At 44.4% G+C, this 134,511-nt stretch overlaps 6 protein-coding genes across 7 annotated transcripts; 4 read left to right on the forward strand and 2 right to left on the reverse strand.

The window, feature by feature from the left end:
- The first annotated feature begins 2,484 nt into the window (after window positions 1–2,484).
- On the forward strand, window positions 2,485–19,858 carry CDKL1 (cyclin dependent kinase like 1). Its single transcript, XM_057408459.1, has 9 exons — window positions 2,485–2,696; window positions 8,276–8,397; window positions 10,704–10,776; window positions 12,941–13,031; window positions 13,791–13,991; window positions 17,186–17,268; window positions 17,810–17,866; window positions 18,494–18,649; window positions 19,528–19,858. Exons 1-9 carry the CDS (start codon window positions 2,529–2,531, stop codon window positions 19,633–19,635), a joined length of 1,059 nt encoding a protein of 352 aa, XP_057264442.1. The 5' UTR covers window positions 2,485–2,528; the 3' UTR covers window positions 19,636–19,858.
- Window positions 19,859–21,971: 2,113 nt separating this feature from the next.
- On the reverse strand, window positions 21,972–26,160 carry DMAC2L (distal membrane arm assembly component 2 like). Of its 2 annotated transcripts, none has more exons than XM_057408462.1 (5): window positions 26,040–26,160; window positions 25,248–25,357; window positions 23,939–24,147; window positions 22,940–23,111; window positions 21,972–22,106 (listed from the first exon to the last, which is right to left on the reverse strand). In XM_057408462.1, the coding sequence occupies exons 2-5, from the start codon at window positions 25,352–25,354 to the stop codon at window positions 21,992–21,994; spliced, it is 603 nt and encodes a 200-aa protein (XP_057264445.1). In that variant the 5' UTR covers window positions 25,355–25,357; window positions 26,040–26,160; the 3' UTR covers window positions 21,972–21,991. The 2 variants fall into 2 exon arrangements, with proteins under 2 accessions (XP_057264445.1, XP_057264446.1); XM_057408463.1 differs by lacking the exon at window positions 26,040–26,160 and adding an exon at window positions 25,604–25,625.
- On the forward strand, window positions 25,607–40,563 carry L2HGDH (L-2-hydroxyglutarate dehydrogenase). The gene is made up of 10 exons (XM_057408461.1): window positions 25,607–25,756; window positions 26,037–26,152; window positions 27,551–27,702; window positions 30,168–30,299; window positions 33,548–33,710; window positions 34,233–34,267; window positions 35,030–35,197; window positions 37,110–37,267; window positions 38,522–38,653; window positions 39,624–40,563. Exons 1-10 carry the CDS (start codon window positions 25,674–25,676, stop codon window positions 39,817–39,819), a joined length of 1,335 nt encoding a protein of 444 aa, XP_057264444.1. The 5' UTR covers window positions 25,607–25,673; the 3' UTR covers window positions 39,820–40,563.
- Window positions 40,564–44,201: 3,638 nt separating this feature from the next.
- SOS2 (SOS Ras/Rho guanine nucleotide exchange factor 2) lies at window positions 44,202–101,629 on the forward strand. Its single transcript, XM_057408453.1, has 23 exons — window positions 44,202–44,426; window positions 58,471–58,596; window positions 61,528–61,659; window positions 63,472–63,636; window positions 64,295–64,498; window positions 66,007–66,150; window positions 71,255–71,365; window positions 72,893–72,991; window positions 78,072–78,199; window positions 78,578–79,233; window positions 82,055–82,136; window positions 82,832–82,954; window positions 87,000–87,103; window positions 89,084–89,303; window positions 90,274–90,393; window positions 91,977–92,139; window positions 93,064–93,181; window positions 93,818–93,990; window positions 95,774–95,890; window positions 97,297–97,558; window positions 98,084–98,125; window positions 99,273–99,382; window positions 99,864–101,629. The coding sequence occupies exons 1-23, from the start codon at window positions 44,340–44,342 to the stop codon at window positions 100,371–100,373; spliced, it is 3,996 nt and encodes a 1,331-aa protein (XP_057264436.1). The 5' UTR covers window positions 44,202–44,339; the 3' UTR covers window positions 100,374–101,629.
- Window positions 101,630–104,171: 2,542 nt separating this feature from the next.
- On the forward strand, window positions 104,172–108,655 carry VCPKMT (valosin containing protein lysine methyltransferase). The gene is made up of 6 exons (XM_057408464.1): window positions 104,172–104,422; window positions 104,683–104,793; window positions 105,005–105,077; window positions 105,993–106,112; window positions 107,553–107,657; window positions 108,224–108,655. The coding sequence occupies exons 1-6, from the start codon at window positions 104,211–104,213 to the stop codon at window positions 108,236–108,238; spliced, it is 636 nt and encodes a 211-aa protein (XP_057264447.1). The 5' UTR covers window positions 104,172–104,210; the 3' UTR covers window positions 108,239–108,655.
- Window positions 108,656–132,877: 24,222 nt separating this feature from the next.
- ARF6 (ADP ribosylation factor 6) lies at window positions 132,878–134,511 on the reverse strand. Its single transcript, XM_057408465.1, has 2 exons — window positions 134,431–134,511; window positions 132,878–134,355 (listed from the first exon to the last, which is right to left on the reverse strand). Exon 2 carries the CDS (start codon window positions 133,971–133,973, stop codon window positions 133,446–133,448), a length of 528 nt encoding a protein of 175 aa, XP_057264448.1. The 5' UTR covers window positions 133,974–134,355; window positions 134,431–134,511; the 3' UTR covers window positions 132,878–133,445.

The following is a 134,511-nucleotide window of genomic DNA, read 5'->3' on the forward strand; positions in this document are numbered from 1 at the left end:
CTAGGAAAGTTCTTGTTTAAGCAAACCTCCTTTTTTAGCTGTTGAAGTGTTTGTAATGGCATATTCTGAAATGCTTTGACTGATTTTTATAGACAGTGGCATTTTTGGCATGATCTGCAAGATACTGTTTCCCAGTGTAAAACCTCAGTTCTTACTCTTAGAGGGGTATAGCACAACAGATTTGCATGTTCCATAGCTGAACCAGCCAGTCTCAGTGACTCTGACTAGTGTAATTTGTATTTGTTAGACTGTTTTATGTTAGTCGGGTATTGTTTATATCTTTGTTTTTCTAACATTTCAACCAAGGTTGAAAAAGCCTAGTGTGTGGGTTTGGAGTTTATAAAGCAAAAGCTAGCTCAGCCCCTCATCACTGTTTCGACAGCTGTTAAAGTATTAATTATTTGATGCACAAGGTTCATGTATTCAACTTGAAAGCCTTAAAACAATATCCCAGTGCTCTTTGAAGTGCAGACAGTATTTGAAGAGCAGCCTGTAGATTAGTCTTTTCTCATTTCCTAACCAAATTCATTGTGACTGAAAAATACAACTGTAATTGTGATGACACCTCTTCAAAAGATGAAAGGTACAACGCATCAGTGAGCCACTATATCTCGGAATGAAAAGGACAAGACTGGGAGACTTCTGAAATGTACTTTTTACCTTGTTTAGCCATTAGATTGTAACTGAAACTCTAACTGCACTCATTCCAGTTTGTATAACTAGGCTTTGTTCTACATAAATTCCTGTTGCAGTTCATTTCAGTCTATGCCAAATAAACTCTGCTTTATTTGATACCTAAATGCGGTGTGGTAGACTTGCTGGGAACAATACCTTATCAGACATATCTCAAAAGAATTCAACTGGGCTCTAGGTTTTATGGCAGTGGGAAGGGCGTGATCTGGGCCTGAACACTCTTCTCAGTCCTGCTGGGTGCTTGGGAGCCACACGGCATCACCCACATACAGCAGGTTGACCGAAGGAAAGGGAGATCTATGGATAGTGCAGAAATGAGAAATCAGGTTAGCAGTGGCAAACCCTTTCCAGCTTTGTGCTGCCCGCCGCTCTGCTCCAGCACAGCCCTGCTGCCAGTTGCCTGGAGTCACCACGGAACCCCTTATGAGTTGCTCAGCTTGAAAAGCAGAGGCTGGCTTGTGCCAGCACAAGCAGAACCTTGTGCCCGGTTCATCGGGCAGATGGCAAGGTGGCTGGTGGGCAATAAAGGAGAGTTGCTTAGAAAAAGAAAACATGAATGTGAGCATTTGATATTCTGCCCCTGGACACAGCTTGGCCTCAGCAGGATATACAGCAGTTTGTACAAGCCTTGCTCTTGTGTAGTGGCCACCTGTGCACTTAAGACCTTAAGAACATGTAGTTCCACCCTGCTGCCATAGGCAGGGACCTTCCCTAGACCAGATTGCTCCAAGCTCTGTCCAACCTGGCCTTGAACATGGCGAGGGATGAGGCAGCCACAGCTTCTCTGGCCAAACCTGTTCCAGTGCCTCACCACCCTCACAGGGAAGAACTTCTTCCTTATGTCTAACTTAAATCTTCCCTTTTTAGCTGTACTAACTTAAATCTTCCCCTTTTTAGCTGTACTCCCTGACAAAGAGCCCCTTTCCAGCCTCCTTGTAGGCTTCCTTCAGATACTGTAAGGAAGTCTCCTCGCAACCTTCTTCAGGCTGAACAGCCCAAATTTTCTCTGCCTTTGTATGGGACGTCTGTGTCTGTAAAATCTACTGCTGGAAGCAATAGCCACCAAAAAAGTTCCATCAGGGTATGAGGGAATGGCTAAAGAGCTAGGGCCCATGAGGATAGGTAATGCCAAGGTAAGAGATGGAAATACTCACTGAAAGGATCTAGCTCCTGGTGGGAAGCTCATGAGATGGCAGACACCTGAGGTGCTTGAACTGTACAGGGCAGAGATGTTACAGGGAAATGCATCGTCTTCCGGGTCCCACACCAACCGTGGAGCTGGAACGTCGCTGTGGCAGCGCTCCACAGGATGCCTGTGCTTCCCAAACAGGCAACCCCTTACCCTGTGCGGCAGCCAGGCCTCGCTGTGGAGCGGGTGCTGGCCCTCGGAGGCAGCTACAGGAGAGTGCGGGTGCTGCCCGCTCTGGGGAGGTGTTCCCTCTTCCCCCCAACCTCCAGGGCGATCAGTAAAAAACAGCGGCCGCTGTGAAACTGCGGAGCGCTGAGGGGGGGGGCGAAGGCAGAATGGAGCTGTGGGACGCGAGGCCTGAGGGAGGCGGGGGACTCCTGTGTCCCCGAGAGCGGCCATGGCCCGCTCCTTCCTGGGTTTGTGGTCCCCAGGGCGGTTCCTCCCCCGCTCCCCTCAGCGTCCCGGGGACACACGCCGACACTCGCCCGCGGGCCCCCCCGCTCCCTCAGGGCCCGCCCCAGCCACAGCGCTGGCGGAGGGCGGGCGGGGCCGTTGTCCGCGCCGCTGGGGTAACGGTGGCCGCTGTTGGGTCCACAGCTGGGCCCGCAGAGGCGAGGAAGCTGCGGCGCCGCGCCGGCACTGCACCATGGAGCGGTACGAGAAGCTGGGCAAGGTCGGGGAGGGCTCCTACGGCGTCGTCTTCAAATGCCGCAACAAGGACACCGGTCAGATCGTGGCCATCAAGAAGTTCCTGGAGTCCGAGGAGGACCCAGTGATCAGGAAGATCGCCCTGCGGGAGATCCGCATGCTGAAGGTGGGCGGCAGACGGGCCCCCGGCCCCGCTGGCTCTCCGAGCCCCTCGCGTCATCCGCCCCGGGGACGGCTGGGGAGGGTGGGCTCCGCAGCGAACGGCACTGCTCCCGGCGTGGCGGCGGTGGACTGTTCCCCGCCATCGCGGCTGGGCGTTCCTGAGGATGCTGCCCGGGAGCGGGTGTGAGGGAGGAAGCTCATCGTGAGAAGGGCCATGAGAGCAACCATGAAGAGACGGGGCGTCGTAAGGGGTGAAGCGAGGAGGCGGGATGTGAGGGAGCGGTATGTGAAGCGCCCAAGTCTGTCCGTTTCTCTGGCAGAAAGGCAGTGCCGGTGAGAGTCTGACCGCTCTGGCCAGGGACGGACATGCCTCGGGACGGAGGTGATCCTCCGCAGCCCAGGCTGTCACAGATCAGAGAGAATGGGTGCAGGTGGGAGCTGGGACGCTGCAGAGAGCGAGTTGCCGGCCGACCTCTGCGCGGGTGCGGGAGCACCAGCAAAGTCATCACTGTGCCCTCTTGAGCTGGGCTCTGTCCCCCATGCAGGCAGCGATGTCCTGGCCGGTGCAGGCACAGCTCTGCCCTCAGTGCGCTGTCGGCACCAGAGAGGGGGACTGTTGAAGCTCTGGTAAAGTATGTGAACAAAAAGTGATCCCGGATAGCATGAGGTAGGGGACAGCCGTGGGGCACAGCTCTCCTAGCTCTTTATAAATCTGCCCCAGCTCCTCTTTCTAACACACTTCTTCAGCCCCTGGCTGTGGGGGAATCCACAGTGTCAGACCCTGACATGCAGGCAGTTATCCAGCCATGTACTGAATGTCAGGGGCTGTGTAGGCTCAGAGTTTTTCACCTTACATGGAAGCAGCTGTAGAACCTGCACCTGTGAACCATGGCAGCACCTTGTCTTGGCTAATCATTTCCTGACTTTCCTCTGAGGACTTATCCTCACATAGAAATGGGTTACTTATTCAGCCTCTGTGTTTATTTTTCTGGTAAAATAAAAGCATGAGGACATTTGCAGTAAGTTAGAGCCGAAGTCCATCAAGCATGCAGAAATGAGGAGAAACCTGGGAGAAAGAGGGAGAGGATGGGGTAAGATTTCCTTTCATAGACGTATTTTTCAGGTGAAGTTTCTAGATCCAGAGGCTGTACCCATTGCTTCATGCTTACCAGACGTTCATAAACTGGAGTTTGTTCCATCTCTTTTTGAACTGGTGTATTCATTTGGTCTCCATGGTTTCCTGAGGCAGTGAGTGCCGCAACTTTAGGAATGTCTTGTGAAAAAATATCTTTATATTTGTTATAAACTTGCTGATGGCCCATGGTACCCTCAGTTGTGTATTCCAAGAAATGGAGAGTTGTTCCCTTTTCTCCAGGGTACTCTACACCTCCATCATCTCTCCATCTCCAGCTTTCTCTTTTCCTTGCAGAAGAGCCATAGCTTTAAAACACTGATTAAAGAGCCATATTGGCAGCATGTTGGTTTATTATACATTCTAAAATAATGGCTTCCAGTAGGACTCCTTTTTACAAGAAAAGTGGCATTCAGATTAAACACAGTGCAAGCTTGTAGACAGTCAATGATTTAGGATTTTGGAGTTAACAAAACCTGACAGAAATCCACAGGGAAATATGTTCCATTTTATTTAGAATTTCTTTCCCAAAATTCTTAGTTCTCTGATTTCTGCACAACGTTCCCAGACTTCACTGCCTGTTGGTATTTGCATAGCATCAGTTGATTCTCGTTGCACTCAGTGTTCCCTTCCCTCGAGTTAGCTTCACTGGCTTCCTGGGAACCAATGCTTTCAGATTTGCAATTAAACACAAGATTTCAACAGGTTACAATATTTCTTGTATTTCTTTTCCAAAAATCTCTTTGTGCTTGACTTTTATAGAGCATTTATGTATAAACAAGTGGTATAAATGTTATTGCTAAAGGAATATGAAGGCCTGATTCTTTACTCACTGCAAAAACAGGCAAAATAAGCCTAGGGGGCACCCTAGAAGAGCCGTCATCCAGGAAAAAAAGGCATATTTATTTTTCAGTTGGATTTTGGGAAGAAGCAGTCTGTGTTTTTCTCCCATCTGAAGCAAACAGATGACAAGTAGCTTTATTAAACAAGGCTGGAGATGCATTAAGATGTAAATTATATTAAAGATCATAAAGGAAAATAATTGCAGAAGTCACTTTTAATGCAGATGATAAGTGCATCTTCCTTCAGGGTCCAAAGTTGACACTGCTGCCATGGCAGGATCAGTGTCAGGGCACTGTTGATTTTAACAAGTGCAGACCTGCTTGAGTAGCTTTTCAACTTTTCCTCTGTAAATAGTAACAGTTTGTTTGTTTGGTTGTTGAGGTATTTCCTGTCTTAGGCAACAAGTGTTTGTCAAGATGTAGAGAGACTGTGTTTCATCAGCAAAATTGTAAGGCCTTATAAATTATTATTCTACATAGTAAACACCTTATAGATAAGGGACTTTTGATGGCCCTGGGAGCCATGGGAGGTGGGGTGGGAGAGTGTGGTGGTATGCAGAGTCTTGAAGCACCCTGCGTGATCCTGATTCCATAGGAAAGGCCAGAAATATGTGAAAACAGCAAGTCTGTGTGTTCCCCCATCACTGCTGCTGTTTCTAGAAGGGTGTTGGTTCCCCAGCCTTCACATGAAGGCTGACAGTTTTTAGCTTTGACATTGCAAAGAAGATGAGAGAAAAATGCAATGCAAAGCTGCGTGCATATAGAAAATAGAAAATAATCCTTATTAGCCTAGCATGGGAGAAATTATAACTTTTTGGGGAAAGCCCATGTCAGACATCTGACGTTTTTGTGGAAGGTGACATGTGGTCTTGTCACCCAAGCCGGGGACAGGGAGGGGATGCTCATCCTAGTGCTGCCAGCAACCAGCCACTGGCAGCTTTGGTAGCCTTAGAAACTGCTCTCTGAAACACCTCTCTACCTGACAGGGACGTTGTTAGGGTAACAGTGGGTTTGTGTGCATGCTTGCCTGCAAAAGAGATGCTGGCCCAGCCCAGTGAACCCAAATGCCTGGAGAGCCTGTGTGCTTCCAAGTCCAGGCTTACTCTCTCCATAAACCGCACTCCACACACATGTCCTGATAGCCAGCACAGTCATGCTCCCAAGCACAGCATGTTCTGAAGCCTGACCCATACAACCAGCCTGTAACTGACAGAGGTTTTCCAGAGATCTCAATCTGTTACTGTTGATTTAACTTTCTTCTTGCTGTACAATCCTCACCTCTCTCTGAAAGTGGAATGTAAGCACTGCAGGGTTTATCTCCTCCGTTTCCCTCCTGCTGGCAGGCTTTGCTGTGCCCAGCAGTTTGTCCATCCTGGCAGGCAGATCTGCTGAGGGTAACAGAGGAATCAGGTGCCTGTTGCGCAGCATAGTTGATGGAGGCCCAGCTTGCTCTCGGGTATCTCTGATCAGTTATCACTGATCTGAGAACATAATATGGCAACACGCCGAATGCATGGAAAAGGAAGGCTCTGCATTATGCAGTGTATCAGGAGCTGCTGGTCTGGGCATTCAGAGCCACAGCAGCATTCTGACTTCTGTGGGGGAGTCTGAACTGGTAGACTGGGCTTTCTCTAATGTGCACGTGGTAAGTAGGTACTTTGTTCTATGTGAATATGCTTAACAGGCTAGGTAGCATGGCATGCACACAATTCCTGGGAGAATTGCTATCATTGCTGGAATTTTCAGCAGGCTTGCAGGCTGTTCTCTGTTCATCTTTTTTGAAGTGAATAAGGAAGTGGTGAGAATAGAGGTACTACTAGGTAGATAGGAAAGTTTGAGAAGTGTTACAAGCCTCCCCCCTTGTGGCTTAGCAGCCTTGCCATAGGAACTAAGGGTATGCAGAGAAGTCCATCCATTATGTGAGGTCAGGAGACATGGTCAGGACAGAGAAGGTTACACTGAAGGTCAGTCCCTGCTGACACTGTTGGGTACCTTGTGCTAGAGAGGGAAGGCACTCAGTGTAAAAATACCACAGAGGACTGAAGAAGTACTCGGAAGGTCTTGGTTGTGACCTAGATTTGATCCAGATGGGTGTGAAGGTCTTTGATCTTGGCATGTGGTTTACACAGTGTGAGCAGAATTGAAGGAACAAGCAACGTATGTAGTTAAGAGATGCTGTTTAGACAGACCAGTTCCTTGCTGCTGGTTTGCAGGACTGGAATAGCCACCTGTACACTACCAGGGATGCTGTGTGGTGTTGGCATATGGGCTTAGTGTAGTTTGGGTTCAGTATGATGTCCCCCAGAGGCAGTGAGCTCCCTGAAAGGTCTCTCTTTTCAAGAGACTTTTATAGTGACATGCTTGGAGAAAATTACATTTTGCAAAGGGTCCCACAGTGCCCACTGGAGCACTGAAATGGCCCCTGCCATGTCCCTACTGTCGTGACAGACTGGCAATGAGGTATGGTGGGGTTTTCTACTGACCTGCTCTTTTACTCAAGCTCACTGGTTAACCTCAGGATTCAAGTTGTGGATTTCAGAGCTCCTTGCGGTTAACTGGGTGCTTCTCCAAACAGCTGCATTCCTCAGTTGGTACCCCTTACAGTTTTCTCTAGTTTTGACTCTCCTCTTCCTTCCACTTTGCAGGCTTTCCCAGATGTCTCACAGGCACATTAGAAAGTGGCATTAGCGTAACTCCTAGGCAATGCCCTTTCCAGCCTTCTTGCTTAGAAACATGTTTATTCTAAGCCTTGGTCAGGCAAAGCACTGGTGGATACAGGTCCCTGCAAGCAGAGGGGATGGTTCCATGAGTCATCAGAAAAGAAATAGCATTCCTCAGCTGGGTCTGGCTTTTGTTTGTTTTCTTTTCCGAGCACAATGTTATGCCCCTTGATTCAGGCCCTCTCCCAGCACTCCCTCAAAATGTGGGTAAAAGAACAGGAAATTAGAAGCTTCAGTAATGTCCACCCTCACCTCTTCCAAGGTGTGTTTGAACAACCATGCTGTGCTCAGTCTTTGCGTGTGGGAAGAAGCTGTCTCAGCTCCCCAGGAGAGGAAGCCTTGGTATGAGCACATGAAGCAGATTAAAAGGGAAAGGAGGGAGCAGCAATAAAAATTCTCCTAATTAACCCTCCCAGATTCTGACAATAAGTAGGTGAAGCTGAGCCCATCTGCTTTACTTACACTTACTAGAGGAGCTCTTGGTTTCTCCTAAACTTATGTTAGCCTGCTACAGGCTCTTACATGTGTGATTTCAAAAGCTGTTCTCCAGGGAGAGCTGCTCTTCATTGTGGTGCAGTCGGAGGCTGGATATATACAATGAAAGGTGCTGCTGGAATAGCTGTAGGCACCATGATGAATTCTGTATCTATGAGCATCTTTTCTAAGGGGCACTCACTGAAGCCAAGCTGACTTGTTACTCACAGTCAGTTCCTAAAATAACTACACCACAGGCTGAGCTATAGCTGAGCTGCTTCTTCATGTTGTCTTGTGCTTGCATAAAAGGTTTCAGCTTAAGAAATTGAGACCCTTGGGGGCAAAAGCACTGTCCCACCTCTTTACCCCACTCCCCTGTGCAGTAACTAACCACTCCATCCACTGTGTGTTACAGCAACTGAAACACCCCAATCTGGTGAACCTGCTGGAAGTGTTCAGGAGGAAACGCAGGCTGCATCTGGTCTTCGAATACTGCGACCACACAGTTCTCCATGAGCTGGACAAGCACCCCCAGGGGTGAGTGGCCTGTTTCTCACTGGGAGCTTTGAACAAAAGATTAAGGGGTGTCTATGGTGTTGCTGCTCTGCAGAGTTTTCAGAGGAATTTCATTAAGTACAGGAGAGGTTTCCCAGCCCAGTGCCCCGGACTTGCTTTGTTCCTGTGATATAGCAATGATGTCCAAAAGAATTGTGTATGAGCCTCTGCGTGTTGCTCACCAAGGAGACTGGAGCATTGAGCCTGAGTGTTTGGGTGCTCTTTGGCTGGCTTGGCAGCAGCAAACACAAATGGCTTGGGAGCATTCTGTGTCTCACTGCAAAGAGGTTAGGGCTGCTGTGGGAGGTGGGCATTCCCCCTAGTGTGTTGCACATCCCTGTGGGCTGTGGGCATAGGGGGAGTGTCACTGAGCACCCAAATATACAAGTCTGTAGCAATGTCACTGATGATCTGTATGACAGACCAGTGACTTCTAGTGATGCTGCAGTGGTAAGGAGTAAGTTGGTGGCAGGAGTTACGAGAAGCTGTGCCTGCAACTCTCTGCACAGCCTCAGTGGACTCCCTGGTCAGATACCTTCTTCTTTAACAGGTGCTTGCACACAGTGTGAGCTACATGGGCAGAAGGAACATTCTCCAGGACAGGGTTTGTTCTTTTCACACATTATAAATGATACTCCCACTTAATAAATTGTCCCTAATTATTCATAGTGACTTGGTGCTATGGAAATGCTAAGCAGAAGTTCACAAATCATTTTACAGGCCTGGAGCTAAATGAATTGCCTGCAGGAGACTAACTGGGGGTTGAGTAAACAGAGCCTGTTATTCTCTTTCTTCCTTATGGGGAGCTCTGAAGGAGAATGGAGCACACTGATAGGTAATGTCTTTGTGAGCTGATGAGCAACTTTCATCACAGTTTGAACTGTTCACATGGAATCTGAAGAGAGGGTGGATAACCCTCTTTGGAGAAAATACTTCACATTTACTTTCTGTTCATCAGAACAACTCCAGTGTGAATGAACATGTAACACCTGGTTGCATACTTTGCTTTTGATCTTTGCTATGTCAGATGGTCAAGTGTTTTGTGGTCAGGATTAAGGTAGGTGGGCACAGGCCTCTTTGCATCATGTTCCCAGGTTATTTGACCAACTTCATCCCCTTGTCAGGCTGTCAGCACAGTACTTTCAGGGTGCTCTAGGATGTTTCTGCAAGGAAACTCCAGCATTGCACCAGCACTGTCAGAGCAAGACCTTCAGTGCTGTCAGCAGAAGGTGCCTTACAGAAAAAAACAGAATTCCTGAAAATTCTTTTGGATATTTTTTTGTTTTGTTTTTAATTTGTGATGAATCAGAAGCCTTTCAGCATTAAATACATGAAGTAAAATGGTATTTGAGTTTGGAAGTGCCAAGATTGTCACTTCTTCCTTTCCTGAGGTTGTTAAAGATGCTTACAGGCTGACAAGGAAGTTTAAGAACTGTTGCACAGTAATTGAAAGAGAGGAGAGGAGGCTGGATCTTTCACAGAGTTTTCTTTCTCTGAAGTGTTTGCCAGCTGCTAGAGGGAAGAAGAGGAGATGCAAACAGAAGTAGAGCTTTATACTCTTGTAGGAACATCCTTCCCCATCCCATTTTGGTCACCTCTCCTCTCTGGACAATCAGTGACATGACAGCATTGCAAGTCGTCCGTTTATACCCCGGATATTTCACCACTTCCAACTCTGAGCAGCTGCAGAGGCAGAAATGCTTGCTGGTGTTTTGGGATTGCCAGGAAGCATGGCTGCTAAGCACAGCCACAAGGCAGGATTTGACACCGACTTTCATGTGTTGATGTGTGGTCATCAGCTGGCAGACTTCATGCTGGCTGTGATTGAGTGGTACCAGACCTGCTGGCATGCTCTTACCTGACATAAATCCTTCTATCTTGTTGCACTGACTGGATTTGGAAGTGGTATTGACATTCCTTTTGACGCTCCTGTGATGCTTGAAGGGCAGTCTCACAGGAGAGCGTTGCTTTGTGCAGGGATGCACCTCAGCCTCAGCTCTGAAACCTGGTAAAAGGTACAAACAGGCTTCACCACCAGCCGCCCAGCATGACAGGTTAGCTGCACTGGAAGATCAACAAACTGAGGGTTATTATGTGTTTCTTATAACTTACTTATAGCAAGAAAATGTGCCTAGTGTTTTTCCTCTAAGTTTTCTGACCTGATCCTGATGGTTTTGGTCACAGAATCCTGTGCAGTGTTAGCACTCAAAAGGCCTCTACTTCCTTTTTCCTGCAACAGTGAAGTTATTTTTAATGGCCAAAATAAAAATGTGCTTTTTTAAAAACAGGGTGCCGGAACATCTAGTGAAGAGCATAATCTGGCAGACCCTCCAAGCTGTGAACTTCTGCCATAAACACAATGTAAGTCCCCTAAACAGCACTACTGATTGCTGTAAATGTGGCCTTGGAGGAATGGAGATTCTGTTGCCGTTTTCCTCATGACATGGTTTTCATGGGATGAAGTCAGATGAAATTTCCTGTTTTCAACAAGAAACATGTATCTGAAATACTGGTGTATACCCGCAACAGCTGCATTCCCTATCACGCAGGTCCCTTGGGTTTGCTGTCAAGGAATGATTTGCACTAATGACCTTGGATAAGCTTCCAGGCTGAGCAGGTATATATCCCTTTGTGTTCCCAGTGCCACTGACATTTAGAAATCTGGCTTAACATCTCATCAGCTGAGACCTGAGCAAAGTCCTGGTGATTTCACAAAAAGCCCTTCTGTTGATAGTCATAGGTATTGAATCATGACACCAGCTAAAAAAGTTACAAATATTAGATTCAATAAACCAGTTTTACAACCCCTCTTCTGCTTTCTGGAGGGAGGTGAGTGTTCTGTAAGTGACACATACTTCATAGAAAGCAATAGGGATTCTTTAAGAAGCAGGGAAAGAAAGGAGACTTTTGTAGAAGTTCTGTAGGCAAACTTAGTTGTAATTGTCTTTGGTTTTGTTTATTTTCCAATGTGTGAGGTTTAAGAGTCAAGCAGGAGATCGGTCTGGAATGGGTGTTTTGTCTTTGCTGGGAGAAGTATGTCCAGTTGAACCACAGGAACTTGGCCATAGGTCTGTCTTGCTTCCAAGATCTGTTGTTTCGCTTCTTTTTTCTATTCTTCCACTCAGTCTGAAAGATTTAATGGAGTTTTAAAGCAGAGGGAACAATGAGATGCTGCAGTCTGACCAGCTGTAGATCACAGGTAATGAAGTTTTATGCAGCTGCCCTTTTTGGAACTCCATGACACCGGTGTAACATGCAGCATTTCAGTCCTCAGGAGGAGACACAGTAATCTACCAGCTTAGCTAGGAAAAGTCTGATGTGTTTGAGCTGAGGTGATGGTAGGGGAGAGACAACGTGAGCTAGACCCTGGTGATTTCAGTAGAAAACACCTTTTGTAAATTGGCAGAAGAAATTAAGGTTGCTGCTAGTTTGATCAATAGAAACTCTTTGCCAAGCCCAAATTCAGTTGTTGTGAACCTTCAGCAGGCAAGGTCAACCTCCCAGGAATCACAGAATTGCTGATGTTGGAAGGGACCTCTGGAGATCATCTCATCCACACCCCCTTCTCAAGCTGGGCAGCCAGCGCAGGCCGCTCAGAGATTTTTCCAGTCAGGGTTCAAGTACCTCCAAGGATGGAGGCTCCACAGACTCTTTGGACAGCCTGGTTTTCTTTACTTCTTCCAATCAGGTATTTATGCACATTGATAAGGTCCCCCCTGAGCCTTCTCTTCTCCATGTTGAATGAATGATGGTCCCATCTCGCTCATCCTCTCCTTAAATACCAGATACCTCAATCCCTGAATCATTTTAGTGGCCCTTCACTGGAGTGACTCCAGTATGCCCACTTTTTCCCCTACTGAGGATCCCAAAGCTGGACACAGAACTCTGGATGTGTCTCACCTGTGCTGCGTAGAAGGAATACCAGGCATGCTCTGGCATCTGCAAGGATAGATAAAGTCCCGTATATAAAAGGTAGCCTTCATCTCATCTGTAAGTTTTGCCAGCAAAATCACTTGCTTGTCTACTAGATTATCAGTAAATACAGTTCATGGACTTGTCCAAGATCCTAAAGGACCTAAACACCTCTCATTAGGATCTCCTTACATATTTGTAAACCCAAGTCCCTTTTTTAGGAGTGTGTTTCACATAGCTGTTTCAAGTGAGTTGCATTTGCAGAGAGCCAGGTTAACAACAATCCTTGTTATGCAAACCTCGCTCCTCCTTCTAGCAGATTCCCAGCTAGTTCTGGGGAGCTGACTTGGTGTTGTCCAAGTGATACAGAGCTATGCAGTTGGAGCTGGGAGCCTGTAGTGTCTCATCCCAAAGGTGGGGTATACTCAGGGTAATTGTCCTGCTCAGCAGGACGTAGCTTTAGCTGCTATTAAGAAATCCTTCCGTCTTCTCTTTCAGCAGGAATGATTGCCCAGCACAATGTGCAAGGGCTGTGCGGCTGAATTAAGAGGTTCTTTATCTGATGGCCAGGTTAAAGACTTGCTTCTAACCTTGGGGTTTTTTCCATTTCCAGTGCATCCACCGAGATGTAAAGCCAGAAAACATCTTGATAACAAAGCACTCGGTCATCAAACTTTGTGACTTTGGATTTGCTCGCATACTGAGTGAGTGCCACATGCTACTTATACAGGTTGTTAACACTTGAAAGCTCAAAGAAAGTGTAGGATCAGGCTTCCAAACATCAGTAAAGACTAACTTGTCTTTGATGCATGTATAAATCATCCTGTATAAAGGCTGGCATGTTTTCATAGAGAAGCTCTGCTAAAGGGCAAGAAGAGATCCACAAACCAGTTTAAAGGGAGCTAGCCCAGGCACTGGGATACCAAGTGCCTCTGTAAACAAACTTGGCCTGAGCTCCCTGCTGGTGCAGCTGAACTGCTGGTGGTGCTGGCACTGGTAGGTGGAAGTTGGCCTTGGGCATCTTGGAGCTGCCCAGCCGTTGTTTATGCAATGCTGGAGACACAGCTGGAGTTCCCTGGCAGGAGGAGCCCCTCTGGCAGAAGGCACTGTCTCTGCAAACAATGGTCTCACATTTTCCATGGTAAATAAACCCCCTAATCTGGGTTTTTTTAGCTCTTGTTCAAACAAATCACGTGGGCTCTGAGAACTGACCACTGGCTGATGCAGGGCCCTGCTGTGGAGCTCTGCATATTTTCATTGGGAGAAAAATACGGTCTTGATTTTTGCCATATCTGAAGTGTTTCCAAAGTTAGGTTTTGCTAGTGGCCAGTGACTCATTCTGTTCCTGTAGCTATTGCCTGCCCAGGAGGTGCCCCAACATGTGTAACGACTTATAGTTGCTCATCTTCATTGTTCTGATCCTATATTCCTGTTTATTTCTCTCCTTCCTGACCCCAACCTAGCTGGTCCGAGTGATTATTACACAGACTATGTGGCTACCAGGTGGTACCGCTCTCCGGAGTTACTTGTGGGAGACAACCAGTATGGACCTCCTGTAGACGTGTGGGCAATAGGTTGCGTCTTTGCAGAGTTGCTGTCTGGGGTCCCCCTGTGGCCTGGCAAGTCTGACGTTGACCAGCTGTACCTCATCCGGAGAACCCTAGGTAAGTGTCCTGGTCAGAGCCTTGGCCTTCCTGATGCCTTTGGCAGGACTACAGCTTGCCTGGAGGACTGTCCTCTGTGGTGGAAATCAGGTTTAGCCAGGAGGTGAATTTATGCAGTGGATCTCTCCTTTTTTATAAGAGCTGGGTTTTACTGGCATGACTTACATGTGTACATCTTGTTAGGATGTGACAGGTGCTGCTGCAGGTCCAGGGGAAACAAAGTTGGCATCTATGTGGGTGTTGACTGTTCTTCAGAAACAGATCTGTGGCTTCAGCTTGTGTGAGCCAGCAGTGCCAGACTGTGGCTAAAATGGACAGGGTTGTGTAAGTAGGATCATTGCCTGCAAACTGCCCAAGACCATCCTTCTACTCTCTGTAGCAGTGGTGGTCTCTTGGAAGCTGGCTCTGGAGCCTGGTGGTTTAAGAAAGATGTAAGATGTGTTGGGTGACCATCAGATGCCTCTCTTGCTCTTTTGGGGTGGTACAGGGTGTGAGGAGCACAAGGCCAGCCCTGCACAGGTGGCATAGGAACAACCATCTCTGCTGCTGTCCTGCCCATCTTCAGCTGTCCCCACACAGATAGAAAAATGGGGTGCCTGTATCAGAAAGGACCAGGGATGTTTTGCATAAAGGTGAGAAAGATCCAGGTATTTTTCAGGGTTTGTTACCAAGCAAAGCAGTCCCTGCCTCTAGATAACAAATAGTTGGATTTAGTTTATCACAGCTTTGGAGGTCTCATAAACATTGCCAGTGCCTGCGGATAGCTGTGTGCTTGGGAAAGAGAGTGTGAACACTGAAATTTGTCTGTTCCCTTTGTCTTTATTCACCAAGGAATTTTAGGAGTTGCTCCATATTTGGAACAGGGGTTAAATAAAAGAGACATTATCTGTATGACACTTAAATTAATCTTGTCTCATTGATTGAGTTTGACCTTGGTGTGTAACATCTGATGGCTCAGGTGGAAAGGAACAACTCCTCACTTTTAGTTGAAATTTGTTGAAATGAACTGAAAATGGTAGGTTTTGCTGAGCAGTTTATAAAACCATAAAGGTGACTAATGGCTTTAAATGGAAAAGCTCCTTAGCTGGAAAAGCAGTTCAACGTTGATTGCTTCATCCTCCAGAATATGTTTCTGCCAGTGTTAAGTAAGTTATCATTTATTTTTAATGATAGGGTTTCGGCCAGAAGAAATTCCCTTTTGATCCAGGTGACAGACTGAGGCAGCAAAAGCTCCTTGGCCAAAGCTGTGTAATTATGGTAGTTTGGCTGGTGTACTGCTCTTTTGTTACAGGTTTGATTTTAACATTTAGCTTGCTCTGAGCTGCTCTAAGCTTTGAGAAAGAGACATGAAGCTGTGCTGGGAAAAAGCTACAGCTTGTTCCTGTTGGTGCTACATTTAATCTCTTTTCTATACAACATCCTCAGGAGTGTAGAAAAATAATTTCACCCAATATGAGTTAAATTTTAATGAAGCTAGAACACTTGTGGTTAGCCTGTCCCCTTCCAGCAGTCAGAGAAGCAACAACTGTTTATGCAGACAGGCTGCCTCTTGGGAACCCTTTGCCTTTGAAAATGCTGAAACACAGCATTGGCATGGAGAGCAGGCCAGCAGAGCTTGCCTCACCCTCCCTCCAAGAGAGCACATCAACAATGCTGCTCACGCTGCCAGACAGCCACCTCCAAAACAAACAGTGGCTCCTGCCAGTTGCTCATCAGAGCCCAGGGTTGGTCCATCATGTCTGATGTGAGCAGGGGAGGTAGCTGCTGGTCTGATCCTGCTTAATACTTTGGGAAGGATCCCTGGCTGAAGCTGGGTGACGTGCCATGGCTGGAGTTTCAGATCCTCGTAGGTGTTTGCACAGCACCCTCTAGCTATGATGCTGAAACATGTTCTCCTGTTCACTGGTACACACATCCAGAGTTCAGTCAGCACAGAGTGGAGATCCAGGAGCTGGCACAGAGCAGACATGTTTATGCAATAAGGTGCCTTGCCCACCTTATTCCCTGGTGTTTTACCAAGGGGTCTTCTTGCTAGTGCAAATCCAAATTTGCAGTTACTCAGATAATGCAGTGATAGGATCAGATCAGGTGTTTGGCATGGGGAGATACATAGAAATATGTATTTTTTAGGCCCCCAGGTATAGTGGCCGCAGTTCATAAAAGCCACTTTGCCACACAACACAGAGCCTGGAAGATCATAGAATCCTAGAATGGTTTGGGTTGAAAGGGACCTTAAAGGTCATCCAGTTACAACCCCCTGCCATGGGCAGAGACACCTTCCACTAGAACAGGCTGCTCCAAGCGCTGTCCAACCTGGCCTTTAACACTGCCAGGGATGGAGCAGCCACAGCTTCTCTGGGCAACCTGTGCCAGTGCCTCACCACCCTCACAGGGAAGAACTTCTTCCTAATAGCTAATCTAAATCTGCTCTCTGTCAGTTTAAAGCCATTCCCCCTTGTCCTGTCCGTAACAGACCCTTGTCAGAAGTACCTCTCCAGCTTCTTGTCAGCCCCTTTAGGTACTGGAAGCTGCTCTAAGGTCTCCTTGGAGAGAACCCTCTCTTCTCCAGGCTGAACAGCCCCAGCTCTCAGCCTGTCTCCAGAGCTGAGGTGCTCCAGCCTTCTGAACACCTTCATGACCTCCTCTGGACTCACTCCAGCAGGTCTACATACTTCTTACCCTGTGGACCCACAGCTGGATGCAGGACTGCAGGTGGGGTCTCACAGACATGAAGTAGAGGGGGAGAATCCCCTCCCTCAGCTTGCTGGCCATGCTGCTGGTGATGCAGCCCAGAACACAGTTGGCTTTCTGGGCTGCAAGTGCACACTGCCAGATCATGTTGAGTTTCTCACCAGTGCATGGTAGCTGGGTACTGCTGCTACAAAACATCCTCCCACCAGCTGAATTTCTTTGAGTTGTTCACAGCACAAGGTCCTGGGCAGCTGTGACCACGGGCAGCTGGAGCTATGTGGCCCTGGCTTTCCTTCAGCACAGTCACACAGCTGTGGGATCACCAGTGTTAGAGGTGGACATTAGTTTTTGCAAAAGAAGGTTTCATCAGCTCACTTGATGTTATTCCATGTCTTCAGACATTCTCTCGGATGGTGTCAGCCTTGTCAGCTTGTTCAATGCAGGGTCTGTAAAACTAGCAAATTAATCCAACTTTGCTTTTTTACTTTCATTCTTGGTCAAAGGGGATCTTATTCCCAGGCACCGGCAAGTGTTCAGCACCAACCAGTTCTTCAATGGGATAAGAATTCCAGACCCGGAAAGCATGGTAAGAGCTCTCTCCAGACACACTTCCCTTGAGCCTAAGCAATCTATGTGCAGTGCTAACCAGCAGTCTATGTGTAGTGCTAAAGAGATGAAGTGTTCAGACAGAGAAGTGTTCCTGCTTCTTTCTACCCAGAGTACACATGCTGTCTGCTTTGGAATCAGAGCTGGAAAAGCCTCGCTTGCTCAGTGTGACCAGTCATTTGCTGCACAGAATTTTTTCCCTATCCAGAAGTTTTGCCCTCTACTTTGCCAATGTCCACCAGAGTATTTGGAGGTGGCTGAACCCCTCTCATGACATTTTAACAAATATCCTATGTAAAAGCAGTCAGAAATGCTTAATCTCTGCTCCTTGCCCTGGTTCTGGTGGCACAGCAGCCAACCTACCCATCCTCAGTAATGCCAGTAGCATTCCTCTAAGTGCATGAAGTGAGAGACATGTTTTGTGAGGTACAGGTCACGTTGCTGTGGAAAGCTGATTCTCTGTACCCTGATGAATTCAAAGCTGGCTAACCTGAGTACACTCACTCTTGTTTTCTCTCCAGGAGCCGTTAGAAATGAAATTCCCTCATATTTCATACTCTGCTCTAGCTCTCATGAAGGTAAGAAAACTACCACTCATGGAGGAGCTTTGCACCAAGACTTAGCAAATGCAGCCTGGTTTTGCTTATCAGCTGGTAAATGGTTTGAGAGTCAGCTACTGAATTATCAGAAATTAATTTTAAAGCAGAGCTGCAGGGGATTTGGAGAGGACTTTTAATCCACTCCTTTTTACCATGGAGGTGGAAAACATATTATTCCCTTAGTAGGATGCAGTGAATGGAAACTGTGAGGATGGAGACATTAACAAGAAGGTGCAGTTGTGGACAGTCCTGGCTATGCTGCACACTGGCACAACAGGGCGAGTGCCATAGTGGAGTCCCCTGCTTAAGAAAGTTGTTCAGTTCAAATGAAGGTTGTGGGCTGAACTGTTTGTAGAAGTTTGCTACACCATTCAATTGCAACTGTCCCTCTAGCTGCAATTTCTGCTACTGCCTTATGGCAGTTGTTGGGTATTGGCTGCTTTGCATGACTTATGCTGACTCTGGAAAGCCACTCTTAGAATCCATTAAGAAAAATATTAACAACTGTACCCGTGTGAATAGTCGTTGGCTTGGTGAGTAGCTGGAATTGTGCAGACCTGTTTAACGGGTGTTTCATGTGAACCATTACTTCATCTTTTTTCAAAGAGTTGCCTTCGTATGGACCCTGCAGAGAGGCAGACCTGTGAGCAGCTGCTGCAGCACCCCTACTTTGACAGCATTAGGGAAGCAGTGGATATGGGCAAAGAACATGGAAAAGCAGCTCGGAAACCAACCCGGCTGACTCAAAAGCATGTGCCAGGGGTAACATTTTCATAGTAGTATTTCATGTTCTGTACCTGAGGAGGGGTTCTCTTTGTTGGGCTTGCAGGAGGTGGGCTCCTGGGGGCAGTTAACGGTGAGAGCGAGCTCCTGCCTTGGACCCATCTTAATTTCAGCCCGAGGAGAAAATTAACCTCTTGGCTAAAGAGTAACTCAGTACAAACTGAATTCAGTGTGCAGCTCCACTGGGTCGCTGGGGTAAGCAGCACATCATGTGAAAGATCAGGTTTATCCAGGAATGTGCATTCCTGACAAAGAATAGCAGGATAGCTGGACAGGCTGGTGTGGCTGGTTTCATTTGGAGTTCTCTGGTATCTTTTTGGTGCTTTTGAATTCCAAGTTATGAAGATGGCAAAAATGCCCAGTTCTGTTTGTAACTGCTGATGGGATATGATCCCTTATGTAGTTCCAGATGTTACACAATGCACTGGGTGTTTCTGCCAAACATATGTTTCCCAGTTCAGTCTTTCCAGACGCCAGCCCAAGTCTCCGGTCCAGCCTCTGGAGGAGAGGCGTTCAGTTCTGTGTTCCTGCGAGCCACATTCCCCAAGACAGCAGGGAGTTTGGAGGTGTGGGATGGAGAACTGTTACAGCGTATAAATTCCTGGATCAAACTGACTTGCCTCTTCTATATTCTGTGGCATGGGATATAACAGTAATATTTTTCCTGTCCTGGATGACTGGAAGAAAGAACTTTAATGAGCTGTTCTGGTTCCGGTCCAGTTGTAGAAGCCCAGCTCCTGTGAAAAGCACAGGATTACAGGATGAATACAGTTATAGCTTATATTCCATTTGAAAAAATAAAATGCATGCTTTAGTCTCCTTTCAAACAAATACACACTATGTAACTTTTCTTTCAGTTACAGTACCTGCCTCAGTTAACCAGTAGTAATGTACTACCAGCGTTGGACACCAAGAAGTACTGCTGCAAAACGAGAAAATCAAACTATCATTTCCCTAACATCTAATTGGATGGCAAATTAAAAACTATTCACTGATCAAAGTTCAAGTCATTTCACAATTTATAAAAGGAATAATGGTGGAAAACAAAATTACTGCTTGTTAGGACATACACAAAAGTGGTCTGTGACGTACTCTGGGTCAGTAACAGAAGTGATGCACAGAGAGAACTCCAAGCTCCTGTTAGTCAGTGCTCTGCGTACCAAGGAAAATACATTTAATTTGCTTTAATTCATGGTTGTGTACTGGTTTGTGGTTGTGTGCCAGTTCAGGATTACTGCAATCCAGTGCTTGCAGTGCGAGCTTAAAAGCTTTTGCCTGTTCATCCCCATATTTCAGACATGTTAGCAGAGCTGCAGCCTTGCCAAAGCAATCAGAGTCCAGCTGTGTCAAAGCAGTAACGCTGCTTTGGAGTCACTGATCCCATGAGGAACTGTGAATGCCTTGCTGGTGGGAGTAGAGGAGGGGATGGGTGGTGTGTGGGGGGCCAAGCCTGGTGGGAGGCTGCCTGACCAGTCAAGTAAGTTCTAAACCTGCTGAAGTAGCAGGGGTCTAAAGAGGTGTCTGTCTTTCCTACCACATTTAAAGATTACGCAGTATTAAAGGTACTGGTAATGACTCAGACCTAGTGGAAGGCTCAGCGGGCACTGTTACCAGGAAACAATACAACCTGTTGTTTATTTAGTCTTTTCAGAGCTTCTCCTGTGTGTTTCTTCCTTGCATTAGGAGCTCATTTTTATTTGCTGTTTCCATCAGCAGCAAAATCAATTGCCTGTAGTATTACAGAAATCATTTTTGTCAAAACTAATTCATGAATATCATTTATAACATTGGCCAGACGCAGGAAGGAATTCTACCTAAGCAACATGTATTAGAACGATTTGTAGGTTTTGTGTAATCTTAGGACGTACTACTGTGGTGATTTTGAATAAATATAGTTTTGCCAATTTACTGGATGTGTTTTACTGTATAAAGTTTTACTACTGGGCAAAACATCCTCTTTTTACTTAAAACATAGAGCAAAAAGTGTTTTCTTTCCTCAATACTGTTCTGTGTTCAACAACTGGTAAAGCAGTTTCATTGGGACAGGCGCCATATCCTTACAGAGAGTGCCTGTCTGCCTTTTCTTTTGTGTTGTAATTTAATGTATTTTAATCTCGTACATTTTGTGCCTCAGTAGTTTTGGTTACACTCAGAAAGCTGTGGCACTGCAGGATTTTCTGCATGGATGTTCAGCCATCTAATCCCGTGTATGTGCAAAGCACTGCAGCACCCACAGGTTGTTATTAGCAGCTGATAGCCTGGCAGTGGGCTCCTGGAACCAGCCCGGTGCAGCACAGGCTACAGGTACACCATTCTTGCCTGTTCAGTGCTGGGAGGTGCCACAAAGAATCAGCCCCACAATGCAGGTAGTACAAAATGTCCTTTCCATGGCCTGGAGTCATTTCCTTCTGCAGCCAAGCTGGCAATGAGGGACAAGAGGTGCTCAGTTATGCAGAGATTGTCATGTCTGAGGCATTGCTGGGAAATCTGCTTTCTTGGAGTTACTGTTTGCTGCCCTCCTCCCTTACGATAAAGCTAGGAACTGACTAAAACCACTTCTTCCTGAGGATGAATCACTGTCTTATTTAGCAGGAGTGAGATGGATGCAACTAAACAGGTACACAGGGCTCATTTAGTCCAGCTCCACATAGAGAAAAAATGTGTGCAAGGGCATATGCAAGAGACCCCATTTCTCCATAAGTACACATTACCTGAGAGACCCTGCTTCTCCATAAACACCTCAATGTTCTGTTTGTCAGCTCAGTGTTTACAAGGAGACTACACTGCCTATTTGTAGATCACTTCATTTAAACAAAGACGTGAATCAAAGCCTGAGGAACACTTAACAAAAGGCCCTTAAGCTATTCAAACCAGGTGAGATTCTCAGAGTAAAGAGCTCCCGTTCCACAACACCATGGAATGGAAGCGCCCAGCACTGCTGCTTCACTACACTGACCTTCTACCCACTGTTGTTTTGCACAAGAACTTCTGTGCAGTAAAATACTTGAGAACTACTGAGGTATCAACAGATGCCTATAAAACCAGGAATAAAGTAACTACACACACAAGTCTGCCTGCTCTGTTGTTGATCAGAGAATAGTTTAAGCTTATGTAGTTTATATAGCTTAAGTTTATATAGTTTAACCTTAATAAAACTTAATTGCATAATTTGTCAAAAGATTGTGTACAGCTTTTGAGGCAGCATTGGGCGATCTGGGCTTATTTCCATACCTGGAAATACAGTAGTGTCTACAGCTTGGTTTATGCAACATACAATAAACACTATGAAATCAAATACATCTCCATTATGAGCAATTGTGTTTATTCTAAATCCAGCTCCAGCTTGAGGTTTGGCAGTGCCTGCTGAAGGACGTGAGCAGTAGTTTCTTTCTGTCTTATTCCAGGAAGGTCACTCAGATACAAATATTCAAGGTTCCTATAAATATTTAAAAACAAAAGTCAGTGACTACTATTTAACTGTTGACACAGAAATTAGACAAAGGATTATTCTACCAGAGCTGGTTTGAGTATCTTAAAAGTTGTTTTATTTTCTGAAGTGGGGGGTTTTCAGCTCACCATGAGTTCCGTCCTTCTACACAGCTTAAAAAGAGATCCTGGACTCCCTGCATCATGGAGCTTGCTTTATATTGAACAATACTTGATCATTTCAATAGCAATTTAGTTTAGAAAACACAAGCCATGATAGGTTGGACCAGAAGATCCTTGAGGTCCCTTTAACCTGATATTCTAAGATTCTAGAAAAAGTTATTTTCATGTAAATAATAACTAGAGTAATATAAAAAGTCCTTATTAAAACCTTTCTGTAGGATGAAATCCATCACCCATTTGTTGATGTTTGCAGCTTGATGTGACACTAAACAGTTCTGAATCACTTTAAGGCCACATTTCAATACAGCACCCATGGATGTTGTGCACAGGTACACAGCACCCAACTGCTTCCCCAAGCCTAAGCACTCAGGTCCACCCCGACACCTTGAGGCTGCAGTGAGCATGAGATAACTCAGTGACAGAAGCCATGCAAGGTGTAGAAGGATAATAGAAGTGACACGACACCATCAAAGCCTGCCCTGAACAGCAGCTGCAGCAGTGTGATCAGCCCAGAAACCAGAGTGATCATCAAATAAAACCAGGCAAAATCAGCCCATAAACATGAAGAGTCCAGCCCTTGTAGTCAACCCAATCCCAAAGCCATGGGGTGTAACAGCCAGGGAAGCAAGGTGCTATAGAAGAGCTCAGCAGCTCACGTACATCAGCTTGTGAAGCGCAATGATGCCTTGATCTGTGACATTCCCACAGGAAATTATCTTCAGCTGGAGGAGGCTCTTCTGCAGATTCTTTGTCTCGCTGAGCCTATGCAGACACTCATCCTGTATGTAAATACACTTCTGCAGTTTGATTTCTGTAACATGTTTGAGACCATCTGGGAAGACAAAAATGAGTATTGGCTTCAGAATACCAGGAACAACCTGTACTGGCTGGTAAGTTCTGAGTTCAGCAACTGCCTCCAAACCCTCACAGCGACATGCTCCCTTATACAGGTGGCTATAAGGCAACATGAATCTCCAAAGTCCCTTTGCAGTACTTCGAATACATGGAAATGCCAGGGTTTGTATCCTTTGGGTAAGAGTCTAAGAGCTTTGGAATGGGCACATAACAAAAAAAAACCTCTACAAGTCTGGGTGGAGAATAAGGACTCTGACTTAGGAACGTACTATTGCAGGAAATTCAAGGTCCCCTGCCAATGAAAAAATAAAATGGTCTGTTCCACATTTTGGTTTTTGTTACTTAAAGGAGACCTGAAACACTTCTTCAATCTCTTATTTTATGAGAAACTGAGAGCTTTTTTTTTTTTTCATCTTTGAAGACATCATAAATGCCTGGAGAACAAGTAATGAGACTTCACAGGCACCAAGAACATCACTTGGTTTAGAAGAAAAGAAGTATTTAACATAGGGCGTATTGCTACCAGCTACTTAACTATGAAGTCAATGAAAAAGCAAAACTTTGTTGCACTGCTTCAGTGTTACTGTTGCTTCAGGTAAGGGTTGATGAAGTTCCCACTCTCTTTCTGCTTCACACCATACGTCCACCAAATCTTAGGAATGGCTCAGTATTTGTAGAGAGGGGGGCAAGGAAAATATTTCTATGTATCTTGCCAGGGAAGGAGAAAATGACACAGTTATTTGTATTTTCATGCAACTGAAAGAACTGTTCAGTATAATATTTGCACAGCTGTGTCTACATTACCTAAATAGTCAAATCCTCTGTACATGATGCAAGATTCAGTGGCATCAATTGCTTCTATTTTGTATTTCCCCAAGGGCCCTGTTGGGAGACCACTGTAGTCCTGCTGCCATTTCTGATAGCCTTGATAGCGCACCAGCGCACCACATCGCAACAGCCACTCTGAGGCTGCCCTGTCAGGGCCAACAGCTTGGATACGTTCGTAGTCCACCCTGCAAGACAGAAAGAGCATTCACATAGCTTCTGTAATGTGGCAGACTTATTGCCTCGATGTTAATAATGACTGCACAACAAATATTTGGCTAGGTGTATAAGATGTCAGAGAAGTAATAATATGATCTACTGGAATTGGTTTATGTATAATTATTTGAATTGCTCTTTATCAGCCATGCAAGAATTTATTTTTTGATTTAAATGGCAGAGGCTTGTGGTAAAAAGAGAAAGAATGCAAATGCAACCCTTACAGCTGATTGTTTCCTTCCATGTCTGTAAGGAGAGATGAAAAATCACCTTTCTATGCAAAGTAAGGCTTTGCAACAATTGCAAATATGTCTCCCAAACACTGATTACATAAAAACCTCTCATTGCCTGTCATGCTCCTGTTGTTCCAGAAGCCTTTTTCCTCAACAATTACAGTATTTCAGAAAGATACACTTCAGCAGTTAGTTAAAATCCTTAGGTCCATTCAAGACAAAGATATCTTTCTTAGTCTGGTAAGGAATGCTGAAGACAGAAGCAGAGACCTGGAAGAGATTCCTGTCCGTTTGGGTTTCACACCCTGTTACAGCAATCACCTGCATCACACAACCCTTTCCACAAAGCTAGAAAACATACGGCAAAACTATTAGCTACTGGCAAAAGTATGCACAGAAAAAGAGTTTTGCAGATAAAGAGTTTCATAGAGAAAGGCTTTATCTTCCTAAAACTAACTGTGAAACCTTGGTGTGGCTGAGTCACATTGTAAATGGTAGGTTGGTTAGATGCTTTTCTGAGTAAATAAAGGATGCATGGTCGCGTTACGGGTTTAAATGCATCTGGGGGTCAAAGGAAGGCTGGCATTTAGGGCGAAAATCCACATTGCCAGCTTGCCTACCACCACTGGGAGGGGAGCAAATCACACACCTTCCCCTGGAAGGCCGCAGCTCTGTAACTGGAACAGGTAAGAAATGCCCCCTGCCAAGCATCAGCACGCAGTGTGGGGGAAGAAAAGCACTGGTACCACAAAATGCCCTTTCCAGTCCTGGGACTTCAAAACCGCACAGGGGATAGATGGCACCTGCTAATGGCCTTGTACGCACCGAGTTACCCTTACTTGTTGAACACGGCATTCAGCCATCCCCAGAAGCCTCTGCAGGGGCCCGCTGGGGGCAGCTTGCCGAGGCTGTGCGCCGGCTGCGCAAGTTTCCCCAACAGCACCATGTTCTTGAAGAAAGGAGAGGACAAAGGGAAACGTTACCCGCAGAGCCAGCCCCAGCGGGACGGGCAGCCCGCACCCGGCTTCTCCTCAAGGCCTAAACAGGTCTGTCAGCCCCGGGGACCGTGCTTGAAGGGAGGCTCCAGCACCGCCTCAGGGCTCACCCCGCCCCGCTACCGCACTCCCGGGATCCCCTCCCGCCGGGCTGCCCTCAGGGGACAAGCAGGCAAACCGTACACAGAACCCGGCCCGACCTGCCACCCGAGGCCTCTCACCGCCGCCGCGGAGGAGGAGCCCGTCCCGCTGTGTATCACCGCCCCCAAGATGGCGGCGGCTGCGCTGCTGCGGAAGCGGGCGGGCAGCAGCGGGGCCGCGGCGCTGTGGCGAGCCCAGCGCCGCCAGCGCAGGTGAGGCCGCGGGGCGGACGTGGGAGGCGGCCCTGTCCGAGCTTCCCCTGGCTGTGGCCCCTCAGCTCTTCCCTCACGGCGGGAGGGCGGCCATCGCGGTGCTGGGGCCGGGCGGTCGCTTCCCCCTCAGAGTCGGGGCTGGAGGCGGGCTGCCCCTCGGGCGGGCGGGCAGGCGCGCGCGTCCCCGCGGGCACCCTTCGGGTGAGCTCACTGCCTGTTTGTGTCTGTCTGTATCTGTGTCTGTCTGTCTGTATCTGTGTCTGTGTCTGTGTGTGTGCAGCACCTTCGACGTGGTGGTGGTGGGCGCGGGAATCGTGGGGCTGGCCTCGGCCCGGGAGCTCGTCAGGCGGCATCCCTCGCTCGCCTTCGCCGTGCTGGAGAAGGAGCAGGAGCTGGGTATGGTGCCGTGTCCTCCTCACCCGGGTGTGCTCGGGTTCACCGGGTGTCAGTCTGTCAGAAGTACTTTTCCGAAGGGCACCCTCGCCAAAAACGCAGTACTTTGTGATCGTGCCTGTAAAGGGAACGCTAGAATCACAGAGTGGTTGGGGTTGGAAGGACCTTAAAGCTCTTCCCGTTCCAACTGCCTGCTGCGGATTGCCCCACTGCTGTTTTGGGCAGTCTATGCCTGTCTGTTAACTGTCAGTACTGTAAACCACAGTCATATGCCCTGTGATTCTGGATATCCCTGTATATGCTGTGCAAAGTGCTGTTACTTGCACGGGAGGCAATTTATCAGAGGCAAAGAACTAACAGATAATCTGGGAAGGTGGTCACTAGTTATTGGCCCAGAATTAACTACAGTGAAATGGCACAGATAGCAGTCTTGCCTGCTTACACAGGAAATCTTGAGGCACTCTTCACTGGGTCATCCATCCTGGCTTTGAAATAAGAAAGAATAAGCCCTGTTGCTTCATTGAAAGCTTTTCTGGCTCACTCAACTACAAGCACAGTTTCACCATAAGCAGTCTTTTCACAGCAAGTGCTTATGCAGCTGGGCAGCCACTCAGGGTAGGCAGGAGCAACCCCAAGGGATCATGTCAGTGGCTAATGCAAAATAATACCAGTGAGCCTGAGGTCTTGCTTTAAATAGCTCTATCAGCCAGGCTGCATACTGGTCTTGAGGTGTTATATGTGTGATATGAAGTGGCTTTTTATAATAAAATGGGATGTACATTAGGTCCATAACAGTTGTGTGAGTGCAAAGCAGGAATGAGTCAATACTTTGGGAGTCAATATGTTAAGAGGGAGAACCTGCCCAAATTACTTAAATAAAAATGTTTGTGATACTTTTCACCTCTGTTTTACTTAGTTACAAAGAGCAAATAGCGACTTAATCCAGTTCACAAATACTTGAAAAGCCTACCAAGCCTGCCAGCACATACCAAGAAATTGTGGATTGCACGGATGTTATGTTAGATGAGGCCTTTAAGGATGCATTTCATTTTAAAAATTGAATTTCTTAAAATTAATTTGAGCATGTACAAAATTTTGGTTGATTGGCCTGCAAGTGTAGCTCTTGGAGGAAAATCTTGTGATTAGCTTTTATTCTGCCTGTTGATTCAACACACTTCAAGCTGTGATGGTTTATTATTAACTAGGTCTTGCTGTGTCAGTGTTTTTCTAGCCTTTTGAGACCGTGAGAGGAATTGGGTTTGCTGTGCAGTTACCTTATATGAGCATCTATTTTAACACTGATTTAGGGAAGGACCTTACTCTTCTGACAGCTGAGGTAATTAAAGTGTGAATTAATAATGGACACATGCATTTTACTTTCTTACTTTTCTTACTATTCAGCTCATCACCAGAGTGGACATAACAGTGGCGTGATTCACAGTGGAATTTACTACACACCTGGATCTCTGAAAGCTAAGCTGTGTGTAGAGGGAGCAGCCCTCTGCTATGAGTACTGTGACCAGAAGGGAATACCATATAAGCAGTGTGGGAAGGTATAGGAACTGCTGTGCAATCTTATTGTACATTTGGAAACTGAGACTGTATAATGTAATGTTACAATATATAGCAGAGGCCTGGTTGTGGTCTTTCTCCCAAGAGATTACTTTCTGCAACACTAGTTTCAGAATGAAAGTGCCTTTTTCTTTTCTTCTTTCCAGCAATTCAAATTGGTTTCTTTTCTGGACCTAAATAGTAATTCCCCTTATCTGTCGGCTGAGCTGAAATATCCCAGGTAATGGTGGAAGCCAGGCCCCATGGAAGAGCACCTGTGTAGCTGCAAGGAGCACAAAGTCTCTCAGTATGTGCATACCTTATATCCTGGCATATCAGACTCTGGAAAGACTTGAAAACAGCTCCAGATGTGACCCAGCTACATGCATTTATGCCATGTTACATCCACCTAACACAACCTGAAATGCTGGGGACAGAAAAGTGGCTGTACCTATTCGCTTGGGGTCTACCCAAACCTGTATCCAATTTCTGGAAGTTTCTGGAGAGACTAAGGAAGGAATAAGAACAGGGCAAGCAAATTATTAATTCTTCCAGCTTTCAATTATTTTCAGCTCAGATAATTTTCTGAGCCTGATGTATTTTGTCTGTCATGACTCTCAATGGTTTTCTTTTCCAAGTGTTTTTCAATTAAAAGCTTTTGCATCAGAGCATACTTTGATGAGCAGTTCCACAGATCAGCAACCTACTGCATCATTTTGCTCCTGGCTCCTACCAGGAAAAAATCCGATAGCCCCTACCCCTTGTGTTAGAAAAGCTCGTGAAAAGTTGATCTGTGCTCACAATCTCTAAGTTGCACATAATTTCATAACCCCTTCTCCTTTCCAGATGGTGAGGTTATGCTGCTTAGTCATTCCTCTTAGAGAAGCTTATCATGACTCTCCTTATCCTGGCTTTGTTCTCTGACCCATTCATGGTTTAATGCATCTTTGACACAAGATAAGGATCACGATTGTGCGCAGCATTCAAGATGTTTTCAGATTGTGGGTTTTTGCAGAGAAATAGTATTATCTGTATTATCCTGTATCCTTACCCTCATTGTTCCTGACATTTAATTTAGGGCTTTTCAGATGTCACTAGGCATTGAGCTGATGTTTCCACAGGACTGTCTAACCTTACCCCAAAATCTTGGTCCTGAGTAATAACTTTGAATTTGAATTCAGCATTTTATACCTGAGGCTAAGACTACTTTTTCTATGATCACCATTTCACATTTATATGTGTTGAATTTCATCTGCGATTTTCAGTTGCTCATTCACCTTGAAAGGTCTTCTGCAGTTCTTTACAGTCAGCTCTTGTCAGAACCATCTTGAGTCACTTTAAACCATCACTTGACTCTCACCTCCCTGGCTGCCCCTTTTGAGGTTGCCCATAAACATCTTGGACCTCCTAAGCCTTTCTCTTTTATAAGTACAAGATAGACCTTACCTGATGAGATGAGCGTCACTTCAAGTCCCCCTAGCTCAGAACGTACGGGGAGCTGTGTGCAGATTTCACCAGCTGTGAGGTGCAGAGCAGAAATCCCTGGATGTGGCAGTGTTGATGGCCCCGCATCAGTGCGGGTGGTGGTTGTCCCGGCCGGGCTGTGCTCCCTCCACTGCAGCTCTGGTCACAAGATGGCACTGTGGATTTGTACAGCAATACACTTGACGTGTCAAGCCTGCACCCATCTCGAAGCTGAAGGCGGCAGACTTGCTCTGTGGGTGTAAATTCGAGCTTGGATAAGGTTAGCCGACCCAGCAGCTTTGTTGGTCCTTTGCTGACAATAAATTTGTTACTTCCTCATCGCCTTTCCTGGAAGTGTTTATTCCAGGAAAGATGATGGTGAGGCTTTACAGCAAGTTCTACATAAAGCAGCCCCAGGTTTGGAGAACTTAGTGGAGTCTCAACACATAAGTGTTTGTGTCGTTAGACTTGAGCTAGGCCTGGAAGTAGCAAGGTCTGTGCAAGCCTGGCACAGATAATTCATAGCCTGGATAAATCTCCTGTGGTAGTTGTGAGCTAACTACATGGTTAAATGAAGTGGTACAATTCAGTTCAGACACCATGTCAGAACACATCCTTACTCTGTTATTGAGACTGTTTGAGATTTGTACAACTTGTGTTAGTTCAGTTTTATTTCTGAAAGCATCCAGTGTCTCTTTAAAATAATACTCTTTCACATTGAGATTTGTAGTCTTGTGGTACTTTTAGCAAATATTATCCATTGATAGTAGCTTAAACTACAGTTTAACATTTGTTTTTCACTTTTCTTAATGCTTTCTCAGTAATAACTGGTATTTATAGAATCTTGTGCAACTAATGGCACAAATCACATTTCCCCCTTCTTGAATTATAATTCACTGTTCACTTACTCACTATTGTTTGCTTGTTAGCTTGGGCTTGATGCCAGACCTGAACTGGCTGTGTGTGTTTTGCTCACTGCTGTGACTTGTTATCTTTTCTGAAGCTAATTGTAGCTGTTGAACAAGATGAAATTCCAAGACTCAAAGCTCTATACAAAAGAGGGCTGCAGAACAATGTCCCAGGTCTGAAACTGATTGGAACAAAAGAAATACAAGCAAAAGAACCCTTCTGCAGGGTAAGGGATTTGCATATTTTGAATTAGCATGTAAGATCTCAGTTTCTCAGGTAACGTTTTTTAACTTAACATAAATATGTTTCTGGTCTTAAGGTAATCCGCATGGGGGACGTGTTTAAAAGAGCCTGAAAACCCAGAATAAATATAATTGTCAACAAAAACAAATGTATCCATTTATTTCTGGAACTTTTTAGCTCAGGCCAATCCTTCACATGCATTTGTCATTACATACACGTCAGACCAAGTCTAACATAACGTAAGGTGATGCTGTGGAATCATTGGTGACACTTTCACCCCAGGTTTCTCCTGCTCACCTCTTCTCATTCTGTTACTTGTCAGTTCATAATTCATTAGTTCTCCATATGATGAAAGCATAAAGAGTTGACGCTGCTTTAATTGCACATAAGGCACTGGCTGGATCCTAAGAGCCAGCATTCAGAAACTGGAGAGCAAGCAATCCATTTCACTTGCAGCCTACAAAAAGAATCAGGCTTATCCGAATCAAAGCAGGAGATTCTAGAGTCCCTTAGTCATTCTGCAGGGCTGAATTTATAGGTAAATGGACAGAGCCTACAAGTTGCTCAAACTTCATTCTGTTCTCAGCTTTACACAGAGATGTTCTCCCTGATGTATGTGCTCAGAAACAAAACCAATCAATCAACCAAAAAGCTCAACCCAAACCAAACAGTTCTCCTACCAATGATGATTTTTTAACTATTACTAGTATTTTTGTTTGTTTGTTTTAATTTTATCTGTAATTGTTCCCCTTCAGTGTTCAAGGCCAGGTTGGACGGGGCTTTGAGCAACCTGATCCAGTGGAAGGTATGGGAGGGGTGTTGGAACTGGTCCTTTCCAACCCAAATCAGTCTGTGATTCTCCTTGCAGGTGCTTGCTTGTATGTTTTTGTGGTTGATAGGCAGATTTGCCTTTGCCCAGGTTAGAGCTGCTCTATCTGAGATTATGCTGAGATGATTCTGCTCCTTCCCATTAAAATTATTTACCATACAGTAAAGCTTGATAATATAACTTCCACATATAAGTGCAGATTGGGATCAAGCTGATTTCAATCCAGTTGCTTCCTGGATTGAAATGGTGGTCCTTGTGTAGCACTTCTCAGCCTGTTTATTTTCACAGCAGGAGAAATGTGGGTAGTTTATGGAGTACAGATTTGTTGTTGTTTAGTGTATCTTTGGTTGAAAGGAAAACCTGGATATAAATTCCCTGTGCTGTTTCCTCTGGCAGCTTGCTATTGGTGTCGCTGCATGACTCTGCTTATGAATGGTTGTGGGTACAGACAGAAATTTTCTGGAGAGGAATCTTTAATTTTTTTTTCTTGTAAACATTTTATATCCGCTCCTTAAAACTTTCTTTGCTTGTTCAAGATCCAGCTGAGCATTTCTTCTGCAAATGAGTAGATTCAGATGGGTCTTTCTTAATTTACCTTGGTTTCCTGAACTGAGTCCTTTCCTTGTAAGCAAATGGCACTTGGTGTTATCATAGAATCACAGAATGATAGAATGGTTTTGGTTGGAAGGGACCTTAAAAACCACCCAGTTCAACTCCCTCTGCCATGGGAAGGGACACCTTCCATTAGACCAGGTTGCTCAAAGCCCCTGGTCTAAGGGGGCTTTGAACACTGCCAGGAGTGGGGCAGCCACAGCTTCTCTGGGCAACCTGTGCCAATGCCTCACCACCCTCACAGTGAAGAACTTCTTCCTTATATCTAATCTAAATCTCCCCTCTTTCAGTTTAAAGCCATTTCCCGTTGTTCTGTCCCTGTAGGACCTTGTAAAAATCCCTCTCCAGATTTCTTGTCAGCCCCTTTGAAGCTGCTCTAAGGTCTCCCCAGAGCCTTCTCTTCTCCAGGCTGAACAACCCCAGCTCTCAGCCTGTCTGTCAAGTGGAAAGAAAGATTTTATAGAATCACAGAATCATAGAATAGTTAGGATTGGAAAGAAGATCATCTAGTTCCACCCCCCTTCCCATGGGCAGGGACACCTCACACTAAAGCATGTCACCAAAGGCTCTGTCCAACCTGGCCTTGAACACCGCCAGGGATGGAGCATTCACGACTTCCCTGGGCAACCCTTCCCAGTGCCTCACCACTCTTCTCTAACAGTAAAGAATTTCTTCCTTATATCCAATCTAAACTTCCCCTGTTTAAGTTTGAGCCTGTCACCCCTTGTCCTGTCACTACAGTCCCTAATGAAGTGTCCCTCTCCAGCATCCCTATAGGCCTCCTTCAGATACTGGAAGGCTGCTATGAGGTCTCCACGCAGCCTTCTCTTCTCCAGGCTGAACAGCCCCAACTTTCTCAGCCTATCTTCATATAGGAGGTGCTCCAGTCCCCTGATCATCCCTGTGGCTCTCCTCTGGACTTGTTCCAACAGTTTCATGTCCTTTATATGTTGGGGACACCAGAACTGCACACGATACTCCAAGTGAGGTCTCACGAGACCAGAGTAGAGGGGCCAACCATTCTGGTTGTCTTGGGCATGTGAATGGCCCCTGCCATTGTAGTATCTGAGTGGCTGTCAATCTTTTAATGTAGTTACATTTGCAGCATCTCTCAGAGATAAAGCAGTGCTACTATCCTTATAGTCAGAACTAGGAAAATATTGTGATGACATCTACCATGATAAAAATCATGTGAGAAACTGAACCTCTTCTGAATAAAGGTAGTAAAACGTCTCTAAGAAACATTAAGAATTATAGCTACACACTGGGCTTGACCCTTGCTTTCTGCTAAGACAAGTGTAGACTGTTGTCTAAATAAGAAGGGACTTTTCTCTCTGATGTGCAGTGCAGTGTTGCACCCTGGCTAGATTGTATGTTTTAGCCTTGCAAGAGGCATTGTTAACAGCCATGCACCAGGTAGAGCTCCCAAGTGACCGTTTGAAGGTGGAATAGCATAGCGCATAGTGAAAAATAGTAAGTAGCTATTAGCTGAAGCCAAGGCTGGGTAACCTGTTTTATCATTAAGTGCTTTGTTGAGGAAACTGCATTATGCTGTAGTCACATGATCACTTAGTCCACCATACGTAGTTTTTGCCATACTAGTTGTCAGCAAACACTAACACTGGAGCTGGCATGTGGAGAGGCTAGGAACAAGCAGACAGGGATGGGGAGGCAGCAGGACTCCCTTCTCCATTGCAGTGTGCATAATTCCAGATAAAATAGTCTCTGTATTGAAGATCAAAGTCCACATACAGCCTTCACTGTTCTTATGTATCTTAATACTGTTTTAGGGTCTGATGGCCCTTGATTCTCCATATACTGGCATTGTCAATTATAAACAAGTGGCACAGTCCTATGCAGCAGACTTCCGGGAAGCAGGTGGGACGATCTTCACTGATTTTGAAGTTACAAATATGGAGATGGCTAAAGAAAGTTCTTCAGAAAGTGCAGATGGTAAGGCAGGTTCTTTTCCTCCATGTACTACAATTCTGCTGAAGATTTTGTTGAAAACACATTTGTTTTAACTGAAATGACATTTCTGCACCTTTCTGTCTTGTGGGGATGAGACAAAATTAAAACTACGTTAGTGAGTTTATTGAGGAAGTTCACTGTTTTGTTTTTTCTTCAGGCAGGTCACCCTTCAGCTGAAACATTTAAAGCTGGTGGAACAATATGATAGTAAAAGTGAGGAAGAAGGTTGTTATCTCCTATTAAAATCAGATTTAGCTGAATATTGCATTTATGTTCTTGTAATAGTGCTTTTTCTTTATCCTGGAAGGCAGGTTGGATCTGTGCTAGTACACGTATGGAAGAATAAAAAACCCGTGTTAATTCATACAGTTATGTCCAACAGTGGTTGCTCATTAGCTTGTAGATATTCCAGTGGAAGAAACCTTTATCGTGACAAGCTGCTTGTTCTGTCAATTTTCTGTTATGTGTTCGATTAATTCCTTCTCTTGTCTAATTCTGTGACAGGACTGAAATACCCAGTCATTGTTCGGAACTCAAAGGTAAGAACAAAGCTGAAGATTTAATTGCTTTATTGGAAGCTGTTTCTCCTTTTCTTAAGAATTTTTGCTGAGTCCTGGTGGATTATTCAGCTCTGGAAAAAGTTAAAAGATGCTGTTCAGTAACATGATCACTGTCATCTAGGACTGCTTCTATAAAACAACTGCAGTCAATTCTTAATTGATTTAGTTCCTGGGGGTCCAACATAAGAAGTGTGTGGACATGTTGGAGCAAGTCCAGAGGGGGACATGAAGATGCTCAGGGGAATGGAGCACCTAATCTAAATCTCCCCTCTTTCAGTTTAAAGCCATTCCCCCTTGTCCTATCTCTACATGTCCTTGTAAAAAGTCTCTCTCCAGATTTCTTGTCGGCTCCTTTAGGTACTGGAAGCTGCCCTAAGGTCTCCCTAGAGCCTTTTCTTCTCCAGGCTGAATAACCCCAGCTCTCTCAGCCTGTCTCCATAGCAGAGGTGCAACAGTCCTCAGAGCATCTTTGTGGCCTCCTCTGGACTCGCTCCAACAAGTCCACATTCTTGTTTTGGGGCCCCAGAGCTGGACGTAGTACTGCAGGTGGAATCTCACAAGAGTGGAGCACAGGGGGAGAATATTACAAATGAAACAAGTATTTCTCCCTCCTTCTGAAAATGTTTGGTTTTCTTTCTGGCCTTGACTTATTTTCTTCCAAAACTTGTAGGTGATGGGTGTTTTTTTTAGTAGGTACGTTGAATTGTTGTGTGTTTTATGTTTTGTTTTGTTTTTCCCCAGGGTGAGGAAATCTACTGTCGCCACATTGTGACCTGTGCAGGACTTTACTCAGACCGCCTGTCTGAGATCAGTGGCTGCAGCCCTGAACCTCGTATTGTACCCTTCCGTGGAGATTATTTGGTGCTAAAGCCAGAAAAGTCTTACATGGTTAAAGGAAATATCTATCCAGTATGTATTCTCTTGTTTAGCTTTCCTGGTGTACTCTAAGAAATGCTAAAACTACAGAAATAAGGGCAGTATTTCATGGTTATTTCTGTTGGACTGCAGTGATGTGGGTGTACATTCAGTTGCCTTCTGACACTACAGCTTGTTTTTGTTGATTCTTGAGGAACAGGTAGAAGTACCATGAGGGAAACTATTGACAGTCTTTTTTTGTTGTTGTTTGGTTTTTTGTTGTGTTGGGGGTTTGTTGTTGTTGTCTGGTTTGGTTTTTTAGTAGCAAAAGAATGAAACATATAGCATGATAGCCCCATGCCCACAAAAGCCTGGCGTTTTTCTGTTAAAATAGATCTGTAGACAGGATTCAGAAGTCAGTGAGGTACAACAGTAAATAACTAATTACTTAGACGTAGGGTTTAATCTTGTGTGCTAATACCCAAAGCTCAGATTTAGATATGTGCCTCTAAACATCATCTTTGAAGTAGCTTTACTTTGTATGACAAAAAATGGACACAGAAGGAAAAGGACAAGCTTTCTACCATTTAATATAGATAAATAGTGTGGTGAAGGGCATCAATCCCAGATAGAAAATGAAATTGCCACCAAGAAGAGGGAATTTCTAGGGCAGCATTTTAGTTAACTCATGCAGTACATTAAAGTAATGCCTTTCAAATATGAACTTACATTTCCCTGCTAAAGACTGGAGCAGGTCACCCTAGAAAAATTGTAGAACCCTGGGCATTGGGAGTTTGTCTGACTTCATCTTACCTGGGAGTGATTGAAGACCCTGTCTTGAGATGCGAGAGAAGAACGGGCTGGGATTTGAGGGTACCTTCCAGCCTTTTTCCGTGGCTGTGTGAGGATAGCTTGTACCACTTGATTATTTTGAGGGGGGGGGGTGTCTGGTTTTTTTTTCTTTTGTAATGGCCAAATAATGGTAACAAGATTAGAAAATTGCATGATTCTTAGTAATATGTTACTGAAAATGTAATGTAGCTCGTGGAATGGTTGCAATGGGCTGCAAAAGTATTAAAAGCATATTTTTACAGAAAAATCAGTCACTGAATACAGAAAAGGAATATATCTTAAATCACTTTTCAATCATAACAGTATTATTTTTTGAGAAATACCCAATACTTGCTTATGTTCAGACTACAACACACTCACCTCTGTAGTCACCTCTTGTAAAAAGCTAAAGTTCAGTGCAAGAGGAGGTGTGCTTATTTCATACCTGTATCTGCATAGTGACAGCTTACTTCTGTTTCAGCTTCTGTACACAAGTATACTGTATTCTGTTTGCAAACAAACGCAAAACTCCATTATTAGCATTCATCAGGCTTGCTAATGGCATGTTGTTTTGAGCCATACAGAATGATGATGATGTTTTCCTAATATTCTATAACCTATTTTATTGCAGTATAATTACTTTGAGTGAATAGCATTAGTGTGTTATTGGTTTTGTTGTGGCTTGACTTATATCCTGAGAAATCATGTGTACTTTTTTTTCCTCTTGTTTGTTTTGCAGTCTCACTTGGCCCTGCTCAGTTCTTCATTGGTTTAAATTAGTTATGTGCTATAACTGCACAATTACCGAGCAGAAAAACCTGCATAGAAGCCAGCTGTCTGATTCTATGACTCAAATTTTCTTGTAGTGATTGGAAATAAAATGGCAAATTTACTTCTTTTTTTTCACTTTTTCATTTGAGAATAGTTATTTCCATTTATTCGGATGACAAGCCCTTTACTGTGTTTTGGTTTGTTTTATTCACTCTCTCACACATTAAACTGTAAATGTCTCTACTTTCCTCGTCACAAATGTTTTCTGTGTTTCCTGGATGAGTTTGTTGACCTTAAGTGGCTGCATGGCTGTTCCTCTTACCTTGTTTTTAACAGCTGTAATAACTGTTGTATCTTGCTTTAGGTTCCCAATCCTCGGTTCCCTTTTCTGGGATTTCACTTCACACCAAGAATGGATGGCAGTGTGTGGCTTGGTCCTAATGCAGTATTAGCCTTTAAGAGAGAGGGCTACAAATTGCTTGACTTCAACACTGGAGACTTTTTAGATGCTGTATCGTACAGGTACTATCTTGTCTTTTTGTCTGCTGAACACAGTTATTTTCATGTCATTAGATGTCGGCTTGCGACTCCACGGAAGCTAATTCTTGTCAAAAAATCTGCTTTTAACAAGCTTTTTGTGTTTTTAAAGACAGATGTGCTGATGAGGGCAGACTTCTTCAAGACACTTGACTTGATGTGAGCTAATATTTTAATTTTCGTAAATTACCAAGACATGTCTCAGCTGGTCTGAGAATGTGCCTGCTCATCGTAAGGGACTGGTCCGCCATGTTGCTGCTACTAGACCTCTTCTAGGATTGGTTTTTGTCCAATGCAGTGTAATATTTTAATCAGCCTTGACAGCGTGATTCAAATACTTGCAGAAGATGCTTGGAAGAGGAACATGGAGTGGTCTGAATTGCCATGTTAAACTTTATGAGACCATCAGTATACATTTAAAAAAGGTCCAAATGCCAAAGAAATAATGTTAAGGGCCATGAATGGAGGCCAGGAAGCTGTCTTAGAAAGCATGTTAGAGAAATTGGGAATCATTGCCAAAATTGCGAACATAAATGAACAGAGTATCTCTGGAAGTTGAGACAAATTTTGCTTCTCTATGAGAGGCTGAACAGACCATGACAAAGTGTTCAGTTTTTTAGAAATTAGACTTGAAAAAGTAAATACTGGGGAGATCCAAGGAGAGGCTGAAAAACAGGTCAGAGAACTGCAAAGCGCCTTTCTGGCAACCAGCTCAACTTAATGCAGTTTATTAAAGAGTTGAAAGCATAGTGATTACTGTCTGTAGAATTTTATATTGGAAGACTTGAGGAAAGCAAAGCAAGGAAACAAGATTTGCAAAGACATAGCAAGATTCATTGACCAAAAACTGAAGAGTTTAGGAGTGTGGTGATCTTGTCAGAATGACTGTGGAAAAAAAAGGCTCAGGCAGTATGTCTGCCTTCCTTCAAGCGCATGGGATTTCAGTCTCTTGCCATTTGACTGGACCAGAAAAAAATCCTGGACATAGAAAGGACTGGAGTTCATAGTTAATTTTCAGAGAAAGAATGTAAAGGCAGTACACCTCTGTAAGCAAGGTTTGTTGAAGCAGGGAAGGACAAACGTATATTTCTCAAGTAGAAAGCATGATCAGATTACTGATGTTGGGAATGGGAGCTTTAGCCATGCAGTTGGATTTGATACCGTCTTAGTGTTAGTTTGACATGGCTGCATTCATTCTGGAAGATTTGTTCTTACTGCAGTTACTTTTTCTCTCTACAGTGGGTTGTGGAAGCTCGTGCTGAGAAACGTGTCTTACGGACTGAGTGAAATGTACAGAGCGTGTTTCCTGAGTGCACAGGTGAAGCAACTGCAGAAGTTCATCCCTGAGGTCACTGTCAATGATGTACTCAGGTAAAGAAAACTTTTCTTGTAAGATACACCAGTGTTACTACACTGTTAAATCTCTTCTTTTTTAACAGCAGCAAAGGTAGCATTAGCTTTCTCCCTCCACCAAAATATGCTACCAAAGCATTGAAGCATTTCCATACTTTCCACAGGAAGGCCTTTTGTGTTTGCTTGTGTACAGGCAAGTTTGATGAATATGTGTGTAACTTTCTGCACCCTCCATAGGCTGAAATTCATAGTTGTGACATATTCACCAAAAAGCAAGACACTGTATCCTGGTGACACATTCAGTAGCCTGAATATAATCTGAGTTCACAAAGAAAGCAAAACACTGATGAAATTCAGAGAAGCCAGACTGAGTTGCTATTGGGTGAATACTGACTTAGTTTCATCATCTCAATAAAACGATATTCAGCTTCTTACTGTGTGGAGAGAGAAACCAATCCAGGGGAGTTTATAAATGCTAAGGAACTGAAGAGACTTGTGAGGAAAGATGAGGCATTTTAAATACATAGAGGTGGATCTAACTGTCCAAACATTTGCAGGGAGAAAATCCAGAATACAAAAAGCTGGAGCATGGTAAAAGGGACTTATCCAGCTCAGGCACTATACCACTGGCGTGAAATTCGTGTTTGACAAGGCTTGCTATTTCAAAACAAAGGGAAGGGTTTCCGTTTTGAAAAGACAGGGCATGTTTGTGTTTGTGGGGAGGAGAGTAACTTCACAACCAGGAAAGATACAGAAGAACCTCTGCTTGGCTACCTGCCCTCATTTTACAGTAATGACTGCAAGACATCTCCTACTCTGTGTCACAAGTGTTAAACTTCCTTGTGCTCCCTCAGAAGCCTCACTGGGCTTTGACTCCATGGTCTGCCTTTCTTATTGTTTGCCTGGGCATGTTTACAAGGTCATGATTGATTTCCTGACTTCAGAAAACATTTTCTTTCTAATGGTGAGCTCCTCCTTTATTTTGCAGGGGTCCATCCGGAGTGAGAGCTCAAGCATTGGACAGTGATGGAAATTTGGTGGATGACTTTGTGTTTGATGGAGGCAGTGGAGATCTTGGAAGCAGAATTCTTCATGTCAGAAATGCCCCTTCTCCTGCTGCTACCTCCTCCCTTGCCATCGCAAAAATGATTGCAGATGAAGTGAAGCGAAGGTTTGAATTATGAATGATTGACAGGTGTAGTGGGGTTCTACGCCTCTTGTATGTGTAGCATCTTGTCTGCATTGAATGAACTCCACAGCCTTTAATGACAAAGATAAAACAGGCAAAGTGTCACTTGCAAGACCAGCACTGGTATAGCAAACGCAGTATTTGAAATGTTTGCCTTTGCCAGCCTGCAGCTTCTCAGCTTCATGAGTACAGGAGTTGTGGTGCCTGGTCAGGCCTGGTGTGGTACAGCCGTCTGCAGGAAAGAAACAAACAGCCCTGTTAGCAGTAAAGGTTTGTTCACCTGAGCAGGAACAGCCTGTGGAGGGGCTGGTGCCACACACAATGTGAGGGTCTCTTCAACTGTAGTGGGCCTTTAGGTGAAGCAGGAAGAGCCTCTGTGGTGGGGTTGCCCACACGGACTTCCCATTCCTCAGGTCTGAACACTGCCTTCTTGTTGCTCTCTGGAGAGCTGGTCGGTCCTCTGAAAAACCACAGGCATGGAGTGGTTCTCTGTGTGCTTTGACTCTGACTCCATTTAAATTGGAGTCAACAGTCCCCTAGCTTACATTAAATTAATGGAGATAGAAGGATAAGCCCTGCTTAAAGGTTCTGCTGATATAGAATTAAGGGCTTTGTCAGAGACTCAAAACAATATTCAGAGCCTTCTACATGAACATAGAGTATTACGCAGTAAAATAAGCCTAACAAGGGATTACCAAATACAAGTCAATTTAGATACTCATCAGATATGCTATCTGATCACTGTCTGTATTTTTCTTAAAAAGCTGAAATAAAAATGTATACATAAACAGTTATTTTTTATTTAACTTAAATCTGGGAAGTCAGCACTGATCAGAAACTTTGATCTTTGGGGTTAGGTTTTTTTTCCATTTGAATACAGGTAATGCAAAAGGAGCTTATCTTTGTGCAGCATGTTGAGCAATCCGGTGGAAATGGTCTTTGTAAAAGCAAATGTGAAGGGAGGGAAGCTACAGAAACCTGTCTTAATTGAGTCATGTTGCATACTGCTTCCTTTGGAGCCCAAATAGCAATGAGTCAGAAAGGCTCCCATTTTCCACATGCCTGGCAAGAGGGGAGTGTAGAAGGTGCTAGTTACTCTTCTGGGCTTTTACTGATACTTGCAGTTTTATGAAAGGTTCACCTGGAAGAGAGTCTTTGTGGAGACCGTGCTTTAAACTCAGGAGAGATGTTCAGCAAGTTTGGTACTAAGCTAACTGAGTTGGCATGTTCTGCATAATTGCTACAAAAAAGAATTATGTGGCCCCAGGGACAAAGTACTTGAGAATACTTTTAAAGCAGATGTTCACAGGATGTTGGGTAATACAGATAATTGTGGGTAGTTTGCTACCAGGCAATTTGCCATACTGTTTTTCTAAAGTTATGTTCTGTACTGCTCTGATAGGCACGAGGGAGTGTGTTAGCACAGGAGCTCAGGTGTGCTAGCTGATGTTTTTATTGTACAGAGCTGAGCCACTTTTGAGAGAAAAAGGGTTTAACCTATCTTTATTTAACTTTATTTTTTCCTGGTGACATCTACTTTACAAGAAAAGTGACTCCTGTATAAGGACAACCTGGAAATTCAAGTAATAAGCCCTTCAAAGAAAGCTTTGGACATTATTCTTGGCCACACCACTAGACAGATTCAAATATTCCGAATGCTAAAATGCCATACGGCTGTGTAAAAGTTGTCTTCACAATGGAACAATCATATCTTCACTCCCCACCAGAAGTGTTGCCTATCAACAGTAAATACTACAAAAGGATTGCAAAAGCAACTTCCTCCCACACGAGGTGTGGCCCTAACATGTATTAACAGAATAAAGAACATTAAAATGTAAAGCAGTCACATACTGTGGTGAATCGTAAGTCAGCACATTTAACTGGGCTTTTTTAACTCTCAGGAGATGATTATTTTGGGGCAGAGTTTAACAGAAGCTTTTAAATTATGAATCTTTATGTAGTGTTCTGTGAAATGTTTACGTATCTGGAGATAAAGTTGTAAACTTTTTTAAAAGGAATAACTTCAGAGAATTATGATAATGGCGTTTCCAACATAAATCTTGCCCACAAAGTGTGAAAATGTATGAATGTGTTTTCCAGAGGGGTCTAATTCACTTGAATGAAGCTACTGCACCTTTCTCTATTATGATTAAAATAATAGTTTGGGTTGGTGGGTTTTTTTAGTTGCTGTGAAGTCTATGTATTTCTCCTGATTTACAGAAAAGTTTCTTTGATAACTTGCTAATCCTCACCTGAATTAGGTAGGATATAGCTCTATATAATAGGAATTACTTTATTTGGGGGGAAACACATGGCTGAACTTGTCTTCCTAAAGTGCCTGTATCTTATATATGCTTATCACACCTCACAACATTTTCTGACACCAGTATGTATGTGCAGACAGAATGAGTCTTAAGCCTGACCTGGACCTGTAGTGGCATGTGGAATGGTAATTTTTGAAATTCTGAATAAATGCATCAGGACAGCTTTGGACAAACACAAGTTTATTCCAAAAAGTGTCCCCATATGGTCAGTCCTAACCTGTGAGCAGAGTATGGCATATTGGATCATTTTAAAAATGCTGCAAAGAAATGATGTAGTGGCCCATGTCACGGCTTACTGGGTGGCTGCTCTTGGGAAAAGGAGCTCCTTTATGGCCTGTGTTGTGTCCAGTCACCACTGCCACACCTCAGAGTAGTTCAGGCTGTCTGGAGAACAGAGAAATGTCACATCCTGAAGAACATGGCCATCTGGTTGCTGTGAAGGTGGGGATAGAGCTCTAGGTGAGGGGCTCACCCAACCTGCAACATCTGCTTCCAGGCTGGGCATCCTGGCTGCCAGAACTGCAGGTCTGGAGATGTCACCACTGTTAACCCTGAAGCAGCATTTGGGATTAGCTGTCTTCTTTCTGCTCAAGGTTTGGGTTTGATGAAAAAGCATCTTCCCACAGAAATACTGCATTGGAAACCTCCAAGACTGCCGTGATGTGTTGGGAAGGTTAACACTACAGAGCAACAGGAGCTGCTGCTGCTTCTGCAAGGACCTCTCTCCTCCGAGAAATGTGCCATAACAAAGAATCACAATCCTTGTGGTAGAAAGGCACTTACTTTTCCTCATTTAATTTATCCACTCCCTTTGTAGACCAGTCTTGCAAGGCAGGGGGTGGGGAATATCTATAAGGAGTGAGATTTGATTACGATGCCATCAGAGGGGAAATGAATCATAGAATCCCAGAATGGTTTGAGTTGGAAGGGACATTAAAGATCATCCAGTTCCAACTCCGTGCCACAGGCAGGGACACCTTGCATTAGACCAGGTTGTGCCAACCTGGCCTTGAACATTTGCAGGGATGGGGCAGCCACAGCTCCTCTGGGCAACCTGTGCCAGTGCCTCACCAGCCTCAGGGTGAAGAACTTTATCCCTTTCTTCCTAATAGCTAATCTAAATCTAGCATCTGTCAGTTTAAAGCCATCCTATCTTGTCCCTTCCCTACAGGCCCATGTCAAAAGTGTTAGGGTCCCAGTGGTGAACACAGGACTGCAGGTGGGGTCTCACCAGAGCGGAGCAGGGGGAAGAATCACCTCCCTTGACCTGCTGGTCATGCTGCTGTTGATGCAGCTCAGAGCTCGGTTGGCTTTCTGGGAGTCAAGCGCACACTGCTGAGTCATGTTGAGCTTCTTGTCAACCAACACCCCCATGTCCTCCTCAAGGCTGCTCTAAATCCAGTGCTTGGCATTGCTCAAAACTTGCAGGACCTTGCAATTGGCCTTGTTGAACCTCATGAGGCTGGCACTGTCCCACCTCTCCAGCCTCCACAGGTCCCTCTGGATGGCATCCCTTCCCTCCAGTGTGTCAACCACACCACACAGCTTGGTGTCAGTCAGACTTTCTGAGTGTGCACTTGATCCCATTGTCCATGCCACTGACGTGATGTTAAACAGCACTGGTCCCAAAACCAGCCCCTGAGGGAAAGTGTGGGTGGGGGTGGAAGGAACAGCAACAGCCGGTGTTCTGCAAGGTGCAGAGGAAAACTGCTTCGAGGTGGGGAGAAAATCAGCCTTGAGGTGGGGACGCTGGTGCTGGGAGCTCATTCAGCACTGCCGCTGCTGCGGTTCCTTCTCCCAGGACGGTGGTTCTGGTTGAGCATTGCACAGGGTGAGGGAAGGAGAGGGAAGGATGGACCTGGAGGTCCTGCAGAGCCGGTGGCAGGAGCAGGCTGACTGAGGGTGCGACAGCCCTTGCGGCCTCGCACGCTGGAGAGGGAAATGTTGCGGGAGGGTCGTGTCCAACAACAAGCGGCCACCCAAGACCTCAGGGTCGTGGCGCGGGGCCGCAGCTCCGCCCCACTCCCCGTCAAGGACCTGACTCGGCCGTGCCCCCGCGGCGGCTTCTCCTTCCCCTCAGCGCCCCCACCGCGTTGTCTCCCCTCTCTCTCCTTCCATGCCCCGGGCGCTGTAGCCGGCGGGGAGCGGCGAGGCGGGCGGCCCCGATGCGGAGGAGCCGCCGGTGGGCGCCATGCAGCCGCCGCCGCAGCCGTACGAGTTTTTCGGCGAGGAGAACGGCCCGAAATGGCGGGGGCTCTTCGTGCCCGCCCTGCGCAAGGTCAGTCCGCCGCTGGCGGAGGCTGGGGGTGGTAGCGGGCGGCACCTGCGGCTCACGCCGCGCTGCGGCCCCCGGCCCTAGGAGCGCCCCTTCCCGCCCCTCTGCCGGCCTCGGGCCGCTCCGCAGTGGGGGCAGTGCCCATCCCGCCGCACTGGCTGTGGTCGGACGCGCAGCTCCGGTGCAGATGCCCATGACTCCGGCAGCCCTCTCGGACAGAGCAGGGACGTCTGGACCTTTGCTTGCAGTGCCTCTGCCCTTCCCGGCTCCTCCGTTCTGCTCCTTCGCACCGTGTGCTCGCCCGTCCCGGCAGCCCGGCCTCGGCGAGCAGAGGTTGAGAGGGGACCCCGGAGGTTCTCCTGCCTGCCCCCGCTCGGGAGAGGTCGTCCGCGGCAGTCACCCGCAGCAGGGTGCCCGGGCTGCTGTCTTGCCTCCGGTGCTTTGTGTGAAGATGCTGCCCGGTGGCAGTGTGTGCCGAACAGGCTCTGCTCCTGTCACAGGCTGCTGCTTCTCCTCCTTAACTAGCACTTGCTAAAAGTGCCGTCCCTGCCTTCTCAATGGGGCCGCTGGTTTTGAGGCGGCTCGTACTACTGATTTGCCTTCGGGATGTGCTGTTGGAAGGGCAGCCTTCCATCCGTGGCATTTCTCCAGACAGCTCCTCCATGCCCTTTCCGGGACCACGCTCCCTTGCTGACCAGCCAGGCGAGATGCTGCTCATATGCTGCCCATTGCAGTGCCAGTCTGTTGATTAAACAGCCGTGGCGGAGGATAAAGACAGCCTGTGTTTTATTAAGAAACAACTGCGTGCTGCATAAGTGAGATAAAATGTGTGGGAAACCACTTAGCGTGTCATGGGAAAAGGATTTATCTTTTTATAATGTTTTTTTTGCACAGCAGGGTAGTGCCCAGCACATCACTGCTTAGGTAGGACGCCCCCAATAGTGGAGGGAGTGGGTTAAATTGAGGCTGGTGGGGTCTGGATTTTCTGCATTGTGTCATTTGCTTGTTACCGTTGCAAGGGATGAGAACTGTTATACAGTTCTTAACATCATGGCCTGCTGATCTGGATCTCTGGTGCTGGGCAGCACTGCCATACACGTAATGCAGGCACTCATGTGAGTGGTGGTTTGTCGTCTTTGGGGTTTTTTTTCTCCAAGAACAGATTTAGTGATGGTGTGGGGTAATTATTCTCTCTTTTTAAATTATATAAAAAGGAGAATCAAAGATTTGTGATTGTTTTGGGCCCCATATCATTTGTATTAAAAGCCACTGAAGGCAGCTAAGTAGTCTTGTGGCTGGCATAGAACCCACTAATCGCCTGTCTGAAGAATCCTGGGCTTTCTGCTGTTTGAATCTCCTCTTCCTCGTAGTAGTTGCTTTCCAGTGTGTCTTGGGAAGCTTAGGGAATGCCATTCCTAAAGTTGCTCCTTTCCCAATCACTGGAGCTTGACACCAACTAGCATCCATCCAAATGTCAGGTGTAGCTGTATCAGTTTAACTAAAAGGATTTCTTTAAAACTCAAGGCGGTTTTATAATTCTGAAATACGAATAGCATAAAAGTTGCTGGATTAATGCTGCTCTTACCAATTGCTGTCTCTGTACACTTGTTTTTTGGTGAAGAGAAACTTAGCAGGAACTTAGACTTTCTAAACCAGAGGAAATGAAGTCTTGATATAAGGATGCTGGAGAGGGACTCTTCATTAGGAACTGTAGTGGTAGGACAAGGGGTAATGGGTTAAAACTTAAACAGGGGAAGTTTAAATTAGATTTTATAGGAAGAAGTTCTTTACTGTGAGGGTGGTGAGGCACAGGAATGGGTTGCCCAAGGAAGTTATAAATGCCCCATCCCTGGGTTTGCTCAAGGCCAGGCTGAACAGAGCCTTGGGTGACGTGGTTTAGTGCAATGTGTCCCTGTCCATGGCAGGAGGTTTGGAACTTGATGATCTTAAGGTCCTTTCTAACCCGAACTATTCTGTGATTTTATGATATCAGTGACTACTTGTAAAATTTTGTAGTTGCTTATAGACAAATTTTTTCTTCCTGGGAAAGTTCCTTGTCTGCTGTACCCACCCTTTAGCATGAAGCAATCATACTGTAATGGGCATTTCTTCTATGAACACACAGTATCAGTGAGTCAAAACTGTTTCATTGTTCCAGTTGTTGCAGTCAGACTATCAGGGAGACACTGTCAGTTTTAATATATACTTTAAAACTCAAATGCCCTAATGTGAACACTGGACATTTTTAAACCAGGCCATTTTAGAAAATTTATAGGTTGTTTTGTTTACATCTTGCATTTTCACTTCTATAATGAGATGAGAGCATTTCCGTTATCTATAGGAGAGCTGACAAGTGCGGCATTGAATCCAGAGTGTGCCCCAAAGCATCTTATCTTGTGTTAGGTCCAGAATTTCTAAAAATGTTACCACAGTTTTCAAATAGTTTGTAATTTTGTTTTGAAGAGATTCAAGAATTGTCTCCTCAGCCAGTTTAGACAGGATCTTTTCAAGCAGGTTGCTTTTGCAATGAAAATTTTAAAGTCTGAGCTTCAGAAACTTTTCAGTTCAGTGCCTAGAATAGAGATTTTCTTGAACTTCTGGGCTGGGTTTTCATCACAGTAGTGTATGCTGCAAGTGCAGAGACACTGTGCTGTTTCCCATTCTTGAAAGCTTTTCTTGTTAGCACTTTCTGAAGAAAACTAGAAAAAGAGGAGGTTTTGGTTTTCCTCGTGTATGTTAAGGTGTGAGAAATCTTCATTCTGAAATAGGGAAAGATGTGGAGGTGGACAAGGAGCCAGTATTAACAACAGAAAGTATTTCCTTGCTTCTTGACTTTTAAGTCTGTAACAGGCTTTGAAGCTCTCCAGCATTCAGCAAGTTTAAGGTCACTACTTTTTATCAAACTACTTTTAAACCCTTGCATTTACTTTTGTTACATGTCAGCTGTGTAGAATCAATTGGGGGCTGGGGAATGGTAAAATACATCAGTTCTTACTTCAGTATGTGAAAAAAAGATGAAAATCTGGTTTTTGAACAATATTCTGTAGGCATTTAAGTGGCCATTCATCTTTAAGATTAGCAGTGGTAAATTCTACCTACCGGTGTGAGTCTTTTTAGGATAAAAGAAAAACAGTACTAAACAGCAAGACATCGTTAAACCAGATGTTTTAAAATGCCTTTAAAATATATATATTTATATCATCATATGCTTAGCACTGTCACTATGGAATCTATTAAGTAGAAAATTTTAAAGCAGTTTCATGTATTGCCTCTCTTCCAGCTGGTAGATGGCAAACATGCCCTTACTCTAAAACATTTTGCTGTCTTCTGTTGCTGTGTTGTGCTGGAAACCTAAGTAGGAAGCGAGTATAATGAAATTCATTATGAAAGTCCTGTCAAAGTAAATGAATCAGAAGAAAATATTTTTATCTGGTTGTGTAGGTTAAAGTTACTTGAACTGCTGTTTGTAGCAAGTAAATCACTTCAAACAGATCTACAGTCTAAGCTTTATAAAGGCTTTTAATCTGGGAACTGACTTCAGTTATTAAAGGATCACAATGTCTCTTTGAATAATTCTTGAAGCACGCAGGCAGCTGTTCCAGCAGGAATCACATGCGTTTCAAGCGCCCCGCTGGCGGGGTTGGTTGGTTTGAATTCTTGGGACGTTGATACTGGCAAGCGTCATTAAAGCTGGTGCTCAGCAGGGCAATGCCATTTGAGAGGGCTGCAAGTGTGGGGTGTTTCTGCTCCCCTCCTCCACCCCTGGCCAGAGCCTTCTCCAGTGAAACCAGGACCCTTTTGAAGGGGGATCTTCTGCAGTGATGTGGAGTTTGCACTCTCCCCTTTTCTTATCTCTGCAGGTGTTTGTTGTTTGGGTTTATTTTGAGTTGTTTGGTTTTTAGCTGTTCCTGGCCCCATGGCCTTTGTGGGGAAAGATGTCAAATTATGCAACTCATTTCTAAAGCTGGCATTTCAGTTTTGTAACTGGGTTTCCTAGCACAGGTCTGGTGCCAAAGCTTGTTCTTGTGGTCAGCTTTCTTCCAGGTGAAACTTCCCAGAACTGAAGTGAGTTTTTAGGTTGAGGCTGGGATTACAGGGCAGGCCAAGAAAATTGTGTGTGAATCTCTGTGGTAGCTGAGTGTGTAACTCCCACACACCCACTGAAGGTCCCAGTTCCTATGTAATGGACATGCATTGTATAAAAAGTTCTTGGGAATTGTAATTGAAAACTTCATTAATGCCAACTGTCATCTCTGGCTACCTGGAATAAATTTCTGTTCCAATTACTTGGAACACGTTATCAAAATAAAACGGGTGACTCCATGGAACTAGCGTGTGTTTCTGAAAATAGTGCATAGTACATTGTTGGACATGTACAATGGATTTATTTGCTCTGAAATGTTGTGTGTTCTTAGCATGCAGTATCATTTTATGTGAGCTTACAAATCCACTGGCAAATTAAAAATGTGTTTCTGTGAACAAGAGCTGTGCATTCAGTTGCTTTGTTCTTTGATTTTTTTTCTAAATAAAATTGTTTTGGTTTTCTTCATTATCTACAAATGGAGACTGTCAAACAGTTAATACATTTCTGCAGGCACTACACATGTTGGTATAATCACAGCACTGTACACTATTTGCATTTTCTAAAACAATTCCACTGTTGCTCTGGACTACTCATCAGATTTCTAGAGCATGACTGAAGGGTTTATTCTTAGTAAATGTTGCATGCAGAAATATGAAAGACCATTCTGAGGACATTTTAAGGTTTACATTAATTCAGGTCTTCTCTATATTTTAAACCATACGAGACTTAATGTATAATGAATGACACAGCTCTTGTGTGAGGTTGCATGGTTTGTATTCTGTTTGGTAATAGGGTATGTGCAGGGACTGCCCCATTTTCTTCACTGCTCTGTCCATTGCAGGATCATGCCCCCTTGGGTTTGAATTACTTAATTATAGTGTCATTATAATGGATTATTTTTTAATGCATGCTAATTTCATTAACATGGATTATTATTTAATACATGCTGATTTCATTAGCATACATTATTTAATGCATTATAATTTCATTACAAAAGTTGCTTGTTATGATGTTTTAAAATAATAGTTTTACTTAGGTCATTTTGCGTCTAATGAATAGACTTGCTAGAGCTCTGAAGCCTGGTCCCTTGCAGGTTTTCAGTTCCTACAAACAGGAATGCGTCTGCCTGGGTGAACGGCAAGTAAGGGAAGTGCTGGTGATACGTAATTACCTGTGAAATACGTAGACCCATCCAAGTTTGAAGCACAGATTGGGTTGTTGCCTCACAACACTGTGCTCACAATTGAGAGGTGGCTGGAGGTGTGGAAAGGAGCAGCAAGTCCCAGTGAAGTTGATGCTACCAAGCCACTGTAAACAATAGGTGAATTCCTCCAGACCTCTTTTATTCCCAGTAGCGGATTGATACCATTATAAGTTGGTTTTAGTCTCTTACAAGTATGTAGATTAGCTTTTTTTTTGTTATTGAATAAATACTATAATTAATAAAATTTGTAACCAGAGGGAGCTGGTCCTTCTACTTAAATTCTTTTTTTCTTTTTTTTTTTTATGCCTTTGTTTTTACACTGTTTAGCTTAAATATTGTCACTAGAATCTGCAGTGGCAAATTTCTCAGCCAGTGGCATGAAGTAGGATCAGAGATGTTTAAAAGTAGTAGAAATGATGTATTTCATTTGGCAGCATTAGCAGAAGAAACACTTCCTACCTGTTGTTAAAATGCAGCGTGGAAATTGGCATTTGCATCGACTTGGAAGACCTGCCAGGCTAACTGGGCACAGGGAGGAAAACCAAAAGAAAGCATTTACTGCAGTGATTCATGTTGCTCTTGTGCCTTGGTCCACCTCACTGCTTGTTGTGTTGCCCCTTGGTGTGCCGCATAAGCTGGCTTCCTAGGATAAGGGATAATGGCTTTAAAGAGGGTAGATTCAGATTAGATGTGAGGAGTAAACTCTTCCCTGTGAGGGTGGTGAGGCACTGGCACAGGTTGGCCAGAGAAGCTGTGGCTGCTCCATCCCTTGCAGTGTTCAAGGCCAGGTTGGGCAGGGCTTTGAGCAACCTGGTCTAGTGAAAGGTGTCCCTGCCTGCGGCAGGGGGTTTGGAACTGGATGAGCTTGAAGGTCCCTTCCAACCCAGACCATTCCAGGATTCTCTCATTTTCTCATCCCATTTCCTGCATGGTCTCTATTGCTCCTGAGCTGTTTCACCTATTGAAATGTATCATTGTCCCCTTTCCATCATCTCTCCTTCTCCTCCCCAGTTTTTCACCTCTCTTTTCCTCTTTGCACATTATCTGACCTCATGTGGAGAAGCTGTTGAGTTTTTTATTTGCTTTTTTAACTACCTCTTGGAGTCCCTTTCTGCGATGCTTTTCAAATGAGTGGTGTGCTACTGTTCCCTGACTTCAGCAGGTTAGTCATGTCAAACGATGCTGAGGACATCTTTTTTTCCCATTTATGGCCTCTTCGTTGTCCCTGATTTTTTTAATGTTAGTTCAGTGATCATCTGGTTCAAAAAGGAGTGACTCTTGACAGTCAGTGCCTCCAAATTTAAGGTTTGGTGTTTATTTTTCTTTCTTAGTAGTTTTTATCTTTCCTTCTTGTCCTTTATTCTTATTTCATCTGCTTGTCTGTCCACTTAAAACACTATCTCAAAACTCACTCTGCTGGTCTGCGTTGCTCATGATTTAATTTTTATTTTTAATTCTTGTAAAGGTCTAATTGAAAAGTTACCGACTTGTTCGAATAATTCAGTTTACCTGCATGAGTGGTTCTTCTGAGGAGTGGGGTGATGTGAGAAGTGGGGAGAGAGAGCTTGTGAGTGCAAGGCTCGGGGCTCAGAGCAGCCCTCAGCTTTGGGAAATGCTGTGTTTAAGAATTGAGGGAGAAATAGAAGCCATTGGCATTAAATTAAGACATGCACAGTGATCTCTGCATTGGTTGTGGTGTTTTCCTTCAGTATCACCGGGCAGAGGCTGTGCCTGGCTCAGTCAGGGTTTATCTCAGTTTAAACAGGGTGGTTTATATTAATGGATAAAATCCAAATGCTTAATTTTTCATCTATTTTTAAGATTAAAATGTTGTGTTTGTGCACATGTAAACATCACGCATTTTAGTTTCTTGACTTTGTATAAAAGGAAACATCAGCTGGAGAAAGGAGATACTTATGTTTGGTAGAAAAGCAGAGACTGTGAAGGTGGTGTGAGAAACCAGAAAGGAAATGCAGATGGAGCAGAAGGGAGGCATGGTAGAGAACTGCTAGCAGGCGAAACTACAGGCAGCTGTTGGAGGAAACCCATCTGTGCCATAATCAGCAGAAACCTGAAATCAGTGCTGCTGTTCTCGCAGGGATCCACCAGCACCTTCCACCACGTGCCACTGAGGTGCTTTACATCCTACAGCTCATTGCAGAAAAAGATGGGTTTGATTTACAATTTATTGCCTGACTGTACAGCAGCATTTGTGCTGTCATGATCAATGTATGTTTAAACAGCAGTTAAGGAACTGGGGGAGGATCACTCTGAATTTATTTTTTTTTTCCCCTCCCATAAATAAAAAGCTACATTTTTAACAAAAAGGTTTTAATATACTGGGTTTTTTTTGAGACTGTTTTGTTGTTACCCTGTTTTCATATCCATAGTACACTAAGATGGCACTTAGGGACAGGGTGTAGTGGTAGACTTGGCAGTGCTAACAGTTGGACTCTGATCTTAAAAGTCTTTTACAACCTAAATGATTCAGTGATTCTGCCTGCACCAAGCAGACTTCCTAGCAGATCTTAGGACCATCTTCAGAGCTATTTCAGAATGCAGATCCCTGTCTGCACACCCATTGTGAACCTCGTTTAATTCACCCTTCCCTCAATTAGAATATACTAGAACAAAATAGTAAATAGCTAACAATGGGAAAAAGGAAATATGTATTTACACTGAAGTGGTGCAGTAAGATGACTGTTTAATCACCCCTGTACAGTCACCTTTCAGCAGTCAGTCAACTGACGGATGATCTGCACCTGAGATGCTTTTCATAGCTCAGGTTATTTGGTTATTTTGCTAACCATGAATCAAATGTTCAGACTCACAGTGAAACAACTAAAATGGTGTATGTAGGTAAATTACTATGTTCTGTTTTGCTTAAAAGACTGCTTCATACTGTTTGTCTATAGCATTTATTAGTTTAAGAAAGATGGGCCATCTAGAAATTGCTGTACTGGAAATAAAGATAGGAATGTGTGGAGGTTTTAAAAAGTTGGCAGTGTATTTTTATTTGTGATAGCTCTATGAGTATTTAAATCTTTGTGGTTCTTTCCAAAGAATTATGCTGTATTTACACTTGAAAATTGTGAATATCAATGCTGACATCTTACACTGAATAAGAGAATCACAGGCCTTTAAGTTTCTACATCTGGTTCCCTTCTTCCTCTAGAACATCATACAGATGAATGCCTTTGGAGTAGGTGTTTTATGTTTCTAATAGGCAGTGTTTTCTTTTTATCTTTAGAAAAGATAAGGAATAAGACCTCAACCTAAAACCAGATAGTTGTCAGATTAGGGTTTTTTTTTCTCTTCCTGGGACAAAACTAATGCTGCTTTCTGTCAGGGATGCATTTATGCATTTTCATCACCTTGAACATAGCATATGGAAATACTGACAAGTGTTGGCAAGACCTTAACTAGCTCGTGATAGTAAATATTTAACTTCTATGTTCTAATTATTTTTCTTGCTCCCAAATTTATATGCTTTGTTCTTGAAGTAAACAAACAGCCCTGCCAAGTTGTACTTGTCCACTGATGTACTGTAACTGTGTTTTTACGAGGCAAGTAAAACATAAATCATTTCTAAGTTGAAATTGGTCTCTGTGGGAAAAGGGGAATGAGTAGATTTGGTTACAAACAGTTGACAAATTTAACATGCAATTTATTAAGCTATCCTGTTTGCACAGTAAGCTTAGAAATGTATCATCATGCTAACACATTTTGTGGTGGCATTTTTTAAATTAGAAACTTCAGGTTTTGAAATCTTGGGTAATACTGGAATTCTGTTTTCTGAAAATGTAGTTGTTTTGAATATAAGTAGGGAAGAGAATGTTTTAGCCTAGTCTTTCTGGAATATGAATTCACGTGTTTGTGATGGTATATGCTGCCTGCAGACTCAATGTGAATGTTATGGGTTTGGGATTTTTCAGTTCTTGGTTGATTGGTTGTTGTTTGGTTTTTTTTTATGAACAATCTGTTGCTTTGCTGATGTGCTTACTGTGGAAAAATTAGAACTTTCTGATTATATTTTTACTACCAAAATACATGTATTACATAAAAGTATCTTCAGGCAGTCTAGCAGAATTTCTGGTTTGTCTCATTAGTACTAAAAAGAAGTTACTTGCAGTTTTGATTTTTTTGTTTATTGTTTGGTTTGGTTTGGTTTTTCCTCAGCTTTCATTGTTTCAGACAGAACCTATTGATATTCTGGACTTTTGAGTTTCCCCAAGTCCAGATATTATTGGGATTCAGAATTCCCACAGTTCAAAATTAAGCCCACCATTGTATTAGTTCCAAAAAATAAGATCAGTTTGTTTTTAGTCCTGTATCTCCTTGAAGGGCTTACATCCTCATCTTTTCTTAGCAAACTTCTTCCCAGGGGCCTGTAAGGACTATTAACATCTCACTGAAAAGGAATTTTGAGCCTGACTTCATCTCTGCAGCTGCCTGTTTTCTCTAGAAGTTTTTGTGGCGTGGTGCAGGACCTGTCTCTTGAAAGGAACAGAGAGAAAGATCTCGGTTTACCTTTAAGGGTTTTTTGTCTTCCTCTAGAGCCTCTGCTTTTTCAGCTGCAGTCAAGCTCTCAGAGAGCTCTTGTCAAATCTGCTGAAGGCTACAGCTATTGGAAGGAGAGACCTCTGTGAAGCTGCTACTGGATTTTCATCAAAGATGCATGTGTTGGTGGGGTGCAAAAGTAGGGAGAAGTAGAGAAGAGGAGCAAGGGAAGGAGCAGTTCAGGAACTCCCATCTAAAATAAATGCATGTTCCCCAGAAAGACCTTAAGATGATGTTTAAGTGCCATGTTTATGTGATTTACACGTTACTTCATTTCTATTCCTTGGAAGAGCTTGTGAAGGAATAATCATATGTGAATGACACAGTTAAAAACAGTCCTGCCAACCTTAATCTCCCTCTTTAATGACTTCAGGCACTCTGCTTGGGTTGTTTCAGAGATAAAATAGGTGAAAAAAAATAGTTTCTCCCCCTTCCAATACCTAATAGGTCTGACAAAAAAGCTGGGGAAGGAATTTTTATAAGAGCAAGCCGTGATAGGACAAAGGGGGTCCTGAGAGTGGCTTTAAACTAACAGAGGGTGAATTTAGGTTAGACATTAGGAAGAAGTTCTTCCCTGTGAGTTGGTGAGGCACTGGCACAGGTTGCCCAGAGAAGCTGTGGCTTCCCCATTCCTGGCAGTGTTCAAAGCCAGGTTGGACAGGGCTTGGAGCAGCCTGGTCTAGTGGAAGTTGTCTGTCCCTGCCTGTGGCAGGGGATTTGGAATTGGATGGTTTCTGATTCTGTGATCTTGAAGGTCCCTTCCAAAGCATTCTGTGACAGCTTCTGCTCAAATTCTTGCAGCAGAGCTCTTGCTGGTTAGTGCAACAAATTGTGGGTTTAGGTATTTTGACTCTTAAAAGAAACAGTTACAAGTCAGATTAAAATTTAGGCATGTGTTCACTGTGGTGTTATTATTTCATGCCAGCTAATGCATTTGTGCTCAAATATTACAGTCTGAACCTGAAATCAGTGAATGCACCTTCCAAAAGGAAAGTGTCCTCAGTAATTCTTACTGCTTCGTTCCCATACATTCAGTGTTTTATCAGTCTCTCTTTGCTTTTACAGTCCTTTCAGTGAGGGCTTAGATGAATACTGTAAACAGTGTTTTTTCCTTGATACAGTGGCATGTGGTTTGATCAGCCAGTGCACAGCTTTTATAACTTTTTGGCTTGCTATGAAAAACAGTGTCTCACTATGAAATTGTTTTTTCTCAGTAACAGCACTCATGTTGAAATAACTTCTCTTAAAGCCAGGGAGTATGCAAGTACCCCTGGGGCCTTTCTGTGATGCTGCAGGCAGTATCATTTCAAATGGAAGCTGATTTCTGAATCCTCCAGGAAGAGCTGTCTCAACCAAGAAATGTTGAGCTTTGTTGTCAGGTTTGCTCCTTAGAAGCAAAATTGACTCCAGCACTTGTGTTCGCTGTATGAAGCTGAAATTGTCTGCCAGTGTTGGGAGAGGACTGTGTGCTCATCTGCTTGTCCTCAGCCTTGATAGATACCCACATGCTCTTGAGAAAGCTGAGGAAAGTGTGAAGTTAGTTACAAGTGAAGTAATTTTCTTTGTAGCAATGATGTCTGTTTTCAAAATGAGCTACCCTTGTGAGGGGAGGAGGATGGCTGCGATCTGTTGTAGTAAATGGGAGTTGCCCATCTTCTCGTAAAGGGGAGCACAGTTTCCCTTTCTCATCTTACAGCTCCTGTTCTTGTCATTTCTGTAGAACATCATTAAGGGTTCATTGTGGGTGAAATATAATTTCATCTTATTTCCTAGGTAGCTAGCTAATGCTTTTGCTCTAGTAGTGCTTGTGTAAGAGATACGTGGCAGGACCTTAACTCAACACTTCCTGGTTTTCCATTGTTTTGTGAATTAAACTCTCATGCTCAGGAAGAACAAGAAATGCACCAACTATTGTTGAAAACCTGCAGTCTTCAGTAGGTGTTTTCAAGGAGTGCTTTCGGTTTTCTTGATTTTGGTTTTTTTTTTAATTGCTGTTTTTTTTAGTAGTACAGGATCTTGTATACATGTCAGCTGTGCGACAGTTACAGAAGCAGAGAGATACTCATGTTTGACGTGCAGAAGATTAAGTGATACTTGGAGGGCTGTATAAAACTCTGTAACAAAACTGAACAGCTAGATTAGAAGCAAAATGTGTATTACATTCTCCCTTAGTGTACGACAACTTTATTAATGTGTTTCTTCTTCACCAGTGCTCCTTAAGGAAGGATGTCAGTGCAGAATTAATCTGTGTTGTTGCCTGGGAAGGCATCTCTCCCTGGGTATCGCACAGGAACCCCCACGATTGGCAGTCTCTCTTTACCACCACTGTGTAATGCATTAATTATTATCTGCAATGCAATCAATGCCAGGGTATGTTTTCACATTTTCAGTGTGTGTGTCCCTTCCCGCTCCCTGGAGACATTTGAATTCCTATTATTGGTACATATGGTCCTGGTCTGTGCTCCCCTATGAGCAGTACATTGGTAGACTTTTCCATCAAAGTCATCGTCTCTGCTTCTAGGACTTTGAAGGTGTACAGCAGCAGCCCCTTCTAGTGGTCCCCTCCATGGATCTTCACTTTTTCTCCCTGCCTGTTGGCCATCCTGGCTCCTCTTCTCTTCTCTTCTGACGTGGAGGTGTGGCAGACAAAGCACAGTTCTGTGCCCCCCATTCTTTCAGGCCTTTGCACAGGTGGAGCAGTGATCAGTTCCTTGCAACGGCTCCAGTTCCTGGGCGGCTTTGCAGCAGGCAGGGGAGGAAGCTGACCAGACACCTTACTTCCTTGTTGATCTTGGGTTTGCACCATTTACAAAAGCCTGCAGGGCTGCAAATTGAGTGCCCCCAAGGTGTATTGCTATGAAGGTGTATTGCTGTGAAATTTTTAGTTACTTAATGTGGAGGAAGCTCTCAGAAGCCATCACTGTTTGTGGGCTCACCTGTAGTCTGTAGAGAGAGAAGTGCTTGTATTTCAGAGGATCAGAGTTTGGCCCAAAGATGTTATTGTCTTCCCCCAAGAAACTACTGATCCATTTGTCTTGTGTTTGAAACCATGCACAGAATACCAGTGTAAGAAAGATTACTTTTTTGAGGTGATTAACATATAATTTGTATGGGGAGAGTAGGGAATTTCCCTGGACTGTATTACTTATGAATCTTTTGGCAGTAGTCTAAGGTCTAGTTAGCACTTTCCTGATTGAGAGGCTGCCAGGGAAAACTGGGTATATAGACTTAACTGTTGAGTGAGTAGCTTTTTTACCCTCCTTTTTAAGGTGGGGTGGTTTGGTTCTGAGAGATTTTTAGTAGAAAAACAGTCATGCTGGACCAGAACTAGGACTAGTTCATTGTGGCCTTTTAGCTTTTGCAGGCACATACTGAGGTTACCTGTTTCAGGTGTCTGGTCTGTCTTAGCTTTGGAAACAAAAGCTGTGATTAATCTCTGGGAAGTGAGATAAAAGATGTTATCCTGTTTTGCATTAGAGGGAGGTGGAAGTCAGCTTTTATCACAGTGCGTTTCCTAGTCTTTACACTCCTGAATTTTTGACTTCTGTGTTTCCTTAGGTCTCCCTCTCTGTTGTATCTTCACATCTCTTTTTCTCGTGTCTCAAGACAGTGTTCCATGTTCTAGTTAGTGTTCTGGTTCTTAGGCATCTCAAGGAGTTCTTCTTGCCCTTCTCCCATGTCATGGCCATGCCTTTTTATTGCCACACGTTTTAACAGCACATTGATTCACTTTCCTGCCAGACTGGTTAGTTCTAATCCTGGTGTCCTTGCTTATTAAGACTTTTTCCTCAGGTGGGTCCATGCTCCTTCTCTGTTCACAGTCACCCAGTACTCATTTGTAGGGTTAGTAACATAACTGTATGTTACTCATTCTCTGGATGAGAACTCATTCTCTGGATGAGTAACTGGGGAGTTATCCACAGCAATTGTTCTCACTGCATCATTGGCAGAAATCTGCCTTGGCTTGAAACTTCTTCTGAGCCATAAAGGTTAAATACATAGTTTTTAATTGAATAGAGATGCCAACTTTGCAGGAATAGGAATTGCCATCTTAACTACATAGCAAAACTTGTGGGAAATTACTGAAAGCATGTGAATTTGTTGCACTAGAGTACAGATTTACTCTGCTTTTGCTATGATTCATCCTTCTGTACAGCTTTGAATTAAAAAGTACTAATTCTTTTAATCCCTTCGGACAGGTTCAGCAACAGGTTCACCCAAACCTTTCAGCAAAAGAAGATTCCCTGTATTACATTGAAGAGTTGATACTTCAGCTGCTAAACAAACTATGCATTGCTCAGCCACGGACAGTCCAAGATGTAGAGGTAAGATACCAGAAAACCAAGTGCTTGCTTGCAGAATTGCTGATGAACTCAGGAATTTTGAGCAGTGCAGGTTGAAGCTAAAGCAAGGTGAATCCAAAGAACAGAACTTGTTAATACTACTTTTCTAAAAGATTATATAATATTCATATTTTATAAAACAAGCTTAATCGGAGACCAGTTTTTCTAGGCAGGGGTTCAAAATAGAAATTGTGGGATTTTTCTTTCAATATTATTTTTATAAATGCAGAATACTTTGAAAGAATTTCTGCTGCTTGAATGCAGTTTGGACTTAATGTAAGGAATTATTCTTAATCTTTCACATAAATATACAGAAAAAAGTGAATATTGGAATGAACAGTTACTGTTGTTAGGCCTGGATTGCGCAACTGAGGGAATAGAGTTGTATGTTCCTGGAACTTCATTGAAGTCACTGAGGCTCTTGTATTATTGCAGCTGTCTGCTTTTGTGTCATCAGTTATAAAATGAGGGCTTTAATGGAGGTGCTTCAGTACACAGCGTAGAGGAAGAACATGCTTTCGTGTAACTGTGACACATTATAGCTTTGTAAGATATTAATTTTACATCAGTCTGTATGTCCAGGATTTTCAGCCTAAACCAAAATGAAGCCCTTGTCTATATTCCATAAGTGTGTCACAGAAATAAATATATATATGTATACATAAAATAATTGCCTGAGGGATTTTAGCTTCTTATTAGCAGCAGTCACCCTGTATTCAGCATTAATTCATTAATTATTAATTTTTGGTTTATGATTAATGTCTTTTGTAATACTGATGCATAAAGATTATGACTAAATAAAAGCAAAACTTGATAGATAGTCCCATAATAGCACTCAAGATTTTTACTACCTTGAGTTTGGATTTGGACTTCAGATGTGGAGCTGAGAAATTCTGTGTTCTTTCTCCAGTTCCCAGTCAACCCTTCAGCACACAGGATGGTTTGAGATAGCACTGGCTGTTCTGTGCACCAGCTCCATAGTTTTTTGCCTCTGAGTCATGAGATGATAAAATTACCCTGTGTGTATATATGAATTAATAATTTTTACTGAGTGTACGTATGCTTCACAAATTACTGTGTGCAAAACTGCACGCAGTACAGACAGCCTTCCTCTGAATTGTGGCTACGAATATCACAGCAAACACTAAATCCTGTGTATTGTATTTAAATATACCTGGCATTTTAAAGCTGTGAATAGTAAAACATTGTTGCACTTGGCAATAAAGTAGTTATTTAATTTCATAATACAGAGCTAGAAGGTGTAATTCAATTTTGTGTTACGTGTTGTTGGCGAGATTGTGCTGCCAGCAAACATTCAAGGTCCACAAATTAAGGCTTTTGGCTCTGCTGGTTTTAGCTGTTAAGAGAAAACACAAAGCTGTGATCTCTAAAGTTATCATACAGATATTTATGTAACAGCCTGGAGATATCCGTGCATAATATTTTACTTAAGTATTTGCAAGATCAAGGTCTAAAATCTCAAATTGTAAAGGTTTTGTAAATGGAAAAAGCCCATCCAGTTGTTCCCAAAAAAACCACTGGGAACCAGTAAAGTCAGAGCATAGAGGTGTGTCTTACTTGTGAAGTGCACTGTTAAGTTGAAGAACAGTTGAATGCCGCATTACATCCATTTTGTGGGTGATCTCCTGGTAGAGTCTCTCAAGGAAAGTTCATTTTTGTGAACAGCTTTCGGCCACTGTCCAAGAGGAAAGGTCACCATGTGTTTACCTGGCGCAGACAGCTGACACAGAAAGTTGAGCGTTAAATGGCCACGTACAAATATTTAAAAGCTGCCTCTAAGATCTCGGGCCTTTTACACACATTTCAGAGTATATGTAAAAATCATAGATGACACCATTTTTTCTCAGCCAGTTCTTGAGCTCAGCTATGAAGTCTCTCCTGTAAGGGTTACCACCCATCCAGGCCTCACACTGTTACAGTTCTAAGCAGAGGTCAGGTATGGCACCACACCACATGCCGTGGCTGCCTGGTGATGCTGGGGAGTAAGGGTACCACAGTGGGCCAAGCGGGAGGAGGTGATCACTGCTTCTCCCTCTGAGCTAACTTAAACCCACTGTTTTTCCAAAGTCACTTAAGCAGTCATCTGAGTTCAGTTTAAACTCATTTCAGATTTTAATTCCCAGGTCACAGCCCTGGAGAACTTGTGGAAAACAGGACTGGGATCTTACACATGTGTAGCCTGGGGGCTGCTGAAGTGTGGGACCACTGCCCAAAGCAGTTTGTTCTGTTGTGGGGGTCATCTTGCCTGTTCCTATAGCAGCTGTTGAAATGGGAATCTCTATAAAAGTAACCTGAAATTGCATATTGTTTACCATCGTCGTGGAAGGTGTAAACTGTACCCACTGTGGTTGGCTGCGTAGTGAGGAAGATGATCCTGCGTGGGCTCAAGGAGTCCAATGTTACAGCCAACCCTTTTCATGAATTGCAGTTCTTCTCCCGGTTAGAAGATCTTGCACTTGTTTCTCATTTCTGCCATAAAGTTGACCTATGTAGAGCAAGTTACACTCTTGTGTGAAATAGGAACAATACTGACTTGTGGGTTGTTTTTTTTCTTCATTTAGACTGTAGACTGTTTGGTACTTCCTGATGTTGTTTATATTTTGGGCTCCTGCTCTCAACTGAGGTTTCTTCCTGCTCTTGTGACGTAAAGATCATAGAGCAGTTGTTTTAGATTTGAAGGAGTTTGTGTTTACGGAAGGGAGGTTGTTTGGGATCATGGAAGAGAGTGAAGCTGAGTTGGGTAAGAAGGAGAGAACAGTTAGGAAAATGTGTTGCAAACACTGAGGAGGAGAATAGTTGTCTATACTTCAGGGGAAGTAATTTGCTCTTGTTTTTTTCTAACTTCTCTGATTACTGCAGTTTAATCTAAGTGCACTCTTTATGTTTGGACAGGAGCGAGTTCAAAAGACATTTCCTCATCCAATCGACAAGTGGGCGATTGCTGATGCACAGTCTGCTATAGAGAAACGAAAAAGAAGAAATCCTCTCCTGCTACCTGTGGACAAAATACATCCTTTATTAAAGGTACTTAAACCAACAACCTGATGACAGCTGCTTCTGTCAGCCGCACACAGCTGTATTTTAGCTCTCCAGCATAACTATTTGTTTCATTTGTGTGAAATTATGACAGTTTCTCATATCGGCTAAAAAAGTAAAGAGTCACAGTAAAATAGGATAAATATGTTGTACTGTGTAATAAAAGTAGATCCCTAAATTCATCACGTTCTAGACAGTAGTGTGTTAATGTGTTACTCTACTTTGAAATACAGCTAGTTTTTGACAGAAACCCCAAGCAAACTCAAAATACCTTACCTACTTCTGTAGCACTCTTTTGACACCTTTATTTGTTTCAAAATGTTGCAGAAGCCAAAATAAAAGGAGAACAAGTAGATCCTGTTCCTTGTGTACTGTCAACTTAAGATGCGTATCAATGTCCTTTCAGTTACTGTTGAATGTCACTGATGCCCTGGTTTTAAAATAATAGCTTTGCAAAGGTGTTAACAAAAAAACAAATACAGACTTTATTGTTGGTGGGTTTTGAAGGGAAGAGTGGTCATCTTGGTTCTCAGATGTTGTGTTATTTATAATATGTATAGAGCTCCTGGCTTGCAGTGAGGATTTGATGCCACACCGTAAACATGGATTCATACCAAGCCCCTGTAGAGTTTTGGTTTTGGTTGGTTTTTTTTAATTATAAAACAGTACTCTGATTTTTAAATCAGCATTTAATCACTTTTAAATCAGTGGTGAATCAATAGATTCAGGCTGATTTAGACATTGCTCCTTTTTGGTGTTCCTTTTTTTTTATTGCTTTTGCTTTTCATTCATAGCTTTAAAAATGCTTTTATCTAGTGGTGGCATTGTTGCACCAGAGTTTCCAGCTGTATTGAGAAAACACTGTTCAAGCATAAACAGAAATTAAAGCACTTCTTCAGGTCTAGTCACTGTTCTTGTATATAGTGTCTCAGTTTGTGACTTAATAAGAGGGGAAGAGATGTTAGGAGAGCAAAGTGTTAAATAAGACCTCTGCAGGCAACAACACTGGCCTTCTTCTATGAATTCTGGTGTAGAGGTGTGTCAGTATAGGCACAGGCTCTGGTTTTCATACGCTACATCGAAATACAGTAAGAACAGGACTATTCACATGCATGACTTTATCTGTACATATTCCTGATGGTCCTGTCACAAATAGAAGGCCCACGTAGTGCATGCTTTGCAGAACATGGAGCATGTATTACAAGAAGAATGTGAAATATTAATCCTGTTTTTTTTCTGTTCAGACTTTAATAAGTTTAATTATTTTATGGAATGCACAGGTGCAGAGAGCTTAGTTGTTTAGCCAAATGTAAAGGATGGACTAAAATGGATCACAGCGAGTAACTCATTGAACATACAGTCTGTAATTTCATGAAAGATAACTATTTCCATTGAGAACAATTCAAAATGAAGCATACCCTTTTCTGAAGACTCCAGATGAGAGCCAGTTCTGCAGTAAGCATAGATAATAGACTAAAATCTAAGTACAAGAGTGGTTCCAGTGAAGTCCTTTCCTTGAAGGAACCTTATTTTTAGGTCATTTTTTGAGGAAGTATTATTGAATGTTCTGTAGCTTTTCATCTTGTCAGTGTATGGCAAAATAGCACAAGGAAATATTTGCAAGGATTTCCTTTGAGGCAAGCTGCTCAAATTTCCATTTGATGACCTTTGCCCTGGCCATTACATTGCAGTAAATTGTCAGCACAGACAAGATAAATTTCAGCAAAAACTTCAGTGTTAATTGTCATTCTGAATGGATTTCTGGAATAAAGAGCTTTCTTTTCTCTCTTGCTTTTGCAGGAGGTCCTAGGTTATAAGGTAGATTATCACGTCTCTCTCTATATTGTGGCTGTCTTAGAATACATCTCAGCTGACATTTTAAAGCTGGCTGGAAACTATGTTTTCAATATACGACACTTTGAGATCTCCCAGCAGGACATTAAAGTCTCAATGTGTGCTGATAAGGTAAGGAGCTGGGATTAAAATGGTAGATACTAGAGTTGTTTTGGGTTTTTTTCAGGAGATACATCCAAAGTAGCATAGGAGGGGAAGACTGGTCTTACTCATATCCAGAAGCTTCTCCCCTTATACATGCCACACCTGTCACAGTAAAGACTGAAGCTTAAGTTAAGACTGTTAAGTTTTGGAAAAGTAGTAGTACTTACAAAACAATGCAAGGACAGAAAATGTTAATTGTCTTTTATGTCTCTGCTGTGTTACTGTCCTCCTGCTGTTGCTTTGTCATGACAGCTCTTTCCTTCTGTGTAATACAGAAAAGACCTTTAGTTTTTGTCCTTATTGAAATAAGAAACAGTTTTGTTTAATTTTATCTTTATCAGGAGGGTTTTGTCAAAGGCTTATGCAAGATGCCTTGTTTTCAAAGTTGATTCTGCATGAATCGTAACTTGTTTTCTAGGTCTTACTAACTTACAAAGGGGAAAATGGCTTTGGCAAGTGATCCAGCCTTCTGCTGCCAAAGTTTAAATATTACTCCCTTGTGAAAGTGATCACAGAAAGTATTGTATTAAAAACTCAAAGGATTTCTCTGAACACATTGAAATAGCTGAGCTTGAGCCAAGTGTAAAAATCAGCCTTCATGTATTCTTAATTTTTTTTTTGCTAGGTTTTGATGGATATGTTTGATCAGGATGACATTGGTTTGGTTTCTCTCTGTGAAGATGAGCCCTCTTCTTCTGGGGAACTCAACTACTATGACCTAGTGAGAAATGAAATTGTAGAAGAAAGGCAATATCTGCGGGAGTTGAATCTGATAATAAAAGTATTTCGGGAAGCTTTCCTATCAAACAGAAAATTGTTCACACCTAATGTAAGTCCTTTAATAGGTTATTGATGTGTAATGCTATTAGCTCCATTAGCAGCCATAACATATCAATTTTGCATTAACTGTGTTGGACGTGAAATTAAATTTGATTTATTATATGTCAGTGCATAATGAGTGTTGTCTGTATATGAAATAAAATGGAGGAACTGCCATTAATAGTATGAAGAGTGCTGCTCTCAGAGCGAAGCTTAATGGACACGATTCCCTGTCAGATGCCAGCAATAGCTGAAGTCCTTTGGTCATATAGGTGATAGCTACACTTTTGCTTAACATAAAAATGGACAGTTACCTACCTGCATGTACAGTGAATGCAGATGAATGATTGAATTGACATTGGAAGTCTACTCCAGTGCACCCCTATCTGCAGAAACTACAAGGCAGCCCTTGGCTCTGGATTCTATAGTGTGAAACTGACCCTGAATGGAGTTTCCATTTGATAAATGATTGAAATATTTGCTTGAAATTCTGTGTGATAAATTTGTTTTTCAGGATGCTGGAGTTCAGAAAGGAAGCACAGCTCTTGTAAGAGAAGTAATCGTAAGAGATTAGTGAATCCTTCCTTTGGGACGAAGGAGAAAGAGACCAGGCTAGCAGAATTTAGGTGATGTTAACGCAGGTTAAGAGAGGCAGCAGGAGACATTCCCATACAGCTGGTGTAGGGGTTCCTCAGTAGCTGATAGGGTATCAGAGAATCGTGCAAATGTGGGTACAGAATTCAAATGAATGTGATGGGAAGAGAAAGAAGGAATATTTTGGAGCTGACGAATATTCTTTTGTTATATGGGAATGGGTATGAGAAATTTTGAGATTGCTTGTTCCCACGAAGAGGTTGCCATGGTCTTGGCACTGGCAGGAGGTCAAGCAAACTCTGCAGTGTAAGGTTGGGACAGAGAAGGCTTCTGAGAAGTGTGTTTCAGAGGGGTCAGAAGAAGAATACAGGTCATTGGAAGGGCTGCCTAGTTGAGTGTGTTTGTGGTGTGTGGCTTTGAAAAATCCAAAGTAGAATTTGGAAGAGGAAGATGCTGATTCCTCCTCTGTGCCCAGGGAGTATTCTAAAGCAGCCCAAAAGCTGCTTCAGTTTTACCTGCACTTTAGAGGATCTGACCTTGGAGCTGCTTTAAATTGCCTCCTTCCTGTTGTGTTCTGAGAAACGAGAACCAGCAGAGGGGAAAATAAAAGCTGTGAATTATGGCTGAAAAGGCCAGGCATTTCTGTCCAAAGCATTGAATAGCATGTACCACGACTGGTGCTGCTCTGCTCTGGCCTGGGAAGGATAGTTTGCTTTCTTCCACTTGGGTAGAATTGTGCAAAGCTGGATGGGCCTGAGCAAGCCTGCAGGCCTGGCAAGACCAAGTAATTTAACTTTTTCCTAGCTTTTTGTTGGCTCCTCTCCACTTTACCTCTTGGTTCAGACCTCACAAAAAATGCTCCAGTGTTTACATAAGCAAAATAAATAATTCTAAACACTACCACAACATGTTTTATGTTTGCAGGATATTGATGTGATATTTAGCAACATTTCAGATATTCATGAGTTGACAGTGAAGCTTTTGGGATTGATTGAGGATACTGTTGAAATGACTGATGAAAGTAGCCCTCATCCTCTGGCTGGCAGCTGCTTTGAGGATCTTGCAGAGGTACAGTGGTTTGTTGGTGATTCTTTGTTTTTAATCACCAATTGTTTTATTTTCTTACTAAACTTTTGGTCATGACTGAGATCTCTGATAAATCTGCAGTTGTAAAATGTCCTTTTAATAAGCTCTGAACAGAGATTTTCCCTACCCATTCTTTAGTAGGTAAACTATAGTGTGTTTTCTGCCTGTCACAGAAACAATACCAAGCAGGTAAGCACAAAACTAAAATCTTATTTTAGAGTGGAAATTAATTGCTGTAATCCTGTAGGAATGGATGTGGATTTGAAAAGTAACTACCTGGGATTGCTTACTGAAAGAAAGTAGGCATGCCTGATTTGTAGGCATTGGTGTCAGGAGCAGGGCTACCCCAAAATCATAGCAGTTGGATGTAGATCTACAAAATGAGTGGCTTGCGTTACTCTGGACAGTGAGCTGAGTCAAACAAAATGTGTTTTTTATTCAGGCAAATGCATTATACATCTGGAATGGGAAATACCTCTGCAAAGCAGTGGCTCTAGGAAAGAATGAAGTATCAAAACAGATGTGCAGCTGAACAGAAACTTACGGTTCAGTAGTGCAGCAAAAGTGCTATTGATACCCATTGACCTGTGAAATAGATACTAAAGAGAAGAAACAAGGGAAGACACTGCACACAGATTTGGTGTGGCTCATGCTGAAACATTAGTAACAATTATTTTGTCAGTTTTGTTGGGTTTTTTAATTTTTTTATTATTTTGATGGCCATTGAAATACTGGAAGGACTACAGAAGAGAGTCACAAAACTAAAGTTTTGATTAAATATGTATTTCTGTTAAATCAGGATAGGTATGTATGTACCTTCATGTCCTGAAAATTACTCTTGAATGTACCAAATTACTCTTGAATGCAGCAGAGAGGTGCGCAGCAAAAAAAGCTGTTTCTGAAAGACAAGAGGACAGTTCAGTTTAGAAATACACTACAACTTTTTAACTGTCAGGGGAGCTACCTGGGAACAAATTACTGAGCTGGATGGGGAGATCTGCTGTCTCTGAACATGTTTGAATGGAGTCTACTTTTTTCTTGATGGGTCTATTGACCACAGGTTTTTTGTACCAAAATGTACAGGTAATCATTGACTATTTCAGAGGAAGTCAAATGAGGTGTTGTGGCCTGAGAGAGAATCTCTCGGATGAATCACATGGTGAATGTGAAGTTTATGAGTTTTATCTTAGAATTATAATATTTATAAAGAAAATGAGAACCAATAAAACTTCCATTTTGCTTTTACATTTGCTTTTTTTTTTTAATTTGAGGACTGCATGAACACACCATTTGGAAAATGATTACATTTTTGTGGGTGTGAAGAACATGGATGCTACAGCCCATGTGCTGCACACTTATGAATATACCATAAAGTTTTTGTGGTGCTACTTCAGTAAAGCACTCATGACATATCAGTAAGAAAGTTCAATTGCCTAGATCTTAGCTCTTAATTTATTAAGGCATAATTGCTTATATAATGGTAAGGAGAAGCAGTTGAACAACAAATTTAAGTAGCTTATATTAAAGTTGAAAAAAGACTTAAAATTTGGAATAGAACAGCACTATCCTGGAAAACATGCATATCTCAGTTTATTGGAAAAGCTACTTTTAGGCATCCTGTGCTTCAAGGGAAACAAATCTTTTTCAGTGAGTAAAAAAATCTCACCTGATTTTCATTCACCGAAAAACTTATTAGGAAATGAAGAACAGATTATTCAAGCCTTTTTATATAGATAGTAAGTTTGACTATAATAATTAAGTTAATATGGAGCAAGACCTACTTAATAACTAGGTTGTTCATTTGATCATCCCACGTGCTAGGGTCATCTTTCTGTGTGTATTTGCAAGAGGGATCATTAAAGGGTGATAGGAAAGTGAAGTGTTTATTTGTTCTGCCTATCTGATTGCCAGGCTTGTTCTCTTAGTGTTTCCATTATAAAGGTCCTTCAGCTTATTTGGAAGGATAATTAAAAACAAACAACCCTTGCAAACTGGAGTGTTGTTTTTTGTTTTTCTGTACCTGTTCTCTGGAAGGTTTAAGCATAAATACTCTACTGTTCTTGAGATAAGGAAGTACAGGGAAAATAAGATTTTTTTCTGGTGTGGAGGAAATTAAACCACTTGATGCCTGACGCATATGAGTGGGAAATGAATATTTTTTCATGTGCTGGAAAGACATTTATTTTGTGGTAACTTTTGCAATTCTAACCACTACAACATGTTTTAATGATTGCCTGAGGTAATCTCTTTAGTGATGTTCAGGTAGTGCTGGGGGAGCCTCAGAACCGAGGGCAGAGGGTCTTTGTACCTACTTTGAAGTGGTTTTCAGAAGGCAGATAGTAAAGCGAGGTTATTATCACTACATTATATATTTGTTATGCTGGTATTTGCGTTTCTATGGAAGTTTTAGATTTCCAAAAGCAAAGCAAAAAAGGTGGAAATCAGTGCACTACAGGGAATGGGGCTGATGAAACCTACAAATACCAATCCACGACTATGTGCTGCATTAAGATAACTTACAGGGGTGTCAGTTAATATCTCCATATTTCAATAACTTTTGCAACCTTGCAAGTATAACCCTCCCCCCTTTTATTTTATTTATTTTTTTTTTAATTAGTCTCCTTGGGAAGATAACTCGAGGTTTGTTTCAAACTTATGATCAAAAATCAAGCAAAAATACTTGAAATCCTGATTAAAGTCTGAGTGGAAGAAACTGAAAACACTTCCAAAATGCTATAAAAGGTTTAAAAAGACAGCACAGAGCAAGTATGTAGGACATGTAGTGACAGGACAAGAGGAATGGCTTTAAAATGACACAGGGTAGATTAAGATTAGATATTAGGAAGAAGTTCTTCCCTGTGAGGGTGGTGAGGCACTGGCACAGGTTGCCCAGAGAAGCTGTGGCTGCCCCATCCCTGGCAGTGTTCAAGGCTAGGTTGGACAGGGCTTGGAGCAACCTGGTCTAGTGGAAGGTGTCCCTGCCTGTGGCACAGGGTTAGAACTGGATGGTCTTGAAGTTCCTTTCCCAGAACAGTTCTGTGTGTTGGTCTGGCACCCCCAGGAGGTTTGCATGCAAATGCAAGGTTACATTTTTGAGCAGTAGTTCCAGCCCCACTTTCTTCTTGTGTCCTGCGGTGCAGAGGACCTTGTGGATCAGCTGCAACCATCTGTCTATTCCTGCTTACTACCTCTGGATGCAGCTGAACCCACACTCCATGGCTGACTTTCTACTTCTGCAGATGTTTATGTTAATTTCTTCTTGGTTAGTATGGCAAAGAGGAACTGTATATGTAGTGTTATAGGCCCCTGTTATTAATTGGATGTTGTAAAATATGACCCCCGTACTGCATACTTGCAGGTAGTTGGGTAGTCATGGAGTAAACAAACAAACAGGCCGCAGAGGCAGAGTGGTTTCAGATTCAGCTAAAGAAAACCAGACTGTTCAGTTAGAACGTGTTTAATCATTTCTCTTCAGCTGCTGAAGTGCCAAACCTTCTCCCCTTCCTTTCATCCCCCTCCTAGATACAATCTAATGCGAACGGACAGTGGTGATTAGAGCTTGATGAGGAGATGATTACAATTTGCATGTGAAAAGAGAGTGCTTTCCGTGCCTCTCCTCCCCACAAAGAGTTTAATTGCAGCTGCCCCATGAGTAAGGTGGAAAATCCCCTGGACCCTCTGCAAATGGAAGACTTGAGACGTTACTGAATATTCAGATGAGCCTCTGTGGCGTTTGGTACTCCCAAATTTTGTAGCCTGTATTCTGACGAGCACTTTGCCATTAAGGTGAAAAGAGGTATGTGCTTATTCTGGGCATTGTGCCATCAGCACTGAATAACCCGGTGATTCATGAGTGATTCAACCCAGTGAATCTGCAGAGTCGGGAGCAGCCTGACAGGCTTTGGAGCCGGTGATCTATGAGCAGTCATAAATTATTCCTGCAGAGATTCATGTAGTTAGGTTTTCATCCCATCCTGCTGTAGTTGGTACTACAGAGTCACAGCCAGATACTCCATCCAATCGTAATTTTTGCAGCTGAAACCTGTGGTGTCGTCAGAGGACTTTCCTCTGAGGCTGCTTTGTCCCAGAGCAAGGTATTTTTCACAGCCTTCCAACATGGCCAGAAAAGTGTGTAGCAGTCCAGTGCTTGTGACTGACCATTCTTATGTGATATACCCTGAAACAGTGGTGGTACAACAATGCCTCCATGTGATAGGCTCCAGAGTTCGTCTTTATCATAGAATTAGATAATCCTAGAATGATTTGGGTTGGAAAGGACCTTCAGGTTCATCTAGTTCCAGCGCTCTGCCATGGGCAAGGACACCTTCCACTAGACCAGGTTGCTCCAAGCCCCATCCAACCTGGCCTTGAACACTGCCAGGAATGGGGCAGCCACAGCTTCTCTGCACAACCTGTGCCAGTGCCTCAGCACCCTCACAGGGAAGAACTTCTTCCTAATATCTAATGTAAACCTCCACCGTCAGTTTAAAGCCACTCCGCCTTGCTGTATCCCTACGCTTGTTGAAAGCCACTCTCCAGCTTTTTTGTCAGCCCTTTTAGGCACTGGAAGCTGCTATAAGGTCTTCCTGGGGGCTTCTTTTCTCCAGGCTGAACAACCCCAGCTCTCCCAGCCTGTTTTCATAGCAGATATGCTCCAGTCCTCCGAGCATCTTCATGGCCTCCTCTGGAATCACTCCAACAGGTCCATGTGTGTCTTATGTTGGGAGCCCTGCACTTCTTTCTGAAATGTCATTCTTCATTGTCAGAGGAGGTAAATTGTCAATCAGTGTGAAATGTGGGTGGGCTGAAAACAAGAACTTCCCATAGTTCCCACTGCTTCAGTAAGACAACATTTGTGTTAGTGATAAGTATGGTGAGATTGAGGAATGCTGAGAAAATATTTTGCATGTCTCAGATTTAGAAATTAAAGAGGCTTGTGGTTTACTCAGAAGTTGTTTTGCAAAGTCGGTCTTCTCTTGAAAAGTTCTGCTTATGTATCAGCTTATTAAAGGAATTAATTGTACCAGCTGGGACAGAAATATCTTGCATCCTTCATATGTGTGTATAATTCTCTGGTTTTCTTTAGGAGCAAGCCTTTGATCCATATGAAACCTTGTCCCAGGATATTCTTTCTCCACAATTTCATGAGCATTTTAATAACTTAATGGCAAAACCTGCTGTTGCTCTCCACTTTCAGGTGAGTGCAAATGAGAAATGCTGAATTGCTTTAGGTCTCATATGTCAAAGGTTTAAAATTGTCAGTAATTTTTTACTTCTTACTGAGGACCATATCCTTTAGATTCTGACCTATCTTGTTATAAGATATTTGAAATCTTGCTTCTTTGTGTAAGAATTGGATATAGTTCTGAGCCATCCGTACGTCTTTTGCAGTTTTTCTTGTCTTCACATCAGACTCTTTTACTTGAGAATAGAGGGTGACTTCTCATACCTACCACTTGTATTTCTGATTTGTCTTTTAATGCCAAACGTAGGCACCCAGCCACAATCTTTTTATTTTCTTCCATACATATCCCAGGCCTCCCTGTTCAGCATTTAGGCTGGGACTGGCAGCTTTTGTTGAATCACTTATTTAATAGAACTATCCAGCAAGATCAGATGTGATTTGTTAATGTATATTTTTGGGGGGTTATTGCTTTCTTCTGTCAATGTGGCACATGTGTTAAAGGCCACTGTTCAGAGGACTGAGCTTGTGTTCAGAAATGCACTGTGAGAATCTGCTGAGCAAGTGTTCGGTCAATGGTGCTCCCAGCTAAATCAGTTATAGTAGCGCTTAGTTTGTAGAGTTCACTGGGGCCCATGTCTCTGCAAGCTGAGATTCCTCAGAGCCATTCCTTCAGGGTGAGTGTTTCCTTCTCAGTGATGAGTGCTTAGTAAGCCTGATCATCTCACTCAAATACTGCTTGGTGAATTAAGACAGACCCTTTACCTACCTCCCTAGCAAATTTAAAGCCCCAAGCCCTATTCCACATTAAATTGGTAATCAAGTAATTTGACAGTGAATCTGGCCTCCTCTTTGACTCTCCTCACCATAGAAAGGTTTGGGCTTTCCTAGGGATGTTCTTCACATTCCTCCAAGCTGTGGCATGAAGACAGAGGTCCAAGCTCTGGGCCATGGAAATGTATGAGCTGTCTCTGGCCATTGCAGGGAGACACAGCCAGAAGTTTTAAACAGGGGTGTCCTGGGTTCAGCACAGATTGTGGTATGTGAAATAAAGGATGCTTATAAAATGACTTCTGGGTAACTTAGTCCTCTAGCTTCTTGTATTTTCTGTTTCTGGGAAAAATATGGACCATCCAACTGGTTACCATTTTAAGGAGACAGATTGTACCAGTACTTGTGGAAGTTAGTGGTGTTTTCAGAGCTATGGGTTCACTGGTGCGTATGCATCAAGATCAAAACGTATTGGCGGAAAAGGCTGCTTGCAGTGCCTGGAAGATGATATTTGGTGTTTACAGGTTCTGTTTGCTTAATATTAGAACATTTATGTGTCTCTGAATCTTATAATGAGTTTCATTAGACAAAAACCTTTTTGCAAACTTACATTGTTCTTGCTTGCTAATAGATGTAAGCATAGTGTAATGTAGAATGGAGGGGGCACTCTGGATGTGTCTAGCACAGCCATCTTGCTCGGAGCAGTGCTAACTTGTCTAGTCCTGTTTTGAGTATTTCAGTTTAATAATCATGTTTATTTTCCCTTTTCAGTCTACTGCTGAAGGGTTTAAAGAAGCCGTACGATATGTCCTCCCACGACTCATGCTTATCCCCGTCTATCATTGTTTGCACTACTTTGAGTTATTACAGGTAAATAAGGCAACACTCTTGTTTCCTGCTAAAAACATTTCTTAATGTGGAGAATCTGAGTTTTTAAGTAGGTGATTAGATTTTATTTACTGTTTCTGAATATTGAGAGATACGAAAACATTCATTTGACACTGGTTAGTATAGGTCTGAAAAGTAACATTGTATTGAAAAATGTTCAAAAGCATCTGTTGTTCCAATATGAACATTTTAAATAACTGTCTTTTATTAAATAAGCCTTTACTGAACTTGAGTTGTAATATAATTTATATTTCCTTGAGTTCTGTATTTTTTGGCCGTTCAGGGGAAAGCTACGCATAATTCAGGTCAGTATTCTCAGGCTCAAGTCACACTCCAGTTGCAGCTCAGCTGATCTTATTTTGGGAGCTGGGGAGGCACTTCCTTTCAGCAGAATCAGAATTATCCATTCTTAATGTTTCACCCATTTGTCCTGAGTCCTAAATGGAAGAGATACAGCAGAAAATATAATTTTTATAGCATACCACACTTTTCTCCATATTGCATAGGAATTCAAATGAGCACTATTATTTTCTTACTTTCTACAAAATGGCACGGATGAAATGTCAGGCTTTATGGAACTCTGATTCAGATGATAAAAAGTTATTCCTGTAGGACATATTTCAGGGGTCTAACCCATACAAGTTGTTTAGGTTGGCATCTAGTCCGCATTCATGAGCAGTTTTGCCTAGTGAGGCATTACTTATTTTAGAACAGCCTCTGTTGGTTTGAGCACATATCACTTGCACATACTTTATTGTTATGTGCACTAGCAAGGTAGTTCACATCAGTAGATATTTCCCTTGGGTATAACAACTAAAAGCCAAAAAGTAACTGAGCGTGTATCTTTTTGTTTACAAGCAAATGTTTTTGCTGTGAGTTATGACAAGAGAGGCCACTGGTCAGCAGAAATTTAACATCTGAGATCTATAATAATCATTCTTGAATAAAAAAAAGTAATGTTGCTGTAGAAAATGCAGGATCTTTTAAAAAGCTCAAATATCTTAAGTATTTTTCAAGTAGCTGAAGATACTGTAAAAAAGGTTTGTCCCTTTGTGTTGGGAAAGTTTGTAAAGCTTACAAGAGTAAGTGAATTATTAACTAACTAGGATATACTTAAATAGATGAAATATCCTGTGGCTATAAGCTGGCATTTTGAAATGGAAACAGATTACACTTTTAAGTTGTCTGTGTAAAAAGTGATTGTAGCAGTGTTGTACCAGTGTGCTGTGTGGTCTTCCTTTGCATTTCAAATGATTTACTTGTATAAAGGAAACAAAGGAAACTTTGCAACATAGATGTTTCGTATAATAAAACAGAAAATTTTCTTGAATCTCAAGGCAAAAAATAGCAATTAAGACCAGATGCATAGTTAACATCTGGCACATAGTCCTTTTTTCATTTTCTTTCCAATTTCAGTCTTGTTTTCATTATGTCTGCTGTGATTTTTTTCTGTATCTTGGTATAGTTAAGTAAAAATAAGGATGTTTAGTTTTGATCCATGAACGACACATCTCCAATGTATGGTTTACCAGAATTTTTAGAAAGGTTTGAATGCAAGTGGGCTCAATAGATCTTAAATTTTTAAGCATTTCTATTAATAGTTTAGAAAATACTTAACGAAGCTTAAACACCCCCCCAAAACACAACAAACCAGCCCAAAACAACCGAAATTCTCCACCTGAAAAGAGATTGTAGTGAGGTGGGGGTTGGTCTCTTTTTCCCAAGTAACAAGTGACAGGACAAGAGGAAACAGCTTCAAGCTGCTTCAGGGGAGGTTTAGATTAGATATTAGGAACATTTCTTCTCCCAGAGGGTTGTCAAGCACTGGAACAGGCTGCCCAGGGAAGTGGTGGTGGTGGAGTCACCATCCCTCGGGGTAGTGTGGTGCTTAGGGACATGGTTTAGTGGTGGGCTTGGCAGTGCTGGGTTAACATTTGGACTTGATGATCTTACAGGTCTTTTCTAACCTAAACAATTTAGTGATGCTAATGGTCAGTGAATTTTTCTCTAGATTACTAAACTGTCTCTATTAAGAACAGCAGCTATACATTGCCATAGATACAGTGTTTGCCTTCATAAAGCTTAAGTTTCTGTAAGGACATCTTCCAAAAGAAAATAAACTGTTCAAAGAACTGAAGCTCATACCTCTCATCATAATATTGATAGGCTCAGGTTACATATGCATGTTCTTAAATATTCTCATATCTTTGAAGAGTAAAGTCTGGCAGATAGTGCAAAACCGTTTTGTTATTTGTTTGTTTTTAACTTGGAAAATACATCAGCATGCTGCATGAAAGACTATTAAGCAATGCCTTTTTTAACTGGGGAATTTAGTGGTGAAAATGATTAAATTTGACCTTTATCCACAGTATACAAGATTTCTTAATAGAATTAGAATTGCAACTGCAGAGGCTGAGACTTGGCTGTCTCGAATCCTTCTAACTTTGTAAGCATGAGCAGAGCAGAAATCTTAAATACCAGTCTGTAGGGGAAAATGGTAATTACGGAGTGTTTTGTTATGATCACTTTAGGTGCAGGTTTAAAAATTGAATTTTATGTTGTAGTTTGAAAACAAATTTACAGCAGTGATTTTTTTAACAAGCAGGGTATTTTTAAGGATAAAGTATTTATTCAACAATATACAATAAACTGATGGTACTGCTTCTCTGTTACCATTGTGTTTGTCTCCAGGAACCTTGGTTGCAAAAGACTTAGCAAAAACGGAAGCAACAGAATATTCAATATTTTCATGAGTTCAGTAGGGAGAGAAGCCAAGATTGAGACTCTTACTTTTAAAGAAAGTTACACAAAACCCCTGGTGAATGGGGAGGTAAATAAAATAATGAATGATTTACAGAAGTACAGGCCTCGATGTTTGCTCTTTTGCAAAATACCAAAACTAAAATGAATGAAACTAAAGTATAAAAAAAACGTTTGTAGAGCTTTTCTTGCTGGTGCAAAAACCTGATTTTAGAGCCTCCGATGCAGGATCTGCATCAGAATTTCCTTTTTGCCCAAGCAGGAGGCATAAGGGCTGGATGTGTATCCTTCTTTCTCATGTGACTTGCAGGCCCAAGAATTAGGGATATTGCATGTAACTCACTGTGTTGTTATCAAGCAGCCCAAAACATGAAATTCAGCCTTTTGATCTTTTCTGCTGTTACCTGATCATTGACTGACAGAGAAATCCTGGTCAGTATTCTACAGGATCACCATGGCATAGTTTAAGTGAACAGTGGCTTTTATTACTATTTTCTGAGAATTTTCTCTACAGTAAATTGAATGGTTAATATTCTCAATTTATCATCACTGGTATTTCAAATACATAAGCAAGACCCACTTTTCCCTCTTCTGAAGATTTACATATCATCTCTTGACTAGCAATCATGGTACACTTTTGCATCTGCTGTTTAATTGGAAAAATGCTTATTAAGGACTGACATTTGGAAAACCAGATGTTACTTCAGTGATTACAGAGAATGAGATACACTTCAGGTGATCTGCCTGATCTTCAGGAATCCGTGCATCACATTGTAGAAATGGATTAGATTACTTACAAATAAATGTGTGTGGTTGGTTGGGGTTTTTTTTTTCCTTTTTAATACAATAAAAGAGCAAAACATGCCATTTGGTACCTCTTAACTGCCAAACACAGCTCCATTTGGAAAGGGGATGCAAGAAATTCTTCTCAGCATATGTGTGGAGAAAGTATTTTACCAGACTTGGTAGCTTTCCCCATATTTAGGATTTTGCACTTGTCATCTTTTCACACCATTTTTATGTCCTTTGCATTTCTGTGGAGGAAAGGTAAGGAGAAGAAGGGTTTCCGCAGAGGTAAACGCCTTATTTTTCCCTTCCCTGTACTGTTCCTCAGCTCTTAAACTTCCCAAAAAATTTTGTCCATGAAACTTTCATATCTCTAATGTGCAAGATGGAGGTTGTTTGGGCATGTGAAAAATAAAACTTTTAATAATATAAATTACGTTAAGAGAGTGGACCAATGTGGTCAAATCCTGTTCTCTTAATTACTTCTAGAGGAAGCCACATATCCTTGCTGAGGGAACATAGTGGGGAAAGGAAAAGAAGGCTTCTGCCATGCTGAGTGATTGTAAGTAAGATTTCTCTTAAAAGTATGTAGGCAAAGCAGACTTTAGCCAAAACTGCGTGGCATATTGTCTAGATTTTGCCCAATGATCTATTTACTTAAATTTTCTTTAAAAGATTTGTAAGATCTTGAGAATAAAAGGGACTAAAAAGAAAAATCTTCTTTATTTATATTGGTAGTACTTTAGGAGTGATCACCTTAAGGAACCAGAAAGAGGAATTCCCTGAATAGCCTTTGCTCAAAACATACTGCTACAAAGCGTATAAAAAGTTTGTTGCATTTCCTCATTCAGGAGGTTTCTGCCTAGTGGTGGTGACCGATCTAGTCTTTATAAAAAGGAAGTAATGTAGATTCTCACTGTCTTTATATTTTGTTATTAGTCACAAATCTTTAATTTCAGAGGGTTTTTTTACTATGTTAGTTTGCACCATGCAAAATTGACATTTCTTCTTGAAACAGATGAGAATTTAGAAGGGTAAGAAGCAAAGAGAGAATCTTGGTCATTCCATGTTTTAAAATTTGCTCTGAAATGTTGAGATTGGCTCATTGAAGAAATACAACACATAGTTACATAAAGCAGCATTTAATTCTCATCTGTTTCAAGTTTCTAAACTATTTAATAAAATCAGTCGTAAAAACTGGAGATGGTTGAAAAGATAACAAGAAAAACAGTATCTGACAGTTTGTGTTGGCTCTCAGTAAAAGGGGAAAAAGTTATCCTTCTAAACTCCCACCTGCTCTTTCCTACTGAGTATCTACTGACTTTTTCTATCTGACAAGTGTTTTTTACTACATGTATAGCTAGTTTTGAATGTCCTTTTTGTAATAATTTTTTATTGCCTTGAAGTCACTGACTTCATTGAGTACTGTAGATAACACTGTGTAGGAATGTTTGTCAGTCTTCCAGCCTTCTACAAATTAGACAGATCTGAAAGAAAAATGTTTATTCTCTCACAGCAATTGCAGGAATGCAGTGAAGATGAAGAGGATCGAGAGTGCTTAAAGCAGGCCATTACTGCTCTTCTGAATCTGCAGTGCAGCATGGAGCGCATTTACAGCAAACACTCCCCAAGACGTCGGCCTGGGTAACAGTCCACAAAACTACTCTGGTTTCCCAGGGGTGGCAGAGAAGGAGATAAATGATGTGGAAGGAATTACAATTTTTTTTCTTGTTAGATAATGTGTGTGTTATTTCCTTTTCGAGGCATGTCTTTATGCCAATATTCATTGTAAATGGAGTAGCAGCCCAAAACCTTCATGGTCCACTTCTGTGAATAACATCAGAGTCTTACCCCTTCCCTAGCCAAAGCAGTGCATGTGACCTATTTGGAACAGTAAGCTTGGTTAAGGCATATTTATTACAAAGACATAATGACATAATTAATTTACTTGAGATTTTCGTTTCTTGGGATGGCAAATGTGAAATGTGCCCTTCATGACCTTCTTTTTTAAATTCGTTCAAGGGAGCCAGTCTGTCGCTTCTATCACCGACAAATAAGAAGCAAGCACTTGGCAATCAAGAAAATGAATGAAATCCAGAAAAATATTGATGGCTGGGAAGGCAAAGATATTGGGCAGTGCTGTAACGAATTCATAATGGAAGGCAGCTTGACGAAAATAGGAGCCAAACATGAACGCCACATCTTTCTCTTTGATGGTTTAATGATAAGCTGTAAAACTAATCATGGTCAGTCGCGGCTTCCTGGTTACAGCAATGCCGAGTATAGACTGAAAGAAAAAATTGTCATGAGGAAAATACAGATTATTGACAAAGATGACACGTCTGAATATAAACATGCTTTTGAACTGGTGTCTAAAGATGAAAACAGTATACTGTTTGCTGCCAAGTCTGCTGAAGAGAAGAATAACTGGATGGCTGCTTTGATTTCCCTCCAGTATCGCAGTACTCTCGATAGGATGCTTGATTCGGTGTTACTGCAAGAAGAAAATGAACAGCCGCTGAGGTTGCCCAGCCCAAACGTGTATCGTTTTGTAGTGGAGGACTCTGAAGATAACATTGTTTTTGAGGACAACTTGCAAAGCAGGAATGGCATTCCTATCATCAAAGGAGGAACGGTTGTGAAACTAATCGAAAGATTAACGTACCATATGTATGCAGGTATCCTGTTGTACATTTGTTATATATATGTTTTTAATGGTCATGCTTGTATGGGTGATGAAATTAATCCTTTTATCTCTTGTTAGCTTGGGGATTTTTTCTCTGTATAGTTACACGTAAAGTAAGATTTGCAGAAAAAAACCTCAGTATCTGTTGTTAAATAAACCGGCTTTACTAGAAAAGGTGTAAGAAAATTTGGGGTATGCAAATCCTTCCCCTCCCCTTTCCCCTGTACCCCTCAAAAAAAGTACAGGTGGTCTAATAGGAGCCACTAGTATGTTTCCTGAGACTACCATGGCTAAAGCAGAAGTGCTGTTACAGGCTGTGTGACTTTGGAGGAAGAAAAAGGTTGAAGGTTATATTTATCAGACTTCAACTTGCTTTGTGAAGTCCCTTGGTAGAAAAGGATGCAAATCACAATTAGCATTTTTCAGACTTCCCTGTGAAATGCTATCTTAAAACCACAAAAATGAAACCTTGAAGTAGTTATGTGAAGTGCTAACGTTGATGAAAATATTGAATCTTAGGTTTGAGGTGAAAAGCATGCACTGAAAGGGAACACAGTGAAGCTGACGGATGCTGGTGGAAGTGGTGTGCAAGTTTTGTAAAACTACTCAAATAGTAAAAAATAATTTCTTTGTGTTTTTTACAAAACTCCCTGGTATATAAGTGATTCTTTTTGTAAAACTGAAGGATAGATAGTGTGGAGCTGTATATTATATTTAAAAAATCATAATAAAATAGCATTTCCCACCTTGAAGCTCTGTGTTGATGCACCTAGTTGGTATGCAAGTAATCTGCAATTGTGATGTCTGAGGGTCCCAAGTAATCTGTTTCTAAAATGTGAGGGGTTTTGGTGGCTTGAAAACTTCCTTTTTTTGTTGGAAGCGCTGTTCCTGAATGAACTGATGTATTCAAATACTAGTTTGATAGCGTAACTTCAGTTTTTATAGTGCAAGTACTTGCCATTTTGCCCTTTGGAATCTTCAATGAAAGCATTGCCTCTTGGGTTTCTGTGTGCCTTTTCCAGTGTTTGGAGCCAAGACTAACAAAATCCTCTCCCTCAGCCTCCACAAGGGCATTTTGATGACTAAGACCATGTGGAGGGAGTCTGAGCAGATCTTGGTGGTGCTTTTTGTTTGTTGTAGGTTTGTGTTAGTTTGAGACATGTCTGAAGCAGGCTTTGCTCCAGAACACAAGATCTGCATTTGCAGAATGATCTCTATCATGTCAAAGAAGTCCCCATTTGATACCAGGATACCATGGGAGGTAGCAGATTCAGAGTTAAACTCTTGAATTTAAATTACGAGCCACTGTTAGCAGCACATTGCTTGTATTTTCTGTTTTATTGAGTGTCATTTACAGAAATAAATTAATTACAAAAACAATATAAAGGAACCTACACAGGTTGGAGAGCAGAGTAGCAGCCCCCATTTTCAGAGAACTGCAGGTCTTGTCTGCAGAGCAGATTCTACCTACCTGTTCAGTGATAAGAGGAAGATTCACTTTTAATGTGTCTGAAGTACTGAAGAGTGAATGTGGATGTGACATCGAAGCAGAACAGGCCAGTGCAGGAATAAAGTGCAAACTCGGCAGCATTATCACTGAATGAGCACAAGTACTTTTAGCTTGCAAGCATGTTCTGTATATGGAGCCCTTAAAGATGTTGAGCAGAGCTCTCCAGGGAATTTAAGCCTTCGTAAAAGCAGTGTATGTCTTAATCTTTTGTGAGCTTATTGGAAGAAATTGGCTGCCCACGTTTAAGACTGCTGGTGTAAGCTACCTGCACCAAATGCTAACAGATTCAAGGCTATTTAGAGAACATCAAGAAAAATGAAACTCGCAACAACCCAAAATCCACACTTCTGAGTAAGCATATGCACATGCACTTGTCTAGGCCTAGTTATCCTCTGGTTCAGCATTCATGTGCTCCCAGGCAGCTCTGGAAGCTGCTGCATATGACACAATAGCAGAACACAGTAGCAGTGTCTTGCTGCTGTTACCCTTCTGAGGGGGTCTGCTGCAGGGATGTCAGGATTAGGACTAGATGTTGACCCAGCATAGCTCAATATAAAGTGAGTTGCTTATTTACGGTCAAAGAAACTCACAAGAGAGTGGAATCGAAAGAGATTAAGGGAACAATATTTTCCCTTTACTATTTCTAATATAGCAGAGTGGACCAAATAAAACACATGGTAGCATGTGGGATAGGCATGTCTCATGCAAACACACCTAAAGCAGCAGTGAGAACAGCAGGAGGGAGGTGTGGTGGCTCGTGGAGATGCAGTGTCTTGAACTGCTGCAGGTATTTGCTTTGTAAGGCCTCTGCTGCTTGTCGTATTTTTGTTACTGTGGAGGGTAGTTGTGTGCTTCAGTGTGTGGCTGGGGCGGGTGTGCAGTCCCTGCTGCTGGAGATTTTTTAAGAACAGGTAAGACACATGTCTTGTCAGGGTTCTATTGGTATTTTTTATGTCAGGAGAGTAGGCAGCCTGCCATGTTTTCTTTGTCTTTCTAAACCCATGGAATAGCTGCATATTCAGAGAATGGAAGTCATTCCATGTGCCTGGATTGAGACACAGTTTTTGAGAGAACATGGTATGTGCAGTTGAACACTTTTACAGGGGAAATGCATCAAAGAATTAACTAAAAATTTCACCAGCAGTATGATTTCAGGGTGGGATTTTTTGAGCTTACAGTGCTTAACTTACAGCCTTAGTGTATTTTCTACACTTTAAACTTCTTCTGAGAGTGTGTGTGTATTTTATTCCTGATAATTTGCAATCTGATAAAGAAAAACAGTAATTTTCTCATATCTTTACAGATCCTAATTTTGTACGTACTTTCCTTACCACCTACCGCTCCTTTTGCAAGCCCCAGGAGCTGCTGAGTTTACTGATTGAAAGGTAAGTAGCAATCATCCTTTCTGAAGATACCGAAAGGGTTTGTGTATTTACCTGCTCCTTTTCTTCTCAGGCTCTCAGTGCCATGTGGCACGTGTTTTAGTGAAGTTTGTGAACCAGCAACTTTTAAACTAGGATACAGCAGCACAAGTTTTTAATGGAAGCCTTTTCTTCCCAGTTTGCTAAATGGGTTACCTGAATGAAGTATTAGCTAGAGTGCTTGGGGTGCCTCAGCTGTGGGGTGGTAATGTTTTGAACTGCTTAACTTGATTGTGAGAGTGTATTCAAGTATGCTTAAGTCCTGATGCAAATAAGAACAAAAATGGCCTAAGCAGTTTCTTTGAAAGGCACAGACTCAATGTAAACAACATTTTAATACACTGTGATAAAGCTGCTCTTAAGCTTTCTTCTAATCTTCACTTAATCAAACTAGCAGGTAGTTAAAAACCTTATATCCTCGTCTAGACATCTTGTGATGACGAGGGAACTAGTGAATTATCAGGGTGAGAGCTGGGTGTGTTAGCAGTACATAGCTAGGGGAGGAGGGAATTCCAGGCAATCTGGGTATCAGATGAGTTGCTTGCGTTTCATCACGCTATTTTATTTTTTTTTTTAAATGCAGTTGCTCTTCATGTCCTATATAAAGGGTTTGTGTTTTACCTTAATTGCCATCAGTTTTTTGGTGCTTTTATTTGTAGGTTTGAAATTCCAGAGCCCGAGCCTACTGAAGCAGACAGGCTGGCTATCGAGAAGGGGGAGCAGCCCATCAGCGCAGACCTTAAACGGTTTCGCAAGGAATATGTCCAGCCAGTACAACTCAGGTTTATTTGCTTTTAAATTTTTTCTGTTAAAACCAGATTTTAGTTCACTGATTATACGGTGATCCTGGAGACAGTAATCTCTTTTGGAGACTGCTGTGCTGTCAAGTAGGGACTTACCACTGTCTGCAACCAGACTAATATCCCAAATCATGTACTGATTAGTCATACTGACTTCTGTTGTTGTTGTAAGTATACTTTGGTTCTCTGCTGCTCACAGCTGTGGTTACCACCCCCAAGAACGCTGTATGGCTGCGATGTAAAGCAGGTGTGGGTGAGAGATATATAACTGAAAGTGTTTCTGACTGCATTTTGAATGTTCCTTGTTAACAGGTCCTATGAAGATAGTTTCTCTTTTTCCATTTTTTTCAGTCCTGCTGATATTTTACTCCCTTTCCCAGCCCAGTTTGATATATTTGTACACACGGACACTCTTGTCTGTACCGCACAGTACAATGGGCTGCAGTGAATCTTCAAGGTCTTGCTGACCAATTGAGAGAGAGAGAGAACAATTAAGAGTTGCTTGCATGAATGAGGCTAATTGTTTCCCTAACAGGGGATCAGGTCAGGAAGAGACACAGATCATGACCAGTATTTCTTAGAACAGCTTACATTCATTCAACAGTTTTTATTAGTAACATGAAGATGTTACTACTAATGGCAGATAACTGCGCACAGTACCCACAGTTATTCCATTACCACACAAAATCTTTCGTAGTTACCTGTTTGGAGCAACAGCAGCTTACTCAATGTGAAGGATTGTACTGACATGTCAGTACCTTCAAGGCAGGTGTTCAGTCACTTAGACATGGACCTCAGTTGGAGTATTGTGTACAGTTCTGGTGTCCTCAACATAAAAAGGACATGGAACTGTTGGAACAAGTCCAGAGGAGAGCCACAAGGATGATCAGGGGACTGAAGCACCTCCTAGGCTGAGAAAGTTGGGGCTGTTCAGCCTGGAGAAGAGAAGGCTGCGTGGAGACCTCATAGCAGCCTTCCAGTATCTGAAGGGGGCCTATAAGGATGCTGGAGAGGGACTCTTCATTAGGGACTGTAGTGACAGGACAAGGGGTAACGGGTTAAATCTTAAACAGGGGAAGTTTAGATTAGGAAGAAGTTCTCTGCTGTAAGGGTGGTGAGGCACTGCAATGTGTTGCCCAGGGAAGTTGTGAATGCTCCATCCCTGGCGGTGTTCAAGACCAGGTTGGACATGGTTTAGTGTGAGGTGTCCCTGCCCATGGCAGGGGGGTTGGATCTAGATGATCTTAAGGTCCTTTCCAACCCTAACTATTATATGATTCTGTCCCATTTTCATCAGGTACCTGTGCACATATATATATACACACACACATATATATGTATATTTTTAAAAATATACAAGTATTACTAACTACTAATACTGTAGATTTTGTTGATATATAGCAGCCGTCACCACATTCTTGGATGTGGTCCAAGTTATACAACCTCAGTGTAACCTTGATACTTGTGTGTGCTCATGGCCTTGTACAGATTTATCAGGCCCTTAGTGTTCTCAGTTTATCAGCAGCTCCTGTGAGTTCAGTAGGACCACTGGTCTCCACAGTTATCAGTCTGGGAGAGCTTTACACGCTGCCTCTCAGCGTGTACTTTTCCTGGTTTCAGCTTGCTGTTTTCCAGTATCTGTTTCTGTATCCATCCACGTAAGTGCCTATAGAGCCCCTTCATAGAAACTTAACATGGAATGGGCTTTTGTGGCATAACTGGCTCAAGAGTTGTTGTATTGCTTTTGTTGCTATATTTTACAGCCTCATCTACTAATTAGGCTTGAAGTTGCTTGGGAGTCTCCTCACAGTGCCTCTCTGTGTGCTACAAATCTTTGTGCAGCACTGCTGGCTGCCATAGCTAAGTAGGACAAATGGTTACCAATGAACTGAAACCTGTAGAAAAGCTTGAGATGGCAATTAGCCATGTTTCTTGCTATTAATTTCCAAAAGCAGTTTAGCACTTTTGCCTTTGTATGTTATCTTTGAGCTGTTTGAAATCTGTGCCACGCTCCAAAGTTTCCAGGTTTCTTTGGGTTTGGTTCCTGGTTTGTACTCCTTATCATGACAGCTCCTCTTTGCTGTCTAATTCATGCTGTGGTTGGTGAGCTGAGTCCCCTAATGCCTGCTTGATGAGACCTGTGGTTTAAAGCTGGTATTTAACACACCCCCTTCTGTGGCTTACAGTTAATATTTGAATTTAGGAAATACTATGTGTTTCTGGTAGCTGGAAACTCTTAACTGTCTTACAGTTGAAAATAAGTGTGTTGAAAATAAGTGTCTGAAAAATAAGTGTCTGAATTTGATCTGGCAGGTTGATATGCCCAGCTTTTTGTAAATTCCAGTATTATTAATAGCATTGACCCCTCCTTCAGAGAGATCTGAGGTTTGGGAAGAAGGTGGAGAACATCAAGGTACTCATCCCCTCCCTCCTTTCACTCCTAAGCACTTACTCCTCATCTTGTAGAAAATGCTGTAGACGTGCTCTGCAGTGCACAGGTATTGAAATGGTAATGTCTTTGACTGGATTAAATACATGTGAGTTCATGAGAAAGAGGAGGAGCTAAGCTGGAAATGCAGTCAGCAGAACTGGGCAATCTTTCTTGCTTTTGCAGTATTGCTACCATGGTATCGCAAAGGCAAAGACTGATTAGATAGGATTCTGCATTACTGTTACTGCAGACTTGGTTCAAAACGTCACACCTTTGACAGTTACAAGCTGCCGTTGATTTCCAGCCTAAATGATCTGTTTGGGTAGCTGTTCTCTTCATGGGATAAACCTTATTCTTTAAGTTATGTACTAGGAAGAGGAAAACTATTTAACTTCTCCATGTATCCACATAGAGCACCCTTCATTTGACAAAGCTAAACCAGAAGCTTCTCTACTGTTCTGACTCACAATTACAGATCAGTTTTCTGCCCTGCCCCGCTCAGATGTTCTTGTCCGTGATCTACAGGGCTGAGCCACCAAAAGTAATAGTCTGATACACAGTTATCCCTGGTTAACTTAATATCCTAAGCTGCAAAGACTAGAGGAGTTCAGCAGCACTTGACTTACAGCTGAGCCACTTCTGCAAAGGCAATGGGGCAGGAGTAACCACATGTCACTGTAACCATCTCCTCTGCTGAGTCTGAGGGCTCTCCATTAGTCCCATCACCCTGTCCCACCTGTTGAACTGGCACAGGGAAGATCTGTTGTACTAGCTGATGCTGGAGATTTTTGCTCACTCTCCAGGTAAAGCGATATGGTGCACCCTGATCAGTCAAAGTTTTGAGGTATAAGCTCAACTTGTTTACCTGAAGAAGAGCCGAAACAGGTTTTTATTCTGCTACATCCTAAGCAAAGAAGGCAGAAGAGCAGTTGTAGTTCACTTTTACAGGCTTGTATATTAGTGGTCTGTTAAGAAAATAGAGAAAAATCAAGAGAAAGTTTAGTATTATCTTTAAAGGAAGTACTGAATCTAGCATGGCTGTTTGTGTAATTAAAAGTTGTAAAAGTGGATCAGTATACTTGCAACAACTTCTAAGCTGAAATTTATATATAGGAAAGAAACAAATACAGATTGTTTCTTACCAAATGGGAAAACCTAGTTAGCTTTTTTTAGCTAAAAAAAAAATAATCTGTAAATTGTATTAGAATAACAGTTTTATCTGATTTGGTATGTTTTTCCTTTTCTGAAACCACCTCAACACTAGCATTCTTTATGTAAGATTTACAAAAACCCACCAAACTCTCTCTCTATATATAAATATAAATATTATGTATATATAGCATAAGTATATGCTAAGACTAGAAAATGAGGTTTTAATTACATGGGGACATCTGTGGTCATTAATGCCATGCTTAGTCTTTGTTCTGCCCCTTTGTCCATATGTATTTTGGTAGTCATCAAAAACTGTCAATCTGTACAGACAGTCTGTAACTTAGCTTTTGTAGAGTTGTGTTTCATTTGGTGTTTATATGGGATGAGCCTTGGAAGTCCTTAAAACCAAACATAATTGGGTTTTTTTTCTCTCTCCTTCCTCAGAATATTGAATGTTTTTCGTCACTGGGTAGAGCACCATTTTTATGATTTTGAAAGAGATCTGGAGCTACTAGAGAGATTGGAGACATTCATTTCCAGTGTAAGAGGTATGGTAATTGGTGGTCCCCTTGTTCTTCCACATTTCGGCACAATCTGGTGGTCTAATCCTGACAGCTTTTAGGCATGAGAATATCTTTACACACATGAGTAATTGTAATGGGTTTAATTGAGCTGTTTATGAGACTCTCCTTTACATAAGCAAGCTTTTGCCTGGAGCCTAAACAGCTACCAAAAATTACTTCAAGCATTATGATATTTACTTCTGGACAGTAATGTTCATCCTTGTCTGACTGTAATTCAGACTGTCACCTCCCTCCTCCCCTCCTCCCTGTGTTGTATTTGTAGAGAATTCCTTCCCTGTTGGTTACTGAGACTAGGTTTTTTTCCAGCTAGTTCTCCCATTTATTGAAACTTCCAGCTGAAAATCATTATCCTTTTAGGATATGATCCTTGACCTGTTTGGTGTCACTTCCTCTGGAGCAATCCCTTACAAACTAGCAGTTGGTTTTTTTCAGCCTATGTGGAGGGCAACAGGGCATGTCAGTTTGAATCATTGTCCTAGCAAAACTAGACTTTACTTTTCAGATAGCCAGACCTGGGCAATATAATTCTGAGACAAACTTAAAGAACAGTAGTTTATCTTCTGCCAAGGTCTCTCTGCTAACCGTTGCTGACCTTAGGGGAATAAGGTCCTACACCTGGGTGGGAGCAATCCCAAGCACAGCCACAGGTTGGGCAGAGAAGAGATTCAGAGCAGCCCTGCGGAGAAGGACTTGGGGGTGCTGGTCGATGAGAAAATGAACATGAGCTGGCTTCAGTGTGTGCTTGCAGCCCAGAAAGCTGCAAGCTTTCATTTGCCCAAAATACACCAAAACCGTATCCTGGGCTGCATCAAAAGGAGCATGACCAGCAGGTTGAAGGAGGTGATTCTGCACCTCCACTCTGCTCTCATGAGACCTCACTTGGAGTATTGTGTGCAGTTCTGGTGTCCTCAACATATAAAGGACATGGAACTGTTGGAACAAGTCCAGAGGAGGGCCATGAGGATGATCAGGGGACTGGAGCACCTCCTGTATGAACACAGGCTGAGAAAGTTGGGGCTGTTCAGCCTGGGGAAGAGAAGGCTGCGTGGTGACCTCATAGCAGCCTTCCGGTGTCTCAAGGGGGCTTATAGGGATGCTGGGGAGGGACTATTCGTTAGGGACTGTAGTGACAGGACAAGGGGTAACAGGTTAAAACTTAAACAGGGGAAGTTTAGATTGGATAAGGAAGAAATTCTTTACTGTAAGGGTGGTGAGGCACTGGAATGGGTTGCCCAGGGAAGTTGCGAACGCTCCATCCCTGGCAGTGTTCAAGGCCAGGTTGGACAGAGCCTTGGGTGACATGGTTTAGTGTGAGGTGTCCCTGCCCATGGCAGGGCGGTTGGATCTAGATGATCTCAAGGTCCTTTCCAATCCTAACTATTCTATGATTCTATGATTCAGTTTTGGTGAGTCTCTGAAAAAGTCTTGAATTGCTTCCGGTGCTTCCTGTCTTGCCCACTGTTTTGTCTACTGTAAATGTTGGTTGGACTGGTATTGTAAACATGTATTTCTCCAGCCTTTTTGTTCTGCAGTGCACTAGAACAGCATGTTGCAAAGTTCTCACTTGAAGCTTGTTTACTTTTTTAGTAGTTCTCCTGTAAGTAGGTGAAGCTAGCAATCAAAGTGGAGACAGTTGCAGCTGAAGGGAAAAAGTAAAATATAGTGGGTATATGGTCACTTTTTCCCACACCAAAACTGCCAGTAGATGTGGTTAAACACAAGTGAGCACCCAAAAATTTGTTCACGTATCTGTATTTGCCAAAAATGCAGGTGCAAGAACTCCTAAGAAGAAAATAGGGAACTACAGAACTACAAACCTAATTAATGTGCTTGCAGAAATGCAGAATGCTGAGTGCATATACAAATTTTTTGGGGGTTGATTTCACTGAATTTTCAAAAGTCTTTGAGGTTCGTACTAAAAAAGTTGTGGTTTCTGTTTTGCAGGAAAATCCATGAAGAAGTGGGTGGAATCAATTGCTAAAATCATCAAGAGAAAGAAAGCTCAAGCAAATGGAATTAGTCACAACATCACCTTTGAAAGCCCTCCTCCCCCAGTCGAGTGGCACATTTGGCGTAATGGGCACAGTGAAACGCTGGACCTCATGACTCTGCATCCTATAGAGATTGCTCGACAGCTAACACTTCTTGAGTCCGACCTCTATAGGTAGGGATTGAGCTAAGGTGTCTTTTTTTAGATTGTTTGAGCAAGTAAGAGTTCCAGTTCATACAGTCACTCAAAAGTACGTCCCCTTGACTTTCAGTTTATGGAGCAGTGTTTTCTTGCCATCTGTTCAATAACAAAAAATGCAAGGAAAAAAAGGTGGTTTTTTTTTTTTATCTCCATATCAGACTTTTGACAACATAAATAAGTACAGGAAGGACACCAAAATATTATGAGTAGATAATGCTAACTTGTATTGTCTCCCTGATAAAAGCAAATTTAGTGGTACATTAATAAGAAATGCTTGTTACATCATAAAATGATAACACAGTTATGTCTACTCCTGTCCTTTATAGCTGCATAGCAAAGGCCCAGGTGTTACGTGCATATAACCACAGCACTAGGACATCAAGGTCCTCTAATTCTGAAGAGGTTTTTTGGTCTGATACCATATGTATTCCATTCTTTCCTAGCTCTGTTGTTACCTGTGATAAACAGAGCAGGCCTTGATGTGAGAGCTAGGTTTAGCTGGGTAAAAATTCTTAAAGGTCTCAGAAAACCGGAAGGTGAGGCATCCTTTTGTGCTTCAGACAGCAGGTTTTCTACTGAAATAGGCCACTTTTCCAGGAGGTTGGTCAAAGTACTTCAGCTTCCTATTTTAAAACTGTAACTATGCTTAAGTTGCTGTCGTACACTTGCAGGAAATTAAACTTACTCCTTTGTAATTGTCTTATCTGAAAATACTTATTCAAAAATGCCAGTTTCAATCAAGATAGAAATGTATTTCCTTCTAGACTCAAATACTCAGTAAAAAGTTATTTTACGTAACTGTTTTGCAGTAGATTAGATTGGATTGTATTTGTGAAACATCAAGTCATGGCTAAGGGAAGAAATAATCTTTTAATGTAAACACAGAACATACAATTATTATTTGTATCGAGCATTCTTCTGCATCTTGTTTTGTCGTTATCAGGGCAGTACAGCCTTCTGAACTCGTTGGTAGCGTGTGGACTAAAGAAGATAAGGAAATTAACTCCCCAAATCTGTTGAAAATGATTCGTCATACTACAAATCTTACTCTTTGGTTTGAAAAGTAAGTGCAGGTGGTGGCAGTGGCATCAACTCCTACTGGAATTTGGAGAGAAACGTTTTTCTGTTACTTGAATTCTGTTGCCTTGAATCTTGAGATAGCTGTTGAATGTTACAGAAATTTCAGATTTTGGTTTAAGGGTTCATAGCCATGCCAGTCACATGGTCCTTCTTCCTGAGACAGACTGGAAGGGTTTTTTCAATTTTGGTGGGTTGACCCTGGTTAGATGCCAGGTGTCCACCAAAACCGCTCTATCTCTCCCCTCCTCAGCAGGATGTGGGAGAGAAAATACTACAAAAGGCTCATAGGCCAAGATAACGATGGAGAGATCGCTCACCAGTTACCAATTCCCCACCCACCCCTCTTTCTTCAGGCTCAACTTCACTCCCAGTTTTCTCTACGTCCTCCCCATCAGTGGTGGGATGGGGAATGGGGGTAGTGGTCAGTTCATCACATTGTTTCTGCTGCTCCTTCCTCCTCGAGGGAGGACTCCTCACACACTTCCCTGGCTCTAGCACGAGGTACCTCCCACAGGAGACAGTCCTCTATGAACTTCTCCACTGTGAATCCTTCCACAGGCTGCAGTTCTTCATGAACTGCTCCAGCATGGGTCCCTAACATGGGGTGCAGTCCTTCAGGAACAGGCTGCTCTAGCATGGGTTCCCTGTGGGGTCACAGGTCCTGCCAGGACCCTGCCCCAGGATGGCTTCCCATGGGTTCACAGCCTCCTTTGGGCATCCCCATGCTTCAGTGTGGGGTCCTCCATGGGCTGCAGGTGGAGATCTGCTCCACCATAGACCTCTATGGGCTGCAGGAGAACAGCCTGCCTGCCTCACCATGGTCTTCATCATGGGCTGCAGGGGAATCTCTGCTCCAGTGCCTGAAACACCTCCTACTCCCCTTCTTCATTAATCTTGGGGTATGTAGGGCTGTTGCTCTCACTCCTCTCTCCGATTGCAATTGCTCCTGCACAGTAACTTTTCCCCCTTCTTAAATATGTTATCCCAGCGGATATAAGTGAGAAGTTACCCCCTGTGAGGGTGCTGAGGCACTGGCACAGGTTGTGCAGAGAAGCTGTGGCTGCCCCATCCCTGGAGTGTTCAAGGCCATGTTGGGATGGGGCTTGGAGCAACCTGGTCTATGGAAGGTGTCCTTGCCCATGGCAGGGGGTTGGAACTGGATGGTCTTTAAAGTCCCTTCCAACTTAAACCATTCTATGATTTTATGATTAAGTACTTCTGAGGACATAGCCAGTGCTGCAGTCAAAAGGGTGTAGAAGCTTCTAAGTGTACAACTTAGCAAGTTTAAAATGATGCTGTAGATACAGTGGCATGAGAGTCACCCTGTTCCCCCTGGACCTTGCTTAGGATTTGCTTTATTATTTTACAGGATATGCCAAAACCTCTGTTGGCTTTCCAACTTGAACATATGTAAGACGTGATTACATAAATCTGTACTTGAGATTCTTGAAAGAGAGCCAAATGTGCATATTAGATGTACTGTACAGTGTTTGCTTGGAAAATTTTGATTTAGCAAAATGTCAGGTTTTATTTATCAGTGTTTCTCAAATTACATCTTTTGATTAGGTGCATAGTGGAAACTGAGAATTTTGAAGAGCGAGTGGCTGTGCTGAGTAGGATTATAGAAATCCTGCAGGTTTTTCAAGATCTGAATAATTTCAATGGTGTTTTGGAGATCGTCAGTGCAATGAACTCTGTGTCAGTGTACAGACTAGATCACACATTTGAGGTAAGTTTTGGGCACCACTCTTGGAAATAAAAATACTCGGACTCCAGAAGTGTAACACACATTTCCGAAGTGAAATCTGTAGTATCCGTATCACGCTTGCTTTCATGGAAGAAAACAAGTGAAATGTTCAAAGTTACATATGCAAAAACACACAATGAGCTGGGTGTCTCAGAGGGTACGTAATGGGAAGTGGAGCTTTTCAGCAGATGTTTTCTCACATGTATTCAGCCCAAGAAGGGGAGATGCCGCAGCTGCTTGATTGCTGTTTGTTAACCTGTCTGAAATTAACCTCTTATTCTATCCAGCATTTTATGGGTATGAAAGAGGAGGATCCTAAGGCTGAGAACATTGGATTGAATGACTTTTAAGAGTATTTCCTACCTATGCAAGAAGTGGGGGAGTAGGAGGGCATGAGGAGGGGATAGCTAAAAATCAGATTTCAGTTGATCACAAGAACTTGGATGAGAAAGTCTCAGAAAATTCAGACATCAGAGACAGAAACAAGTAGCTGCTGAAACAGTTTAAAGGGACAGTAGGAAGAGGAGCTACAACACAAGTAGTAATTCTGTTCTTCAGTTGCCAAGGAAAAGAAACACCTAGGATTTGGCAGCAAAGCCTCCCTTGACTAAAATAGAAAAAGAAACATGAATTAGAAGGTTTGAGTTTTGTATGTCTCTGAAAGGCACATGAGGCCTTTCAGTTAAATTCAAAATTAAATGTTTAATTTTTAATAAAGACCAAGATTATGCTTCTAAGTTGATAGACAAAGTAATAGTCTGTTTACAGCAGCCTCATGATTTAAATCTGAATTTGAGTTCCTGTGTTTTGCTGAGAGAGCTAGGGAATTGCCTTGGTTTTGCTGATGATTGCCTTGGTTTTGCTGTTGAGATTTGCATCCCTGGGTTTTTTTCTTTGACAACTTAGGCGCTACAGGAAAGAAAAAAAAGAGTTTTGGATGAAGCAGTAGAATTAAGTCAAGATCACTTCAAGAAGTATCTAGCTAAGCTCAAGTCAATCAACCCACCCTGTGTGCCTTTCTTTGGTAAGTAACACCAGGGCAGGCTAATAGTGTGCATTGTCAGGCTTGAGTTTGATGCAGATGTGTTAATATTGCTTGAAGTGTTCAGGGTTGTGTTAGCTCTGAGAAGTCTGTAATATGTGTGACTTTTGGCTTCCAAGGTTTGTAATTTTTTTAGACTTCATATAATGTCTATGGGCGGAATGTCCTATGGGTTGGAAGGGACCTTAAAGATCTCCTATTTCCAGCATCCCTGCCATGGGTAGGAACACCTTCCACTAGACCAGGTAAAAGATGCCATGTCTTTTATGTAATATTTATGTTTCTAGTTTAGTATATGGATTACTGGTATTACATTGGTATGAATATTTCCTTATTTTGTTTAACACTGCCTCCACACTTGTGATCTGTTTATGGCAATGACCTAAAGATGTTTTTTTCTAAACTCTGGATGTTACTTGAGGGAGATAAAACACCGTATTTCAAAATATTGTTCCCATGTAAAATGCAGACTTGATTCATTCTTGCCAGCTGATAAACTGTTGAAGCATTAAAGGGAAAGGTCTGCCTATGTTCAGACTTTTTTATTATTCATTAGAAAGAATGAAATCAGGTCTTGGAATGAAAAATAAATATCACAAATACTTCTCTCTTTATCAGGAATATACCTAACAAATATTTTGAAGACAGAAGAAGGGAATCCTGACTTCCTTAAAAGACAAGGGAAAGAATTAATTAACTTCAGTAAGAGGAGAAAAGTGGCTGAAATTACAGGAGAAATTCAGCAGTATCAAAACCAGCCTTACTGTTTACGGATAGAGCCAGAAATTCGGGTAACCAAACATTAAATATCTGTTTGGGGATAGGAGAAGAATGTGAGAACAAGAAATTGTCAGATAATCATAGAATCACTGATAGGTTTGGGTTGGAAGGGACCTTAAATAGTTCCAACCCCCTGTCATGGGCAGAGACACCTTGCACTAGACCAGGTTGCTCCAAGCCCCGTCCAAACTGGCCTCGAACACTTCCTGCTATGGGGCAGCCACAGCTTCTTCTGGCCTGTCTTCACAATCTTCTAGAGCTAATCTTGCATGAGCGGCAACCATCAGCAGAGGGGGGAGCAGGCTGGGTTGACAACAAAGTACCACTGCAAAGGGCTAGCCAGAGATGGGGATTTGCTCACTTGGATTCCATCATTCTGGGTCTTCTTCATTCCCTTATTGTTCTGTAGTGTGGTATCAGAGACTTCTTAGCAACAGAACAAAATGAATAAGTCATACTGACTAAACAGCAGAACTTTTTGAAGAAAAATCTGTTTCTTTTAACCCAAAACTCTCTGTACGTGCCTGGTGTGTTCAGTCCTTCAGGCAGGCATTCTGTAATACCTCTGAACAAAGTCTCCTGACCCTGCTAGCAGTTGCTACACACTAGTTAAGCACAAATATGAATGGTCATGCAGCATGGCAGAAGCTAAGCAGATGTGGAGGTGCCAGTGTCAGCTACCATTATCCTCAGAAATGACAGGATGCTTGAGTGGTTACTTACCCAAGGCAAAGACTAGGGAATCCCAGATAATATAAAGGAATTTCGAGGAAGATGGAGAAGCAGTGAGCCAGGTAACAACAAGATTTTTTATGTGGGGGTACTAATGATTGAAAAGAAATAGCTTTAAGTGTCAGCCATACTTCCTGAGAGCACAGCTAATTGTAACTTTTCCAGAAAGCTGCTTGGACAGCTCTTGATCTCAGTAGCGAGCAGCAGCAGGCAGGAAGCAAGAAAGAGGTTTGTTATGTGAAGAATTAAATGGGCAGTAATACTGCTGTTTAAAATGCTGTTTGCACTGTATTTAATTGCTGTGGATGTGTCTGGGAAGATTTTAGATTTACAGTATTTATAAGCCAAGAAGTACTTTTAAGTTCAAGGGATGACAGTGTTTGTGCTGCAAAAAGAACAAAGGGAAATGCTGTAGTTCACCACCCACAGACTCCCACTGCAGCAGGAGCAGTGCAGGGTGGTCAAGCATTCAGGGAGCTTTATCCTGTCCCATGTCCTGCCCTCAGTGCCAGTCCCATCCTAGCCATGCTTTCCATCCAGTCCTTGTGCCCCAGTGCCATACTCTGTCCCTGCTACTGACCTTCCTGCTTTTGTCCCGTCACTTCCTGTTCTTCGTAGTGAACTGATCACGTCCAAAGCACCTCTAAGAAACAGCAACAGCAAAACCTTTGCTTCCTCTACTGTATCATCATATTCTGCTCCTTCCCAGATCTGCGATGCTAAGGCAAGCACACAGGATGTGTTGCACAGGCCTTAACACTGCTTTGTTCTGCATGATTCACTAGTCAAGAACATTAGCAATTTACAGAAGATTTAATTTACCATGCCTAGTTATTTGGCACAAAGTCATTCTGTCATGTCAGAAAACTGACTGGGAATCTGACTGTTTCTTGCATTGGATTGTTTTGTATTTATTTCAGGGAATGTTTTCCTCTGTTTTTCCTGGAAATAAGCTTCATAATAATGAAAAACTAGAACTTTAATCTGTGATTTACAAACGCTTCATTACAATTCTATATATATGCTTATTTTAAAAATATTATTGATGCTTTTTTCATTTAGAAATTCTTTGAAAACCTCAACCCTATGGGGAAGATACCAGAAAAAGAGTTTACAGATTATCTGTTCAACAAGTCATTAGAAATTGAACCTCGAAACTGCAAGCAACCGCCTAGATTTGTAAGTCTTGTCCTGCAAATTAAACAGTTAAAATTCACTAGCCACTATGAAAAAGAATACCTGTCAATAAGCCGTATATGTTTCCTTTAGAATTCTGTATCATGGGATGATTTTCCAGCAAAACTTGATTTAGAAATATTCTTGTTTCAGATGAAAATTTTTTTCTGCAGCCTAAAATACTGTCATACCAATTTGTGTTTCCAACCATACAGTTATCTGATAAAATGTGTGGTAACTTTTCTTATTTCACAGCATGAAGAAACATTGATATTAATTGAAATACTTTTTTATACATCATTAATGTGTTTTCTTGAAGTAGAAGTTAATTTCCATTTTTCTTTTGTCTAAATATTTTGCATTGTTGCAAAAATTGAATTGACAAGGTGCAACCTTCTTGCTGAACAAAACAGTTCAATTCAAGGCAGTAGAATTTTGGTTTTTAAAAAAAAACAGCTACTGGACCTCTGGGTTCTTTATTAAGCAGAAAGATCCCTCTCTATAACACTTGTCTTTTATACAATGTAATTGTACTGCAGAGTAGCTAGGGACATCTCTGGTTTTTGGGAGAGCTATAAATCATTTTAGCAATCTCCTGTTAGAGGAATGAGTAAGATGATAAATGTGACAGAAATTACTGTTGCAAAAACGCTGCTTACAGTAATAGCTTTAAAATATTTTCTAAAAATAGATATCCACGCTGCCAGTCCTGGGCAGCTGGGCATGAATTCTTTGTAGTTCGTGATTTCCAAACCAGACATTCTTATTGGAATTTCAGGAAAGTCCAGTTCTGGGTACTGTAATGTGGTGGAGTCATGCATACCACCATAGGATGGGAACATAATTTATCTTCAAAATTGGCTTTGATCTGTGTCATGTTACACCTGAGTCTAATGAGTCTTGTTTCACTCACCCCAGTGATGTGTGCATGTAAGAATTTTGTCCTCACTAACCCAGAGGATGTAGTCAACGGGCATCTGAATGTGTCCTCAATCCTGAATACATGTAGGGCCCTGGTGTCCTTGTGAGGTACAAGCACAAAGCTCATCTTACAGTGCTGTTATGAGGCTCTTCTGCAGGCCTATGGGGGCACTTGACATTACTGTCCCCCTGAAGGTTGTGAGCTGCTCTTCCCTGTGTTCTGTCCCAGTTGGCATGCATCTGAAATGTGACTCTTCATAACTGTGGAAAAAAATAAAATTATTAAAATGGAAAAAAAGATTTATTAAGCTGCATCCATAACTTTTCAGTAAACTCCTGCTGTATAGTTAACAACAGGCTGTATCTCAAGTCAACTGTAGAAAGGCTGTACTACTTTTTAAGGTAGTACTTTTAAAAATATCTCATAAAGACTTGGCAACTTTGCTATCTGAAATGTTAGCAGTACTAACCAGCTTTACTATCTCCAGCCTAGAAAAACAACCTACCCCCTGAAGTCTCCTGGGATAAGGCCCAACACTGGCAGACACAGCTCCACTTCTAGCACCTTGAGAAGTCATCCACTGCCACTTGAAAAGGAACCAAGTAAGATAAGCTTCAGTAGAATCACTGAGGCAGAGCATGAATCAACAGTATCAGCACCAACTTCACCAAACACACCGTCTACGCCACCAGTGTCTGCTTCTTCAGAGTTCAGTGTGTTTTTAGACATTGACCTCAACAGTTCTTATGGTAAATGTGCAATATGCTTTAATAATGGTTGTTACTGTGCCTCAGGCTTTCAAAATGTATTGGTGTGTATGCCAGCCCTTTACAAAAAAAGTTGACAAACTTAGTTGTGGACTGTGAAGTTCTTGTGTCAGTGTTTCATGTCCTGTGGTTTACTGCTTTACCATGTATGGCACATCCATGGCAAGAGAAGGTGCTGAGGAGCAGGCATCCACACCAGTGCATGTTTCAGGAGTGGTCCTGTGGGCTGATGACATGCTAGCGATTCTGATTTAATTTCCTTTGAAGGGAATCCGGTCTTGTGTGTTTTGAGATGTGAACTGAAGTGCCAGAAGTGGGGATGGTCAGGGCACTCCCTCCAAAATGCAGTCTTGATTTAAGAAATTACACTATTAGTTCAGATCCACCAATACACTCCCAAGCTTTGCTTGTAGCTGTGAGCAGCTCCTTAGTCTTGAAAGCATACATTATGTGATGTAGTGCAGCTCTTCTGTATGGAAAGTCTTTAATTGATTTTTCCTTTAACAGGAAACAACAGCATCTTTGCTCCCGTCAGTTTGCCACAGTCGAGTGAGTACCATAATTCTGTTAAATGTTTCATTTCACTCTGCTTTTCCTGGTTTCAGGATAACTGAATGGGAATTAAAATCTGAAATCTGGGGTGAAAATATGGGCTGTATTCATTAGGGATCTGAGGATTTTTTTATACAGGTTTTAGATCCAATATCCAGTAAAGATGTAAAGTCTAAAAACAGTCTGGGTTCATTCTGTTTTATTTTTCCCCAGGCTCTAGCATGATTTTGGTTCTATTTTGAATGCCCTCAATGATTTTATTTTTTTTTTTACCTAATGCTACAAATGAAGCAGCACAATAATTTCATACTGCCACTCAGTGAAAATAACTGTGCTGTTGCTTGGAAAGATGAGGTACTTTTTGTACCAACCACAGCAATGAGGGATATCCTGTATTCATCTGTTTTTAGCTTCTCGTTTTACTCCCTTATTACATGGACACATAGACTTTTTCAGAATATTAGAATTTCAAACTGGAGAGCACAGGTGCCCAATGTGTTGATACAGAGCTCTGTGCACTTCAGAGAGAAAAGCAAAGGCGTGACAAGTAACAAATACAGGCTGGGAGGTTGTGTTGTTGCTTAACTTTGAGGAATTTTTTTTCCCCTCTGTAAAAAGGAGGGACTAAAAATGTCCTAAAATCCTGTAAGAGTTAATGCCATCTGCTCTGTTCAGTGTGTAATTCTCCTGCTTTAGAAGTGTTGCAGACCTGTTAATGAAGCGTCTGAGTTTCTGAATTTGAACGTGTATCCATACGGCAGAGAGAACAAACCTTCCACTCCAAAGTGGCCTGTGGGCAAACTGCAGGCACGGTGGTGAACAGGGTAGATTCTGAAATGTAGGGAGGATTGCAGAGAAAGTTATTCAAGTGCTCACTCAGAGTTCACTTTATTTTTCTGACCTTTAGCGTTGCCTGCTAAATGTCGATGTGTATCTTTGATACTGGAAATAGGAGACCACTTTGTGAGGTGCATATCTGATGAAAGAAATTAAGGGAAATTTCATCCAGCTGAAGTTAATGGTTCATGTTGCTGTTGAGCACAAAGATCAGCTTATTTCAGTTGCTTCTAGTTTGGCTCAGTATTGTAGCATATGTTCCTCAGATACTGCACAAGCACTAAAATATCTGCTCTTCTCTCTCCAGAGACTTTCTTCAGCTCATGGGGTAGCTTTCCTAAACTAAGTGATGAGCCTCAAAACCCTCCTCCACTTCCTCCACGAAAAAAGCTGGATCAGGATGCTTCTAATGCTAAGGTATTTCTGTCCTATATTGAGTAACTTTGAGAATAAATCAGGGGACATCTAGAATCACAGAATCATTTAGGTTAGAAAAGATCTTTAAGTTCGTATGACCTTAAGTGTCCAGACAGGCTGTGGCTGCCCCATCCCTGGAAGTGGTCAAGGCCAGGTTTGGATGGGTTTTGAACAACTTGGTCTCATGGAAGGTATCCCTACCGTGGCAGGGGTTGGAGCTGGAGTAGCTTTAAGGTCCCTTCCAACCCAAACCCTTCTATGAATCTATGATCGACTCCAACCATCTAGCCAACAGGACTTCATTAGTCTAAAAGACATCCAAATGCAGTTGTCTTTAAAGTTTCATATCCAGCCCAAAGGTACAGCTATGCCAGTGTCATGTTTCCGAGAGCACCCATAGCAGATGTCAGGAGAATTCTGCATTTGTCAGAAGATCTGCTCTTTATCTAAACATCTGCATTTCTTCTTTGTAATGTTACAGGGAAGTTTAAAGTCGGATGACGATCCTCCAGCAATTCCACCTCGGCAGCCACCACCTCCAAAGATACAGCCTCGTGCTCCTGCTTACACTAACCCCCTTGACCAGCCACTGCACAGTCCTCCTCCTCCACCCCCCCGGGACCCTCTTCCTGACACTCCGCCACCGGTACCACTCCGGCCTCCTGAACACTTCATCAACTGCCCTCTCAACCTCCAGCCACCGCCAGTGGGACGCTTACACAGAGATCCCGACTGGTTCAGGGAGGCGAGCACAGGCCCCAGCTCTCCCGGCACTCCTCCCAGCACACCCTCTCCCAGGGTCCTGCGCCGCTGCTGCGTGATCAGCGCGAGTCACAACAACCTGGTTCACCCGCCTGTGCCCCCCGTCCCACCCCGGCACAATTCAAGCCCTCAGTTACCAAAACTGCCACCAAAGACTTACAAAAGGGAGCTCTCCCACCCTCCTTTGCACAGACTGTCTTTGCTGGAAAATGCAGAAACTCCTCAATGACCTTAGCCACAGTAGTCATTGACACTGGAATAGTATTTGTAAAGTTCCTTTTTATTTATTCAAAAAAGGCAGTGTATTTTAGTACTTATACAAATTACGCTCTTAAAGTGCTGCTGATCAAAAAAAAAAAAAAAAAAGGTTTAAATTGGAAAAATAAGACTACACATGCTCTAGCCTGCGTCTGTTCAACAGCATTACCCTCAGGTGATCAGCAGCATTGCCTTGTTTCACATCCTCAGTGCCGACAGTCATGCCAGTATAAAAAATAGATCTTTTGCACTGTAAACTACACTAAGTGAATGGATAACTGACATCATTTATTTGCACTGAGCCAAAAAAAAAGGTGCGTCTGTGGAATTTCTTCAAATTCGAGCATTAGTGGCCTTTTTTTTTGTTTTAAATTTAAAAAAAGAACAGTGGGATGATGACACAACATGAGGACACACAGTGTTACTGATTTTAAACCTCCGGCCACTTGCCTTCTAACTTTGTGTAAGCTTGGAGGTTAGTGAGTGACAGCTACTGTTCTCGAATATTTTAATGCCATGTCTTAATTGCCATTGATTTGCTGCTGAAGACAAAAAAAAATCCAGGTTGAAGTCTAAATACCAAAATACTCAGTTGGTCTTGATTATTTTGAGAAAGGCTGAACAAGGACTGACTACCCGTCTTGAATTATTGGAAAGGATCCCTAGTACTTAGCATGCATCTTGTTCAGATGTGCCTTTTTGTTTTGGTAGGCGAAGATGTCTTAAGCTAAAGTCTACTGTTTTGAACAAAGCTATATGCCATGTATGTACAATTGTTTATATTGTATATTTACAGATAATGCTAATAACCTGTATAAATTTAAGTGATTTGAGGCCTATAATAGAGTCTGCTACTCCTGCAGTCTTTTATGGCCAGAAGTGTTTCCTCTGGCTTAGGAACAGTCTTGCCTTCCAAACTTAATAACTTCCTTTAAATCTTACTTAACTTAATCGTGAATCCATTTTGGAAATTGGTAGCATTTAAACCAGCAAACACTTAAAGCTTTATTAAAATTTTTAAACTGATAAGTGAATGGAACTTTTATTTGCCAGTTGAACTACTTGGTTGAACTGGTGTGAGAGTGAGTCTGTTTTACTGGTAGTACTGTAGCAGCATTTATGAAGTGGCCAGAAGCCACATTTTATTTACTGGTCTGTGGCCTTTTACTGTGCTTTGTATCAGAGTTCTTAACAAGATTAATAAATCACCCCAGTCTTAATTTTTAAGAGCTTGAGCAGTGTGTGTTCCTTCTAAGGACAAGATTGGGAATTACATTTAGCAACTCTTTGGCAATACAAAATGCCCCCAATTTTTCAGGCTGCTCTTCTCCACTTGGGTGCCCCTCAGTTGGAAGTCGGGCCGTCAGCAAAGCTTCAACGAAGTTGAGCCCAACACACAACAGATCCCTGGGATTTGAATCTTTCCTAACACCTGCAAGCCCATTGGATACCTAGGCCGCTCTAAACGGAGAAGTGGTTCCCATATTTTCGGGCTCCTGACTAGTGGAAGAGCACTGTGGTGGGATCTGCAGCAGTTCAGGCTTCCAAGTCACACTCTGGCTTTTCACTGGCCTGCCTATATTGCTCCCACTGTCTTGGGGATTTTCTGGAAAAGGAGAGGTGTGATATACCTGGAAGGGGTGGTCATTTTCTTCTCCTGGGAAGATGCATTTGCCATCTGCCTCTTGGATAGTCTTCTGCTGCCTCTCCCCTTCATGCTTCTTTCCTGAGGAAGAGAGGAGGGGAAGAATCTATTCATGCAAGCGGCCGAAGGCACTTTATAAAGGAGAGCTGCTTCACTTCACGAAAATAACATTGAGGAAGTCCCAAATTTGAGATGCATGAATGCAGGCAGGAAGCAGACGATGCCTTAATTGTGGCTTTTCCTCTGCAGTAAAACCTCAGCTTGTAACTTTTCTGTAAGTCTTCTATTAGTATCTGGTGGTAAAATTATGTGCAGTGAAGATCCTGCGGGTTTTCCTGCAGGCTGGGCTTAAAGCATCACTACTTACAACTGATCAATAGTGCTGGGACAATAAAGCTCCAGAAGGATAAAGGGAAAGCAGGAACCTCTTAGATTTGATCTCCAATGGGGGCAATAATGTGCAAACATGAGATACTTATGCTAGAAAGCAGCAGCTAAATGTTCCTAGCTTCATTTCCCATGCATGAAACGTGACTCTTACCTTTACAGCGCCAGCTCTGGAATTTACCTAAAGTATGTAAATCACAGGATGATTCATAAAAGGGACCTTGTTTATGGATAGCTTACCACACAATTAAACTGTCCTCCAAGCATAACAGGAGCTGGAAAATAAAGAACCATTCCAAGGCAGGGCAGCAGAAGTGATGCCAGCGGCATGAAATACGGTGGGTACACCAACACACGTTCCCAAAGTAACTGGCTGTGGAAGTGGTCAAATGCAGTCAGATTCTCACCAGTGTGGTTCCAGGGAATGCTGAGAGCAATAAATTAACATTACAGTTGCTATATAATTAGAGGGGTAGATAAAAAGTGTGTGGGGGAAAATGCTAGAGGGGGAAAATATGAAATTGCTGGGTTTGAAGTTGGCTTGTGTGGGAAAAGGCAGTTCCCTCGGAAAAGTGCAGATAAAGAGATGGAATGAAAAAAGAAACCTCTTTCTAGCTGTTTTCAGTGGCCTTGTTTTGAGTTACTGACTTTAGCATTTCCCCCTGCTCTGGAGGCAGACAGATTAACTTCTTTGGGTGCTATGACATAGCTGTAGCAGATCAAAACCAAAAAGGGACAAAAGGAACCACGTTTTGTTTCTTTTCGTTTGGTTGGGGTTGTTTTGGTGTTTTTGGGGGGGAGGTATGTTCTCCACACATTTACTCAATATTCACAAACACCCTGAAGTCTGAATATACAATTTGGAATCCTTAGTGAACACAGTAACTCCTCCCTGCGGGAGCAAGCATTAGTAAGAAATGCTAAGAAGTAATAGTAATAAACATGTCCAAGGAAAAAAAACAGAAGTCTTTACAATTAAAGATGTTGATGCTCTGCCAATTCGTATTCAGCTGCCTTTTTAAAACCTTTCTGGAAGCTTAAGTATTGGATGAGGGTCTACAACCCCCATGAGTTCTGGCAATCCTCTGGCTGGTGGGACTGCATGCTCACAGTGCTTGCAGGCTGCACGTAACAACTTGTGAAGTAGCTTTTGAACCGCTGGGTGTTAATTTTCAGCCAGTTTACACGTGGAAAGTTTTCTTCACAGCATTTTCCACTGGCTGGAGTTTAATCATAGAATGACAGAATGGTTCAGGCTGGAAGGGAGCTTAAAGCTCATCCACTTCCAACCCTGCCACGGTAGGGACACCTTCCACGAGACCAGGCTGCCCGTGTCAGCTTCTCGTCTGATGGGCTGGATCGGGAGGGTCTGACTGGCGGCCAGGCGAGCTCCTGCACGCCGTTTCCAAACGGCGGTTTCTCACCTCTGAGGGAAGCCTGACTGCGTGGCAAGTGAACAGTAGAACTACGTTCTTCTGTCAGACACGGGTAGTGCAGGGTATGCTTTCATGTAGTTAACAGCTTACAGGACGGCGGGGACGGAGGGCAGCGGTTTGCACGTGTGCCATGTAAACTATAGGGACCCGTGCTACCTGAAGGCGCAGCTGCCCGTACGTGCGGAGGGGCAGCGGCTGCGCAGCGCAGAGCCCCTCGCAGGCACCGGGACACCAGGGCTGTGAGGAGGAGCCGCCATTTCTTCGCGCCGCGGCTACGGCGGGAGCGGCGCGCGCGGGACGGCCCCGGGAGGCGGGTCCGCGCCGCCTCAAAGCCGCGGCCATGGCGGGCTTCGTGCGGGAGCTGGAGCGGCGGGGCGGGCCGGCGCTGCGGCTGGAGCAGCGGGCGGCGGGCGGCGTGGGCTGCGTCGTGTGGGACGCCGCGCTGGTGCTCGCCAAGTTCCTGGAGACCGGTGCCTGCCCCCTCGCCCGCCGCCACGTCCTCGAGCTGGGCGCCGGCACCGGCGCCGTTGGCATCATGGCAGCGACGTTGGGGTGAGCGGAGCCAGCCGGGAGCTACGAGCGGCTACGGCCGCTCCGCTCCGGTCCGCGGCCGGCCTGCGCGCGGGCCAGGCAGGGACAGCGCTGGCTGCCGGGAAGGGGCAGGTCCCTCCTGTTTGCCCGCCTCGTAGCCCTCTTGATAGCGTTACCTACGTGAAACCGTATGAATTCTTGCAAAACCAGCGTTATCCTGTGTGTGTGCGCGCTGTGGTGAGGGGCCCGGGGCGTAACCGTGTGCGTGTGTGTGTTAACAGGGCGAATGTGACAGTTACCGACCTTGAGGAGCTGCAGGAGCTGTTGATGGTTAATATAGAGAACAACAAACATCTGGTCACAGGGTCAGTCCGAGCCAAGGTACTGAAATGGTTTGTATGATCCTTTTAACGTTTCTGTTCAGCTTTAACAGCGTGCCTGCTCCTGCTTTGTTAAATTGCCAGATATATTGGAAACACTGCTGTAAAAGGGGAGCTGGGTATAAGAACATAGTAGTAAAGTTCATGTTCAGTCCTGTAGTATCGTGCGTTGCATCATTTCTGAAGCTTGTTTTCACCTTTTTGTTTTCTCTCTACTTTTCAGGGGTGAAGATGTAACAGAATTTCAGCCTCCCCCTGATTATATACTAATGGCTGATTGCATTTACTATGAGGAGGTAAATGAGGAGTTTGCAAAGCCCCTATACAAAACTTCCTTGGGAAGGGCATAGGTTCAGGCTGAGAAGTGTTCAAATCACTATAGTGCTTGCATCTTGATCCCCATGGTTAGAGGAATACATAGAACATGGCTGGAAAAGGCGTTTTTAAGAGATTCAAAGTCATTGGAAATTCACCTGGAGACTTTGCTTAAAAAAAAAAAAGAAAACAATATTTGCGCCTTCCCGCCCCCCCCCTTTTTTTTTTAGCACTGGGAATGAAGTGGTAAGGAAAACATTGTGACTGATAGTTATGAGCTGTTTATTGGTAAATTAAGCTGAAAAGTGCTGTGTCTGCACTGTTTGGGTTCTCCTTATGCTTCCCTTGGGAAGGCAGAAGGAGAAATCATGCTCCAGCTAAGCGGTTATTGTAGTCTGCTCAGCTGGAGCTCTATAGGATGTGCATAGAGAGCTAACAGAAGTTGCAAGAAAAGGGAGAAGACCTAAAGACCACCATGTCCCAGTGCCCTTTCAGTGGTGTTACTGCTGGCTCCCTGCATGTTGGTCCTGTAACGCAGTGGTCTGGATCTGAGCCACGTTTCAAGAACAGTTGAGAAAATTTCCTATATTGAAGCACGCAAAGAAATGGGTATTGTTGTGTGCCTCGAGGAAATACCCACTCAGCAGTGTGGGATGGTTTTGGCTTTGATGCTAGTTCAGTTCTCTTGGTCAGTCTGCGAAACTCCTGTGCAGCCTCCCTTTCTCCTCTGCTTTTCAGCTTGCCCCCATGTTCTTTTTGTCCCAGTTAAAGGACTAAAAATAAGTCCCTGAAAAGCAAAGCTGGAAAGTTCTCTCTTGGGTGAAGATTTTCTCTAGTTAGAGACAGTAAAATGAACTTGAAATCTAAGTGTGAAATACTTAACCTCTCTTGGGCAGTCATTAGAACCATTACTGAAGACACTGAAAGATCTTACTGGCCCCGATACGTGCATCTTGTGCTGTTACGAACAGAGGACTATGGGAAAGAATCCTGAAATTGAGAGAAAATACTTTGAGGTAAGTGTTTTTAACATGTGCTTTTTGAACGTTAGGGAGATAGCTGGGACACAGGAGGTCTTTGTATTAGATAAGCTGAACATCAGTGGCAGTTGCTACATACACAGATTCAGGTTGACTGCACAAAGTAGAGTTTGTAGTGGGAGAGACTCGTTTTTCTTGAGATGGGGTAGGAAATTCAGATGGTGACTTTTGAAGTTATTCTCCAATTTACCAGTAGAAACTTTCTAGATACTTACTGAGCTTTCCTTCCCTTAAAAGATAGCGCTAACCCCTCTTGCCTTACTAATCTTAACTGCATTGATGTTTTTGATCCAGGCAGCTGGACTTGCACAGCTTGTTAAAAGTGTGTCTAGCTCATGAGACCTTCCACATCTGCAAAAGGGCCACCATACTTGAGGCAATACCTGTGGTTGTCTTGATGTTACCAGGGGTTAGTGGGAGCATTAAAAATTAGTCTGGTGAAAATTTGTTTTCTTTTGGCATTTTCCATTGAAAGCAGAGGGAAAAATACAGGTAAAGTGTTCCAGAGTTGCTCAGGAGCTCAGGACTCTGCTAGGCAGTATAGCTGCTCTGTAAGAGATTTTCTCCTCCTGAGAGAACATTAATAAGTGATATAATTCAGTAGTCCAGCTGTATCTTCTGTGCAGGTAAGTAACAGCTGAATCCCTTCTACAGCTGTGGGGATGATGGTCAGTGCAGGATTTAATTCTGCACCTGTGAAGTCTGCAGAAAAGCAGCCCTTGTGCAGGAGCAATGGATTGTACGTAGTAATAATACTACTACAAAAAAAGGGGAAGGGCAAGAATTCCAGGGTGATTTGCATGTGTTACTAACAGCACCTCTTTGATAATCAGCCATGCCTCAAATTCGTGGGACCTGACTGTGAGGAGGGTTGCTATAATTGAGATCAGCTCTGAGGAGGTGCCACTCCCACAATAAACTCAATAGGTGTAGTTGTTTCGGGATGATGGTTGCTTTCTTGTAATTTATTTCATTCCTTAGCTTGCCAGGGTTCAGGCAAGTTAATCTGAGCACACTGCAGAGTTGACACTCGGGTTTTTCAGCCTTTTTTCTCTCCCTCCCCTCCAGTTGAGAATGTTGGCAGAGGCAGGTGCTGTGGTTTGGCTTAGCACTTTGCAGACTGGAGGAAGTAGAATATTTTATCATGAGCTTTTAGATTTTTCTTAAATGTTGCAATGTGTCTGTAGCTTTGAATTGGTGCTGGAATAATTAAACAAGAGTAAATGTGCTGCACCGTGGGAAAATAGCTTGCACTTTTGTGGAGGCCTTCAGTGGAACGGTCTGAGCATAGTGGTTCCAGCCTCTGAAGGCTTCTTGCCCTTGTGCAGGTGTATTGGACTTCTTTAACTGAACGTGCTTAGTTCAAAAGGGCAGTCAGTGTCATCTCAATTGGTTTGTGTGTTCTCTGATAACCAGCTGCTTCAGTTGGACTTTGAGCTGGAAAAAATTCCCCTGGATAAGCACGATGAGGAGTATCGCAGCGAAGACATTCACATCATGAATATCCACAGGAAGCAAATGGTAGGTTTACTTAACTGGCGCAGCGAATGCTGTCAGGAATCCGCAGAGCTGCTGTTTACTTGGCGTAGTGTAAGCGTTCCAGGGGTGAAGCTCTAAACTGACTGTGAAATACCATTAGGGACCCTGTGAAACAGCAGACCAGAACTGTGCTGGGACAAAGGGGCTCCTTTGTTCTGAAACCCAGTGTTCTGCCAGGTGCCAGCCTCTGTCTTCAGAAGGACCATCTTTGAGCTGTGCACTGACTTTCTTCTTTGCTTCAACGCTGTAGTGAGTTGGAATCTCAAAACTGGAGTTTGGAGGCACTGAAGTAATAAAAATATGCCTACTGCTGCTTTTAGTGCAGTGTGCTCTGCTGTAGAGCGTCTCCCCAAAACCAGTCTCTAGAGGTGGTACTTGGCATCTGTCAGTGTTGGTTAGATCTGGTTTTGGTTAATTGATGAAGCAGTTATGCATGAAGAAAATACTTCGCTTGTTATGCTGATACAACGTGTGAGTCCAGTGCTTTAACAAAAATGGGCTGCTTAAAAATCCTTTTTTTTTTTTTTTTTTTTAACATCTCGTCATAGAATATTCCATCATGAGATCTTTGACCACAGTATCTCTCCTCTGGCAGCTGGTAGAGATCTGGAGAGGAGGGTGTAGAATAACACCACAAAGAGACTGTTTCCAGTGTGGTTTGTGACTCATCTACTAAAAACGGCTTCTTGATGGTGGACTTGGTGTGAGACACCAGAAGAAGTGGGCTTATTAGACGAGACCACTGACAGCGCCTTCCAGGAGGACAGATGTGAGCCGCTCAGGTCTGCGGGCTGAGGAAGGCAGAAACAGAACTCAGAGCAGCACTGGGCGTGTGTTCTGGTTACCTCTGCTTGTTGGAGCAGCGGATGGCTTGCCAAGTGCTCACAGAGCGGATCTGAGGACACCGCTCCAAAGTCTCTGCAAGGAGAAAACTGAGCAGGCTCACTCACACAGCCACTCAATAAACCTTTTGCACTTCAGATGGGTTGGATGGTGGTTTCTGTGTCGTGCTAGCGTTGCAGATGTCCTGGGAGTCTCGCTGGGGCTGTCCTGGTGGTGGACACTGCACAGATACAACATGCAGATGGTCTGTGTGCAAGATTGCTCTGCCTTTTGGTCTCATGTGTGCTTTTCTGGTATAAGAATTTGCAGTGTTAAAAGTTTGACACCTTCAAACGATTCTGGTGAGCGGGTTTGTTGTTGCTGCTGTTCCTCACCAAGCTGCCTCCTGTGCAGTCATGGCTTTGAGATTTAATTTCAAAAGAAACCTCACTTCTGCTCTGTAGTGGAAGCGGCTGTGGCTGCTGGCGCCATCCCAAAGCACTGGGAAAGCAGGTCTGCTGTGACAAAGGTGCTGCTCAACATGGATTGTAAACGGCCTGTTACAGTTCCTTATTGTTGCTGTGTAAAGCATGAGTGGTCCCTACTGCAGAGACCTGAGTATTGAAGCTAAATCTGCTGGGTTTTCTCAAAACCTTGGCTGCTGGTGTTTGGGGAGCTTTGTTCGCAGGCACCCCGGTGTTTTCTGGACTCGCCCTGAGCTTGAGCTCCTGTTGTCTCCAGTTCTTGTAAAGTTTGCACTTCATAAAACACTGTCCTGGCTTGCAAAGCACAGCAGTGATGATTAGTGAATGCATGGCAAAGCAAGAGTGCAATTTGTCATAACCGCATGCATTATTTGTTAACTTGTTATGAAAAGAATGTCTTAATTAACCAGTGGCCTGCAGGAAGATATTTACTGGTGTGTTTACACCAGCATGGCTTCCCCAGTGGAAACTGTAGTTCAACAGAGTTGTCCAGAGGTGCACTGTAAGGACAGTGTGAGAACAGTGCTGTTTTCTGGTGGCATTTTCCTGCAGGGCAGCCTCTTTTGCTGACCACAGGCCCCCAGGAGGAGAGAGTAGAGCTGCTCAGCTTGGAGCTGGGGTGGAATCCCAGTGGTGGTGGGGATGATGTGCCAGAGCCCAAAAGGAATGGTATCCCCCTAGGGAGCATGCTGCCCTCCTTGGGGCCCAGTATGATCAGGGGGAACAGCATTACCCGCAGGTTTGGTGCTGGTGAAATAATTGTGTTTTATCTGTGGGTGTGGAATTTCAGCACTTCCTTTTCAGGAGAAAAAAGGGAGGAAGTTGTGCTTTTCTCTTCCCCACACGCAGCTGCTGGAGGCTTCTCCGTGCCCTCAGCTTCATGCCTGTAGTGCTCAAGTTGTGAATGTCATGGGGTGAGAGGGACCTTCCAGGGAGAGCTGTGTCCCATCACCCGCTACACCATCTCCCTGTCACCGCCTGCACCCGCTGCGAGGCGGGTTGTAAAACCCAACCACTGCTGCTGCCTCTGTGAAGAGGAAACCACCACTAAACGGGGGGGGGGAAGGTCAGATGGCTGCTGCCTCTGCATCTTGTCCCTGCAACCAACAGATGAAACTGCTGCTTTTTTTTTTTTGGGGGGGGGGGAGGCGGGGGCAGGAAATGGGCTTTTGGGAAGGGAGTTGGGATCCTCCTGCAGCTCCACAGTGACTGGGGAGTGCCTGTAGGGCCGGTGGCTTCCATGGCATGGGTGTCCCCACTCTTAATCAGGAGCAGGTGCATCCTCATGGAAAACAGGATGCAAAGTCCTTCTTGCCACCTCACAAGTCCTCGTCGTCACTGTTGGCTTTTTGTCCTGTCCCTGCCCCCCTGGGGAGAGCATATGTTGGCATTGCTCCCATAAACACAGGGCCTCTTTGGTGGAGTTTGGCTGTGGTGCCTGGCAGTGCTCATGCACGGGTTTGCCATTTGCCAGTGTTGGGCTCTGCCCTTGGGGCACAACAGAGAACAACAACTAACTCCTGTCCACACCAGCCCAAATCTGCCCCAGCTTTCTCTACATAGGAGAGCTTATCACTCCCCTGGCTCTAACGGGCATGCAGCCACCTCCAAGCTGGCTGCTGCAGGAGCCAGCAGTGACAAAGCTGCAGTGTCTGAGCTGTGTACCTATTCTCTGCATCACCTTGCCACAATTTCATTACAGAAGAGAGACCAGCAAATCCCCTGGTGCTGCAGCTGTGGGAGCTGGTTTGGTGCCACCAGTTACGGACAGAGACATTTTGGAGACCAGGCCATTTGCAGAATATCACACCTAAATAATGGATCATTTTCTGGAATAATTTCAACACCAGCTGGAATGATGGGAAGCTGCTATGTGGGGTGTGCAGGTCATGGGTGGTTTCCACAGGAGAGCTGTGAAGTTCATGTGTGGGGTGGCATCGCCTGGCGCAGGGGTCAGACAGCAGCCTTGATGGGTGGTTCATTCCTGCCTGGTGGTAGGTGGCACCGGTATCTCAGCGATGCCAGTGGCGGTGCCCTTGTCCTGTGGTCGCACTGGGGCTTTGTGGGGGTCCTTACTCTTTGCTATGACAACCGGCATAGCTTTTCACTCCCATTTACATCAGCAGTGAGGGTGCCTGGCTGCAGCCAGGGATTGAGCATGGTATTTAATGCCAGCTCAGCACCAGCCGCATAAATCGCTGATGGCTCTTGTCACAATATTAGTCACAACACAGCTCAGAAACCTGCAGGACCTCAGGAGGTTCACCCTTGATACTGTGATTACTTTTCATTCTTTCCTAGGGAAAGAATGGGGCACAGGACAGCTACTTCAGAGTCTGCCAGTGTCTGGATCTGGCCATCCACAGATGGTTCCCGTGTGTCCCCCGGCACTGCTGCATAGCCCATTGGGACTGTGTCAGGCCAGGGCCTGTGACCGCATATCCCATGGGGCTGGTAGCTTCAGTTGGGAAAGTCTCTCCTCTGCAGCTCTAGAATAATTTTCTGTGGCATGTAATCCTGGACAAACAGATTTTCCTCTTAGAAGATGATACTTGTTGCCTGCAGCGTTAAGAGATAGTGTTAGAAAAGGCTTTTTATTATAGCAGATCTGCCCTTGCTTCCACTGACTGCAGCGAGTCTTGGTAAATGGGCAAATAGCCCAGTTAAACTGTGCCTCTGGTTCATTTCGAGGGAGCAGATGCCCAAGCCTGCAGCTGATCTCCTGAGCCTCCACTGAGGAGCTGCTGCAAATGGCACAGCAACACCATAACTCGCCCACTTGGCAACAGGAGATTATATGCGGGGACTCCCATCCCCACTTGCACCTCCGGGTCCCTGAGAGGTGAATGTGCCCACTGAAGGAGGGAGATGAGGAGCAAATGATGCCAGTTTGTACATGCCCTGCCTGGGGAAAAAACAAACAAACCAAACTAATGAGAACCCAACCAAACTAACAATTTGGTCTGGTTTCTGCTAAAGGGCTGGGCAAGGCTCCCTGGGGACTGTGGCAGGCACAGCACCAGTGGGGGACCATAATGCTGGCAGGGAGGACACAAATGGAAACTGCCAGCCTCCTTAGCAGCATTTCAGTCCCCAGGTGCTTTGCCAGCCTGACCTGGAGGTGCTCCTCAGTGATGCCAATGTGGCTTCTTGACCAGGCACACGCTGCAGGCACAATCCCATGGGTGGCAGGGGAGGGTTCCATTGCTGCTGTGCACTTTTGTGGCTGATGGCATGTGGGATGCAGGGAGCGGGATCGCAGCCTTCGCCTCTCCCCACCTCCTCAAAAGGTGTTGGTTCAATCTGCTGAGAGCTTGCTGCTAGTGCAGTGCCCCATCACTCTAGGAGCGGGGAACCTGTGGTCCAACAGTTACCTCCTTTCACATCCTGAAATGAAAAAAGAAAGTTCATTTTCTGCTGCTGAACACCCAGTGAGGTTTTTGTCAACAGAGGCCCGTTCCTATGCTGGTGCACAGCCGTGGTTTTCAGCCAGGAGCCCTAGTGTTAGGGCACTCCCAGCCTTGGGGGTGACCCAGGACCTCAGTAGGGTGATGGTGCAGGTGGTCTGTGCTGGCATGCATGTTCAGTGGCTTCTTTGTAGGATCAACTCCTCCCAGCCACTGTCCCGTGGGAAGGAAGATACCAATGATGCAAAGATGCCAAAGGGTGGCTGCAAATCTGGCTAATGTTTTCTTGGCCTTCTGAGGCATTTCTGGAAGATGCATCTCACTGCCCTTTGGGATGGATGGCTGAGGTTTGCCATGGGAGGTTTCTCCTGTCACTGCAAGCTGTGAGACCCATGGGCTGAGGCTGTGTGGCCACCCAGCAACACCTTTGTCTTCATGCCTATAATTAGTATATGCCAATTATTTTTGCCCCCAGGAGCTCTGATGTGGGAAGTGGGGGCAGCCAAGGGCTTATTGGGATGATGTGGAATGAGTGGCAGTTACGGGCTTCTGCTTTGGCTTGGTTATTTCTTTATTCCTCTTGCACTTCCAAGTTTGCTTTGGTTTCTTAATTTATTTTATTTTACAAAAAGGAAAAGGCTGTGTAAGGGAGAAGACAAGCAGTGGGGGGAGGGAGGTGGGGATGCCTTGGGAAGCAGCCGGGCTGTAGGCACGTATTGCTGAGCCAGGATGTGGTCCCTGGTACCCTGCCAGCGCTGGCTGGGAAGCGCAGGCAGCCCCACACTGGTGGCCAGTCCAGCTGCTGGCAGGACAGGGAGGATGTGTGGCACAGCCTTTGCTGTGTGAGCTGCCATGAGTTCACTTGTTTCCTGACAGAGAGAGCTCTGGATGTTCAGCCTGGAGAAGAGCAGGCTCCAGGGAGACCTTAAAGCAATTCCAGTGCCTAAAGGGACTGATAAGGAAGCTGGAGAGGTACTTTTTACAAGGACACCTAGTGACTGGACAAGGGGGAATGGCTTCAAGCTGAAAGAATGTAGATTTAGATTAGATACTAGGAAGAAGTTCTTCCCTGTGAGGGTGGTGAGGCACTGGCACAGGTTGCCCAGAGAAACTGTGGCTGCTCCATCCCTGGCAGTGTTCAAGGCCAGGTTGGACGGGGCTTGGAGCAACCTGGTCTAGTGGAAGGTGTCCCTGCCCGTGGCAGGGGGTTGGAACTGGATAATCTTGAAGGTCCCTTCCAACATGAACCATTCTGTGATTCTCCCTCTCACCATGACCAGGCAGACAAAAGCCACGTTTCTTCCCACTGCTTCTGTGCCCTGTCCCAGAGGAGGTTCTGCTCACAACGATGCAGCACTTGGTGGCCTTGAGGCCCTATCCTGTTTGTCCCTGTCCCTGCTGAGCCCACGCTTCCCATTGTGTGCAAAAGCTCTGACTCATCATCTCAAGGCCAGGGCCGAGCTGCTGTGCTCCAGTGCGATCCTGGGTGCATTTCAGCGGCAGCCACTGGTTCACTGGTGTTTCTCTTCCCCTCCATGGCAGCAGGAATCAGCCACTTCTCCTGCCTCTCTGACCGGTCTCCAAAGCCCAGCCCTCCTCCAGTTCAGCATCAGCAGAATCCTGGCCCAAGGTCCTTGGTGCAGGGGGTTATTTACCTCTGGCTGGGACCTGTGCTGCCCCAGGCAGAAAAAGTGCAGTTGTGTCCCTGATGGGGATGGATATCACCCCAGGCAGGCTGGCTTACTATATGTACCCTTGCCCACATGCTGGGACCAGTTTTTGTGCCCATGCAGATGCACAAGCCCATTCCCAATGCAGGCTCTGAACCTGGTCTGAAGCCATGGATGAAGTCATCAGTGACAGTTTTCTGCATGTGATTTGGTGGCAGCGGTATGTTTTGCTCCCCCTGCACAGGCTGGAAGTGCAGGCTTAACCCAGCCGATGCGTGGTGGCCTCTGAGGGCTGGCAAGGCCATGTGGAAGTACGTTGTCCACACGTCCCTGTGGATTCCCAAGCTCCAGCCACCCTTGGTGAGTGTGGATCCAGTAAGATGCCTTAAATAAAAGCAAAACAGAGAAATAACCAAGGGCAAGCTGCACTGAGCATTGCCCCAAAAGGGAAATCACCACTGCCATGCCTAGTGAGGCATCCTGGAGGAGCTTCGAACTCTATCTCCTGCTGATACCTGACCATCTACCACTCAAACCCAGGGCAAGGTATGAGTTCATGAGCAAGACTTCATCAGGCAGGGGTAAATCTGGCAGCCAGGCATGCAGCAGGGAGGAAGCAGCTCTGAAAAGCCACATTTGAGGAAGCAGCATCTCCCTGCACACCCGTGCCCTGGGGCTGCTGCCACCTCCATCCCCCTTTCTGGGCTTCCAAAACCCTCCCTGTGGTAACATCCGTGGCAGAGAACCATGTACCCCAGCTGCTGCTTCACTGTGCCAAGTATGTTCAAGGGTGCTGAATGCAGCATGGCTGGTCTTGGGGCAGTGCCTCACTTTTTTGGGGTATGGATCACTCTTGGGGGGCAGTATGGGTTTAGGGGTTGCTTCCTGCCTTCACTCACAGCCTTTTCCACTGCACACAAGGGCCTTGAAGCCAGGTGGGATTGGATGGCAGGTGCCATGAGCCCCATGGGAGCTGGGAAGTCCCCATGATTCCCATCCCCATTGCCCACACCGTGGCTTCACTCCTGCAGGTTCAGTGCTTCCTGGCCCAGGAACTTCCCAGGTTGGCATCACACCCATTTGCTTGGCCAGCCCCATTTAGGTACCCAATTTCCTTTTGCTTTGGATGCAAAGAAAGAGTTAAGCAGCTACAGGCTCATGTGGATTTGGGCCAGATATTTAAAGATCCACGGCTGGGAAAGGAAAGGGGAGGTGTGATACTCTCCAAACACTCCCCACAAACACCTCGGAGGCTCCCGCTGCCGGCACCATCCCCACGTTCCCAGCAGCGGCTGGTGGGGGAGAGGCAGAAAATGCCTTTCTCCTATTTTTAGCTCTTCAGCGGTGTCATTATAATAATCTGGGATTGGCAAATGTTGCTGTGCAAAATTGCCCAGCAAGGCAAAACTCAAAATGTAAAGGTATGATGCCAGTAAAGGTATGATGGGGATGAATAGGAAACATGCTGTTGTGGTCAAACAAGAGCTGCCTGGGGAGGGCAGGTGGTGATGGGGACAAGCCATACTGAAGTGACACAGAGCAATTTAATAGACATGTCCTTAATAAAATCCCGGGAGAACAGGGTTTTAATAGAGACAAGTCTCCTCCCAGGGTGGGTTATCCAGGCCAGTGGGACATGCTCAGCCTTGTAGCAGCACTGGGGACACTTTTGCAGCCTTGCCAATGAAGCCACCAGGCTCCTTGCCCTTGCAAATGCCCCTCTAGAGCCTGGCATGCCAGGAATTAAATAAACTGGAAAGGGCTGAGCATTATATGAAGAGCTGAGCTTAAGAGGGGAGCTCAGCAAGGCCTTGTCAGCAAACAGCCTCCTGCTCAAGTGGGACAAAACTGGTAGAAATTACACCCAGAAACACACCCCTCTGAGCCAGAGCTCGTGCAGGAGCCATGGCTGTGCAGGCAGAGCAACTCCATCCCGCATGGCTCTCCTGCCCTTGTCCTCCTTTGCCCCTTGGACAATTTGGCAAAGCCCAAAGCTAAACATTAGCTCAAGTCTTGGAGCAGCTGCCGATGGCCAATGCGTTGCCCTCAGTATCCCCTGGCCAGGTCAAACCTCGTCCCCTTGGACTCAGCCTCCACCTCCATCCATTTCTCCACTTGATTTAAGGTGCTGCCTGGCCGCCTGGGGCCAATCACCATTTATGCACCTTTCCGCCTGTATATGTCTCCTCAGTGGCACATCCCTGGTGGTCCCCACCAAACCCCCTTCCCAGTGCTGTGCTGCCTGTGTGCCTTACAGTTCCCCTTGGACTGCTCCTCCTTTCTGTCCCATGAGCTTCATCCATCTCAAAAACACCTGTTTTCACATCCCCATCTTGCAGCTTCAGTTCATTCATATCTTTGCCCCGGCAAAGGCTGTAAATACAAACATTTGGGCTGTTTCTTTGGCTGCACCCAGTTCCTGGTGGGGTTCATTGGGGCTGTCTTGAATTTGTGGTATCTATCTCCATCAGTTTTGCAAATTAGATTGTGGGAAAAGCTGTCAGCCGGGTTGGAGAGCACCCTTCCTTCCTGCCCCCAGCTATCCACCATGCCAGGTCAGAGGAGCACCAGAGCATCTTCCTCCTCAAGCAGACGTGAAACAGAGCTCAGGGGCTTGTGGTGAACCCTGTGCAAATGGCTCTCAGGTCTCAGAGGCCGAGTCGGACCCGCGTGAGTGTGATGGCTGCTGTACTGCTGCTGTTTGAAGTGGCCCCTTGGAAGATGGTGCTGTGGACAATCCATCTGGGAAAATGGGGGAAAAGAGACACCCCCGAGCAAAGTAATGGCCACAAATTCCCTCCCATGTGCCAGGGGCTATGCCTTGCCCAGACACACCTCCTGGCAATCAGAAGGTAATTCTGGGGAGGAATAAACCTCAGTAAAGAGCAGGTTGGCTCCTCTCCAGCCCCAGGGGTGCTGTGCCAGTCCTAAGGGACCCTGCACAGGGTCCCCACGCGTTGCCAGCTCTGAACACCCACCAGGCCAGGAGGGCAGAGTGTTATCATTGCACAGTTAATAGGATTTGCCTGCTGCAACAGAAGGGCGAGGTATTAGGGCACAGGGGAGGAATTACTGGGGGGTGGGAGCTGCCTGGGGGATTATTGGTGGGGGCTGAGGATGGTCTTTGATGGTGTATTCAGGATGGTTGGTGTAATCGCTTGTCACAGCATCACGGGTGGCCCTCAGGGATGGAAGCCAGGGGCCATGGGGTTTATCCCTCCATGGATAAACCTCCAGGCTCTGCTCTGGCTGAGGGCTCCGTGCCAGGGATGCAGGATGCTACAGGAACCTTTGTATCTTCATACAAAGCTGTTCTGTGTGACGCCAAGTGATGGGAAGGGGCAGTGTCCCCCACTGTTGTACTCCCCGAACAGATCAGCAGCTCCTGAAACCCACCCAATAGCTGCTAGTGAACAATGGAGTTGCCCTTTCCTGGTCATGTCCTGAGGTGTTTAACAGCAGCCAGACATATCCGACGTGCAGCTCTTTTTGAGCCTGTTTAGCTGCCGGTGTTGACCCACAGGGTCAGATCCTGCCCCTCCTGGGACCCAGGCTCTCTAAAGCAGACGGGGACCCCTGTGCAAGGCAGAGAGGGGAGCAGCTCTTGGGAACGAGCTATGCCTTTTTCCGTTTTTTGCTGACTAAGAGCAGCTCAGAGGTTCCCGGGATGGCGGTGGGGGTGACCCAAAAATGCCCCAAAAGGGGACTGTGGATGCTGGTTCCAGCCCCACACAGGAAGAAGGGCATCACAGGGGGCTCCTCCAATACCCCTGCCCTGCCGTAAAACTGCCAGAGCAGCGGAAACGCCTCATTTTCATGGATATGAGTGGGAAATGAGCTCCCAATATATCCCCTGGACAGTGGCTATCCTGCTGCTAAGCTTGCAGGGGACCCGCTGGGACAGCCCAGCCTGGGTGAGCATGCAGCACCCTGGACTCGGGCTTTGTCCAGCGCGCTGCACACAAACACCCAGTTAGTGTTAAAATAGTCACACTCCCCCCCCCCCCCCCCAACCAAATAGCTGCTGCAGTTTTCGATGTGTTGCATGGTTAAGCTCCCCCCGAGCTGTGCCAGAGGGGGCTGCGCACAGTCACCCATCGTTAACAGCGGCTGTTTCATTTCCTCTTGTGCAAAGCAGGGGATTTGCTCCATGATGGGCATCAGATGAGATAAAGTTACCTGAGGAAAGCAAATGCCCTGAGCCATGGCATGGGGGACCCGAGACCCCTGGGGCTGTTTTGGGGTTTGCCATGGAGCAGGGAGACAACGGGCAGCCACCTGCCCTGACACCCACGGTGCATCCCTCAGCAGGAGCATGGCAGTGCCAGCACTTGGGGTTTTTTGGGCAATGCCAGGCTTGGGGGGGACACAGCTTTGCTGCTGGTCAGCCAGGAGTGGATAAACCAGCTGGAGCATGGCTGCTCATCCAGAAAAATGGAATTCAGGAGAAGCTGGTGGAGCTGAGAGTGCGTAGGATGGTAACTGGAAGGCACCAAGTCACCTCCATGCTCAGTCTGTCTGGGGCCACCCAGCCTGTCCCCTGAAAGGAAGCATCAGTTAGGCAAGTTCAACATGTTGCGCAGCGACAGGGAATCCCAGGAGCAAATCCCAGGGACTCATTGGTGCTGCGTGAGCCAGGCCAGCCCATGCCACCGGTCACCCCTCACCCCCATGGGGCTCCGCTGCCCTCTCCCACCAGACACATCCTCCTGTACTGATTTTGGGAATCTGGAGAGAGAGCACAGCTTGCCCCTGCTGCCGCTGTCCTGCTGCCCTGGGGCGGCAAAGCTGCTGCTGGGAGGAGAAGCTGCAGCCAGAACATCATGTGAGATCCAAACTTGTCTGCGGGGGGGGGGGATCCAGGGATCTGCTCGGGACAGCCCAAGCCGTGCAGGGCAAGTCTGAGCAGTCTGGGAACAGGTAATTCCTGCCGCACCTCATGGCGGGGCTTACGGGCGTAGCTGCTGGGGCATGCACACCATGAGAGCACCAGCGGGATGGGTGAAACCCTGCGGCTCCCAGCCGGCTTCAGCCATAAGAAAAGGAGAACGAGGGGCAGAGGGGATGAGGGGGAAGCGGAGGTGCCCCTTGTGCCCGTTGCTGGCTTGCTCCAGGTGCTGGGCAAAGCGAACACCATGGCACGGCGTCGCATGTGGCTGGCACAGCACGGGAGTAGCGGGCAGAGGGGAGGTGCAGGTGCTGGCATGCCCAGGGATGGCCAGGAAGCCTCAAGAAATCTCCTTTTACACTTAAATCCCCAGTTTGTGGCCGAGCCCCAATGTCAGCGGTGTTCAGCAAAGCTGAGAACATGATTCACCAGGGGCAAACCCGGGCACTCCCATAGGGACTGGGCTACAGCACATGGCTGTGGTGTCATACGCTGGCGTGCACCAGGCACAGGGGCTGTTTTCAGCCTGACAAATGGCTTTTGGCAACAGGGTTTGGACTGTATCGGAACATGGGAGAGCAGCAGAGCTTTGCGCTGAGGAAAGCGGCGCTCGGCGTCCACCGTGCAGGAGTTAATTGGTTTTCTTTATACTAATTGCGAGGGGAAGTGAAGAATGTCCTTAATTAATTGGAGGGCAAATCAGCCGTGCAGAACAGGCTCGATTTATCAACACATGCACAAAAATGCAGCTCTCACCCTTGCCATAATAGTGGGGAAGCGCAGGGCATTCCACCCATCCACCCAAAAAAACACCGGGATGCCCTCCTCAGGGACATTTGCCCGTGAACGGGCCCTCTCTGAACATTCCTACAGGGAAAATTAATACTCAGAGCAATGTGTGCTGGGTTTTAAAAGCCTCATGGGAAGGTCTGGTTGCAAGGGATGGTTGGCAGCACCTTGGACTTTCAGAGCCCTGATAGGGTAACGGGGTCTGATGGGTCCCATCTTGAGGCATCCTGTATATGAGGCATCTTGTATAAGACCCAACCCTGAGCCCTGGGAAGGAAACTTTTCCAAAGAAAATTTCTCCTGCACAAATCAGCTGGTTTGGGGAAGAAAAGTACTTGTGGCCAGCCCTGGGAGTCTGTACCCACTGAGCCCATCTCTGGATGGGCCTTTCCATAGCCCCCCCCCTGTTTTGCAGGGACAGGGAGAGCCCTGTGAGCCCATTGGCTTCACAGCAAGAAAGTGACATTTGGGAGCATAGAGGGGCTTTGGAAAGACCTCAATGTCTGCCTCCACAGCTGCTCCCAGAGGGGAATTCGGATGTTTTCTCCTCTTCCGCTTCCAAGCCCAAAACATCCCTGCTGGGGCGGCTGATTACACAGGTCAAGAAAAGCCATGGAAGTATGAAAATCATATTGAAAAGAGCTGAAACTTAATTAGGTCACATCCTTTAAAAGCAGCTTGTGATCTGGCAATGCAAATCACAGCCTGCCTTCGTGCACACACCCAGGCTGGTGAAACCCTTGGCGCCATCAGCCGATCCTTGTGCTGAAGCTGGGGTTTGCTCCTGAGCTCAACGTCTTCCTGCCCCTGATCACAGCCTGCCCTGGGTCCCTGGGCATGGGGAGTTTGCAGAGCCACATCCCGCAGGTGCTACAGGCACGGCTGGCCTTGCTTTTGGTTTTGCTGCATGTTACATGTAAGACACAGTTGAGAGATAAAAGAAGGGAAGATGTGGGGTGGGACACGGGTGGCAGTGCAGGATGGGGCATCTCCATGCCTGTGCAGGCTCCAGGTGGGAAATGGGGGCTTGTTGATACCCCATTAAATCAATGCTCCTGCAGCAACCTCAGCTGAGAAAGGAGAATAATTTGCAGCCTTGCAGACTGAGGCTCTCTCTGGAAAATATGATGGCGATTAATGAGGAAAGCATGCCGCTGTGATTTCCCGCCAAAGCCGAACAGCTGGGATAAAAATCAGGAAAACTTGGTATCCCTCTGGTTTGCTGTGTGGAAACCCTCCGCACTGTGTTTTGGGGTGTCAGCCTGGCTGTCCATGGCATCCCACCCAGGACTGCAGTGCGGGTGATGCTCCTTGGCACCAGGGCCAAAGTCAGCCATGGGGTCAGTGCTGCCGTTCCCAGCAGAGCTTTCCCAAGGAGCAGATGGGCACTGTCAGCCCCCTGAGTGTGGGATGTGGGTCAGTATTGACCCCATTGTTAATCTACACCCGCTGGCGTTGCGTGGGCACCATTGAGTGAGGAGCGGTGCGATTGCAGGCACTGATGTTTGCTCTTTGGTTTGCAGCGCTGAGATTTGATACACACTCCCCACACAGAAGGGCTCTGTGCCAGGGCTGCTCCGTGCATCACAGCACCCTTCTGTTGCGGGAAAACCGGATGTTTTTACACAACAGGCTGTCCAGGAGACTGTACACACAATGTGTGTAAAACCATGGGGAGAGCTCAGAGCTGCCTCCGTGTAGGACCCCTTAGGGTTTCTCAGGATCCCCCATATTTCTCATTGTCACCAGGATCGAACAATTCTCCACTTCCAACTTTTCAGACTCTGGAAGACAGAAGGAAAACCTTCTCCCAACCCCACCAAAAACTTTTCCACCAGATACCTGTGATCCGGCCTCCAACGACCCCACTTTGGGAGTGTTAGATATTTGTAGACATACACGTGTTTTTAGGTCTTGGTTTGGGAGGAGAAAGCAGGGTCATGGCTATATTGCTTGGCAACAGATTTCCTGCCAAGACAAAAACCACCAAACCATCAACCCAAACCCAAGAGTTCTACATAATTCAGTGGAAAGGCCTTCAGGCAACGCCCTCCAAATGCTGTTGGGCAGACAGAGGTGTGAGAGCTTTTTGGGGGGCATATTTGGGGAAGAGAAGGGCTGCTGCTGAGAAGACATAGCTTCTGAGGTCGGGGGTGCTTCCAAGGATCCACACTCACGTAAAAAAAGGCAGAAGTGCCCAGATCCAATGCCTGGGAATACCACAAACCCAATAAGGTTGGCATGTCTGCCCAAAATAAAACCACCCAACAGCACCAGAAGCCACCTCAGAGCCCTTTTTCCTTTCCATGACCTCCCCAGAAGCCATCTAGCAGCATAAAGAGGCTTTAGTTTAGGCAAAAAAATGGGGTGCTGTGGCTTGAGTGCAAAAGTTTTGCCCTAGATTAAAACACCATGTCCATACAGGCCTCAGGTTTGGGAAGTCTGTGCAGGACCAGGCTGAGCTCTGCAGTCCTTGCTCACAAACATCCCCATCTCCTCTGTGGTCTGAGCAAGCGCCAGGTTCTCTGCAGACACCAGCAGTGGTTAAACATCCCAAGAAGGGGATGCTTTTAGCTGGGCATCCTTCAAGCACCAATATATATAAACCTTTGCAATTTAAGCTCGCAGCAGTCATTTGGGTTTTTTTGTTCTCGAAACATGCAAAGGCAAAAGCAGAAAACAGCATTTTTGCTGTTCTCATGTTTGCATGTTGCTGCCAGCAGGACTTTACACTGGGAGATATGAATATAAAAACCAGACAGACACCCACTGCAGGAGCAGGTACAGAAGGGGGTCCCCCCTGCTGCGTCTCTGCCCTGCTGCTGATTTTCCCAGCCACTCTGCTCTGGTTTCATTTGTCCCCGCAGAGACCGGGTTGGGTGTGGGATACACACATGGAGACCTCTGATACACCTTTTGGCAACAGAGATGCTGTGGTGCTGGGCCGGGGCACAGTGGCTGTCTCCAGCAGTGTGGAGCAGGGGGTGGGTGAACTCACCCCATGTGCAGAATTAGATTTAGATCTAATTTAGATCTACATTTAAAGGTAGTTTGGATCCAGCACTGTGCTTGACCGTGGCCCCACACATGGAACACAGCCAAGTTGAGTGTGTTAGATGTTGGCTCTGCTACAGCAACATCATCTCGTTCTTTTTTCCAAGAGCTCCAAGCTGACAAAGCAGCTGGCGTGGAAAGATGCTCGGGGAGCTCCACTGCACTGGATCAGGGGGAAAGAGCTGCTGGTCCCCCTGCTCCTCCAGCCCAGCTGGCACTTCCCAGCCACATTTTGGTAGGAGGGAGAGGGCAGCACAGATCCCACCAAAGCCAATAGAGAGGTCTTGGACCTGTTGGGGGATGACAAACCCCAATCTGGAACTTGGACCAGGAGCCTGCAAATCAATGTGCCACGCACAACCTCCTTCTAGCACAGACAAGGTCATTGCCAGGATAAGCAATGCCAGCACAGCTGTAGTCTGGATTTCCTGGTGTCTTTGGGAGGCAACTTCACTTCTAGTATTAATTGCTTTCTTAATTACTATTGTCACCCTCCGCACCCTTCCACAGTGTCTCGCAGGGAGCACTGAATGACATGCTTATTTGCAACACTGGATCACCTAGGGGTTTTTTTCAACCCCGTTTATTTATTAGCCAACATTACCTTCCAAGCCAACCGGGTTTAATATTTTTGTTCCAGTTGGCAAAGATTTTATTGACCGTGGAGAGGCAGAAATCTCTGCTGTGCACCCATGATGCAGGCAGAGACGCTGAGGTTGGGACGGAGCAGCCCATCGCCTGCCAGATCGCCGTCCCACGTCCAAAGGGGAAGCGGCAACCTGAGCATCATTTTTTCCTTCATGCTGCTCGCGAAAGCCTCGCTGTTGGCACTTAACTTACTCCAGACACACACTGTATATGCACATACATTCCTTGGCCATGCGATCAGACCGGAAAAGATTGCATTGAGCCCAAGAACCGCTGCAGAAGGAGGCTGGGGAAAAGCTGTGCGTTATCCAACGCGAGAGCGCTGCAGCCTCCAGAAAAGCTGCAGTCAACACTTTTTTTTTAGGAGACATGGTGCTAAAAGAGGAACCGCTGAGGGACGCACGGTTGGGAAGGCCTGGATGGGGGGGGGGGGGGGGAAGGGCTTTTAGTTCAGCAAAATCCTCCCCCTTCTTGCAAATCTCTGCAGAAGGACTTTGTGCACCACGAGGGCTCCTCCCAGGATCCTGCTCTAAGAGCACTATCAAGATGCCCCCGAGCCAGCTTCTCCCACAAGCCTGGACTTTATTAGTCACCCTTCCGCTGCTGGCCATCATGACTGAGATGCAAAGAACTGGCACAGCTTCAGTGCCGCTCAGCCAAAGGGTGGCCGAGAGCACCTCACCCAGCCAGGGCTTGCTCCTTCCCAGGGCCAGGTCAGCAGGGCAGCATCTGAACCATATCCCAGGTCTGAACAGTAACTGGATCCAGGCACCATCCTCGGACTTGTGCCCCACCACATACTGGGGCAGGGTGGGGTTTCTGGAGGGCTGCATCCCAAAGAGCAGCCTCACAGGGAGAGCTTTGCTCTGGCTCCTCAAGCCTCGTGATCCAGCTTCCACTTCCCCCAAGTCTGCATTGCACAGGCTCAACCACCCCACACTCCCAAAGCAGCCCCAGACCCTGACCACCACGGCTTCCGTCAATGCTGAGGTGGCTGAGCAACAGCGTCAGTGCTCCAAGCACTGAGTGCTTCGGCATGGATGTGGTGAGCTCTGCACTGTGCTCTGAGCATCGTTGGAGCAGGATCAGACCCTTGGCACAGGTGCTGGTGGGAGCAGTAGCTGTGGCAGGAGCAGGGCTGACCCTCTCCCTGACCAGTGCAGGGCCTTCGTGCTAAAGCAGCTTCCCCTCTGAGCAGTGCTGCTCTGGGGCATTAAGCGCATCAGTCACTCTCTGGTGCTGCACCAGCATTTGCATAATTTCAATTATGTTTCCAAAATGAGGAACAGGCTCTGACAACAACTGCTCTGCAGTACCTTGAAATATCAGAGACCATGGAAAATCTTTGTCTCAGACCTGATGGCCCTGCAAGTGCCTTCCGCTGGCACAAACTCAAAGGTGTCATTGCAGTATGGGAAAGGTTGCAGCAACCCAGGTTTTGACATTGAAACCAATGGAAATAATCACATTTGAAGAAGAGAGCCTCCCTCCAGGGACTGCTCTGCCTCTCTGCCCAGTGCTGTCCCATCCCCACCATTCTCCATGCAGCCCTCATCCCGTCCCCCATCCCCTGCCTCCCCCAGGAGCATCCCAGCTACCACAGCTTCTGCCTTTCCCTATTTTCTCCTACACCTGTAGACAAAAGAAAACCATGGCTGATGGAACCAGCTGTGCCTCCCTCCTATTTCCCTGTATCTGCCATTGATGTGTTGAGACATCACTGCCTATGAGAAGGGTGCAACAGGGTATTTATTCTTCATTAGTCACCTCACCCTCCCTATCTGTCATCTGCAAGCGCCCTGGCTTGAACTGCAGGTTTGGAAGCAGGCTGGTTCATACCCACGCGCTGCGGCGTGGCTGTCCTGGAGCCTTTCTTGGTGCTGCAGCACATGTTTTTGTCAACCTGGGGATGCTGTGGAGTTGACAGATGTTAAACACAACTTCAGATCGGATGCCTTAAGTAGCGCCTTTCTTTCAAGGTGGTCACTGGGAGGTGGGTCATTGCTCAGGAGTAAGCCTGCTTGCCACAGGCCTCCTCTCCAAACTACAGGTAACCGGCAGCAAAACATTCTGGGTCTCAGTGTTAAGCAGCCTCTGGTTCATTAGCAATCCAAGAGAGGAGGAAGCTGCGAGCTTTGGAGCAGAGACGTCAATTCATAAAACCCTCAAGTGTTAGGAAGCTCCAGTTTTTCCAAATGCCCAAAAGCAGCTCAGCTGCTGAATAATGCATCAGGCTGCCGAAAGTTGACAAACACCGGGTAGAACAAGTTAATCCACAGATCCTGCTCGGATGCCAGCATTCCTTCAGCGTCAATGTGATTAACCAGTTTCACTACTTGGAGCATTTTCAGGAGGACCAAGAGCAGCAGCAGAAGCTGCTGGAGAGCCTGGAAGAAGGGAAGGAGAAGCTGTGGAGCCCCTTCTCCCCCAAGGCACGCCCATGGCACAGTGGGGCTGGGGGGACACCAGCATGGTAGAGAAGCAACTACAAGCAATAGCATGCAGTGTGTTGGAGCAAGAGGTTTCAGGCTATGACCTGGAGGCCTTGGGTAAGGGAAACCCACTGGCAATTTCAAACAAGGTAGGAATGCTTCAGCTCACCCTCATGGGATGATGCAGCCCCCTTCATAAATCTTTAATAAGGTCCAAGAAGGAAACAAAAGCTGGGAAGCTTTGGTAGTGTATCAAGGAGAAGATGCAGAAGATCATTTCTTCATTAGGTATCAAACAAACTGGTAAGGCAGGAGCAGAGATCCTGGAATTTCAGCTGCAAGACTGCAGACAGCATTACTTAAGGGGGAATGTACCACTGCCTGGTCTGAAATATTTCCATCGCACCCTTAAGAGAGCCAGAAAGCTGCAGCAAAGGTGGCCAGAAGCAGGTGCAAGGCAGAAAGGTGACTTTGCAGCAGCAGGAAGCTGGCAGGAGCAGCCCTGGAGCATCACCAGTACTCAGACAACAGCATTCCAGCCCAGCTGATGGTGACCCTGGCTCACACACACCACATGCTCAAGATGTTTGGAGGCAATGGCTGTAGGACTTTGAATTCATTAACTAGTCCAAGGTTGTAAGATGAGCCACAGCGAGATCCAGGAACAGTTCGTTGGCAGCAATTCAATGCCTTCCACAATGAAGAGCTGGACGCCAGCTACTTTCACATCAGACCTTGCTGAGCTTGGCTTGTCCTTCCACAAGCAGGTGCTGGGGAAGCTTGTCCCAAACCTTTCTATCAGGCATCAAAAAGAAATCAAGCACACCAGCAGCGTCTGTCCCGCTGCTGCTCCTCACCTTCCCCTTGAAGTGCTTTTGGTGCTGATGTGAAAACCAGTCCAGTGCAGGTTATTGCAGTCGAAACAACCCTTGTGATCAAAAATATGAGTATCTATGTGATATATAGGATGTAATTTGAATATTTAAACATGATGCGATTTGAACAGACAAACTCGTTTTGGAGAGAAAGGTAGAGCCAAATCACTTCTTTGCTTGCAAAAACTTCCTGCTCTACAGTGAAAGGCAGGCACTGGGTTTGGTTACAGTTAGGGCAGCAGATTGAAAGCCACAGGTATGCGATAGGAAAAGCTTCCTGGAGAGCTGGGTCAGTTCCAGACTAATCTAGCCCCTGTGGGGAAAGGGCATTCTGGCAGATGTTAAGCTAATGGGATAACTGCATGAGCGCCCCTCGGTCTGCTGATGGGTGGCAGCCGAAAGCTACCAGCCACAGGGTTAGTGCCTGCTCCACAACAGCCCCCCATTTTCAAAATGAATGTAATTACAAAGCTTCTCAGAGCAAAAGCAGCAACTATTAACAGCACAAGGACTACACAACCCCATGTTCCACACACACAAAGTACAAAGTCTCCTTCCAAGCAAGTATGCCAAGCAAACGTTACTTCCGCGTTCGAAGCTATCAGCACCAGGCCCTGGCACTGCTGTCGGTTCCACCTTGAAGACTTATCCCAGCACTGCAAAGCCATGTAACTCCCACCTTTCATGTAACGTGTTTGTTCTTCGAATACCAGATTTAAATGCACGTCAGTGGCATTTCAAAGCTGGTGTTGGGTCTGGACACTTTCCTCCACTCCTCTATCCCCAGCAGTGATGATCCAGGCAGGTGCTGGAGGCTGGCTGCCTGTGTCTTTCCCCATGATGTACCTTCTTCTCATGGACCCTCACAGGCTCAGGGACAGGCACCACTGCACCTCAGGCACAAAGAGCAGTAAAGTCCTCTCAAGCAGTCCTACTTATGGCTGGGAAAACAAGTTCCCCTGCTGACGATGTCTGCCAGCAGCCCACCTGCCTGTCCTACTCTCCTGGAACCAGAGAGGCTACAAACTGGTGTAGGAAAGCCAAATGCAGCATAAGCTGTCTGGAAGTCTTTCACTTTTCCCCTCCCAAAATATGAAATGAGAGTACACTCCCATGCCACAGCCACACAACGCTGCATACACTGCAGGGCCTTGGTGCAGCTCTCCATGAGTTTTCTTCTCCTGCAATGAAAAGACACAAAACCTTCCCTCCTGCTCCATCAGAAAGAAACTTCAGGATGAAGCGGGTTCCTGGCCCCAGCAGCACCACTCCCATTGTATTTCAAACAAGGTATTCATTCTAGGCACAAACACCAAAATAACACCAAGAGTTCAGACCATTGTCTATACCTCAGCTTCCTCCTTTTCTCTTTTTATCCACTGAGTTTGCACCAACTCTGAAAGGCAGCTGGGGGACAAGGGGTACCTACACTGAGCCAGGAGTTGATGGCAGAACCCCCTCATCTGAATACTCCTAAGGAAAGGAAGGTGTTTCAAGTGTTATCAATCTCCAAGCGTTATCAATCTCCATCTCTCCAAACCAGATACCCATTAAATTATACTTAAGTATTTTTCTAACTAGTGCTGTCCTAGGAGCTCCGACTAAAGCAGCCAGTAACAGAGGAGCAAAGTGCATACTCTGGAAGGGAAAACATTTCTCTTGAGGCGAAGAGCAAAGGCCAGAGCCTGTTAAACCCCTGTGAGACTCAGCCTGGAGAGCTCAGCAGATGACTCACATCTTACTTTTTTCTTTCCTCCCTTCCCTTTGTTTAAGGAGGCCAGAGATACCTGTTCTTAAGCAAGAGAAAAGCGACTTCCTGGACAATACACCACATACCCAGCTTACTGCCTATAAAAAGCTGCCTTTCACACAAGTTCCCGGCAGGCGCTTCTTGGGGACGCACCCCTCACTGCTGCTGAGCTCCACAGGGCTCTGACTCACCCACTTCACCCCTTCAGAACTGATGGTAGGGCTAAAATTACTCTGCGGTGCTCCAAAGTTTGAAAGTGAGATTGCCTGTGGTGCTCAAGTCATCCACCTTGGCCCTAAATCCTGAGCATGTCTGCTCAGACATTAACTCTGAAACACAGACCTGAGCAGCACTGGTGCCAGTGTCGTGCTCAGGAAGAGGAAGAGTTAGTAAGCGGAGATGACACTAACTCACCAACAGCCCCTGAAAACTGACACTTCCCCACAAAGCGAGGGTAAAACTTTATTCTCCAGAAAGCACCAAAGCCAAGGTGATTCCAGGCTGGACAGTTATTAGGAACAAATCCAAGATAAAAAGCACAACCATGCATTAGCAGGAAGTCACAGTGCCCACACCAAGGCTGCTTCCACACTCCAGAACAAGATCTCCACCCTGGGCAGTCACTTCTCCCATTTGCAACACGGAAAATAACACTTCAGGGTCCATCAGAGAAACCAGCTACCACGGATCTTGTGGCCAGCTGCTTTGACTATGCAATTCATTATATTTTTGTTAAACCGAGAGCCATTCCTTTGGGAGCACTATCATATTGGCAGGGTTAATTTCCAATTAGGGATGGCAGGCATATTTTTTCCAAGCCCTGTCTACGAGGACCAGAGGCCTGTGACTGGGGGAGGAAAGCCCTGCTGCAGCGTGAGTCACGGTGCCATTCAGGAAGGGTGCTCTCCGGAGTCACGCTAACTGCTGCTGTGACAAAGGTCCGATTTAAAACAGTGAGTGCTGACATTTTGAAAAATGACTACTACAACGGAAGAGACATGAGTTTACTCTTCTGGGGCTTTGTCTCCAAACTCCAAGTAGTTTAATTAAGTCAGAGTAAGTTCATTTACACAGCCACACCCTTAACTGACATTCAGGTAGACAGAGCCCAGCCTCAGTACCCTGAAGAAAGGGCTTTGCAGAGGATCATAGCTGCAGTGGACACCCTGCACATGCATACAGGTACTCCCACCTGGCTGAAAAATGTTTCCTGGCAATTCTCGACAGCTTTGCAACAAGGAGACAGTTCCAGCTAGGAGTTCCCTCAAACCCTCTACCATGCCCTCTGACTGCAAAGCCCTTTCCTGACAGCCCAGCTTTGGGCTGTGGTCAGTGGGTGCTTCTTGGTGCTCCACTGCCCTTCCTTAGGCCTGCAGACTGGCAGCTGTTGCAGGAACCATGGCCTGCTGCATACACCCAGCCTGCTGCTCAGGTCCTGCCCCCCCCCCCCCCCCCCCCCCCCAAGCATTCCCCACTGCACCTGCCAAAGTCCTTTTACCTGCCCACTTACATCCTATTCAGGTACCAAAGACATCCCAAGTCCACGTCTGTCACTCCACAAGCACCCCTATTCACTCATTGACCCCTCTGTCAATTGCTGCATCTTCTACACTGGCCTAACATCTTCCCTTTCCGACCAAGTCATTTCTCCTGTGAAACACAGCACTGTCCCACTCACTGACCGTCCCTCTGTGCCCTCACAGAGCTGCCACCTGCCCAACTTACACAGGGCCAGTGCCCAGGCAGCATAAATCCAATGCTAAAGTTTGCTAAAGACTTTTAACTGCAAGTGGGAGTATTAAAGAAGTATCATCCTTTCCACTTATAAAAACAGTCGCTACTCTAAGTCTCAAAGGAATTACAGACAGGCTTTCAAAACTGTGAGATACAGAACAGAGACCTCTTTATGCTGGTAGAACACTCTACGCCAGCACCATATTGCCCCTTTCTGTTTCTCTCATAATTAAGTGTAAGTAACATACCAGGAGAGCTCCGCTGTATAATTGCTTTATTTTCTGCTTATTAGTTCTTTACCAACACTACAGCCATATTGAGAACACAAAATTCCTGTTTACTTTAGTCAGGGAGATCACAGTCTACAGACTCATTCACTTATCAGACATGATTAACGCCATTCAAAACTTACTCCATAAATTCACATGAACACAAATTGATTGATGCATTTTAAACTCCAGATCAGTTTTTAAATCGTAGGATTTCTTACAGATTGCCACTTGATCCTACAGGCTATGTTCACTGCCCGAGAGCCACTAGTTCGTGGTGAGGTTCAGCTACAACCTATAAAGAACATGTTGAAGGTGAAACCTTTATACTTTGTTCAGTAGCAATGGCCATTTATTTTTGATGTCTCTGCCACATGGTTCAGTAACTTTTTCTCCCCCACCATTGCCCCCAAAAAAGACATAAAAAAAAAAAAATCAGAAGCATAATCAGTTTCCTTTCACCTAAAAAACAGATTAACAAAGTTACTAAGGAAATACAAAATTGTGAATTCAACTTAATGCAAAGTCTAGCAAAGAAGTCTGCCCCAGCACTTGAAAATGTAGTAAATCAACTTAGATGAAGAATGAAGTTATTGAAGTTTCCATGTTGACTGAGGATAGATTTAAGAAAGTTCAAGAACCATTAATACAGCTTCAAGTTTTCCAGTTTAGGCATTTACTTTGTGCTTGGCTATTTTATTTATGCTCCAGAAGAAAACAGTAACGATGTTCTTGTATTTTTAGTCTTTATACCACCACACTATTTGTTAAGTTACACCAACAGAAAAAAAAAAAAGAAAAAAAAAAAAAGGCAGCTAGAAAATAGAGCAATGATACTCCAACGGCAAAAAGCCTTGAGTGGAAAAAATCCCTCACCTCCTCTTCTTCAAAGCTGATATTGAAGAGTTATTCCACATCAATCTTTAGCAGACTCTAACTCACAAAGGCTTACAGTCAATCAATGCTCTGTCTTCCAGTGTCAAGAACCCATTCAGTCCCATTTGCAACCCACATCAAGGTAAGTCTTTTGGAACCATATTCTAAATGAACTTTTAAGTGGTCCAAAGCATTCCATTTCAGAAGTGAATTCAGTATTGTTATCTTCCCATACATCTTTGGTAAGAGCTCCATATACAATGTACTTAGCATGCAGAGTGAACACTGCAGAAATGTAGTGTAATGCCCCCAATTTCATGTAAAACTTGTATCCTTGGGGAAAAAAAAAAAAGCCATTTTCTTCTGGTTTTGTAGCATACATTCCTAGAATTCCCCAATTGAGTTTAACTCCTTGAGGAAATGTGAAGTTAATCCTTAAGGCTGAATAAGAACCAGCTGCTTTAACATTTTTTGCACCCAGCATTAATACTTGATTTTTTTATACTAATACTTGTTTTGGGTGGGTTCTTTTGCCAGTCACATCTGCAAACTGTGATATGGCAAATGAGCTGTTTGCCCTTTAAGAACTAATTATGGAAGTTTACATTCATAGTCATATACTATCTCCTCTCCCAGCTCTCATTAGCAGCTACTCAATGGGCTGCAGACATCCAACATAGTTCCCTTCCTACAGGACTACAGCAACAACTGAGACAGATGGCAAAGACTGCAACTACTTGCACGAGTTCAGTCAAGTCTTGGAAAACTAAACCAGTAACTATTTCCTTGAAATGGTTATTATTCAGATGTCAGAATTACTGAGCTCAACTAAAGCTGAGCACGGAACTTGCCCCTTCACAAATCTACAAAATGGAAAAAAAAAAAAATCCAAACCAAATCTTCTCTGCTATGTGCATGCCAGAAAGAATGAGAAATCCTTTTAATATTTTGAGATGAAAGCCATTTGTCTTGATCACAAGACAGGCAAGTCATTACTAGATTTTTGCCTAAACATCTGCAATTTGAAGTAAAACTTGCTTCAACACTTACATGTTATTGCTGCATTTTCTGGAAGGAACCTATCTTGCACTGAATTGGAGACTGACATGAGTAGTAAAAACTGCAGCTAAACATTGCTTAAGTCTGCAATGCAAGAAGAAAACTGAACAGTATCTACCCTGGAACTATTACATCATTCATGTCTTATTTGCTATATGATTGCTATGTAGTATGGGGAACTTATTTGCATCCTTTCTCATGCATGATGTATGGTTCAGAACTTCACAGCTGACATTTCAAAGCAGTTCTTACATTACCTAGCAAACATTATGCTTGATATGCACTTTGAACATGTTACAATGGTATTCTCACTACCTGCCACTGAGGCAAGGATTCGTTTCATTAGTAGTCTGAGATGTGAAGACAGGCTGAGAGTCACTATCTACTTGCAGGTTAACAGAACTTTTTTTAAAAAAGTCCTTAATATAAAAAGACAGACTGCAGTTTGATTTTAAGCAATAATTTTCAGTTTACTAGATGATGCAGACCTATCAACATATTCTGCATGAATGCAAAAAAGTAGCAATCTACAGCAAGTGACAGAAGAAAAAAAAAATATAATCAAAAAAGTAGAACCAGAAAGCATACACTGAAAATGGCACCCCTCCCCCAACCATCCCCAAAATAATCAAACCATCTTAAGGGCTATGAAGAGGAAAACACAAAAAAAAAGGTTACTTAGCAAGTCTACAATGTGTCTTTCCCCTGTTTGCTGGAAGTCTGCCATAGCATCTAGTGCTTGCGTTCATGTCACATTCGGAGATTAGAGCATCCTAACGCCAAGCAAGAAGAGTTAAAACAGGAATCCAGTCAAGTCGTGAGCAACAAGAGTTAAAACAGGAAACCATCCAAGTCGTGACTGCAGAAGGAAAGGGTGGTAACTGGAGAAAGTTGATCATAATCCTATGGATGCTTTTGTTTTACTTTTCAGTAGAGAATCATTCTTCTGGAAAGCCATGTGGGTTATTTTTTTTTTCTTTAATTCTTTGTAGACTAAATAGTTGTTCTCTCATTAGGATTTATAATTGGATGTTAACCATGTCAGCCCTTCATAAAGTCCATCCCCCGTAGTAGCACAGGAGGGCTGCACATACCAATTCCTATCCCTGATTCGGGTCAGGCCCAGTTTCTCCTGGATTTCATGGGGTTTCATGGCATCAGGCAGGTCCTGCTTGTTGGCGAAGATGAGGATGATGGCGTCCCGCATCTCCCTGTCGTTGATAATGCGGTGTAGCTCCTGGCGGGCCTCGTCGATGCGGTCACGATCGGCGCAGTCCACCACAAAGATCAACCCTTGCGTGCCCGTGTAATAGTGCCTCCAGAGGGGACGGATCTTGTCCTGGCCCCCGACATCCCACACATTGAACTTGACGTTTTTGTAAGTAACCGTCTCTACGTTGAAGCCTACGGTGGGGATGGTGGTGACAGACTGGCCCAGTTTCAGTTTGTACAGGATGGTGGTTTTACCAGCCGCGTCCAGACCCAGCATCAGGATCCGCATCTCCTTGTTACCGAAGATCTTGGACAGCACCTTGCCCATCTCGGCGGCATCCAAGGGGCCCGGCGCCTCCGAGGTGCGGGGTGGGGGAGAGGAGGGCTAACGCCGACCCTCCCGAGCAGCCCGCGCGGGGCGGGGGCCGAAGCGGAGCAGGGCCGGTCCGCGCGGGAGGAGAGTGTCGGGGCAAGGGCAGGCGGGGCTCAGCGCCGGCCGCGCATGGGGCGGCTGCGGAAGAAGCGGGGCGGGAAGGGTGGTGAGGCCTGGCGAGGCGGTGAAGCCCGGGCGCCGTCGGAAGAGGAGCCGCGCCACGCTCCGCTCCTCCGCCGGGCCTGAGGCGGCGGCTCCGCCCGGCTCCTGCCTTGGCTCTCGCCCCGGCACCTCAGCTCATGGATGCCGGCTCAGGGGCGGCGGCTCCGCGTCCTGCCTGCAAAGAGACGGAAAGAGCGTGAGACGAGGCGCGCGGCGGAACGGAGGAAGGAAGGGAACCGGCAGCAGTTACCTGAGGGCCGCCCGCGGGCTCGGGCCGGCTCCGCTGCGCGCCGCTCCCTCAGCCAGCACCGCCGGAAAAGGCGCCGCGCGA

This window comes from Pezoporus wallicus, unplaced genomic scaffold, assembly GCF_028554395.1.
Source record: "Pezoporus wallicus isolate ANWC-B61680 ecotype Strahan unplaced genomic scaffold, APGP_CSIRO_Pwel_v1 contig_13350, whole genome shotgun sequence".
Classification (NCBI taxonomy): Eukaryota; Metazoa; Chordata; class Aves; order Psittaciformes; family Psittacidae; genus Pezoporus; species Pezoporus wallicus.

Excerpts from the sequence above, each read along its gene's own strand:
- CDKL1 (XM_057408459.1), top strand. The coding sequence starts at position 2,529 with ATGGAGCGGTACGAGAAGCTGGGCAAGGTCGGGGAGGGCTCCTACGGC. Across the intron at positions 2,697-8,275 it reads GGGAGATCCGCATGCTGAAG|CAACTGAAACACCCCAATCT; the intron begins GTGGGCGGCAGA and ends TGTGTGTTACAG. Across the intron at positions 8,398-10,703 it reads CTGGACAAGCACCCCCAGGG|GGTGCCGGAACATCTAGTGA; the intron begins GTGAGTGGCCTG and ends TTTTAAAAACAG.
- DMAC2L (XM_057408462.1), bottom strand. The coding sequence starts at position 25,354 with ATGGTGCTGTTGGGGAAACTTGCGCAGCCGGCGCACAGCCTCGGCAAG. Across the intron at positions 23,112-23,938 it reads CAGAGGATTTGACTATTTAG|ATGGTCTCAAACATGTTACA; the intron begins GTAATGTAGACA and ends TTGTCTTCCCAG. Across the intron at positions 22,107-22,939 it reads ATTGCGCTTCACAAGCTGAT|GAACCTTGAATATTTGTATC; the intron begins GTACGTGAGCTG and ends AAATATTTATAG.
- VCPKMT (XM_057408464.1), top strand. The coding sequence starts at position 104,211 with ATGGCGGGCTTCGTGCGGGAGCTGGAGCGGCGGGGCGGGCCGGCGCTG. Across the intron at positions 104,423-104,682 it reads ATCATGGCAGCGACGTTGGG|GGCGAATGTGACAGTTACCG; the intron begins GTGAGCGGAGCC and ends GTGTGTTAACAG. Across the intron at positions 104,794-105,004 it reads CGAGCCAAGGTACTGAAATG|GGGTGAAGATGTAACAGAAT; the intron begins GTTTGTATGATC and ends TCTACTTTTCAG.
- L2HGDH (XM_057408461.1), top strand. The coding sequence starts at position 25,674 with ATGGCGGCGGCTGCGCTGCTGCGGAAGCGGGCGGGCAGCAGCGGGGCC. Across the intron at positions 25,757-26,036 it reads GCCCAGCGCCGCCAGCGCAG|CACCTTCGACGTGGTGGTGG; the intron begins GTGAGGCCGCGG and ends GTGTGTGTGCAG. Across the intron at positions 30,300-33,547 it reads CAAAAGAACCCTTCTGCAGG|GGTCTGATGGCCCTTGATTC; the intron begins GTAAGGGATTTG and ends ATACTGTTTTAG.
- ARF6 (XM_057408465.1), bottom strand. The coding sequence starts at position 133,973 with ATGGGCAAGGTGCTGTCCAAGATCTTCGGTAACAAGGAGATGCGGATC.
- SOS2 (XM_057408453.1), top strand. The coding sequence starts at position 44,340 with ATGCAGCCGCCGCCGCAGCCGTACGAGTTTTTCGGCGAGGAGAACGGC. Across the intron at positions 90,394-91,976 it reads CTTACTCTTTGGTTTGAAAA|GTGCATAGTGGAAACTGAGA; the intron begins GTAAGTGCAGGT and ends TCTTTTGATTAG. Across the intron at positions 98,126-99,272 it reads CGTCAGTTTGCCACAGTCGA|AGACTTTCTTCAGCTCATGG; the intron begins GTGAGTACCATA and ends TTCTCTCTCCAG.